This window comes from Salvia hispanica, chromosome 2 (assembly GCF_029641045.1).
Source record: "Salvia hispanica isolate PSC_SH4W2 chromosome 2, Shi_PSC_v1, whole genome shotgun sequence".
Classification (NCBI taxonomy): domain Eukaryota; kingdom Viridiplantae; phylum Streptophyta; class Magnoliopsida; order Lamiales; family Lamiaceae; genus Salvia; species Salvia hispanica.
This window is the reverse complement of record NC_142693.1, coordinates 10,924,416-11,068,152: the sequence shown is the minus strand read 5'-3', so window position 1 is coordinate 11,068,152 and position 143,737 is coordinate 10,924,416. Positions and strand designations below refer to the sequence as shown.

The 143,737-nt window shown below is 34.6% G+C and overlaps 15 protein-coding genes and 1 pseudogene across 20 annotated transcripts; 6 read left to right on the top strand and 10 right to left on the bottom strand.

Annotated features, from left to right (window-relative positions):
• Window positions 1-8,946: 8,946 nt before the first annotated feature.
• LOC125202142 (putative 2-oxoglutarate-dependent dioxygenase AOP1.2) lies at window positions 8,947-10,814 on the bottom strand. Its single transcript, XM_048100494.2, has 3 exons — window positions 10,415-10,814; window positions 9,558-9,888; window positions 8,947-9,373 (listed from the first exon to the last, which is right to left on the bottom strand). The coding sequence occupies exons 1-3, from the start codon at window positions 10,498-10,500 to the stop codon at window positions 9,125-9,127; spliced, it is 666 nt and encodes a 221-aa protein (XP_047956451.2). The 5' UTR covers window positions 10,501-10,814; the 3' UTR covers window positions 8,947-9,124.
• Window positions 10,815-18,690: 7,876 nt separating this feature from the next.
• Window positions 18,691-21,009, bottom strand: LOC125193544 (28 kDa ribonucleoprotein, chloroplastic-like). Its single transcript, XM_048091398.2, has 4 exons — window positions 20,525-21,009; window positions 20,149-20,250; window positions 19,097-19,378; window positions 18,691-18,915 (listed from the first exon to the last, which is right to left on the bottom strand). The coding sequence occupies exons 1-4, from the start codon at window positions 20,900-20,902 to the stop codon at window positions 18,850-18,852; spliced, it is 828 nt and encodes a 275-aa protein (XP_047947355.1). The 5' UTR covers window positions 20,903-21,009; the 3' UTR covers window positions 18,691-18,849.
• A 2,599-nt stretch (window positions 21,010-23,608) lies between these two features.
• Window positions 23,609-24,995, bottom strand: LOC125218433 (S-adenosyl-L-methionine-dependent methyltransferases superfamily protein). The gene is made up of 2 exons (XM_048120104.2): window positions 24,470-24,995; window positions 23,609-23,975 (listed from the first exon to the last, which is right to left on the bottom strand). Exons 1-2 carry the CDS (start codon window positions 24,932-24,934, stop codon window positions 23,664-23,666), a joined length of 777 nt encoding a protein of 258 aa, XP_047976061.2. The 5' UTR covers window positions 24,935-24,995; the 3' UTR covers window positions 23,609-23,663.
• Window positions 24,996-32,826: 7,831 nt separating this feature from the next.
• On the top strand, window positions 32,827-36,043 carry LOC125202713 (cytochrome P450 724B1). Its single transcript, XM_048101159.2, has 9 exons — window positions 32,827-33,085; window positions 33,169-33,493; window positions 33,577-33,729; window positions 34,000-34,245; window positions 34,463-34,549; window positions 34,972-35,050; window positions 35,304-35,410; window positions 35,515-35,633; window positions 35,735-36,043. Exons 1-9 carry the CDS (start codon window positions 32,877-32,879, stop codon window positions 35,823-35,825), a joined length of 1,416 nt encoding a protein of 471 aa, XP_047957116.2. The 5' UTR covers window positions 32,827-32,876; the 3' UTR covers window positions 35,826-36,043.
• A 1,381-nt stretch (window positions 36,044-37,424) lies between these two features.
• On the top strand, window positions 37,425-40,895 carry LOC125210592 (ras-related protein RABB1b). Its single transcript, XM_048110130.2, has 6 exons — window positions 37,425-37,596; window positions 37,681-37,820; window positions 38,079-38,161; window positions 39,739-39,943; window positions 40,046-40,114; window positions 40,563-40,895. The coding sequence occupies exons 1-6, from the start codon at window positions 37,551-37,553 to the stop codon at window positions 40,653-40,655; spliced, it is 636 nt and encodes a 211-aa protein (XP_047966087.1). The 5' UTR covers window positions 37,425-37,550; the 3' UTR covers window positions 40,656-40,895.
• Window positions 40,896-45,972: 5,077 nt separating this feature from the next.
• LOC125207519 (SAGA-associated factor 29 homolog A-like) lies at window positions 45,973-49,494 on the bottom strand. 2 transcript variants are annotated; one of them, XM_048106903.2, is made up of 9 exons: window positions 49,194-49,494; window positions 48,356-48,449; window positions 48,009-48,085; window positions 47,667-47,776; window positions 47,423-47,508; window positions 47,255-47,308; window positions 46,487-46,637; window positions 46,368-46,381; window positions 45,973-46,268 (listed from the first exon to the last, which is right to left on the bottom strand). In XM_048106903.2, exons 1-9 carry the CDS (start codon window positions 49,309-49,311, stop codon window positions 46,166-46,168), a joined length of 807 nt encoding a protein of 268 aa, XP_047962860.1. In that variant the 5' UTR covers window positions 49,312-49,494; the 3' UTR covers window positions 45,973-46,165. The 2 variants fall into 2 exon arrangements, with proteins under 2 accessions (XP_047962860.1, XP_047962868.1); XM_048106911.2 differs by having other exon boundaries at window positions 47,667-47,773; window positions 49,194-49,493.
• An 11,755-nt stretch (window positions 49,495-61,249) lies between these two features.
• Window positions 61,250-64,991, top strand: LOC125200638 (uncharacterized). Of its 3 annotated transcripts, XM_048098329.2 has the most exons (15): window positions 61,250-61,354; window positions 61,723-61,827; window positions 61,918-62,032; window positions 62,161-62,307; window positions 62,759-62,863; window positions 63,134-63,217; window positions 63,293-63,408; window positions 63,528-63,629; window positions 63,712-63,825; window positions 63,916-63,972; window positions 64,074-64,140; window positions 64,207-64,260; window positions 64,347-64,421; window positions 64,498-64,533; window positions 64,617-64,991. In XM_048098329.2, exons 2-15 carry the CDS (start codon window positions 61,793-61,795, stop codon window positions 64,731-64,733), a joined length of 1,224 nt encoding a protein of 407 aa, XP_047954286.2. In that variant the 5' UTR covers window positions 61,250-61,354; window positions 61,723-61,792; the 3' UTR covers window positions 64,734-64,991. The 3 variants fall into 3 exon arrangements, with proteins under 3 accessions (XP_047954286.2, XP_047954285.2, XP_088922303.1); XM_048098328.2 differs by having other exon boundaries at window positions 64,074-64,260; XM_089066177.1 differs by lacking the exon at window positions 61,250-61,354 and having other exon boundaries at window positions 61,380-61,827; window positions 64,074-64,260.
• Window positions 64,992-65,524: 533 nt separating this feature from the next.
• Window positions 65,525-69,535, bottom strand: LOC125200637 (Pseudouridine synthase family protein). The gene is made up of 9 exons (XM_048098327.2): window positions 68,587-69,535; window positions 67,417-67,472; window positions 67,265-67,347; window positions 67,114-67,192; window positions 66,647-66,757; window positions 66,302-66,411; window positions 66,106-66,189; window positions 65,933-65,970; window positions 65,525-65,701 (listed from the first exon to the last, which is right to left on the bottom strand). Exons 1-9 carry the CDS (start codon window positions 69,494-69,496, stop codon window positions 65,631-65,633), a joined length of 1,542 nt encoding a protein of 513 aa, XP_047954284.2. The 5' UTR covers window positions 69,497-69,535; the 3' UTR covers window positions 65,525-65,630.
• A 4,324-nt stretch (window positions 69,536-73,859) lies between these two features.
• Window positions 73,860-76,222, top strand: LOC148931559 (uncharacterized). The gene is made up of 3 exons (XM_089064825.1): window positions 73,860-73,994; window positions 74,290-75,013; window positions 75,846-76,222. Exons 1-3 carry the CDS (start codon window positions 73,860-73,862, stop codon window positions 76,220-76,222), a joined length of 1,236 nt encoding a protein of 411 aa, XP_088920951.1.
• Window positions 76,223-85,846: 9,624 nt separating this feature from the next.
• LOC148931558 (F-box/kelch-repeat protein At3g06240-like) lies at window positions 85,847-86,928 on the bottom strand. The gene is given in 2 exon segments (XM_089064824.1): window positions 85,847-86,578; window positions 86,581-86,928. Coding segments are annotated over 2 exon segments (1,080 nt in total).
• A 9,404-nt stretch (window positions 86,929-96,332) lies between these two features.
• LOC125214413 (uncharacterized) lies at window positions 96,333-98,724 on the top strand. Of its 2 annotated transcripts, none has more exons than XM_048115433.2 (2): window positions 96,333-96,726; window positions 97,342-98,724. In XM_048115433.2, exons 1-2 carry the CDS (start codon window positions 96,631-96,633, stop codon window positions 98,431-98,433), a joined length of 1,188 nt encoding a protein of 395 aa, XP_047971390.1. In that variant the 5' UTR covers window positions 96,333-96,630; the 3' UTR covers window positions 98,434-98,724. The 2 variants fall into 2 exon arrangements, with proteins under 2 accessions (XP_047971390.1, XP_047971398.1); XM_048115441.2 differs by having other exon boundaries at window positions 96,334-96,775.
• A 5,827-nt stretch (window positions 98,725-104,551) lies between these two features.
• LOC148931557 (uncharacterized) lies at window positions 104,552-107,563 on the bottom strand (annotated as a pseudogene).
• Window positions 107,564-109,111: 1,548 nt separating this feature from the next.
• Window positions 109,112-112,983, bottom strand: LOC125201817 (serine/threonine-protein kinase STY13-like). The gene is made up of 6 exons (XM_048100074.2): window positions 112,496-112,983; window positions 112,220-112,352; window positions 111,874-112,069; window positions 110,969-111,093; window positions 110,359-110,517; window positions 109,112-109,703 (listed from the first exon to the last, which is right to left on the bottom strand). The coding sequence occupies exons 1-6, from the start codon at window positions 112,624-112,626 to the stop codon at window positions 109,389-109,391; spliced, it is 1,059 nt and encodes a 352-aa protein (XP_047956031.1). The 5' UTR covers window positions 112,627-112,983; the 3' UTR covers window positions 109,112-109,388.
• Window positions 112,984-122,250: 9,267 nt separating this feature from the next.
• Window positions 122,251-126,140, bottom strand: LOC125186702 (putative glucose-6-phosphate 1-epimerase). Of its 2 annotated transcripts, none has more exons than XM_089066012.1 (9): window positions 125,870-126,140; window positions 125,604-125,731; window positions 125,224-125,298; window positions 124,969-125,025; window positions 124,734-124,891; window positions 124,506-124,637; window positions 124,176-124,278; window positions 123,913-124,012; window positions 122,251-123,839 (listed from the first exon to the last, which is right to left on the bottom strand). In XM_089066012.1, the coding sequence occupies exons 2-9, from the start codon at window positions 125,724-125,726 to the stop codon at window positions 123,628-123,630; spliced, it is 960 nt and encodes a 319-aa protein (XP_088922138.1). In that variant the 5' UTR covers window positions 125,727-125,731; window positions 125,870-126,140; the 3' UTR covers window positions 122,251-123,627. The 2 variants fall into 2 exon arrangements, 1 of the variants encoding a protein (XP_088922138.1); XR_016135918.1 differs by having other exon boundaries at window positions 123,802-123,839; window positions 124,181-124,278.
• Window positions 126,141-133,887: 7,747 nt separating this feature from the next.
• Window positions 133,888-134,657, top strand: LOC148931556 (thioredoxin H-type-like). The gene is made up of 3 exons (XM_089064823.1): window positions 133,888-134,091; window positions 134,340-134,444; window positions 134,520-134,657. Exons 1-3 carry the CDS (start codon window positions 133,888-133,890, stop codon window positions 134,655-134,657), a joined length of 447 nt encoding a protein of 148 aa, XP_088920949.1.
• A 5,687-nt stretch (window positions 134,658-140,344) lies between these two features.
• Window positions 140,345-141,599, bottom strand: LOC125202017 (uncharacterized). Its single transcript, XM_048100328.2, has 3 exons — window positions 141,439-141,599; window positions 141,248-141,355; window positions 140,345-140,612 (listed from the first exon to the last, which is right to left on the bottom strand). Exons 1-3 carry the CDS (start codon window positions 141,481-141,483, stop codon window positions 140,433-140,435), a joined length of 333 nt encoding a protein of 110 aa, XP_047956285.1. The 5' UTR covers window positions 141,484-141,599; the 3' UTR covers window positions 140,345-140,432.
• Between the last annotated feature and the right edge of the window lie 2,138 nt (window positions 141,600-143,737).

The following is a 143,737-nucleotide window of genomic DNA, read 5'->3' as shown; positions in this document are numbered from 1 at the left end:
ATAATGTTGCATTATTAGCCGTTGTGCATTATTAGAATTAAAATGTGCATTATTAGTCTATAATGTTGCATTATTAGCCGCTGTGCATTATTAGAATGAAAATGTGCATTATTAAATGACACGTGGCATTAATCTAATCGTCAGATGACAAAATCGTGGGGCTAGGATTAGAAGGAAAAAGGACAAAAGATATGAAAAGGATTTGAATACATCCATATAGGTTTGTGTTAAAATGACAACTCCTCTTAAAATGACAACGTGACAACGCTTATACAGCAATATTATTAACGCTACACAGCAATATTCAATACGGTAGACAGCAATCTATAGATTGCTGTATAGTGTGTCGGATATTGCTGTTCAAGAAAAATTGCTGTTTAAAAAACAGCAGATTGCTGCCCGTCTTTTTCCAGATTTTTTTTTTTTTTTGCCACGTGGCAGCTTATTATTCGTCCACGTGTACAAATGATTGGCTAGAAATGGTGGTATGGTGTTATTTTAAGGGGTGGTGGCACCCTAACATGCCCCCATCCATATATATATATATATATATATATATATATATATATATATATATATATATATATATATATATATATATAGGGTATATATATATATATAGGGTTGCGTTAGTGTGCTAACTAATTTACAGTAATAACTAATAACTTTCAATTTTGTGTATTAAAAATATCAACACAAAGACATAATTATATCAATACAACATGTAAAATTTAAATATCAACACAGAGATATAAGTTTATCAGTACAAGAAAATTGATAAATTTATGTCTCTGTGTTGATATTTTTAACATACAAAGTTGATATTAATTATTAGTTATTATTGTAACTTAGTTAGTATTTGATCACACACCTATATATATATATATATGCAATGACTTTTGGAAATAGGTTGATGGTTTAACTCTAGATGTTATATAGCACTTTTGTTTCGCTAAGTATAATAATATGTTTTATATATCTTATGCTTTATATGTATATATATAAATATACAAATAAAGAAAAATTTAGAACTTTCTATTAATCTGAGATTTACACTGGAATATGACATCAATTATCTAACTATTATATTAATCGGGTTACACTAGAATATGACATCAATTATCTAACTATTATATTAATCGGGTAAGGGTGTTACATAGTCCCAAACCAAGCCATTAGGTATAACAAAAAGACCATAAAACATCCCAATTCCATTGAACGGTTTGATGGACATGCAATAAAAGCAATCAACATGCCAAAACACACATACCACAAGCACCTTGTTTCTATTTGGCTCGATCATGCCCATACAAATGATGCCCAAATTATTGAACATCTTGACAAAAGATTTGACATTTTCATCAAGAATAGGCATCAAGAAAGGATCCTCATAGTGTGTATATTCAAAGGTAACCAAACAAGGTCTATTCACAAGATTCATATTCTCAAGATTAAGCAACAAAAGATCATAAGGAACCATTGACACATCATTCTTGCTTAAATGAGAACTACTCCACAAATTGACAAGCCCATATTCAACACATCGACTAGGTTCATTACAATTCACATCAAGTTTGCAAGAAGGTGTATCAACCAACAAACCAAGTTAATCAATATGGATTTCATCCATTTGCCCCATCAATTTCAAGAGATTATCAAAAATAAGGGAGCAATGTGTCCATGAACCTTCATGCACGACATGGAGACAAGACACAACACCATGCATATGAAACTTGTGAAAAACTACATCAAGTATCATGAGAGACTTGTCAAAATAAGCCCCACACAATTTCTCCAACAATTTTAGACCACAACTATGGGAACAGTGTATCCTTATGCCAATAAACACAACACAATCCACAAGAGACATATGAGTGGAAAAATCCTTCACAAAACGGCCATAGAACACTTCAATCCCCTTGAAGGGTTTAACTAATTTGCAATGAAGACATACCAAACACCAAGTTCTAAAGTCATTATACATTTTACTCCTCTTGGTCCTACTATTCTCATCCACATACTCATGAAGCTCAAAATTGCTAACAAAAGAAAGATTAGGCATCTTAGCATGAGAAGAAGTCACTCCAACATTCAAGGTAGATTTCACAAGAGAAATATCATGTCTATCAATGCTTGGATTTATCAAGAAAGGATCAACATATGATGCAAAGATAGATTTAGCATTCAAAGATTCAAGCTCATGAAACCACTTGTTACACAAGTCATCAATAACAAATCTATCAACACAAAGAGACTTCTCTAGTTTAATCATATGCAAGGGAGCATCACAAGGAGACAAGGATAGTGCACTTGCGATGCACTTTTTATTAGCACTAAATAAACCTGCAAGTATACAGAGTATATATAGTAATAGCCAAAGGTCAGTACCGGGATATCGAACATGGGGAAGGCAAACACAAAGTGTCTATCCTCTACTAAGACTCAATTACTATTTGGAAGAACAGAAGGTTTGTGAAAACTTTTGAAAACATAAAATATTTGAAAACAATTAACAACTAAATGCAAGCAAAACACAGAGACAATCGATAGAGATAAGGGAATTCCAGGGATGTGCGTTCACAGTTATGGTTATACAAATTCCAAACTACAATACCATAGCACAATTATTACTTTGATAGGACGAGTCACCTAGCTTATGCTCATGCAATGCAAACGTTGATTACAAGATTAGGGTTGTCAATCCTAACACGTAGCTCCATAAAGCTCCTAAGACCCTTAAAAAGTCCTCACTCTCAATTAACAGTGTCGTTTTAAGGGAAGCTAACTGTAGCGTCTACCAAGTGGATCTAACTCGCTAGAACTCTGTCACAATTATGAAGCAAGTTATATTAAATCATACACAATTGTGTCACTCAATCATGCAGCATCAAGACTAACTTAGGGAAGAAACAAAGTAAAAACAAAACGGATATTAAATAGAAAATTGGAATTGTATAACCAGAGTCGTTACTAACACATCCCTAGAATCCTATGAGTTTAGTTACACATAATGAAATAAGCTAAACACATAGATTGAAGGGAAGACAATTTGAACATAAAACTAAAGCAAATAAAACCCGTAGGTTGAATCCTTGTCGTTCTTGATGTTCTTGAAATCCTTCTCCAACTCCTTGCACAAGTGAAGTACTCTAGCTCTTGATCTCTATGAATTATTTTGTAAATAGAAGCTCTCTCTTTTTGATGAAGCTTGAGGTCTTATTTATAGGGGAAAGCCAATCCTTGTTGTAAAAGGAAAAGATCGTCAAAATATGGTAAATCTTGGAGCAAATCTAGGGCATCTCGGATTCGCCGCCTTTCTCCGGCGGGCAGCCGCACCTTGGCCGGCGTTCGCCGCGTTGGAGTTCAGAGAGTCTGTCTCTTCGGCAACGGACCGCCGCACGACTTCCGGCGGTCGCCGGGCGAGACTTCTCTTCCAAGCGTATTTATCCGAGGTGGACCGCTGCATTGATCTGCTCGCCGGGTGCCGGCGGTCGCCGCGCACATTCGCGGTGGTCGCCGTCTAACTCCAGATTTCCAGACTTTGCGTTTTGGCTCCTTTTTTCAACTCAATTATGCACATTTCTCACAAAACACGTAAAAATACCAAAATAGACAAAATATGCAAATAATGGACGTGTAGAGTGACTTTGACATAAAAAACGGACCAAATAACAGCCTCAAAATAGTGCAAAATCCGAGCGTATCAACTTGAACCTTGAGCAAGGAGTTCATCCACTTGCTCTTGTTCCTTTTGGTCCTTCTCCGGGGGCATAGTTTCCAAGCCATGTGCAATTTGATGCTTCACTTCCATGTCTTCAATTAAATTTCCTACACATCAACACAAAAAGACATAGAAGAAGTGTTAGTGGGTAAGGGTTTATTTTCCTCACCAAGTGCAAGAGGCAAAGGATCATTTGGTGCCCACCCAAGATAGGTCTTAGAATCTAACAAGCACCCTTTACTCACTTGTGCTTGTGGTTTTTCTCTCATTTGATATTTTTCTATTCTCTCACCCCCACCACTCTCTTTTGACTTTTGCACCTCATGCTCTTGTCTTTTATCACACTCTCTTGGCTTTTTAGACTCACTTTCACTCTCAAGCCTTTTCTCTCTCTCTCGCTATTTTTCTCTACTAATTTGGTTTAAGCTCATCGAAGATGGGACATTTCCATACAAATCAATAGGCTTATGTGAGAAATGAAAAGAAGAGAATGTAGACAAACGACTTGATGAGTTACCCATTGGGTTTGTGTCAACACCACCATGTGGATAGGTAGGCCTCAATTGAGCTCTATATGAGACTTCTTTTTCAATTGGCCTCTCAAACCCCTTATGGCTAACATGATCTCTCACCCTCCTAGAATGCCACTCTCCATGAGACATGGGAGCTCGTTTCCCTCTACTTCCCCTCTCAAGTCCATCTTCATGGTACCTTGATTCATAGTCACCTCTATCATCACTATAGAGTCCAACTCTCCCTTGTTGATTGCCCATCCCAAATCTACCATAGCCCCCATTCTCATCCCTATTTCTCATATTCCCTCTTTCAACTTCCCCACAAGACTCCACCCCTCCATGTTGATTTCCTACCCCAAAACGACCATACCCCCCATTTCCTCCTCCAACCGCCTATTGGCTCCATTACCCCTCGACATTACATGTTCTATGCCGGAAGCTTTGAGATGTAGATGGTCACTTTTAGGAGTGACGGATTTTGATGCACGGTCCCTTTAAGGCTCCAACCAAGGTGTTTTGATTGGATTTCCATCGGGTCTCGAACTCCTTCCTCTGGGCATTCATCCGGGCATCTCATTCTCTCATCTCTTGTTTGAGATCACGACTAAAATCTGTCATCATTTGGGACATCATGCTCACTAGATCCCCTTCGGGTTTGGAATTACTTGCGCCCGCACCCTTCCCTATCTCCTCCTTGTGGATGTCCCCCATCTTGTTGGATCGAGTAATAGGAGGCATCCAAGTTACCTACAAAACACAATGACAAAGACTAGGAACTAGTCTTAAAGATTAGTGAAATAAGAAAGAGAGATTTAAGAAGCTAACTCACCCCAATGTAGTATCCCTCCCCCCCCCCCCTCCCAAGTCACTCACCAATGTCACTCGGTAGGTTTAGAATATAGTATCACACACTCTCGATCCAATTCCCACTCGTTTGGTGCCCGGACAACTCAATCAAGGTATACACCTCAAGAAATATAGACACCAAGTAGTATATAATACCAAAGTAATAATGATTAAACATATGAAATCAAGTAAACACACAAACCAAAGAACACAAGAAATGGGATAAAGCTTTTTGCTGAAATTTGGCTGATCTTTATGGATTTTTTTGGTATTGTTCCCTACGCCCAATTTGGATGAATTTTGGTGGATATATTAACAATCAAGTCTAGATCAAGGGAAAAATAGTCATATATAGTCAGATTTGATAATTGGATAGGTTTTGTATGGTTTTCCCCAACTATGTCAAAGTAGGGAAATGATGTTAATCTCCACAGTTAACTAGGCAAACAAAGGAATTTTTTGATGAACTTTTGTAGGTAGCTAGGACACATAACATAGATCATACACACCAAATTTCAGCTAAAACTAAGCACAATTGATCAATCCAATCATTCCAACAAAAACAGAGCAAAACAAGGAATAAAATAAAACTCAAGGAGCAATAGATCAAACACCTAGTGGGTGCTAGGCTCTAAGTATCCATTTCCCAAGAATTTACCCATTGATGATGTTTGATCTAGATATTTTTGTGAGGTTGTTTTTCAATTTCTCAACACAAAGCAAGAGATAATAAAGAGATCTAACCAACAAAAATTGAATCTAAACAAGAAATGATGGTAGATTAGGAATGAAAAGCATGTGTATAATGATGAAATAAAAGAGCTACAACCATAGGACCTTGACCAAAACAATGGAAACAACCTTAGGCAACTTTCAATAGCTCTATCATCCATTGGCTCCACTACTCAATGGATACACCCCATTGATGCATACCTCTACTTGAATCAATCTATGAAATTGAAACAAGCAAAAAAGAAAAACTCACTAGGGAGATAACTTTAATTCAATCACAATCTAGCAAATGAAATGACATCAAAAGGTATTTATACTAAGGGTCCAAAAATAGAAAATTGGCCCACAAAATCTAAGTATCGGCAAATTCGCCCGACCGGGTGTTTTTCACAGGCCAAAACGCCTGGTCCGGGCGTTCTCTCGGGAAACCACGCCGCCTCGCCATTTCGCCCGGTCAGGCGTTTTTCACAAGCGAAAACGCCCGGTCTGGGCGTTCTCTCGGGAATCCTCGCCGTTTCAATGCGCGACTTTTGTAAATGGGCCATAACTCTCTCCACCGAACTCCGATTGAGGCGTGTAAGATACTCACGCGAAGCTCTTAGTAGACGAAGAGATTGGTTGTCTTTGAAGGGTGTTTCGACATCATCTCAATAAGTCGATTTCTGTTTGAATGCAGCTCCAGTTGCAACTTAGTTACTTGGCATGACTTTGCCCTCTTCTTGGGGCCCCCAATCCATCCACGGTTCACGGCGTACTAGTAACTTTTGAGACTCGGCACCCATGGTCGTATCACCTGGCTTTCGAAAAGGCACAGGATCTGCTATCTCCATGTCTCGTAGTTGCATCGATTATTATCATCACGCCCGAGCTTCACAGAGACGAAGCTCGCCACGTTAACTGCTGCCAAGCCACCCATATATTCTCACTGTGAGAACCCAACTTCTTGTTGGATATAACTCTTTTTTTTAGGATCAATACTCTTTTTTAAAAAGTTGATTGGTTTGCTTTTGCATTATTAAGTTTGCCTTGTATTTTCACTATATATCAGTCAGCAAAATTTTTTTAGAAAATATTAAAATGTTAAATTAAATATCTATAGTTTTAAGAAGAAAAAATACTCCATTGTATATTGAATATTGTATTATATAATTATTTTAGTAAGGCCCAAAATCAAGTGAAATTCTCTCCATATATTTTTATATCATTTTTTTTAACAAAACTAATTTATAGCAATTTAATTTAACTGAATTTAAAATTTAGGATTCTTACATTATGTACATTTAACGTGGAGTACTACGGTTTATGTACATTTTTTTATTTTTTTTAAATAAAACTGAAAAAAATTTATTCATTTTTTTAAAAATCGAATCAGTCAGATTGATTCGGCCTTGAGCCATAGTTTTATTTGGTGTTTTGAAAACCGGACCTACCAGTTCGGCCTTGAACCAGTAGGCAGCCCGGTCAAATTCAGTTCTAAAACTATAGCTATGTTTGGCCGTTTTAAACCTGCAAAATCGGGTGTTCTGGCTGAAAACCATGAATCGGTTCGGCCGATTTTGACATGTTTGCTTCGTTTTTTTTAGTACAATATGTTTCAGAATGCTATAAATATGAGAAGAATAGGAGAATAAGAGCATCTTCAATCATTACACTAAACTCAAATCCATTTTTGTGTAAATGTCACACTAAATATTGATTTTACTCCAATCATTTACACTAAATTCAAACTCAAAAAAATATTCTCCACTCACTTAGTTTTTATACTTTCCAATCACACTTATATATTTTATCAGATTTACACACTAATCCTATGATCCTTTGTCAATAACTTAAAATAAATTAAATTAAATAATCTACTATAATAAGATTTTGTTTAAAATTAAGATTCTGTCAATTTTTAAACTAATAAACAATTATTGAAAAATGAACATTATGTATCTTTAGAAGTATTAAGAATAATTGTGTATGTGTAGTAGTAGAATTAGGGGTGGGTCGATACGATATATCGTATCGAAAACGTTGTATCGTGTATCGTATCGAAAATATTGATATGAGAGAATTTCATATCGTTATCGTATCGAAAGTTTTGATATGGATACTATCAATATCATTATCGTATCGATATTTCGATATATCGTACCAAAATTCGATATATCGTTAAGAACGATATATCGAAATAACGTTATCGTATCGAATACCTGTATATCAAAAAATATATTTTCAAATGAAAAATAACACAACAATTAAATGGATTTATATATTTTTATAATTTTAAACTTCAATATGTATTGAAATTCAATATGTTTTGATACATACAATATATATCGTGTATTCGATATAAAACGATATATTGAAAATATCGATATATATCATATATTCGATATATCGCGATATAAGAAAATTCATATCGTTATAGTATCGAAAACTTACGATACGATATCGTATCTTATCGAAATTACGATATATCAAAATTCAATAATTTTTCGATATTTTTCAATACGATTCGAGCGATATATCATTTTTTCGGTATTTTCCCCGGTCCTAGAATAGTATAGTACTACTTAATTTACTAGTAATTTTTTTTCAATTATGAACGTGCGTTGTTATTAATATTATTAATTTAACTAATCATTTTTAATACTATTATATTGATATGGGCCAGCCCACTAATTAAAAACTAATTAGATATTAGTAGAATTATAGTATTAGGTTATTAGTCCTACCTTCTTCATCTTTCACACCGCAGCTCTTCTTCCTCAAGTTTTTCTATAAGTTTTCTGTTTTGATAATATAAATTGATTAATATAAATTGATTTAGACTTGAATGCAATAAACAAAAATTTAAAAAATATTTTTGATATACTTTTAGTGTAAATCTAAAGATATGTATTTTTTCTTCAAAAACTATAATAGGATTGGGTTAAACCTATAATAGGATTGAGTTTGCAGTATTGTTGGAGGTATTTTTCTACTGCAGTACTGTTAGAGATAGTCTAAAGACGGAGTGATAGCGTGGTTGAAGCATACATAGCGGGAGACGTTGTATTGATTTGAACCAGAGAGGAAAAATGATAAACAAGAAAAGAAGAGAGACAAAGTTATGGTAAATTAAATATAATCAACTCCTAAGCATAAACGGAAAAGTAAATTCTAACACGAGATAGTACACACATATATAATAAGCTGAAAAGGAAAGGCCAAAGGTCTCGGATTCGAATCCACAGCAAACACATGCCTTTAAATTTCTATTTATTTGTTCCATAAAAAAACTGAAAAATACGTAGCAGCAACATGCGTCCGCGGATGGAATCTAGACCCCACAATATTCCTGGAGAGCGTCGGGCGAAGTCCTACCGGCATCTGAGTAGTAAAAATCCATGAACTTGATGTGATTAAAAGGCTTGTAGAGCAAAGGGTGATCTTCATCCACTAACTCGGACGGAGCCTCAATCACGCACCCTTCCTTCGGATTCGAAAACAATCCAATGGAGTACCGAGCTTCGTCCCCGCTCACCAACACCCTGTGATATGGAGCATGCAGTCTCCCATTTGTCCATGCCTATAAATGACGTGTCTTGGTAAAGTAAAATATTAGATTCGTTATAAGAAGGAGAAATAAAAAAAAAATATTATTGTCTCCGTTCATAAACAAAATAGTCTCAATAGTAGAAGATACGTTTCATTTCAAATTTGGTAAAATGTGAGAAAAATAATTATAAACAAGATTAATTGGTGGAACATACATGGAAAGAGGTCCCGAGCATGACGACGAAAGAATTGAGTGATGTTGGATCCGCAGGGATCCAATTTTTGCCATCTTTGGTAAGAATCTGCAAACCGTTAACATGATTGAGCTGATGCAATGTGGTGATGATGTTCTTGTCGGTATGAGGAACCATTCCAATGGTTGGGTGAGGGCTTCGAGGCGCCTCGTAGATTTGGAAACGACAGACGTAGTCTGTGGAGTTCATGTGTTCATCGATATAGCTTTCCAGTCCGAGACTCTCGACCACCATCTGCCTCACAATCTTGTCCAATTCAGACAATTTCTCACAGTATAACCGTATATCCTTGCTGTTACAAGAATCAAATAACACTATTATAGGAGCATCTGAAATTTGATCACAATTAAAAAACAAGTTAAAAGAGTGAAGTTTGATTATATAAAAATTTACTGAAAAGTTACTAAACTTTAACATTTGTGCACAGTTATACCATGAAGCAATATTCAGATCAGTTTATATACTCCCTTCGTCCCATTTAAAATGAAACATTTGAGAATTGACACAAGATTTTATGTAGTGTTGTTTTGTGAGTTAATGAAGAGAGAGTAAAGTAAGAGAGATGAAAAAGTAGAGATAGAGTTGTTTCTATTTTAGGAAACGTTTCATTTTTAATAGGACAACTAAAAAAGAAACGTTGCATTTTTAATGGGATGGAAGGAGTAATATATTGTTGATGTTACTATCACCTATACTATTTCAACTAAATCAAAATCCCCTGTGACCAAGGCTGAATATCATGAATTTTTCGATTGATTTTAAAATTGCAATGCAGATTAGAATTTGATCAAAAACTTCATGGTTTTTTTGCAACTAACCTGAAAGTGGGATTGCCTTGATCAGGCCACATGAGGTTGGTGAAGGTGTCGACTACATGTGGCGAGAGGGCGCCGTCGATGCCCATACTTTCGAAGAGTGGGACAAAAGGGTTTTGTCCAACATAACCATGGTAGGGTTTGTGGGTTATGTTACGTAGTTTATTGGGTAAAGGGACATTGAAAAGTTGTTGAGTTACATCAGAAACTGATTTTAGCAACTCAAGGGGAATGTGATCGAATGTAGCTTTGAAGCACCCATATTATTGCAAGGCTTCTCGAACTTGAATTTTGGTTGATTCCCATCTTGAAGAATCATCCTTTTCTAGGTTGCTCAACTCTATCAAAGGGAGCTTCATGCTTTCACTACTCATGATTTGTTTGACTAAGAAACTAAATGGTCAATGGTCTTGATTTTGTGCATCTAGTAGGGCTATTTATGCACCTAAAGAATTATTTTTAATTCTTAGACTCAAAATATAGTCGCTTAATGATTAGAAATTAAAAATACTTGCACATTTATTTGTAAATCGAGATTGGCGTCGGTGTTAAAAAATTACTACTGCTACTACTACTTTACTTAAAATACTCTTAACAACCCAAATAATTAAGAAATAAAATACTACTCCAAATCATTTCCAAGATTCTGGACAAGTAGGCATGCACAAACCGAACTGAACCGCCGGTTGGTTCTGAACCGCCGGTTCACGAACCGGAACCGGAATCGGCGGCGGCGGTTCGAACCGGCAGACGGTTCGGCGGTTTTAGCGGGCCGGTTTAGGTTCACAATTTTCAGAAACCGGAACCGGCGATTCAACGGTTCGAACCGGCAGTTCACATAAAATTAAAAATATATATTTATTATTTATAAAAATTAATTTTCACAAATAAATATATACAAGAAGGGTCATATTCTAATGCTTATAGCACCCTAATCCAAAATCAAGACCAAATTTCCACCCTTAGATTTTAAAATGAGTGGATGAGATTAAATCTTACGAAACTCAATAAAATAGTAAATAAAATATCAACAAAAGGGTAATATCGTCATTATGTTGTCATATGATAATTTTCGTGAATGTTTTTTATATCAACATAGTGTATTACAAATATCAACAATATGACATAAGAATATCAACACTAGTACAAGAAAATGTCAACACATATTTATTGAGATTTTTACATGGTTTTATTGAGATTTTTTGATGTATTTGTTGATAAAATTCTGGTTACCAACATTTATGAAAACTAAAATAAAAAATATCAAATTTCATCATCTGAACGTCGTCGGAACATATGCAATTGAGATCTCGTTTGAATCCTTATAAACTTATCTTTAATTTGATATATTTTTTGCAAAAAAATAATTTAAATCGAGAGAGTTACGTAAATTTAAAGTTTTAAGATGATTTTAATGAGAGTGAATTGACATTAATACCTTTTAATTTTATTTATTAATTTTCTTAATTAAAAATATAATCCATGTGCCATTATTTCAACCGATGGATCTTCTAATCTAATGGCTAAGATTTAGTTTTAGTTTGGAATTGCTAATTAGTTAGCAATTGATCACTCTCCACAGGGGGTAATTTCATAATAGCCCATATTTATTTGTTGGGCCTCTGAATTCTAAGAAATCATTCTTGGTTGTTTCTCTTTTATAGAGTCATCCTTAAATATTTTATGTTTAACTTTTGATGTGGGACAAAATATGTTGAAGTATTTTCTTTTATAATTGTATGTTTAGATCATTCATCAATCTTTTTTCAATGTAGAAGACAAAACTTTCTTTATTTTTTATTTTTTATAATTTATTATTTACTATTTTTATATTTATTTTTGTCATAATTCCTTTTATAAGACAAATTTATAGTTAATAATATCATCAACTAGAATAGTTTAATTAAATTTGAATGTGGCATGTTGCTCATAATTTGTATATTTATAGAATGTGGACATGTTCAAATAATTGGATTTAAATGTAATTATGTTACTCATTTTTCTCAATGTATTGATTAAAATATGCAAAAAACAACAATTAATATAATATTATAATAATGATAAAAATAGACGATTAAAAAAGAACAAGCATTTAAATTTATTGTTTAAAACTTCAAGTCTTTTGTGATTTGTAATTGTTGTAGCCTCGTTTAAATTTATATTAATAAAATTGCAATTTTCTTCGTGATTTTGTGAATTTTATTTACGCACATTCCATAGAAAAATAAAGAAAAAAAAAAAAACCGCCAAACCGGCCTGAAACCAGCGGTTTTGGCCGGAAACCGGCGGTTTTGAACCGGCCCCTGAATCGGCGGTTTTTTTAACCGGAACCGCCTAAACCCTTGGCAAGCCGGTTCAGGTTCATAATTTTTTTGAACCGTGAACCAGGGTTCGGAACCGGCGATTTTTGAACCGTATGCATGCATATCAGGACAAGTGTTAAGAAACTCTTCAAGAAATCAAAGATTATTTATTAAACAAATAATCGAGATTGGTGCGGGTGTTAAAATTTACTTAAAATACTCTTAACTACCCTAATAATTAAGAAATAAAATACTACTCCCAACCACTCCATTTCCAAGATCCCGGACAAGGACTGGACAATGGTTGACAAAATCTTCAAGAAATCAAATATACTCCAATTAGTAAAGAGGGTGACGATAAAAATACTGACGAAATATAAGCCAAGTTAGAAAAGATAATAAAGGGGGTGACAATAAAAATACTGATTAGAAAAATTCATATTACGCCGTAGATGTAGTTTTCATAGACAAATTAATTTAAAATTTAAAATTTAAAATTCATTAATATTCCTTTATTATAAACAATATAGCCGAGGAAGGCTTTGTGAACTCCAATATCAATTAGCATTTTTACATACGTGATTTATACATTTGTTTTCATTACTACTTTGATAGAGGGTGAATTGCGTAGGGATGTGCATTCGATTTTTCGGTTCGGTTGGTTCGGTTTTAAACCAAACCGAACCGAACCGAACCGAAAAACTGAATTTCCTTGAAAATCAAAACCGAACCGAACCGAAAAACCGAAAATTGAAAAACCGAACATAAAAAACCGAATTAAACCGAAATTTTCAATAAAAATCGAAAAACTGAAAAAAAATGTGGAGTATATATTAATATATATAATTTATTTATTTTATATATACTAATATAATATAAATATATAATATAAAATTAATAGAATATATATAATACATACTCCCTTCGTCCCACAAAGATTGTCTCACTTTGACCGGACACGAGTTTTAAGAAATGTAATGAAAAGTGGGTTGAAAAAGTTAGTGGAGTGTGGGTCATATTTTTATATATTAGTTTTATAATAAAATTGGAGTAGGAATGAGTTAGTGAAATATGAGGTCTACTATCAAAAATGGTAAAAAGTGAAATGAGACAAACTTTGTGGGACGTACGAAAATGGGAAAATTGGACCATCTTTGTGGGACGGAGGGAGTACTATATAAAATATATTAAAGAATATATATTATATATATGATATAATATATTTAAATTTATAGAATAAATATATATAATATTATATTTAAAATATAATTCGTTTTTTCGGTTTTTTTCCGTCCGAACCGAACCGAACCGAAAAACCGAAAAAACCGAATCGAATTTCAAAATTTTGATTTTGGTTCGGTTCGGATATTCGGTTTTCGATTTTTTTGCTCACCCCTAGAATTGCGTTTCCTGATTCGTTTGTATACTCTGTTTTGGAATTTATAAGATTGCTTTTCCTGAACCCATTGTATACACTGTTTTGGCTTAGTTTTGAATAGTAGGCCTTGTGTTGCCATTTTGTTTGGAATATAGAAGACTATATATTCTGTTTTGGGCTTAGTTTGAAATAATGGGCTTCCTATTGGCATTTTATTTAAAACTAGTATCACGTTCGAGCGATGCACGGATTGATTTAGTTGCATCACAGTAAATTCATATTTTGAATGAATTAATTAAAATCAGATACAACTATATTATCTAAAAATTATACATTGAAGATAAACGTATGGAATTTGTATTATTTAAAAATTATTCAAAGCTTTTGATAACCATCTTCTTATCTTTTAAAAATAGCAGCTATTTCCATTTTTAGTCGTTCCTTAAAATAGAATCTTTAGAATCTTTCTGTTTTAGAACAAGGACCTCGTAATCCACTAACTCTACTTTTACTACTTTTTCTCTTTCTCTCTCTTACTTTACTCATTTTTCTTTTCCTCTCTCTTACTTTACTAATTCTTTTCACTTACTTTACCAATTATGCATTAAAACCCGTGTCGTTTCAAATATTTCTATTTTTTGAATACGGAGGGAGTATATCTCAACCATAAAACAACAATCATAATTTTATAGTGTACCATTCATATTAGCATAAACACTTCGATGCCATTCACATCAAAAAATTAATACATAACAATAACATTAATGCTAAAGAGTCATTAAAATAAAATAAAAAAGTTTTAGAAAACTTTTTAACCCTCTGCTCCATAGCAGTGGAGTCATTTTGCTATTTTGGTAAGTTTCAGAGTAATGGAATCATTTCTCTTTTTAGTAAAAGTCAACATATTTCTTATCACTTACTTTACTTTCTCTTACTTTAACTTACTTTACTCTCTTCATCTTTCTACCTTTTCATTTCATACTTTATTCTTCTTTACTTAACTCACTTAACACATTTTTTCTTAATTTCCGTGTCGAAAAAAAATGTCTCCACTGCTATAGTACGGGGGGATTATAAGAGCATCCGCAATGGTAAATAGGCCAGCCATAGGCCAGCCATTCTCTCCCCTGCCACGTCAGCAACACTCAAAAAACCCCCTGCCACATCAGATTTAGGCCAGCCATAGGCCAGCCATAGGCCAGCCGCAATAAAAATAATTCAAAATACACTACATTTACGGAATTAAAATACGGAATTAAATTTACGACACATATACGGGAAAAATAATCCATTTCATTAGAAAAAAGTACAAATTTTTTTTTAAAAAAAATACATGATTCTTTTCAAAAAAAAAAGGGCTTCAACACACGGGCCCCGCCGATCTCTACTCCTCGTCGCCGTCTCCGTCGTCGTCGCCGCCCCCGCTGCCGCTGCCGCCACCCGTGGTATCTGAGCCCACGTCGGAACCCGCAAGCCGTGCCCTCGCGGCGGCTAAATCGGCACACATGCTCTCGAGCATCTCCTGAAGAAACATCTTCTCCGTGGGGTCTGTGGCGGCCCTCCACTCCTGTAAGACCTTGTACATCTGATCCCGCGTATGGTTACGCGAATGGAGAGTGTACTCGAGTGGGGCGGGTGGGAGGGCGGAGGACTGGACCTCGCGGGGCGATAGGGGGGATCCGCCCCTCGCAGCTCGCTGCGCCCGCTTCTGGCCAATCGGGCGGGGGCGACCTGTAAATGAAGGAGGAGACGGAAACTCCTCGACATCCGGGGGGAGGTCGTGGGATCCGCCGCTGCTGCCGCTGTAGTCGCCGCTATAGTTCAGTCGCTGCTTCTTCGGCCACCCAGCGTCGCACCCCGCCCGGAACTTCTCGGAGTCCTTCAGCAACAAGAAGCACTCCCAGAAGGTGAACTCCTTATACTTCCCCTCCACGGGGAACTGACCCGCGGCTATCCTCCGGGCGTCCTCCTCGGTCTGCCCACTCTTGAGCTGACGGAGGGCGTTGGCGTACAAGTTCGCAAAACGGCCCACCGCGGCCCTGGTGCGCTCCCACCCCTTCCGGACCTCCTCGTTGCTGAAGTCCTTCCCCTGCGGGCAGTGCCTCCTATAGGCAGCTCTGATCTTCGCCCACATGTTGACGACCCGCTGGTTGTTCGCAACCAGCGGGTCGTCGCACACCTCCAACCAGCCCCTGGCCACCCCGACGTACTCATCCTCCGTCCACTTCCTCCGGGTCGGGGTGTGGTCAACCGCGGGCTGCGATGACTCGCCAACCGCCTTCGCCTTCCCCCTCGTCTTCTTCTTCGGCGCGGCCCGCCTCGCCGGAACGGGAGTATCCGGATCATCGAGATCGATCCCCATGTCATGCAACGACAGAAGGTCATCGCCATCGCCAGTGAACTGCGTCTCCGCTGGGGTCGAAGTGTGAGACGACGCCGTCAAAAAATCAAGAGACGGCCGATATACCGGGTCCCCTCCCGGTGACCCCTGCCCCTGCAACCCCCCCTGCATCCCGGGATACATACCATGCTGCACCCCCCCCTTCCCCCCGCCCTGCCACATCATCCCCATCATCTGCTGCAGCATCATCTGCTGCTGCATCTGGGGCATACCCCCCCACCCGGGCGCTGACTGCCCGCCGCTCCCCTGGCCGCCCGTCATCCCCCACGGCATACCCCCCGGCATCCCACCAGGCATACCCCCCCCCCCCCCCCCGGCGCACCAGCCATCATCCCCATCATCTGATTCCAAGGGATGTTAAATCCCGGGCCCATCTGCCCCCATCCAGATCCCACAGGTACTGTGGGAGTCTGAGAGCCACTCGTCGCCGGGCTGGACTCGTTGTTGTGATCCATCGCTCAATAATGCTCTTGTACAGAAAGTTAGAGAGAGAGAAAACTCGTTAAAACAAGTGGTGCAAATGAAAATGAAACGAAAATCGCGTTTATATAGGTTTTTAAAAAAAAAAAAAAAAAAAAAAAACGGAAAAACCCGCTGGCCGATCGCTAGCCGATTTGGCCTCTGCAATGGCGGCCAGCGCATCGGCTAGCGCATCGGCCAGCGACGAGCGATCGGCCAGCCCACTCCGATGCGCTCGCCGATTTCGCGTTGGCCGATTGCAATGGTTCGGCTAGCCGATCGGCTAGCGCGATGAATCGGCTAGCCGGTCGCTAGCCGACCATTGCGGATGCTCTAAGGGATTAGTGAAGTTTTTGTGATAAATATTGTACTAGTAATACACTAAGCAAACCTATGTTGAAGGTAAATGATGAAACAATAGTTCTTAACACCCCTTCTCCCAAAAAAATAATTTGTTGACACATGAGAAAGGAGAAAACAAAAAATGCATAAATTACATAAATCTGGATGATTTGGAGGAAAATATCTAACTTTTAAGAATACAAATTAAATCAAGTGAGCCATATATATTGCTTGTAATAATTCTACATGAAAATTATTCCAAGGCCAAATACAACCCTTAAAACTCTAAGCTCAATCCTAATAATAGTTACAAGTGAAATGATTAAATCAAAGAAAACCTTAACTAAATATAAATACAACATTGCATGATTTACATCTTCTTCTTCACTCATTCATTTTTCCGCAATAAACTTCCACCACAGCTTACCGCTCAACTCTATTATCTCCTTAATTCTCGATCAACTGATGACATCAAGTTTCATTATCTCATAAGGCAAATAATTGAAATTTTTAGATATATAAATGCAATCAAGAAAATGTTGACAACTCAATATAAAATATCGAGATAAACTATAGTAACTGAGAATTAGTTTTATCTGCATTTAGTTAACTGAGAGTAACTTAGTAACGCCTCCCATATGTATGCGATTATCGACTTTTATAAGTGGATTTAGAGCATCCGCAACGGTGCTTGTCCGATGAGTAGCCGTCGTGCCGTCGGTGCAGTGAGTACCGTGCTCGATAGCAAGAGCATCGTTGTGCGGAAGAGCACTCCTACGTGGCGCCTCCTGAATGAGCTTGTTTTTATTCCATTAATTTTTTAAAAAATTAATAAAAAAATGGAAAAATAATCTGGAAATATGAAAAAAAAAAGATATTTTCGGATTCCCAAAAATAAAGCCTTTTTTACCATTTTTTTCAATTTTATTTGATTTTTTTAAATAAAATTTTATCCCAAATTCATCTATAAATACACATATTCATCATCCATTATTTTCATCAAATTATCTCTCATTCATACTTAAATAAAATTGATTAGAATTTTAACTATGTAATTTATAAATTTTAGGATTTTAATTATATAATTTTTAATGTGTTAGTAATTTGTAATAGTATTTCAGGTACTTTTAATGCATTTTAATATTGTGGAAATGTTTTAAGTAATTGAAGTATTTAAATTGAATAATAGAATGGTGGGATTCTTGAGCATGCTCTTGCGAAAGACCATGGATGTGAATGTTGTGCTCTTGCGGAAGCGCAGGGAATTAAAAGTGAATAAAGGTGGGTCCGGACCCACATCCGTGCTCTTGGCAAGAGCGAGCACGGATGTGGATGCTCTTACATTTTGGATTCCAATTGTGTCCAAGTCTTTTGTATATTAGAAATCCTGCAACCATAAACAATGCATTTCATCACATCTATCAAATCGGTGTGTATGAAGTAACTTCACAATACGATCAGAGTTCAAAACAAAATTGGAGATGAAGATGTCAAAAGTCTCTCGTAAGCCAAACTTACTAATACAAAAAATACATAAATAAACAGTGAATTTCAATTAGAAGTTGGTGCGTCTCGGTCTCTGCTCCGCAACATTAACTCTAATCGCACGCCCATCCACACTCTGCACCCAAAAATACATATATTCATGCATTTTTTCAATTAAATTAATCTATTTTAGGTAAATTAATTTCCCCCAACATTAGTTGAAAACACCTCAGGATTAGCTATATTTCGATCCCTCATTTCATCAAAGATTTGCAATTTCTATGAATCCCATTTCTCAAAACTCCAAAGCAAGTTACCTGTCCATCAAGAGCAGCTATAGCATTATTTAATTCTGCCTCAGTCGACATCGTGACAAAGCCAAATCCACGCGACCTTCCCGTCTCCCTGTCGAACACCACTCTGGCATCAACAACTTCGCCATGTTCACTGAACAGCTGCATGAGGCGAGCATTATCCACCTGCCACGGCAAGTTACCAACATACATCCTGAAGGAAGGCTCGTATGTTCTAATAACCCTTTCCGGCTGAGAACCTCTAGGAGCTGCCTTGTTTACCGTCAATACTCTTCCGTTTATATCCTGAAGAAACCGTGTTGCCCAAATTAATAGAGGCCATTTCAGAAGTTCGCATTCAGAATGTGACATTCGAAGCAAGACAACATAGTTAATATCAAAATATGATACTAGTCGTTAAATAGTTATGTAGATTGAATTTTAATCTGTTGACATGAACAAATAAATCCTCAAACCATGTATACAAGCACAAGGCAACATTTTCTTAAGTCAGCTTATGACGTCGATAGTCAACACAGATGAATGGTGTTTACAGTCCCAACTTACTTACCACCAATGGACAACCTTCACAAAGTTCTTGCTAAATCGTTAAATACAACTACATATCAACAGGGGTGACTTCAAAAGGTCAATTTGTTAAATTCACACTAGTGCAACACAAGTAAAATAATCCAAATTGAGCATTTTAGATGCTCATTTAGTCCGACAAAATATCCCTAAGCAACATGCGATTGATCTAGAATCTCAGCATTCGCCATAAAGGGCAGTAAATGAGTATATATCATGTAATGCCATTTCCCAACCATACAGGATGATAGTTTTATTTGGAAAAGTAAATGATGTTCAATGTTCATGGTCGCGAATACTCAGCATAGATGGAAAACCTTGACAAATTTCTTGATAAATTGGTAAAAAAACGCATATCTATCATGAGCAATGACCATAGGTTTGAGTAGTTTATCATATATGTCGGTCCAAGGTAACAAAGCATTTCAATCTCACCAATCAGAACAGATGCAAGGAGTTAGGATTGAATCAAATAACAAGAAACTCACATAGCCATTGAACTTCTCGACAGCCTTCTCAGCTTCTTCCACCGTGCTCATTGTTACAAATCCAAATCCTCGGCTTTGATCCGTTTGCCTATTGTAAATCACCTACAATAACCACACCTGATTAGATGCATTCTGACCCCAAATCCCTTATTACACAATTGCATTACATCTAATGTTACTCTATTTTGATGGAATTCTCATATAGTAGAGTTCTACTAATGTAATCCTAAAAATTAAATTCTTTCCCTTTCATTTGTTTCATTTCCCCCGTTTCATATTTTCATTCCTTATCCCCTCAAATTTGGATAAGATTTTCTAATATAAATGCAATTAACAAATAATAGAATAAAAGAAAGGCTGAAACAATTGATGATACCTCAGAAATCTCCACAACTCCAGCTTGGTCGAAAAGCTGCGCCAATTTCTCACTGTCGATATCGTACGGCAAATTTCCGACGAAGAGCTTCGCCTCCTCCGAAGGCTGAACAAATGACTCCTCGGCGCCATCGCCTTCCACATTTTCCTCGCCGCTCTCCCACGAAGAAGAATCGACGGCTGTAGCGGCTGCCCCTTCATCTTCGGCGGCGAATGGGATGATTCTGGATGGAGAATTCTTCAATTTGAGGTGAATAGAAGAGTGAGGGAAGTGGATTTGCTTTAGAGAGAAGGAGGGTTTGAAAATGGAAGTTTTGGGGATAGTCGCTGCGCAGCAGCATTCGAGCAATCTAAGATGGAGAGCAGTTGCAGAAGTCATTTGCAATTGCAAGAGTTTAGAGATAGAGAGATGTTGAGAGAGGGAATGAGAAATGTTGAAGATAAGAATTTGAAACCATGGAAGAAATTAGTTGGCGTTTGTGATAACAGACAAATGACGATGCAAAGCTCTGTGATTTTTCATCATTGTTTTTTTTAAACATCATATTTATTACACGTTTCAAGTTAAACATTTCAGACACAAATTTATTTATTGAGTACTAAGATATAAATTAATTTTTATTTAAAAAAATGTGTCAATAAAAATAAAAATAAAAAATCACTTTTAAAATGGAATGAAAGAAATAATACTCCCTCCGTCTCACTTAAAATGACATACTTTTCTTTTTAATTTGTCACAAATAATATGATGCATTTCTACATTTGAAAACATTCTCTTTCTAATTAATACATACAACCACTTTTTTCTACTCAATTAAATATTCAACTTTCTTTCTCTCTTCATTTAATAATACACTCACATTTTATCTTTCTAATTAAACACATTAAGTAACAGCTACTAAAATTCTGTGTCGACTAAGAAATGCGTCATCTTAGCTGGAATAGAGATAGTATAAAAACGTCTAATTTTATTTGAATTTAAGATCAAACTAAAATAAATTAATTCAAAAGCAGATCATCGGGAGTGATTTTAGTACCCCAAATATATTCTTTGTGCAATTGGGCATAAAGAAAAAATGTGGTGCCAAATGTGGGAATATTGATATCAGGTATTGGATTTATCTGCAACTAACTTGATACCCCTCGGATATTGAATTCTCTATATTCAATAAAATGGGATTGAATATGAGATCGAATGACAAAATTTAAGATAGTCGGGTACTGAGGAATTCCCTATAGGGTATTAACTCGAATATTAGATTCGTTGTTTAGAAAAAAATTTAATTAGATTTAGCGTTAAGGGTTGTTTGGACTTGAATAAGTTATTTACTTAATTATAATTAATTAGGTTAAATTTTCTCTAAATCTATAACTAAGTCAAAAGACTCTAATCTCATTGCATTTTATATTAAGATTAAGTTTTGCATAGATCATAACCTTTATACAGATCTGCGGTTAAGTTTAATCCTATTTTTCACTATCATTGTTCTTACTTTTTTTCTCTCCATAGGTCAATTCTGTGATTAGGACTTTTTTATTTAGAGTGAACTACAAAAATAGTCCCTGTACTATGCGTTTATCTCGTCAATGAACCCTGGACTTTAAAAATATCGCCAGACAACCCTGGACTAAGCGTTTATCTCGAAAATGGTCTTTTTCCACTGTTTCGTGACGAAAGTACCCTTTTAGGGGGTTTTGGAGGGTTTGAGTAATTTGGTCTTTTTACATTTTAAATCTGATATTATTTCAATTATGTACTAAATCTGATATTATTTCAAAATTATCATTTTTCTTCCCTTTTATCATCCTTCACTTTGTTTATTTATTTCAATATTAGATTTAATTTTATAAAATTAAATTTTAAATTTTGATTTTTAAATATCAATAAATTTTTTTTATTATTAAAATTACTATTAAATAACAAATTAATAGTTTTAATCAATATTTGATAGTGTCTAATATTTAATCAATAAGGTACGACGACAACTTAGATTTAATCAATATTTAATAGTTTTAATCATAAATAGATCATATAACACGATTTATTCTAAAATAAATATGCATCTAATGTATAGGAGAATTTGACTAAAAATATTATGAAGTTGACTAAATCGTGTTATATGATCTATTTATGATTAAAACTATTAAATATTGATTAAAACTAAGGCGTCGTCGTACCTTATTGATTAAATATTAGACACTATCAAATATGGATTAAAACTATTAATTTGTTATTTAATAGTAATTTTAATAATTAAAATTTTTTATTGATATTTAAAAATCAAAATTTAAAATTTAATTTTATAAAATTAAATCTAATATTGAAATAAAGAAACAAAGTGAAGGATGTCAAAAGGGAAGAAGAATGATAATTTTGAAATAATATCAGATTTAGTACATAACTAAAATAATATCAGATTTTAAATGTAAAAAGATCAAATCACCCAAACCCCCCAAAACCCCCCAAAAGGGTATTTTCATCACGAAATAGTGAAAAATGATCATTTTCGAGATAAACGCTTAGTCCAGGGTTGTTTGGAGATATTTTTAAAGTCCAGGGTTTATTAGCGAGATAAACGCATAGTCCATGGACTAGACTATTTTTGTAGTTCACTCTTTTATTTAAGTTATGAGAGTAGGGCAGACGCAAGTTCGTTTCACGTCTCTAGAGATGAGACACAATTTCTTGGATACACAAAATACAAGTACTTAAAGTTAAAATTCATTTAGTTCGACTGTACTCGAGTGGTGAAGGTGGTGTACTCAAGTTCATAGATTGTGTTGCCATGGATTCTTATAGATTGTGTGGATTAAGTTGTTGGTGAATTTCAAACAAATAAAACAAATATTGGTAGACGAGTAGAGACGTCTTTATTTTGCGTATTGAGTAGAAACTTCTTTCAATTTTAGAGACGTGAAATTTAAATGAAGTCTCCCAATCATAAAATCATATTGCAGCAACGATTTGAGAAACTACGAGGTTAAATAGAAAATCTATATATCTACAGCCATAATTTCCTTTTGGTCAATCGAAATTGTTTTGCTCAAAAAATAAAATTGCACACAAACACAACTTTAGGCGCAATTGCTCCAAAAACAAGAAGACAACAATACATAAAGATATAAGTATAATGTAGGTGTCATTCATATATAGGTTTGAAATTTTTATAAGCTATGACTGCATAGAAAGGATCTGATCCAGATAACAACCCAAAGACGCCTGCAATTTGGCTGAAAATGGAGTTACCCTGTTTTGCATTTGGGAGTTTTCTAATAACTTGAGGTTGGGTGAAGCCCTCCACACATTGGAAGTATTGCACCACCAGCTGCACCCGGCTATACCCTGTCCCATCTCGCCATGCTGCTATCGCCTTCTCGTAGAATAGCCTATTACTAAAGCTCACTATAAACACCCCGCCCGGCCTCAGCACTCGAAACACTTCCGCAAATACCTGAACAAATACAAAATTTGATAACTTAACATATATTTTTCTTAAGAGCGACAGGACGCTTGCAACGCGTTGTCAAGAAACATTCGTTGCGCGTGTTCTTTGACTTATTAGTGTTATTAAGTATATTTCTAATTTGATTATAAAAAGAAAAATTAGTCAGAAAAACTATGAACTTTCACAAAAATCGCACAACCTTTAAACGTAGTCTGAAAAATCCCAAACGTTTCTAATTGTGTGAATTTTACACACTAAAGTTTTCGACATAAATTTTTCCCACGTGGAATGCCAAAAATACAACGTGTGGTAGTCAGAGCTACATTCCATTTCCTGGGGATGATGAAACTGATGATGATATGTATGCTCTAGTATTAGTGTCGGCAGGCAAAATTTGGTGCCAGTGTGGGCAATTAATTCGCACAATTCGAATTGAAATTAACCAGACTAAGCTCAATTATGAGGGGACGAGACGAGACGCTTGCAACGCGTCCCATTACCTTCTCCGGCTGCTGCAGATACTGCACACTAACCGTGCACAAAACCGCATGAAATGTGGAATCCTCCATTTCCAGCTTCTGATCCTTGTTCAAATCCTTGACGAAAAAGTAACTGAGCCTCGGGTTCCTGGCGAGCTCCTGCGCGTTGAGCCCGTGCCCTACGACTCTCTCGTACGCCACCTCGTCGGGCAAATGGCTCACCCAGGAGCTGCAGAGGTCCAGAATCTCCATCTCCGGTCTCAGAATCTCGCCGTAGAGGTCCCTCAGGTTCGATATGAATTTGTCGTCCACGTGCTTCACGAACCGCGGGGACGCGTAGAATTCTCGGTCGGGCAACGGGTTCAGCTTCGTTCGCCCCTCCGGCGACAGGACGGTGCGCTTAATTTCGCCGGGGGGGTTCAGAACACTCGAGATTCTCGGAAGGGGGTGTGATGAAAAGTGCCATTTTTGGGGAATCGATAGCATGGTTGGACTTGTTGTTCACCAATCAATTAGATAATTTGTGTTTTATTTGTTTGAATTTGTGATTCAAATAAAACTACGATGCTTTTTTTTATATTTAGATAATCGGATTTTTGAAAATCTTATAATATAAGACGTTTATCAATGTATTTTTGTAGAGTTGCATTTGTTATACATTAACATCTCTGCGAACAAGATTTCGAGATCTAACCTTATCCAGCTCTTACTCCGGCTAAAAGTTTTGGTGGCCTACGTGTTATAAATTAGTGTAGTAAGTTTCTTAAATTGATAGTATTACACTAGCTAAATGCACTAACATCAACAAATTATTTGCGGAAAACCGGTAAAATTACAAAATTTATCCATATTATATCATTATTTTGATATTTTTCGCAATTGTCATACGCCAAATATGTTTGATGTAGCCAGTGGAAAATCTTATATTGTCTGTACGTTTGGCCATTGAAACGACATTGTATATTGAGATACAAGTACTCCCTCCGTCCGGCATTAGGAGTTCCGGTTGACCATTTTCATCCATCCGGCATTAGGAGTCTCTGTTAGATATTTCCATAAAAAGTATTATAAAAAAATTATAAAATAAAATACTAAAAAACACAAGTAAAAACACATCCAAAGGATAAAGCAAATAATAATGCAAATGGGTCCCACATATCATTATCACACACTTCAATTATTACGCACTCAAAATTTTTTAAAACCCTCACTCAACTCAACCGGGACTCCTAATGCCGGACGGAGGGAGTATTATTTTTCCTTTACTTTTCTTTTCTTTTCTTTATGCATGATTTCTCATCTCGAATCATTCGGGCGGGCATTTGCCTCTGTTTGTTGAATTTTTCCATTTTTAAGATTTTTTTTTGGATTTTCAACCTCACCTATACATACTGGTTTGTGAAACTTTCATATCATATTTTGTTGATATAATTAAAGCTTACTCCTTTGAGAATGTATCTATTTCCATTGTCGAACAGTTACTTGTTTTAGTGTTCACATTAATTCATGCCAGGGTATGCATATTCTATTTTGTGTGGTTAGATTTGTTGAGCCAATGCGAGTTGTTCTCCTAAGGAAAGTTATATACATTTGCTATGGTTGCTTGGACTAAGAGTCTATTGTTAAAGGAGGTGTTTCACTTCTCACACTTTCTTTCCTCTTCTTTCCCTTCCATCATCTCCTTTTATATCCAATTTTTGTGATTGGATCAACATATATGTTGTTATGAATTACAAGAGGCAAGTACTTGGAAAAATAAAACATGAGTTTAATAATGAAAAATCACATCAAATATATCCTCATGTCATGCCATACAATACCGAACGTAACATCGAAACCGAGTATATATATAACACTTAAAACATGCATCATTTGTGATGAGAAAATTAACTAAAAAAAACTCAGTGCAATTTGATTCACACTGGGTTTCCTTCATTTTGTTAAAATCTGATTTCTTATTTCTAACTGAAAACTTAGAACAATTAATACTAGTAGAGCTTCTCTCCGACTAGGAAAACATTGTAGCAATACTTGATAAACAAATGTAATTTGGTACGTATGTGTCTTGCTCTGACTCCATTGGATGTTCATTGTTCTTCATGCATTAAACTTTGTTGCTTAAACTATTTTTTTTTGTTTGACTACAGGTGTACCGAATTCGCCTTTGGCGAAATTCGACTAATCCTAATCGACTGGCTCTCCGGATCAAAGCCGAAAGTCTCCCAGCGGGTGGCGGGGTTTGGGTCACCACGGCTCCGCACTATCATCTGCGCTACAACCCGTTTGTTGCTGCTTTAACTATTTAATTGCATGAACAATAATATATCTTGAATTTGACTTAGCACGAGAAATGCCCAAACTTTAGTATACTATGAAGACAACCCTAGCTAGTTTGCAATTTTAGAATACCAATTGAACAATTTATAAGCATCTCTAGATTTCAATTTTGGACAACAAATTGCACATTTAATAACAAAACTCAATCTCGAATTTTACATTGCACCAATATTTACCAAATCAATTATATTACGAAACGTTGGATTGACCTCTCTTCGGACATGCAAATTCGCATCAAATGGACCCAAGAAACACAACATTCAAAGATCGCCAACCAATATTTTGCCGACAAATCTAATCCACATGCCACTATTATTTACTCTACACAATTAAATATGATAAAATAGTAAGTTTAGTTTTAACTTAAAACTAAAATATTTTAACTTAAAACTTACTTTCGCACTATATAATACACCGAGCCACTTTACTATAAATTAATGATCATGTTAAGAAATACTCTACTTTATATATTCTGGACTTTGGTAGTGTTACAGAATTCGAACTTCTAAATATTACGAGAACAAAAAAAGTTAAACTCTTGAGGTATATAGATTTAGGGTAGTGATAAAATGCAAACTTATATATTGTACAAACTCAAAACTCTTCAACAAAGCTTCAACACAGTTTCAATACAATATCAACTCAGTGTAAAATTTCAAAATTTTAATGTCAACACAGTATCAACACAATATCAACACGACATCAATCATTGACTACCGTTGAAATTCTGTTGACATTTTCCTGTTGATGCTTTTTTGTGATCTGTTGACATTTTTCAATGGTCCAAATCATAGTTTTGAATTTGTACAATATTTAGAGTTTTCATTTGATTACATCCATGTAGATTTATGATATACTATGTATCTCTATACTAGACAAATGTAATTATTAGATTTTAATATAATGAATATAATGATAATATATATTTTAATTATTAATCTCATATTCTCCTAAAAATATTGTTATCATGATATCTCACTCTCATCTACCTATTGTTATACTTGAGAATTAATGCGAGAATATTGCAGTAGTGCTGGCAAGTAAAATAATCTAACATCTTATTATATCAACACTATAATTTTAATTCCAATCTGATTTAAGTATTATGGGGAACTCTAATTTTAATTCCAATCAGATTTAAGTTGTAACAGTATAAACTTCTATCATAGTATCATCAAAGTGGGATGTCTAGAAATTTTAATAGACCATACTGAACCAATAATATATTTGAACTGAAACTGATAAAATGTCGACCGGCTCAATAATCTAGTATGTCTAGGCTTCAATTTGGACCAATTCAATGGAGGGTTGAGTCCAATGTGATCAGAAAAAGTTCACCCACAAGGTTCATCTTAAAAAAGTTAAGAGAGGCAGCGATATACTATGTTGTTTCAATTTGACTAGTTCAATTAATGGTTGGTAGATATACTATGTTAGCTTTCATTTGAGCTAGTTCAATAGAGGGTTGATAGCACTGAATCGGAAAAAATGTCTACTCCAAGATTCACCTCAAAAAATTTCATATACTTCCACTTGTCAAAACATTTGATTTTTGCCCTTATTAGATTCAAACATCTACATTAGATTCAAGAATCAATTCATAAATTCACCATAAATTTTACAATTGAATGGCTGAAAATAATTTTATATCCTCAAAAATAATTCTCATTTGAATCATTATACATAGATATGTGTGTGTCGTCATTATTCATCTCTCTGAAAAAAAGATGATGGTACTATTTACTAGTATAAAAATTACTCATAAACAACAAGTCAAATGAATCTAATGAATACCTAAAAACCCTTATGATGTCCAATCTTGATATTAGCACATATATTCTGATCCATATACATCTTGAATGATTGAGATTTATATGTGACCTATATATTAAATCGTGTCGGAATAAATTAAAATCTCCATGCACAAATATATTAAATTTGATTGTGGTCCAAAAAAAGGGGGGCCAAAAAAGAAAATAATGATTGTGAGAATTAAATGTGAGTGATATCCAGCTCAATGGATTTTTGTAAATAGGGAAAATTTGTAGTAATTGATTAAATTTGGGGCCCCAAAGCCAATACTCGTGCAACCGTGCACACGCTTAACGCTTTCTCTATAATACACACAATAGAAAAGTTTTTCTGCACCTTTTCTCTTTTGCTTTCTTGCCTTTCCTTGCCTCTCTTCTTGTCTAAATTCAACACTACAAGTGTGTGTATGTGTGTTTTATTTTTATTTTATTTTAATAAAATTTGAATTAGATAGTCAAATTAATCAAATTTGCATATTTAGAGGAGATGAAGTTGATTGATTCCAAGATAAATATTTGATCTTTAAGTATATTATTTTATTCTTGCATAATCAATGTTTAAAAGATTTTAATGTGAACCCTTCTCACACAAAACTCTTTAAACAACAAAACTATATAATGAAATCAAGTTTGATTATTCATAAGAAACATACAAATTCACATGTTAAGCATCCGAATCATATACTATTATATATAGATCACATGAAACTTGTTTGCTCGATAATTATCTTTCTCTATCTTCCATTTTAATCCAGTGTATATTTAATCAATCATTAACAGTTTATTAATGATGATCAATTTCACCATGATGAAAGGGACTCGAGTAGTTCATGTACAAACACCATTATTTTGGAGGTGAAAAGCCAAAATAGTTGCAAATTAAGGATTGAAACCAACCATGGCGGTCGGTTTTTCACTAAAAACATCAACATCATTCATAAAAGCATAGAAAAACTTTCAGACTTTTGCATGATCTTATGTTTTAAAAAGTTGTGGATTTAGACTCAAATTTCTTGATATTGGCTACCCTTTAGGGGACTTGGTGTCCGTATATATTAACGCACCTTAATTATTTAATAATATATGCAGGGATATGATTAATTGCTGACTATCTTAAATTGTTAATTCTGCTACTTTGTCAACCGTAGATATTATCAATGTTAACACGAAGATGTTAGTATGTCAACATAAATTTAGTGGACATACTTATGTCTTTGTATTGACATTATATTCCATGTCAACTATTCTGTTGACACACTAATATCATCTTGTTATTAAATTAGTAATATGCATAATTAATAAGTGAATAGAATTAGCAAGATAGTTAGCAATTTAATAAGATATTATATATACAAGTGGCAATATTGTTAATTAATTATGTCAAGATACATAAGACAAAGCTAACAAAATTATAAATATGTTACTACTGCATATAATAAGGTTTCTCTTCAGTTTTAAATTGGATAGCGTGTGGAGATGAATCAAGTAGATGAGTCAAGAAAGGAGCTTCTGATAATATCTTTTGTTGTACATTTTGATTATCAGATGAGATTATTATCAATTCGTCTATTAATGATGCACATATATAGATGCCATAACACTTTTTATCACCATTAGTTACTTAATATTCTTGCATGAATCCTATTTTTTAACTTTTTATTAATTAAATATGGAATTTAATTAATATAAAATTGATCAAAAATTTAAAAGTTAAGTAATTAAAATTCAAAAAATTACAAGTTATTGAAAAAAAATTACTATTATAATTTAAACCATAAAACTACACATTATTGAAAACTGAAAATTACACGGTCAAAATCAAAATCATTCGTCTTTTTGGTTCGGTTGGGCACAAACATGACTCAGCGATCGTCGCCCACCATGGACAGATGCCGAAATTGTACCCCATGTTTTGACCAATACCCACATTGGGCGTAAATTGTATCGTCGAAGCTCAGTCGTTTAAAAATCATCGAAGAATTACATCTTTCCCCATTGCGGTTCATCGACTAAATAATCCTCCACGAGCCTTATCACATCAACTTCTCGTTTCCGGGGCACATATCTCTGCGGTCGGGCTTTTGGAGCCTAAGGAGGCTGCATATAATATTAATTGGTTGATTGAATTGATAAAAAAAAAAATGTGATTCACACTCTCAATGTCCAACATGTTATCGTATGTCTCATATTTTGAATTCATAATAGCTAGATATAATTGAGAGCGAAACAACATAGAAATAAAGAAGATTGAGAGAAAATTATAATGAAGAACGAATATATAAAAGGTGTGAAATTGAAGTGCGTGAATAAGATATTTTTAGAAGAGGTAATAAAAAGGCAAAAAATTCGGACTTAGACTATTGTCCTCAAAAAATGAAAATTAAATAAATAGAAATTTAATTTTAACAGGGTGGATGCCCTGAGGTTTATATTTCTTGAGTTATTTATGTTATCTTGTACTATCCCCTCAGCCCTGTCTGCATAAGGTACTGTTCAAATCGAAAATATGTTAATTTCACAGGAGAATGAGTATATTTTAAATGAGTTTTTTTACTGAACTTCAAAACATAATTATATATATCTATAAGGACATAAAAGAAAATATTAGATTGGGACTGACTGCCTAAAAGCATTAAGAGGGAACGTCTTTTTTGGTCCACAAACTTTGCTAAAGTATCATTTTAGGTCCGTGAACTTTGAAAATATCATTTGAGATCCATCAACTATGTGTTAATATCATTTGAAGTACTTTTTACTATTTCTAAGTTTTTCTGGACAAAAATACCCTCAATATCTTAAAGGGTGTATATTCTTAATAAACTTATCATATACTCATATTTTTTTAAAATATTTTTACAATATATTTTTGACGAATTTTCTAAATATAATTTGACCTTCAATATTATCACTTAATTTTGTGACATGCAAGTAAAATATCCTTATTCAATATTTTATTATTAAAGAAAATTTCTTTATTCAATTTTAAAATTCTTTAATATAAAAAAATTTAAAGAAGCAATTTTACTTGCATGTCACAAAATTAAGTGATGGAATAATATTGAATGTCAAATTATATTTAGAAAATTCGTCAAAAATATATTGTAAAGATATTTATAAAAAATATGTGTATATGATAAGTTTATTAAGAATATATATACCCTTTAAGGTATTGAGGGTATTTTCGTCTTGAAAAATTTGGAAATAGTAAAAAAGTACTTCAAATGATATTAATCCATAGTTGATGGACCTCAAATGATATTTTCAAAGTTCACGAACCTAAAATGATACTTTGGCAAAGTTCATGGACCAAAAAAGATGTTCCCTCTTAAATTAATTATGTTCAACAATTACTATTTACTCTCTCCGCCCTATAAAAAATGCCTCACTTTCCTTTCTAATACCAATAAAGATGTCACATTTCCACTTTTTAAAAAGTTACCTCTCATAATAATATAAATATTATATTTTCTTTTTCCATCTAACACACAAAATAAAACTTTCTAAAATCTCATATCGTCCTACAAGTATGACATCTTTTGTGGGACGGAGGGAGTAGTATTTACAGTTTGAATTTTGTTTTAGTTTTTCAACGAATTCTGATTAGATTTAATTAATCATTTATGTAGTTTTTAAAGTGAAACCTAATCTAAACAGGAATATAATCCAGTTACCTGATTTTCTATCCTAAGATTAACAATTTTTTTGTCACAAAATCTCTAAATTAATTTATTACTACTTTTGTTCTCATGTCTAAAATCTAGAATCTAGATACCATATTATTTAACATTTTAAAAAAATAGTGCATATATATGATTAGAAAAACATATTGTGGCCACATGAACGGGTGCTGCATAATTAATTATGCATTTATTAAACAGAAAATGACTATCTGTCAATTATCACATTACATTATTATTCCTTCGAATTTATTAGTGGATATTATAGGCTACATAGGGCCACATTCGAGCCCCAATAGTAACGCTATATATTTCTAACTTAATAATAGTATAGCACTTACCATTTGGTAGCATTATAGATAAGTAATACTCGTGCTACTATATAATAAATGGAATTAATAATAAAATCTAGTTAATTAATTCCACGTGGGAAATCTTGTAATTTGATGATATGTACCATAATACTGTGGTAATTAAACAAGTATAATGTGAGAGATATGTTATTTAATTGCCATGAATTGTTTTTTTTTTACTTAAAGCAGTAAAAGAAAACTGAAAAGTATATATATAGTTGATATTAGAGATTAGAGTTGCAGAATAAAAATGGTTGCATTTTTGGGTGTGATTTTGAGTGTGTTTATAGGAATCGTGTTTTTATGTAAGGTTTTTGGCTTCTCCATTTTCAAAGAGAAACCCTCTGGCTTACCAAATGGAAGCATGGGGCATTTCCCTTTCCTTGGTGAAACTCTTGCTTATCTCAAACCTCATCATTCTAACTCTCTTGGCTTCTTCTTGCAAGATCATTGCTCTAGGTAAATATTTCTCTCTCGATAATATCAAACTGATGTGCAGTCGACTGTCCTAACAGTGTTTGTGTCTGATCATTCGAGTATAGGTATGGGAATGTGTTCAAGTCGCATCTATTTGGGTGTCCAACGGTGGTGTCGTGTGACATCGAGCTAAACACGTTTATCCTGCAAAACGAAGAAACGCTATTCCGAAGCAGCTACCCGAAGCCAGTTCACGACATCCTCGGGAAGCTGTCGATGATGCTGGTCTCCGGGGACCTCCACAAGAGGCTAAGGAGCGTCGCGCTTAGCTTCATCAACGCCTCTAAGTCGAGCCCCGAGTTTCTATCCTACGTCGATACACTCTCCCTCTCCTTCATCCACTCTTGGAGAGACACCACCCGGCTTGAGTTCTTTAAAGAAGCCAAAAAGGTACTATGTATGTATTGACTTCTTTTTTTTTTTATAAATGTCTGTGATTTTATTTTTTAACAATTTTGTTCATCTCTGTTCAGCTAACTTTTTATCTCATGTTAAAAAATCTAATGAGCATTGAGCCTGATGATCCCTTAGCTGAAAATATACTTGAAGAATTCCTCACTTTCATGAAAGGCTTTGTTTCTCTTCCGGTTTACATCCCCGGGAATGCTTATTCAAAGGCTGTCAAGGTAAATCTCGTATTTTATTTCATCAGTATTGTAAGAATATATTATAAATAAAATATCTCGAGGAGGGAGGGGTTTAATTGAGCCCAAACTCGACTTTACTAGAGATCTATAAATGTCAATCTAATTTGAAACCAAAAATAACTATAAAAACATGATTTGATCTGAAAGGACCGAAACTAAAAAGATTAACCTGATTGGCATCCCTAGTTAAAAATACTATTGGCCGTAAAATATATTTATTAATTATGATTTAATTATTTTGGGGCGCAGGCGAGGAGAAGGATCTTATCGACTTTGAAAGATGCCATAAAAAATAGAGAGAAAATAATGGGAAATGGATCAAATGTGAAAGGGGATTTTCTAGATGAATTACTGCAAAAGGATTGCTTAAATGATGAAGAAAAAGTGAGCGTTTTGTTGGACCTTTTGTTTGCTGGTTATGAAACAACCTCAGGGCTTATGGCCCTCGTTGTCTACTTTCTAGCCCAGGCCCCATCTGCCCTTGAAAAGCTTCGGGTACGTTAAGTTGAGCGTGCGTGTTCGGTTATTTTTATAAATTTTATGTCGTGTCTCCATCTCGTACTTTACTTAAGCGATGTGCACTTATGGTGCAATGGAATAAGAGATCCGTGTTCCAGTCTCGTATTTTATTTGTTAGAGTAAATTATTGTATTTTAGCCTTGTGATAAAATGTACTCAAATGTTTTTTTTTTTTTTTAATATTGTAACTCAGGAAGAACACCAATCCCTAAGGGAAAGGAAGAAGGAAGGAGAGCCTTTGAATTGGGAAGACTACAAGAAAATGGAGTTTACTTCTCATGTGCGTGTGTTACAATTAAATTAATTTAATTTAATTAAACGAGTTATGTAGATAAAATTCTATGCATATATCATGTGAGTTAAGGTTTCAAGTAAATGAAATTATTTAAACTAGTATGCATGTTCCTTGTTTTCATCAGAAAAATTATTACTCCCATATATATGCAATCTCAAGCAACAACAAAAATTATTCCTATTTGTAACTTAAGATGGTAAGTTAGATTAGTTGGTTGGAAAACAATAGCATCTAATTAGGAAATGAATAATTGAAACTCAATTTCAATTCAATTATGATATAATAAAAGTATTACATGAATACTCCATCCTAATATAAGAGACCAAAGTGCTTCAATTCTTAAAAGTGAATCAGAATTGGTAGACAATTTGTTTTTTTCAGTAAAAATTTAATCTGTATAACAACAGGTGATTAGTGAAGCTCTGCGTTGTGGAAATCTAGTGAAGTTTGTGCATAGGAAAGCTCTGAAGGATGTACACTTCAAAGGTATATTCTTCTATATATATTATGAGTAAAAGATTATTACCCCTCCATCCTAAAATAATTAGATCCTTTAATTTTTTGACAAAAAAATTATTTTATTTCTTACTTTATTTTATTCTTTTGTATTATTTTATTTCCTTTTTATTTTAATATTTAAACATCAATTTTTTAAATTTAAAAATGCATCAACTAACTTAGGATGGAGGAAGTAATACGTTTTGTAGGTTACATTAATATAATGAATTTGATGTTGCAGAATACACAATTCCAGCAGGGTGGCAAGTCCTCCCCATTATTTTAGCTACACATTTGGATCCCAACCTCCACAAAAGTCCATTGGAGTTTAACCCCTGGAGATGGACTGTATGTATTCATTCCTATATTAGTTTATTTTTATAGGAGTATTATATTTTTCTTTATCTCTGAATTAATTTATTAATGAAGTATTATATTATAAAAATTGGTAGGACCCAGCCACCAACAGAAAAGTCACCCCTTTTGGTGGTGGAGTGAGAATTTGTCCAGGTGCTGAAATTGGTAAATTGGAGACTGCATTTTTCCTTCACCATTTTGTTCTTAATTTCAGGTATAGCCTTATTCTGAATTACACTTCAACTCTTCCAAATATCAAAATCAAGCCTATCACTTACATAAAATATTGACTAATTTATTCTAAATTTTTGCAAGGTGGAAAACTAAAGAAGAAGATGGTCCTATGTCATGCCCTTACTTGGATTTCAAAGGAGGCTTAGTTCTACAAATAGAGCAAATAAACTAGATGCCACAAGCAAACATAGGAATTGTGGTGATCAATACAAGTATATATATTGTCATAGATACATACATATACAACAACTAGATCGATCTACAAGCAATATTTCGACCTCCGCTAGCCATTATTTATAACTTCAACATATATTCTGTTAATATTTATCATAAAAATTTTAGAATGAGTCAATGCAATATACCGTACTAAAATTGTCATATTGTACATTGTACTGAAAATTCTATGAGTAAAATTCATATTACTTTTTTCTCACCGAAAGTTTTGGTACATTGGGGTATGACCAATTTCAATATTGCTATTATACTGTCTTCTTGGTATACCCCCAAAATTCGTTAGATGTTTTATGGCATATTAGATTTCGATATGGCATAACGCAATATTGTTATACAATTATATAATTATTATAAATTTTTATTTAATATATTGATGGGTTAACTGAAAAAGGTCCCCGTTAAGAAACATAATATAAAACGTACAACATATTTACAATTTTTTTATTTTAAACTAAATTAAATTGAGAATAAATAAAGAAATTAAGAGATGAATAAAAAATGAAGTACTACATAATAAGAAAGACGAGAAAATGGAAGAAGAGGGAAGAATGATGAGAGAAATATTAAACAGTAATGCTAAAATATCCCTAAAATTTTAAAAAGTGAAGAAGGAAAAAAACGTTACCTCTTGTGATATACTCCATCTGTCCCATTATAAATGAAACATTTTCCTTTTTAGGTCGTCCCATTAAAAATAAAACGTTTCTTAAAATAGAAATAATTTTATCTCTACTTTTTCATCTCTCTTACTTTACTCTTTCTTCTTTAACTCACAAAACAACACTATATAAAATTCTGTGCCGAAAAGCAAACGTTTCATATTTATTGGAACAGAGGGAGTATTTGTTTGCAGGTACTGGAAATGTGTAAACCTCATTTTCAATCATTTTTGTACTTTCTATACTTAAATTTATAAAAAGAATTATATTAAAAAGAATTTTTATATATTTGAATGTAGTTAATATAAATAAAAATAGACTCGTACTCTTTCCATCCTTTAAAAAATAACAACTAATTTTATCTTAGTTTGTCCTTTGAAATTAAGCACTTTTCAATTTGGGAATCATTTTAGCTAAGGTGTTACTCATTATCCACTAATAATAATTTAATACTACATTATTCTCATAAAAATAGAGACTTTTGTCATTTTAGTTTGTCATATAAAAATAGCTTCTTCCTAGTTTTGGTTTTGTGTTTCTCACTAATAAGGTGAACGGCATTCTTCATTAATCATATTAAAATTATTTTATTTCTATCTCTCATACACTATTTATTATGCATTAGATCTTGTGTTGTTCTAAATATCTAGTTTTATGTGACGAATGAAATCCTTTTTTTATTCTTTTATCTTTCTATAATTTAATTAATTATGCACTTAAATTTGTACTAGTATTATTTTAAAAGTTGTTATTTTTAAAGGATGCATCTCATTTGATATGCTAGAAAAAATAATGCTTTAATATTAAAAAATAAAATTTAATCGGGTATAACGGAGATAATCTAGTGAAAGGATATTCTATAATCTCCAAATGCATACACATACACCAAAGCACACGGCTACACAAAAAAGCATCATTGTTCACGCAATCAACAGAAACCAGAGAAGCTAAGGAAAAACAAAAAAGAACCTCCACAGTCGCTCAACGTGGTCGTTTCGAGAAGAATGTCGTACGACTACCTCTTCAAGTACATCATCATCGGCGACACAGGTAGCTCAATCCATCATCTGCTTCCGTTTCCCCCTTAAACCCCAGCTCAATTTTGATTTTAATCATCGCGCTTCGCATCTGTAGGTGTGGGCAAATCGTGTTTGCTTCTGCAGTTCACGGATAAGAGGTTCCAGCCGGTGCATGATCTCACAATCGGAGTTGAATTCGGTGCTCGGATGGTTACCATCGACGGCCGCCCAATTAAGCTTCAGATTTGGGACACTGTAACTTCTCCCTACTTTTCTGATTCAGTTTCGTTTTTATTTGTGTAATGGACATTTGATTAAATTTATATTGTATGGAATCCGAGAGGGTTAAATAACAGGTTCATGCTTGATTTTTGTGATAATTGGTAATTTTGTTGAAATGCAGTACTAATTTAGGGGTTGGATATATAGATGTCTGTGTTTATGATTTTGCGACTCTGGAAATTGCGAAATGGCGTTAGGCTTTCTTACCTGCAAATTTATGTCTTTGTTCAGGCCGGTCAAGAATCGTTCAGGTCGATCACTAGATCGTATTACAGAGGGGCAGCTGGTGCGCTTTTGGTTTACGACATCACCAGGTAGAGGAATACCATCATATTCTCCTGTACTTAGTTAATTGTATGTTATGCTTTTGTATCTTGTTTTAGCATTATAGTACAATGTCCAATCTCATTGGTGCTTTGGAGTTGAATTATATGAGTGCAGTAAGGTTAGGATTTTTTAATCTTTGACTGCACGCTCAACTGCACCAATGTTGTTAAAATACAAAGATATTGCACTGTTGGCACTCGGAATGATACCAAATTCTCTTTCGAACTCCGACAAAGCAATGGCTTTCTTTGCAGCTTAGATGTAGCAATATACTCCGTCGAATCTGCAGTTACACTTTGTTTGGAACTATTCCAACTTACTTCTCCACCATAGAGTTTGGAAGCTAGCATTAGTATTCCTAGTAATTGATAGCTTTGACTCTCCACCATAGATTCTTTACACTTTCTAAGGTACTTAAGATTAGTTTTGCCAATTTTTTAATATTCCTCACCAGGATTTTGCTGAAATTTGTCATGCTAAGCACATAAGCATTTGTCGTAGTACATGTCAGGCCATATTGCAGTTCAAATTTGCTTATCTGGATCACTCGCTAGATCATATGCATTTTGTTCTATGTTCTCAACATTTTAGTTTGTACACATGCTCAGGTCATTGCCAATACTGTTAACATTCTTTACTTGGCCTCAATGGCGGACACAGAAGGCACAACGTAGGGGCTTAAGCCCCTACCCAATTTAATTTTTTTTATTTTCCCATTTCTAAAATTAACAAAATTTTCAAAAACTGAGTTAAGCCCTTACTGAAACAATACTGATATAGAATAAATTGTTAGATGGAAGAAGACACAGGGCTGAAATTACAGAGAAAGAATTATAACAATGCTGCCCTGCCATGGTGTTACATTTAAGGAATAAGATGATGAAAACTAATTTAAATGTTATAAAGTCATTTTATGAATTGCACGCTTTTACAAGTGAAGCAACAATTGTTGCCCTGTTTCGAACTTACTCTATTTATGTTTACACTTTTGTTTCTTTAGAAATTAGGGAAACTGTTAGCACTGTTAAAAAGTAAAATAACGCTTATTACATATTTTTTTCCTCTTGGTTAAATATGTGTTGATCATTATATATGCAATTTTATAATTATGATTACATTTGTTTATTTTGTATGTATAATATATACTCCTATGTACCTTTTCCGTAAGTAAAGCGTTCTTTTGGGCATAAGATTAAGAAAAATAATGTTTAATTGTGTTGTTTTGTATTTTGCTAAAAACGAAATTACTCATAGTCAGAAGACCTAAAAGGAATACGACTCACTTATAATGGGATAGAGAAAGTATATATTTTGACAATAAAAAAATATAGTGAAGCCCCTACGAGATGAATCGGGAGTTACATTGAAATTCTTCTTTTATTGAAAGTAAATGATATGCAATGCAATAATTTCATTCATTCTTGAAATTCAATCTTCTATAGAGTTGAAGTATGAAACTGACGAATGTATATTTGAGGCTGGACTATGCTCTAGCCATATTTACCATTTCCTTTCACATATAATGCATTCAAATAGTTCAGCATGCTGATACAAACTATTTTAGGAGGGAGACTTTTAATCACCTCGCAAGCTGGCTTGAAGATGCTAAGCAGCATGCAAATCCAAATATGACAATCATACTTGTAGGAAATAAAAGTGATCTTTCTCAAAGGAGAGCAGTAAGCAAAGAGGAAGGAGAACAGTTTGCAAAAGAAAATGGACTTCTGTTCTTGGAGGCATCTGCAAGAACAGCACAAAATGTAGAGGAGGTAGTTCAAAACCCAAAAGGAACAACCCTTTTATGTTATGTTACTTCCGCATTATGATAGTAATTTTGGTTTCCATTTACTTCTATTGTAATTTCTGTATAGGCTTTCACTAACACGGCCACCAAGATACTTCAGAAGATCCAGGAAGGTGTTTTTGACGTGTCTAACGAGGTTAGTCACTGATTCAATGATTGCTCGTTGTGTGATTTTTTTTTCATATTAGATCATCTTAAATAGGAAGGTGGTATATGAATCAGTACTGTGTGTGAATTCTCATCTGATGCTCGTGGCTAAGAATTTGACATGCATACCAAGGGATATTTGTAGTCTTCTTGATTTAGTTTAATACTCCCTCCGTTCCTTGTTAATAGAGGCATTTCTTTTCGGCACGGAGTTTAAGAATAGTGTGTTAAATGGATGGTGAAAAAAGTAAGAGAGAGTAAAGTAAGAGAGATGAAGAGAGAATAAAGTAAAAAGGAGAATTACTTTTTGCCAAAAATAGAAATGACTCAATTTACTTGGAACTTTCCAAAATAGAAAAATGACTCTATTAACATGGAACGGAGGGAGTAGCTTAATAGCAAAACTAACAAAAGGATATGCATTGGCAAAATTTCAGTCGTCGGGTATCAAAATTGGGTACGGGCGCACCCAAGGTGCAACAGGTGGAAGAGATGGAGCTGTAGCGCAACGAGGTGGATGCTGCAACTGATTTTGGACATAATTGTAATTGTGGATTAGACTATTGTGCCTCTGTAATAGGCTATGCAGAATTTCTGTGTCACGAATCAAGAAATATTAGTAGAACTGTACAGTCAGCCACGTAAATGAACTCCAATGAAACCCAGCTGATGCATTCTCCAAAAGCTAACTATTAAAATCATATATATGTTGCTTCCATTAATATTGTATTTTGTAATATATCATTGTCAATATGAATGTGTTTGTTTAATTGAGGCGGCGTTTAAGGAAATATATTAACACTTTCCTCTTAGAATGTATACAATCATATGCGAAGCCAGTTTTGTGGCAATGGGGTCTGATTTTTTTATTTCAAATATTAATCTCTATTATTAGACTAATCCACACATGTACAATCATTTAACAGTTGGTCTCGTATATTCTCTCCGTCCTAAGATAGTTGAGTCTTTTCACTTGTTTTGGAAAAATGAAATAAATAGTTAAAATCGAGAGAGAGTAATGTAAGAAAGAGAATAATGTAAGAAAGAGAGTAATGTAGGTGCAAGAAAGAAACGATTCAACTATCTTGGGACGAAAGGAGTACTATTGTGTAGAGTACTTGTAATGAACTTCATTGTAGAAATGTTTCTTAAATAAGACTATTTTTTATGGTCGGAGGAAGTACTATGATTTTATAGGTGCTTTTAATAGGACATGGTACATAAAGTTATAGTGTGCACGCTAATGAACATGCTAATGGAAGGTAGCAACCAACACCCTTGCATTTCACCTCCAATGTATGTATCACTTTCTTATTTACTTAGGCCATCCACAAGGGGCAGAGGATAGCCCGGATGATGCATCCTCCGCCCCTTCATCCGCCACCATAGCCTCGCGGACGATGGCTTCTCCATCATCCGCGCCCGATGCATCCTCCGCGGTATCACCCGCCCCATTGTGGGCGACGCGGACGATGCGACGCGTTTTTGTTTTTTATCTTTTTCTATTTTCACACACTATATATACATCCCATTTTTCACTCCATTATCATTCCATCCACTCATCCACGCTCTCTAAATATTTCAAACAAAATGAATCCTAAAGATTACCCAAGTCCGAATAGTCCGATGTTCGATGGTAGTGGTGCACGGTGGCCGGGTACAGAACCCAATGAATACCAACACCCAGTACGATCCCAATTTCAGCACGGACTCGTACGGGCTGTCAGACATGGAGCCTTCTCCCACCCGCGCACCCGCCCTACCCCACGGCCGCTCCTCCGCCGCCGCCACCTCAGGCTCCGCCACCAAGAAGAAGCGGACCAAGGCAAGAGTCCAGAAGTTTTCGCTTCCGGCGGTGAATGAAGAGTTCGCCCCGCGGAGGACGAACTACCAGAAGAATCCACCGTCCTGATGAGGTGTTGGATTGATATTTCAGAGGATCCAGTGTTCGTCAACAACCAGAAGATATGTGCGTATTGGGAGCGCATCGCTGAAAAATACAACGAGGCCAAGCCGCCGACCGCCTACAAGCGCCAAAGGGAATAGCTCTGCAAGCACTGGGAACAAATAAAGAAGCAGGTCAATTTGTTCGCGGTGGAGTACGAGAAGTGCATGAGGGAGCAGGGCAGCGGCGAGAGTCTGACGGATGTGCGCAACAAAGCGGTTGCGTCGTACATGTCATTGTACGACGATTTCAAGCACTTCCAGTCCTAACTCCTCTTGAAGGAGAAGTAGAAGTTCGTTGGAGGTATGCTGCCCCAATCGGCGACGGCGAAGAAGAGGGCGAAGCACACCTTCGCCGGTGATTATAGGAGCAGCGACAGCGGCGCAACTCCAATGGACCTCAACCATCCGGTGTACAAGGATGAGAGTTCTGGCACACTGATGTCCTTCCGGCGTCCCGCTGGCATCAAGGCTTCTAAGGGCAAGGGCAAGGGCAAGGCGAAGGCGACATCCTCACAGGCCGCGCTACCTGCCCCGACCCCAACCCCGACCCTGGGCGCGACCACGGCCCCGACTTCGGCTGCTGGACATGCCTACACGAAGTTGGTGGCCTCCGCCGACTTTAGGACGTTATTGGACACGCACAACGCCCTCAGGAAGACGGACGACCCGACTCAAGTCGCATACCTTCAGGATATGATCGAGCACCTCTACCGCAAGTTGGGAATGCTTTAGACTAGCCTCTTTATCTGTAGTGCACTTGTTTAGATTTGCCTTAATTGTGGTGTTTTTATTTATTTATTCTGCTTGATATATTTGCAAACATAAATTAAATACAAAATAGAAGTAAAAACTATAGGGCGGATTATAGGGCGGGCTATAGTTCGTCCCATTGTATGTGGAATGATAGGAGGATAGAATGATGATGTGGCAGAGCATAGGGTAGGATTTAGGGCGGGCTATCCTCCGCCCCACTGTGGATGCCCTTACAAAAGTTTGAAGTTGTTAAGGCAAAACACAAACTCCATAAATAAAACTTATTTTTTCGTAGAGAGTGATAAGAAAAATAAATTTATTATAATTGAAAATTAGTACAATTTAATTATAAAATCAATTTATATAACAATGTTACGTATGATTATATACATTGTTAGAGTTAGGTAAATATTTTAATACTTTAAATAGCTAATTATTTTTTTATGAAATTATATAAATATGTGAATTAATTTTTAAGAAATTATCAAACTAGTTCAATGTTCGAATTTCTAAGGAATAGTTTGATACTCTCTCTGTCTCATAATAGATGTCACTAGAGATGTCAATTGAGTCAGCCTTAAGGGTTTCGGGCAACCCTCCTCGGGCTGAGTTAATCAGGAGGCTAATCGTATTGTGGTTTTATTAGATTATTAATATTCAACCCTAATCCAAAATGTTCGGGCTTCGGACTAGTCCAGGAGCTAAATCAGACTGCTACCAATAAAATTAACATGTGGTCAATCCAATACATAATGATGAAGATTAATCATATTTATAGGATGTAAAATATTAATTATGATAATTCTGAATACATGTTTAAACTCAAACATAATTAAATACTAATTTTAAATTGTATAGATAATATAAAATTAAAGTATTTTGAAAAATTTAAAAGCAATACAATATTTTTTATTTAATATGAAAATTTTAATTTAATTATCGGTTATTATATTGATAAAAATCTAAATATTAAGTATAAAATTGAATGTTTATTTATAGTTGTTTATATTATATATAAATAATTGGTGAAATGTTGAATGTGTATCAAATACGAAGACAAAATAGACAATATTTGTACCTAGGTCGAACCCACTTGGCCCGCCCATCAGGTTTCCGTTATGCCCCACTCGGGTTACGGGCTGATCGTGTTGAAAATTTCTGACCCTAACCCTCTAAATTATCAGGCAATTCGGGCTAGCCCACGGGTTGCGAGTTGCACTAACATCCCTAGATTGCGTGTTAAGGGCGTGTTTGAACTATATTTTTATATATTGATGTGAGAGAAAACTTAAAAAAAAGGAAATGTAACATTTATTTGAGACAAACTAAAAAGAAAGTATGACATTTACCTTGAGACAGATGAAGCACTATTAAATACCATCATTGCTAACTAATAAATGTACATTTTGTAAGAAATTATAAATTACTCATAAGTCTAGGAATAGTTTGATAATACCATCATTGTTAACTAATACTCCCTCCGTTCCCGAAGAGTATGAACTATTTCCTTTTTCGTCGGCCCTGAAAAGTATGAACTTTCCAATTTTGAAAAGTCAAACAAATTATTGCTACTACACATCATTTATTTACAACTTATACCACTACAATAATGTAGACTCCACTCTCCACTAATATTATTTACACTTTCTCTCTCTCACTTTTTCTCTTATTTATTAAAATCCGTGCCAAATCCATTGTTCATATTCTTTGGGGACAAATGGAGTATTCCTTTCTCCACATAAAATAATCTCATTGGCATAGACATGCATAGAAATATCTTGGACTCTGGGGCCTTAACCCCTAATAAACATGTTTTTTTTTTCCTTTCGAAAATTTAGAAAAATTTATATCAAATTTATGTAAATTTTTTATATAACATCTCCTATCAATGAGCTAAATTATATTACTCCCTTCGTCCCACTTAAGATGACACGTTTTCCTTTCTAGTTTGTCTCAACTAAGATGATACATTTCCTTTTTTGGAAACTTTCTTTCTCCAGTTAATACATCCAACCACTATTTTTTACTTATATTAAAATATTCATCTTTCTTTCTCTCTCTATTTTAATACTTACACCTACTTTTTCTCTCTTTAGTTAAACACTTTAACCAACAACTTCTAAAATCTCGTGCCGGTTAAAAAATATGTTATCTTAGCCGGGACAGAGGGAGTACAGAGTTGTAGTTTAAATAAACCTTTTTTAATAAAATAGCCCCATATGCTTTCTGTGTCCGCCTAGAAAAGGGAAAGATAAAAAGTGATTATAAATTGAGAGTAACTTTTCATTTTTAGTATTCCTCCGTCCTAAGATATCACAAGATTTTAGGAAGTATTTGTTTTATGTTTTAAATGGATGTAGAAAGTATATTTTATACATTAATTTTTATAATTTAAAAATTAATGTGACAAAGAACTTTTTCCAATGAATGATAATGTGACATTTTTTGTTGGACAAACTAAAAAGACAAATGTGACATTTGGGACAAAATGAGTATGAGACTAATTTTAGTGGACTAATAAAAATAGAAAGAGAAGATAACTTTTTTTTGAATAGGGAACGTAATCTTTTATTGAATGGTTGGTTCATGTACTTTTTACTCCCTCCGTCCCATTGAAGATGATCCACTTTTCCTTTTTTGGATTGTACCAATCAAGATGACTCATTACTAAAATTGGATACACTTTTTATCTTTTTTTTTTCCTCTCTCTTACTTTATTCTCTACACTTAACACAAAATAAAACTACATAAAATCTCATACCACTTAAAGAAATGTATCATCTTCCTTGGACGGAGGGAGTACAACTTTTGATTCACTTCTAGTCAATATCGTCAAAATGTGTTGTCATTATGACTGGTGTAGGTCATTCCTCCACCCTTCTCCCTCCATCTTGTCATTATGAGCAGGAGCATTTAATCACAGCTGGACCGTTCAACAGCTAAGAAGACAGTTAGAAAATTAGTTGTTACGTTCAATCGAGGCAGTTAGCTACCGAACTATCACTCCATCAAATACATATTCCGATCATCTCTACTGTACCTGTGAGTTCATCGTCGAATCGCCACCACTATTCCGGTGAACCTGATGACAACTTCGCATCATAAACGAACTTTCTAGACAAAATTCATCAATGCATTGGCACAATATAACTGCAAAATAAATTGCATTACTCTACCAATACTACAGTGTGATTATCCTGTTTTAAGTTAAGGTTAGTTTCTACTAGGATAATAGATACATTAGGCGCAACGCCTCTCTCTCTTTCTCTCACACACGTAGACACACTCACACTCACTCAACCTAAGAAAACACCACTTTACAATGATAATTAGCATATAATCACTGACGAAATCCATCTGGAAGGGCGACAACCCTGTAGAATGGCACCAACCGTTTTGGTAAATTTCCATCCTCTTCATCATCGTCAAATTCCACTACATAACTGTAAAGAGCCAAGAAACATAGTTTCGTGGTTCAGAATCTGAAGTCATCTGAAGAAGAGGGTAATGTGAGGGAAAATAAGAGGTGCAGAACTACTTACTCGTCGATTTTCCTCTATAAAATTGAGATTTTCACGAGCATTGCAGTTTGGATGAGAAAAATGGTGGTTAGTTCACTCTGTTTTATAGGTAAATGTGATCAATAAGCACCAACAAATACCTTACGGGTCTGGCATACAGTTGCTTTATATAGCGCTGTGGTCTCTGGATACACAGCTAAAACATGCCTACCAGTAGGAAAGTCAGGGATGTTCGACAGATCGCTCCGTTTTGGGAAAGGTATGATATGAGACATAGGCAGCTTGTATTTTCTGAGAGCAGAAAACAGATATTGTTAGATGCCACAGAGTTATATAGTAAATGTCCCATAACTCAATAACAAGATTCAATCAGTAATTTCATTGCTAAACAAAGACGATTTTGACTTAATCTGTGAATAAATTTCTTAGAAAGGACACAAACGCAGAGGGAAATTTAGCCTGCACAACCTAAAAACAACCTTTAAACCATAACAGCTACGAACAATTTACACTTCTCATTTTATATTAAAATGCTGTTTGTTGCTAGGTTAAACTGCTATAGTAGCATATAACGCGTACACACAATTTTAATACTATACTAGCACTAAACTGTACTCTAATTATTGTTGAGAAACTTATTAAGTGGTCAAATTACAATGTAAATTAAGTTATCTGTCTTTACAGAAATTGCCCAAAAGAAGTTGCACCTCATTTCAAGAGTATTATTTTTCATGTCAAAATGAACAGCAATCCTTGAGCCAATTTAACTCTAATACTAAGAAGAAAAATCTAAAATAAAAACAAAAAAAAGTAGTAACAGTCTTGTACAGGACTAAAATATACAAGTATTATGCAGAAACATACAAATTGTCAAGTAGAGTACACTATAAAATTAGGAAGGCATTTACCTCTGCACAGTACTCTCTTCATCTTCACCGGGGTCCTCGTCCAGCACCTCAAATCTACATAAATTAAATTAAATTAATGTACTTTCTCGAAAATGCCAAACTTCGTTTGATCCCAGTAAATAAAAAGCAGAGCTTGCTCATTAGAGTTGTGAGGAGCTGGAAACCTACTCTCTTGTTTCCTTGTCAAAATGGATTACTTTCACCACAAACCACTCATCCTTTCCGGAATTCTCTTGAGTGATCCTGGCTGCCACCTAAATCATTTGGAGGTAAGAATTCAAAAGGCATTAGCAAGTCCATGCCACAGTAAGAATCACATGCAAATAGCAAGAGGGCAATAATCCTCCAAAAAGTATGAGGGACCGGAAATTTGATAAGGAAACGGTATTGAAAATCTACGCTGGGCACATACTTGTTCACCCTTCAAACTCGCCAACGACTCCAGATGACTTCTCATTGAAGGAGATAGCCTCGGGACTTCTGAATCAGCCTTTACCCTCTTCTTTTTCTGCTCACTGCCTTCTGTGATACATGAAGTTCTTAAGTAATATTGATGGACAATAGAATACAAATATGAAATGTGACTAGAAACTTATCAAATGTTTCCCATGTTCTCTCTATTACTCATGTTTATTTCTTCTACCAATTGAAAAAAGTCTATAATATGCCTAGCTTCCGCAGTCTAAAATCTTGAATGACAAAGATGCATTAATAGTTACTCCCATTGAAGATTAATTTTTGGAAGGGTACAAACCTATCCGTCTGCGATGTTGTCCTTGGGTTCCAGAAGGCATTAATGCATCCAGTTGTCCCAACAATTGACTGGAAATACTGCAGGAACAATGATAAAGGAGAGCTGAGAAATCTAGAATTTTAAGATAAGCGGTTATTTATCAGTAGTGACATTGAAAAAGTCATTAAACATGGATTGTTTTGTCTATGAGTGTGCAGGGAAGGGGGATATTAGAGGTAGTAGCAGTGGAATATTTATACAAGATGAAGTTACTAACTTAAGAAGCATCTTTGACTTTAACACCTTATGTTCATAAGAAAACTGAAACAACAAACTCAGAAAATAAGAACATCATTGTTAAAACGTACCTCACTTCACTCTCTGACAGCTCTTTGGCTTGCATATATAACATCTTAAGCTTTGATAGTGAAGAATCACCCGGCTTTTCAACCACCTCCGGTGCTGCTTGCATAAACAAAAGGTAAGTATGATCAACAAATGCCAAGTCACTGGATGATCTAATAATCAAGTACTAGTACATATTTAAGATCATATAACTCACGACGACATAGAACATAATAATGATTTACACCAACATGTACAAGCTTTAACATAATCACTCATTCTTTCCTTAAACACGCATCACTCCCGACATGTAGAAGGGAATTTTAGTCCACAACAAGAAATATCAAATCATTCGACTAATATACCACTATTCACACAATATTAATTAAGTAATCATTTTCAGATTTTCCAAGATAAAAAACAACCCGAGCTCTCAATCCCGGTCAAACCTCGTCTGAACTCAACTCATAGCCTTGTCATATCAAGCTCCCCCTCAAATATGGAAGCTCAATTTGAGCTAACCCGATAATTAAACAAAGCACAAATAACATTCCAAGCCTGAGCTCATTATCAATCAGCTTATTCAAACCAATCCCTAAACACAAATTTTCCAACTCAGCGTAATTCTAAGCTAAAATTCACGCCTGTAACCGAAACAACAAACAATACATACTTAAAATCATCATTAACTCGCAATTTCCACGCTTAATTGTGGCAACCGTAATATCCAATTAAAGACAAGTGAGTAAAAAAGGTAACTCGCAATTCTGATCAAAATTTAACGGTCCAATCGAGAAACACAAAAAACAAATTATCAATAAATGCAAATAATAAAAAAAATCAAAGCTCCAAACGACTCACAGGAAATCAGCTTCTTATGCATCTTGTTGATCTCGAGAAGCACCTCCTCCTGCTCTTTCCTCAACCGATCGAGCTCCTTCGAGTTGTCAAGGATTCCGGCAATGTCCGGCGACGACATCGTTCTGAGCCGACTCGGAAATCGCGCAAACTCAGCAGCTTCCACGGATTTCGGAGGAAAGCAAGCAATCCGAAGAATTTCAGCTCCGCGTTTTCATCTGCTCGAGAAATTCAGGTGTTTTTTCTTTTAATTTTTTCTTTTTTGAAAATAAATTAATTAATTAATTTATGACAATTGTGAATTTTAGAGATTTTTTGGGGTGTGTTTTGGTTTTCGAAATCAAATTTAGGGGTCAAACATAGAATTTTATAACGCCCTGCCACGTGGCACCTCGCTTGACGTTGACTCCTGAGATGATCTAATTGAATCTACTATTGTTCGGACTTTTTTATAGTATTAAATTTATCCAAATAAATTGTAGTAATTCGGATAAAAGAGTTACAAAATCATTGTTACGGTACAATCTTGAAATAGGATATTTTTATTAAAAAATTTCCTGTCTAATGCCAACATTGATAGTATTTAGTTATAAATTACAATTAAAGATATTAATGATTCCGTGGAATCATTAATTTTTGGCAGTTGAATATTTAATAAACTACTATATGAGTAGTTGAACACTGCGTAATATTACCGGTGATAAAAATATATGATTGACACATCATCATTTTGGGATGCTTAATAAGAATGTTAATTATACATATATTATACACCATTGACATTTGAGTTCACAATTTCAGACAATAATTTCATTTTGTTGATACAGTACCAATTTTGAAATAATAAGAAATAGAGATATAAAGAGTAGGTTCTAATTTCTAATAATATAAATTTATTGATACGATCCAAGGGGAGGAGCACATCTCGTTGAAGATGCAAGTGGACCCATGACAAGAGCCAAGGCAAGGTGCCTCCAAGGTGGGGTCTCCAATCTCGTCCAGAGGTTGTTGCATGAAGAGTCGTCAAAGCCCGGTGTCGAGCTTGCTGCGAAGACCACACTTTCAACCGCTCAAAGGGGCGCAGTGGGTTCGCCTGATCGGGCGAATTGGAGCTCTGCCCGACCGGGTGCTGGAGCACATACAACATGTTTTCACCCGGTCGGGCAAAACAAGGCTATCAAACGCCTGATCGGACGATTGGGAGTATGTCTAGCGGATTCAAGAGAGTTCGCCCGGGGCGGGAAATTTCACGTTGTCCGAACGCGCAACCGGTCGTTTTATCCGTTCCTTAATTTTATAGGTTTTTTGGGCCATTTTCTCTTGGGAATGAAGCCCTACTATAAATACTCTTTTGCATCATTTTGATAGAATCTTGTGAGACTTGTTTCCTCTCTTGAAGAGAGTTTTTATCCAATCCCTAGTTTTCTAGGTTGCTTGATCATCAACTGATCTAATCAAGTATGATCAAGTATAGGTATGCAACTATGCATCAAGGGTTTGTGAATTTCTTTGAGTAGTAGAGTCACTAGTTGAATCTACTATGTTGAAAATTGCTTAGAGTATTTTCTCCATCAATGGATTTAGTTAATATCAAATTCACATTCTTTAATCTCTTGTTTCCCATCAAATCATTTTGGATCGAGTTTTTGAAGGCTAGATCCACACTATCTTTTTATTGCGTTTGTGTTTTCTGTTCAATTGCAAGATCAAACATCCTCAAAGGGTATAAATCTTGGGTTGATGGATCACAATCTACATGGATCCTTATCATTGTTATCAGAGCCTATTACCCACTAGGTGCTTGATCTATCGTGCCTTTGAATTTTTTGTTCTTTTTCTTTTAGCCTTTGTGTTCTCTTTGTGCTAGTCTATATTTGATTGCTGATCAGATCGGTCTATTTTTTTGGATGAAACGGTCTTGTGTGGCCTCATCCAGGTCGCTCACCCCAATCTTACTCATCAAGGAGAGAAGCTCATAATAATAGTCCATCAGGCTCATTGATCCTTGCCTTAGGTCTTGAAGTTCTTTGCTTGGATTGCTCATGTAACGACTCAACTTGTTCACGGCACAAACAATATCAGGTCGAGTGCAATTAGTAAGATACATAATGCACCCTATGACCCATGCATAGTCTTCTTGTGCAACGGGCTCGCCTTGGCTTTTGCTCAAGTGAACGTTGAGCTATATAGGTGTATTAGTTGGCCCACTATCATAACCATTGAATCTCTTTAGCACTTTCTCAACATAATGAGATTGTGTCAAGTGAATTCTTCAGATGTTCTTACGATTTTTATTCCAAGAATTATATCGGCTAGACTCATATCCATCATATCAAAGTTTCTCTTTATCATGGTTTTCGTTCGTGTCTTTAATCAATTGTGTGTTAGTACCCTTGATTAACATATCATCAATGTAAGGACACACTATAACGTGCATTATCAGTGTTCTTAATATACTTTATCCACTAACAATACTTTATTTACTTTTTCTATCTACCTCTCTCTTACTTTACTAATTTTGCGTTAAAACATGTGCCGAACTCAAAGTGCATATTCTTTGGGGACGAATGGAGTATAATTTTATAAATTAAAATAAATTGCAATTTTGCTTCGAATTTGTTATTAACAAATATGCATACGATGTATTTATTAAATAAATGAACTAAACTATAATTTATATTTTCACTCTCTCACCAATAATTAATTATTTTCTTATCATCATCATCATCATCATCATCATCATCATCATCATCATCATCATCATCATCATCATCATCATCATCATCATCATCATCATCATCATCATCATCATCATCATCATCATCATCATCATCATCATCATCATCATCATCATCTTTTTTGTGACGTTGATTTATGTTAATTTATTCTCATTGAAATTTTAATTTGATAGTACGTTTAAAACAAAAGATGTAATGTGCTGGATTATTTCTCTATTTTAACTAAATTTATTGTAATTTGTTATATATCTAGGGTTTTGATCTATGAAAACTAGATTTAAATACAGAATCGCAGAACAATGTCATACGTAGAGCATTTTTAGGTCATAGTTAGTCTATTTTTGGGTCATGCTAACAAAGCATGACCTAAAATTATCTTAATATGACATTAAACACAAATCCTATAATATGACCTAAAATTGCTTAATTATGACCTTTCATGTTTTTGGTTAATTATTGACCATTAGATCATCTAATCCTAGGGCCAAGATTTGGGCTGCATTTCTTGATTTAAGTACGTACTTGTTTTGATCATCTTCTTATATGTCTATATAGAGGAGTGATCAAGGTCTAACTAATTTTAAGTGTATAACTAGCGAATAAATCTTAGCCACACATCTTGTTACTCCAATTTAATATTAAAGGTTAAACAAATTTTCAGATTTTTGTTAAAAATAATAGCCCAAGGGCATTTTTGGAATGGTATATCAACATCTCAAACTCAAGCGCCGATTTCTCCCAAATTCAAAGTGCAATTTCCTCTAAAATTCAAGCGTTGATTTCTTCAGAACTCAAGCGCTGATTTCTTCCAAATTCAAGCGTTGATTTCTTCCAATCTTAACCAAATTTGTTCGCAAAATCAACGTGAATTGTGTTGCATGATTTCTGAACCAAATTCAGCTTCCTGTCCAAATTCGTTCACGTTTGATCGCGATGTCACTTCCCGGTCAAATCGCGACGTCTGGAGTCGGGACTGACGGCGAGCATCATCCAACGGCCGAAGCAAGAAGGACAGGATGGCATACCGGCGGCTGGCTCAAATGCCACTGCCAAGATTCGTCTCTGATTCGCAATGAGGCAGGAGACCAACACTGTGCGCTGCCGGCCACCGACGACGGTGAACGTGTCGACTAGGCCTGCGGTGAGGTCGAGAGAGAAATAGTGATAGAGTGAGAGAGAGGGCAGTTGGGGAAAGAGGAGGGAGACGCTCGCACCGCCACCAGGCGAAAGAGAAAAGAGGCGATGCAGCGGCTGTGGTGAAAGATAGAGATAAAAGTTTGGGCTCATTGTTCAGGGTTTAGGAATATACTTCATTATATGAGAATATACTTCACTATATGAACAATATACTTCACTAAAATGAAAAAACGGTACATTATAAGGCATGCAGAATATACTTCACTACAATCACAATATACATCACTATATACACAATATACTTCACTGAAATAAAAAAAATGGTACATTATAAGGCATGCAGAATACACTTCACTATAAGCACAATATACATCACTATATACTCAATATACTTCACTGAAATGAAAAAATTGTACACTGTAAACTATATTCTTCGTTGAAATATCAAACAACATATTTTTAGTTCACTTCTTACTCATTTTTAGTTCACTGTGTACATGTTTTAGTCCACTAAACGTGAGTTTTATTTCATTGTCAGCTTATTTTTAGTTCACTTTTTACTGGTTTTTCGTTCAATGCGTCCATGTTATGTACGTCAGTTTTATTTTATTGCAAACTTATTTTTTGTTCACTTCTTACATATGTGTAGTTCACTGCATACTTGTTTTAGTCCACTACTATAGTTGTTCTCTTCATACCAAAGCTCATCAGATTACAATTTTAAGTTGTGAACTATATTTTGTTAAATAATTAACAAATATTCATATGTGAACTAAATAGATTAAACATAAAGTGAAGTATATTGTGCATATAGTGAAGTAAATTGAACATGCCTTATAGTTTACTATTTTTTCACTACAATGAAGTATACTGTGCATATAGTGAACTATTATATGCTTATAGTGAAGTATAATAACTTTGCAGTGAACTACATTGAAGTAAATATATTCTATAGTGAAGCAAATATGCTCTACAGTGAAGTAAATAGTCTAACATAATATTAAATTTAATTGAAACTGATGAGCTTTATATTGAACTAAATGACACATATTATGAACCATATCAGTTTCATACAAATGATCATGAACGCTTGAAGTTTACAATCATTTTTCCACATCTATCTCCATGTTGTTGCTGCATTCTCGATAATGTTTTGATGTTGTCGCCAAGATATTCAATGACTCATGGTTTGTTTCCGACACATTAATGCGCTGCAATTCTTTGCTCTTAGCCATTGGAGTATTTCCTTGCTGCTTCTTTTAAGCAATACATTTCCAATCTTGTTCCCGCTCACCATAGTGTCAATCATCATATACTTCACTCTAAGGTCTATTCACTTCACTGAAATCAGAAAACACAAAACATTATAAGATATACATCGTATACTTCACTTTAAGTATAAACTGAATCACCGCAAAGGTAAAACACTTCACTCTTAACATTTATTAGTTCACTTTAAGCTCTATACACTCTAACCATAGAATACTTCACTCTATGCACGTTTTACTTCACTGAAATGAAAAAATAGTGCACTATAAGCAAGGATCACAAACACTTCACTCTAACCATGGAATACTTTACTCTATGCACGTTTTACTCCACTGAGATGTAAAAATAGTGCACTATTAGCAAGGATCACAAACACTTCACTCTAAGCATGGAATACTTCACTCTATGCACGTTTTACTTCATTGAGATGAAAAAATATTGCATAATAAGCAAGGATCACAAACACTTCACTCTAACCATGGAATACTTCACTCTAAACGCATTTTACTTCAGTGAGGTGAAAAAATAGTGCACTATAAGCATGGATCACAAATACTTCACTCTAACCATGGAATACTTCACTTTAAGCTCGTTTTACTTCACTGAGATGAAAATTCAGAGCACTATAAGCATGCATCACAAATACATCACTTTAACCATGGAATACTTCACTCTAAGCATGTTTTACTTCATTGAGATGAAAAAATAGATCACTATAAGCATGCATCACAAACACTTTACTCTAACCATAAAATACTTCACTATAAGCACATTTTACTTCACTGGAATGAAAAAATAGTGCACTATGATCATAAATACTTCACTCTAACCACGGAATACTTCACTTTAAGCTCGTTTTACTTCACTAATATGAAAATACAGATCACTATAAGCATGCATCACAAACACTTCACTCTAACCATGGAATACTTTACTCTAAGCACGTTTTACTTCACTGAGATGAAAAAATAGATCACTATAAGCATGCATCACTAACACTTCACTCTAACCATAGAATACTTCACTCTGGGCACATTATTCTTCACTGAGATAAAAAAAATAGTGCACAATAAGCATGGATCACAAACACTTCACTCTAAGCATTAAATACTTCAATATATGCATAATATACATCATTATATGCAAAATATACTTCACTATATCCTTAATTTACTTCACAAGATGTTCATCATACTTCACTAAAATGACAACACAATACACCAACTATATGCAAACAGATTATACTTCACTATATGCTAAAAAAATACTTCACTGAAATGACAAAACTGTACGCTATATGCAAGTAAATTATACTTCACTATATGCGCAATTCACTTCACTATATACTCAATATACTTCACTGAAATGACAAAACATGCTATAAAGTGAACTGAAAACGAGTCAATAGTGAACTAAACATGCTACAAAGTGAACTATTTCTATCCAGATTCTCAACAATGTTTGCTGACCAATAGCCTAATTCAACAAAACAGCCTAATTCAACAAAACGTCAACTGCAAATCAAAACCAAAATTTTGAGAACTTACCAAATCAAAAAGAGGTGGGGGGTTGTTCAGGCAGTAATATGACGATGACAACTGACCTGTTGGTGAGTGCAGTGGCAGAGCGGGACCGACAATCAGCAAGACCGGCGTAGCAGCGCACCGACAGTACAGTCGCGGTGAGGAGTTAGGCGACGGAACTGTGACAGAATCACGAAAGAGACGAAAGAGAAGAGCGAGAGTGAACAAACCAGAAGGAGGCAATGGCGGAAGTGAACACAGTTGAAGGAGGCTACGACGATCGATGACGACGAACAATTGAGCCCTAGATTTTCGATTGGACGATTGGCGAAATGATGAGAAGAGAAGGAGAAGAGTCGCGCAAGGATTAATTTTGAAAAATGATATGTTTTTCGAATTTAACCCTATTTTCATTTGTTAAATGACAATTTTACCCTCGTCATCTTATAGTGAAGTAATTCGTTCATATAGTGATGTAAAATCTGGATGAATTTCAAATATTACATGGCTGAATATCACCCTTGTTTTTTATAATCTTGTGGCTGATATTTGTTCTCTAGTTATATACTTAATAGGCACTTGCCTCATATCACTACTCTATCTATATATATATATATATAGAGGGTAGTGATAAAATGCAAATTTATATATTGTTCAAACTCAAAACTCTTCAACACAGTTTCAATACAAATATCAACACAGTGTAAAATTTCAAGATTTTAATGTCAACACAGTATCAACACAATATCAACACAACATCAATCATTGACTACCGTTGAAATTCTGTTGACATTTTCCTGTTGATGTATTTTTGTTATCTGTTGACATTTTTCAATGGTCCAAATCATAGTTTTGAGTATGTACACTATTTAGACTTTTCATTTGATCACATCCCTATATATATATATATATATATATATATATATATATATATATATATATACACACACACATATAGGGTTGCGTTAGTGTGCTAACTAATTTACAGTTGTAACTAATAACTTTCAATATTGTGCATTAAAATTGTCAACACAAAGACATAATTATATCAATACAACATGTAAATTTAAAATGTCAACACAAAGACATAAGTTTATCAGCACAAGAAGATTGATAAATTTATGTCTTTGTGTTGATGTTTTTAACATACAAAATTGATATTAGTTACTCCCTCCGTCCCAGAGAAGTTGGCACACTTTCCTTTTTAGTTTGTCCCAAAAAAGATGTCACATTTCCCTTTTTGGAAAAAGTTCTCTCTCACATGAATATAAAAATTATATTTTCTCTCTCCATTTAACACACAAAACAAAACCTCCTAAAATCCGGTGCCATTTTCAAAGTATGCCAACTTCTCTGGGACGGAGGGAGTATTAATTATTACCATAACTTAGTATTTGATCGCACACCTATATATATATATATATAGGGGTGCATTAAAATGACACTGTGACACCACGCTAGACTGCAGTATTATATATGCTAGACTGCAATAGTATAAATGCTAGACAACAATCTACAACAATCTATAGATTGCAGTCTAGCGTATTGGATATTGCAGGTCGCGTCACCTTGCAACCTAGAGTATTGGAAGTTGCAGTCCGCGTAAATTTACCCTTGCGAATTTTTTATGATTGCCACATGGCAGCTGATTATTCGTCCACGTGTACAAATGATTGGCTAGGAATGGTGGAATGGTGTTATTTTAAGATGAGTTGTCATTTTAACACATCCCTATATATATATATATACTTGAAGTTGTTTCTCTTTGTTTTTAGACTGCGTGCACAGAAAGGAATAACAAGTTTCCTAGGTCCAGCGAATCCACTAGATCACATGGTCTAGGAACTCACGGATCGTTGGAAGATCTCGGTCGTCGGACACACAAATATCGCTTCAAAACCCTCAACCATGCATACTCAAATTAGCACAGGGAAGTAGGGATCGATCCCACAGAGATGAATGCGCAATAAAAAGGTTCAAGGACTCGGGACTATTTTTGGGTTGGCTGCTGCCACGCAATTTGGGTTGAGGAAATTAAACTAGACTTGGTGTTGAAATCCGCTATGCTAACAACTAGATCTAGGCAGAACAGAAATCATGCATATAAACTGGAACGAGCGGTACAATCACTAGATCTAAGAAACTATTTCCTAAATTACCTAGACCTGGGAAAACATCTGACGGTGGGGACCATTTGCTGAAAAGGTAAAGTACGGATGAAAAGTTGGAAAACAACTAACTAAAGTACTAACTAACAGCGACATCATCTTCTCCAACAATTTGCATAAAAATTTTAGTAGAAACAGAGATGGAACGTGGATCGAAAACGAAGCAGACTGAATTTAAAGCAATTAAACGAAGAACAATTAAAACTACGGCTGATCTACGGCTACTAGACGAAGTAAAATTAAAAGAGAGCAGAAAGTTCGAAATCCATGCACAACTTGATTCCCCTGTTCAGATCCAACTTCGGATGCTAAATCCACTCCGGATCCAAGCATCCGAAACAAACTCCGACCAAAAGTATATCCATAGCTACAGATTCGCCAAACAACCACCGATCAACAACAACAACACAGATCCACAACCTATTTCCCAGATCAAGCACAGAAACATCCAAACAGAGAATAACATTCAACTGCCGAAATAAAACCTCAAACAAAAACACAGAATCAACGTAAATCAACACAAGATAAACACCATCATGACATAAACTATAGATTGCAGTGTAGCGTTTATACTATTGCAGTCCAGCACTTATAATATTGCAGTCAAGCGTGGTGTCACAGTGTCACTTTAAGAGGTGTTGTCATTCTAACGCACCTCTACTCTATATATTTATTTATTTATTTATTTTCGTAATATTTGAATTCTTATTGGAATATTAATTAATATAAAGCAAATTAAATAATATATGGTGTTAAACTGATATATAAATAATTAAATACACTCCAACACTTGCATGTGTTGGAGTTTGAGTACTCTTGCATAGTGGAAGACTTGTACCAAACAAATAAATCAGACATACAATCTATTTGACAGATTATGGGATCAATCAATTCACACGTTAACACAAAATTGCATGTTAGAACGCAAATCCTAAAACATGAATACTACGGTTTAGAGTTACCGATTTGATTCTCCATAGATTCCTCGATTGCTTGCGCCTTCACCACGATGATCTTTAATACTAGACCACAAATCTTCTAACTCGTTCCCGAACTGTATTCCGAAATTAGTGTGGGCTGATCTTATCCGAACACTAGGACTCAAATAAAGAAGACTTTAAAAATCTCATGGAGGAGAGCTGAAATTTTCGTCCCCTTCTCCAATTAGAGAGGGACGAAATTTCCTATAAAGAAAATAATGATCATTTGTTTCTCCTTTATTCTCCTATTTATATTAAGTTCATATTTGAGCCCAGTTAGGGATATATGGAGGTTTGGATGTGGCCTCACCCAATTAGTTTTACTAATTAAACTGAACCCACAATTTAATACTCCATCTGTTCCATAGTAATGGAGGCAAAACTTTTCGGCACGGAGATTAAAAAAAATTGTGTTAGGTGAATTAAGTAAAGAGATAATAAAGTGGAAAATGAAAAAGGTAGAGAGATGAAGATAGAAAAAAGTAAGAGAGAGTAAAGTAAATGTGGAAAAATGTGTTGACTTTTACTAAAAAGGGAAATGACTCTATTACTATGGAACGGACGGAAATGGAAAATCGCCCCTATTACTATGGAACGGGGGGAGTACAAACTTATATTGGAATATCATTATCAGCCAATATGGTAATAATACTGCACTGCCCATCCAAATCCGAAATTACAAGTAATCCGGGTTTCAATTTATTTAAATGTGTATTTCTCGCGCTTAAGATACAAATGTCCATTAATTAATTGAAGTCTGCTATGGACTGAACTCACTTTAAATTGAGTATCCCTTTTTCTCCCTTTCCTGCTAGGATTGGAAATCCTGTATTTTACATATCCGTTTTGTCTGGTTCAATAATACTGCTTATCCTAGCGAGTTTTACGGACCTACTGGACCACGAAATCCTATTTTTTTAGAACGAGTTGAAGGCGTAGGTATTATTGGTGGAGAAGAAGCTTAATATCTTATTAATTCCAAAAGTGACACTTATTTATTATTCATGGAATAATTAAATTCGAACTAGCCAGTTTTCAGAATAATAAAACCTTGTTCGAGCTCCTCTTGAGGACATTATCAAATGAGACTCACCCCGCGCACGATTCAATATAATAGCGATCCTTGCACCGCAAGATATTAATCACTACTACCCAATATATCATGATTATTGGGATAAGAAAAACCCGCACCATATGATAAGTCAAAGTAGTGCATAATCAATACCGTATGCTCAATGCTAACGTATGTAGATTAAGAAATAGTTATTTATCAAGACCTAGTCTTTTAGAAGATAGCATAAAGACACGTCTTGCTGTTAGATTCATTCAATGCTATACCATACCAACGTCATCTTATTTAAATAAGACTCAGAAATAATCGGACTGACATTGCAACCTTTCGCGATAGGTAGCCAAAGCCTATTTAGGTTGTGAAATTCTTCTTTTTCTTTTGCAAAGCATTGCATAGAACCGACTGTAGTTTTCTTAAAATGGACGGCGCCCACAACCAGTCTACTAAGCAAAAGACTTAGGCTTTGTTTGCTTCTTATGCATTTAAATGTTTATAAAACATCTTATAAATGCACAAGCAAACACAATGTAATAATATATTGATTCTATTCATGCGAACTGTTACTGAATCGAATTAAAAGTGAATTGTAGAGTTTTTCGTATACAAATAAGATTCTATTCACGCGAATTTGCTCGAAATATACCAAACCAGCATGTTCTTATATAAAGAAAGTTCGTCATTGTAAAAAGCCAACGTTTCACTTGAACCGCAACAATTCTAAACTTTGTGCAAAATAAATTCCAAATAAAACACAGTTCTTTATATTCTAAATATAGTAGGAGTATTTTGTTTGTTTACTTGAAAAATTAAATTCCAAATAGAACATACTACCTTCGTCTATAAAAAATAATATCAATCGTAAATAACATTTAATTTAATTTAATTTAATGAAATAATGGCATATTGTTATTACCTAAAATGAGATCCACTCATTAAAGAGCGATATTTAACATAATAAATAGAAGTTAATTTTAATCGAAAACAAAAACTATTTTTAGCAGAACAACAACAAAAAAATAAAAAATAATTACATCCCTCGCTAGTATAAATATGCGAAGAATTTAATAACGAGGGCCAACAAGCTATTCTCGTTTCTCCGAAACCACAGTTTTGATTATTCAAAATCAAAACTCATAAATCAAAATAATTGCAGTGGTTTTTTTTTTTTTTTTTTTTTTGTTTTTGCTAATTTCTTCTAATTCGTTTGCTAATAACAGTCCCATCATTGTGATTCTGCCATTTCTCTGCCTTTTTGTAGCTCAATTTACTTGAATAAGGTGACACCCGAATGCCCTGCATTTCAGTTTCACGAATTATTGAATCATAATTCTACATTTTTCCGTTTGAAGATTGCTCCTTTTGTTTTATTTTGTGCCTCATCTTTTCTAAATATTCCTGGAAGCATGCATTTTGTGCCAACGAGATATTTGTGCATCTTGCAAATGAGTCATAATCTTAAATTTCTGTATATATATTAGGATGTTTTGTGTAATGTGATTCAATTATGATGATGGGCTGTTAAGAAATTATTATGTTGGTTGTCAATGATGATTGATTCTTGGCCATTTTAATGTTGGAGAGAAACAAAAGGAGAAGAAATTTCTGTGGTGTTGCTATTCTGAAAACGGATTCTTTGATTTTGAAGGAATAGAATCCTACGCTATATAGTGCGGTATGTGAAATTTAGATCATCTTCTACAGAGATTGTGAGCAGAATGGGTAACCCTGTACGGAGAGCCATGGTTTCTAGGTAATTTTTAAGTTCAAGAATCATTCATTCGAGCAAAAAGTTGCTCGAATCGCTGGGGCAGATGTTGAAACAATTCCTTGGTTTTTGCAGTGGCTGGCATTTGAGAAGAACAAATGAAACAATGAGGCTAATCATAACCACTTTTGTGGGGATTATATTTGGCTTTGTTTTAGGTGTTTCTTTTCCCACACTTTCATTGACTAAGGTAGGAAGATTTGGATTTCACTCTTCTCAACGCCTTTACTAGTTTGCTTCCTACTCGATTTCTTGGTAGTCTGTGTTTGAATTTCGGTGAGAGACTTATGGAGATTGTTTGGGCTGTGTCCTTTGTAGGTTAACTTATCATCAAACATATTTCCTTCTGTTGATCTCACTTACATAGAGGACAAGTACTCGGGTCTCTCGACTCAAGCACTTTTAAATGTATGGTCGGCTCTTAAAGGAAGGAGAGGCTTCTCGCGCAAATACAACAACACTAAGGTAAGTAGTTTCATGAAATTTGCTGTAAACCATAGCTTGACGCTCGTTGCATATCCCGATCACAGAGGTTTAGCAAGCGTAAGGTGGTGGATGCAGTTTCTAATTATGAATTCTGCTGAAACATCTCTGATTTTTAGGATAATGCCCTCTGTTTCTGGATTAAGTTATGTGGTTGATATGAACTATTTGAATAATTCATGTTACATGAGTGCTGTTAACTCTGAGGATTCATATGAGCTCTTGTTTTCAACGCAATTAGAGATCTTCCAGGCGAGTTGACCCAATGTTGAATCAAACTCTTCATATATTTCTGATATGAGTTCTATGATCATCTCCGCCTAGTGAAAAATCAGACATAATTGCGTATTCCTCTTAATAGTTAGAGAACTTCTGGTGACTCCAACAAATTCCAATTATCTTCATTTTCTTAGTTGTGGATGATTTTACACAGATCTGGGTTCCAAACAATCCTCGAGGTGCAGAGAGACTACCACCTGGCATTCTCGTTGCTGACTCTGACTTGTACACTCGTAGATTGTGGGGTGCTCCTGGCGAGGTGTGTGTTCTTCCCCTAAACTTCATATTGCAATCATTTCTATAAATTTCAAGTCCTTGAGAGTCACGTTCCACCTTTTTACCCTCCAAAACTAAATAGCAGTTACAAAGCTTAGATGAGAGGTCTCGATACTTATAACTTGTTGAATTGGAATAAAATCTTTTTAAAGGTGCAGAGTTCTATAATATCGGTCCTTGCTTAGTATTGATGGCAAACACATGTACATCTGAATTATGTGTTGTTATCTGATAATGAGGCTTGACACTGCAGGACCTAATTGTTAAGCCAAGATATCTCCTGACCTTTACTGTTGGTTACGACCAGAAAGACAACATCAATGCTGCAGTAAAGAAGGTAAACTGGAAGCCATCCCGTTTCCTCTCTGCTAAACAGGTGTTTTTTATGTTAATTCCTGACAACGCTGTGCAGTTGACAGAGAACTTCCAAGTTCTGTTGTTTCACTATGATGGCCGGCCAAGCGAATGGGATGAATTCGAGTGGTCTAAAAGGGCTATACACGTGAGTGTGAGGAAGCAAACTAAATGGTAAGTTATAAAGCAATTCCTTCATTTATTTGGTGGCATAATTTTTGGTTCATGTGCAAAACCAAAACTAAGTAGAAGTTTGTGTGTATTTCGATGCAATTACTAAACTATCTTTCTAGGTGGTACGCGAAGAGATTCTTACATCCTGACATTGTGGCCCCATACGACTATATCTTCATCTGGGACGAAGATCTTGGAGTTGAGAACTTCAACCCCGAGGAGTGAGTAGAAAATGGGTCGCTTCGACTCTCATTTTGTGAAACTTGGACAAAGTTATATGCTAAAACTATCCCTCCATGTCAGATACATAAAGCTAGTGAGGAAGCATGGGCTAGATATTTCACAGCCTGGTTTATCCCCCGACAGTGGTATGACGTGGGAGATGACGAGAAGGCGAGAAGACACCGAAGTCCATAAGTAGGCATAAATAAAAGTTTTGCCTAATAATCTGCTGCCTAATGAGTATCGAGTTTCTTCAATCCAAAATTCGCTACTTATTTCATACAGGGAAGCGGAGGAAAGACCAGGCTGGTGCACGGACCCTCATCAGCCACCCTGTGCAGCGTATGTAGATGAGACGAGAATTTTGTTTAAAGATCCGTTTTTTACTGTATGATCTCACATAGTTCAAATGTTCTACATATCCGAGATATTTTTGTATGCAGTTTTGTCGAGATCATGGCCCCTGTTTTCTCCCGGAATGCATGGCGCTGCGTGTGGCATATGATCCAGGTATTTCTCGCGTCGCCCACATTCGTCCCTCCCAACTTATTACGATTTGAACTTACAATGCTGCAGAATGACTTGGTCCATGGATGGGGCCTTGATTTTGCTCTTAGAAAATGTGTAGAGGTCAGCTATCATCAGTTTCTATAGCATGTAACAACATATTTGCTCGATTTATCTCTCCCCTAAATCTCTCTCTGTTTGTAAAACAGCCTGCTCATGAGAAAATAGGAGTAGTGGATGCTCAGTGGATAGTGCATCAAACTGTTCCTTCACTTGGGAATCAGGTAAATATGCTAAATCTCGTCCAATGGTAGGGTCCGTCTTACTCTTCAACAACTCAAAAACACGAGTTTTCTGCAGGGTCAAGAGGAGGAAGGCAAGGCGCCATGGGAGGGGGTAAGAAACCACCTAAAATATAAAATGTTTGTGTGTATTGGAACAGAAAAGTTGAAAAACGTGTTATTGTTTTCTCGACTTAGGTGAGGGAGAGGTGTAAAAACGAGTGGACTATGTTTCAAGATCGGTGGATTGAAGCTGAGAAAGTATATTTTGAGGCCATGGGTATCGATCCTCCTAACTCCACGATTCGTTATTAGGTCGTTGTGGTTTTTTTAATTTTTAATTTTTAATTTTTTAATTTTTTAATTTTTTTATTTCGCGGTCGTTGTGGTTCATTGTAGGCTGTAGCTTAGGTATATATATTGACCTTCATCTTCTACTCTCTACTGTATTTCGCCCTTTTTTGGAGATGTAGGAGATATTGGTTCATGTACAAGAATCTCAGTTGTAACCGAGTTCATACAGTGAGCTCTAACATCGCCTCCTTATAATTTCCATGGCTTCATTTAGTAGTATTTATTCAAAATTTACTTACTACTACTAAACAATATGGAGGAACAAAATTGACATCAACTTAAATCCCAACATATTATAATTCTTGTAATCGTGAAATTGTTATGGACAAAACATTCTCATAATCCGCAATAAAATTATTAACAAGCAAAATGCTAGAAACAATTATTTTTTGGTACGCCCTCTGTCTTTCAAAATAAAATTTATTTCTCTCTTTTTCTATTTTGGCCCGTCATTTAAAATTATGAACTTTCTACTTTAGAATTTTTTTTTACTCCAAGAAAGTTAGAACCATTCTCCACAAACAATACTTCAATCACTTTCTTCCTTTCTATCTTTCTTATGAGCATTGAAACTAATGATGTTACTTCAAAAGTTTTTATTTTTAAAAAATAGAAGAGTATATTATATAATTCATTATTAGGAAGAATGCATTAAATTAAATATTTGATAATTTTTATAATTAAGATTTGTATTTATTATTATACCACATTATAAGATATACGAATTTACTTTTGCCATGAAATTAAGAAGGTTGAACAAAATTGGTACTGTTTAATAATGCACCACAAAAAATATAAAACTTGGCTTTAGAAACAATGTGGTACTAATTCGCAATGGAATTGTTGAGTAGAAAAACACTACATATATCCTTTGGTAATTTCTTCTTCCAGCTCTTGAAATTCCCAAGCATCATCTGCTGAATATTCACCTGCGATATTTTCAGCATAAATTAGCCACGAAAAATATATTTTAAATACAGACAATGATCATATATAGTTACTTGAATTTCGATTTTTATTTGTGTGTAATTTTAATTTGGTTGCATTAATTAGATAATTTATACTCTGATTTAAGACCATTGTTTAAGAATAAAATCATGGCTTAGTGAGTAGTGCTATTACAAGAACTTCATAAAAATCATGAACAGTTAGGAACTCACCTATTGAATCTCTGCGTAGAGCTGTTAAGTGAGCGCAGCTGTAAAAAAGAAACGAAACAGGATCGATAAAAACAAAATAAAAATGTGTTTAAATTGTTAAATAAAACGTCGAAAAAAGTATTATGCAAATATCATTTACATATATTTATAACAATATTATCGTTCACAAGTACCTCCCCAGAGCCTTGCCAAAATCAGCACAAAGTGAACGAATATATGTTCCTTTCGAGCAACTCACTCGAAAAACCACATTTTGCCTGCAAATAGTTATCAAAATGTATCAACAAATAGAACCATTTTACTACCTCAAAAGATAGAAACAACAGGATGAATATAAATTTAGAAAATATCAGCCGGATGAGATCAAACCTGTCTTCTAAACTTCTTTCGACGTCAAACTGGAAGATTGATATCCTTCTAGGGGAAAGCTCAATGCTTTCTCCTTTTCTAGCTTTCTCGTACATCCTCTCCCCTCCAACCTACCACACAGAAATATTAGCGGCAAATTCAAATCAAATAATCAAGAAAGGTTTATTAAGATTACCGTTGTAGGCTTGTAGCCATAAACACAGAATTCATACGACAAGAGCAATTGGCTCATTGCATTTTTTAAGGCACAGTTTTTGGCAGGGATGATGAACATGAGAGTAGTTATAAAGCCGAGTGCTTGAAAATGGGATACGAGCAACAAGCTACAGGCACTGAAATTCTTACTTTAATAGCAGAGAACATTGGTGGAACTTGCCATATCTCTCCACAAAAGGATGCAGCAGCTTTCTTTATATCGTTGTCCTTGATGTGTTCCCAAGACTCCCTTTGGATTACCTGCATAGACAAGAGAAACAATTCACTTAATTCATGCACGCGTGTAAATACAGAAGGCAAGAAAAAAGATTAATATTGCTAAACTTAGATCAGGGGAATCCCATAATTTCTCCTTAAGATCATAGGGTTTTAATACTTCTACAAAAGGTTTGATGGCGAATAGAGCATACTCATCAAAAAATATACTAACGACAACATCTTACTGCTTCAATTCTTGTTTGTAACCTACATTATCACATATAAAAGTCCAAGTTTCAATACTGAAGCTTCCTAATCCATTTCTTCTTTTAACAGGAAGTAAACAGCTCGAAAGCAAGTGCAAGGACTAAAAATAATCGGGTGAAGTGAAAACACACAGGCGAATCGGCATCCCAGGTTGAGGTGGCTTCCCCTAAGCGGAAGGTTCCACTGTATCCCTTCAACATGCCCTGGTAACTACATGCAAGAACAAATTGTAATACGTAAAAAAAGATAAAGACAATTTTGATGAAGCACAACGTAGCTTACCTGTCGACCACCTTGGTAGCTTTACCTACGCATACAATCAACAGGCCAGTTGCCATTGGATCTAGAGTTCCAGCATGGCCTACCTGAGGATGAGAAACCCAATCAATTAAGATGAACCAAGGAGCCTCTGAGGTAAAATTATAATCAATCACCTTTTTCACATTAACCAGGCGTCGCAGTTTTCCACACACTGTAAATGAAGTCCAACCTGTTCCAAATGGCTATTAGTTTATCTCCAGTATACACCACTGCATTAGAACACTAGAAATTGAAGATTTTCATTGACACAACATAGTTCAGAAAGTCGGTTGAGATCATTCCCCTTTCTCCTACACTTATTGAACAAACAGGGCATTCCTTCATTGATCAAGAATTTCCATTTCCGAGGAGTATCATGATCATCCAATAAGAAGGTATCCATTCATCAAATCATCAAATGAATAGTTCCAATACTTATTGATTCTAACAAGTGATTGCAGAGTTGATCTTTCAGACCTTTCAGTTGAGTATTTGACAGATATACATCTCGGACCCATGAAGGGGATTTTCCAAAAATTCACAGAAAAAACGAAGTGAGTTCGACAAAAAGACAAACAACTTGGACTCAAAGAAACGAAGTATCTTGGACACATCTTTCTCATCTCATCCACAAAATATCGAACCAGATTATATAACATCAGTACATCAATCAATGCACTGTGTAAAAGGGAGATGTTCGGGTTCAATATAACAATGCAAAACTCATAGATAAAATTCTAAACATAGCTTGAAATCTGGGCAACACCGATATATAGTAGGCAAGATTCTAATTCATAATCCATTAATACAATATTAGCTGATCAAATCCATCAAACCTAGAAAACCAAGAACATGGAACAGGGAACCTCCTACTACATGAGAAGAAACTAGAATCACGCAAAAGAATCCCAAATGGAACGAAAAAATTAACAAAAAAAATCCCATATTGTTCAGTTTAGATTATTCATTGTTCAGTGTACCCAAAATTTCGTTCTCTTACAAGAATCCAATATTTTTCGAATTTCGTCCTCTTACAAGAATCCCAAATTTATCGAAAAATTAACTTATACTTAATCACGATTTACAGACTATGGTGGTTTATAGTTAAAGTAATCCCAAAAGAAATCAAGTATAACATATCTAAGAACTCAGGTTCCTACTAGATTATAGTATCATGCAAGACATAAACCAAACCTATCACAAAGGTGGGATTTTTCGAAGAGAAAACCCAAATTGAGGACATTTTTCTATAAAATACTGAAAGTTGATGACACAGAACTTGATCAATCCAAAAATAATTGTACCTTTAGGTTTGTTCACCAAAACCACAGTCCCATTTGGGCCATCCCACTTGGAAGGAAGCCCAACTCTCCTACTTGAAAGAAACGGCTCCGGAGCTCCACCACCATTTTCATTTGGGATTTTCTTCAAACACTTGAAGAAATCCTCCACTTTCTTCTCACTAACATCTGTTGCCTCTCCACTCTTCAAATCCCCACCTTCTCCCTCTCTCTCATCGAAGAAAACCAACCCTCTCTCATCTCCGCCCTTCCCTTTCACAGCTTCACACCTCAAATCCCTCTTCCCCTGCTTCGAATTCACCTTCCCCGGCTCCAAAAACGCCTTGTCGAAGCACTGGTCAGGGAAAAACTTCTTCTCCATTTGATACACCATTTTGTAGTGCTTGTTTTTCTCCCACGGGTAAGCGAATGCGTCGTAGAAATACAATTCCTCCTCCCTCTTATGTAGGGTTTTGAGCTCCACCACTTCCTGCTTCAATTCGATGAAATCGCTCTCGCCTCCGCGGCGGCCGCTGCTGCTGCTGCCTTCCTCGTCCGATTCCGATTCGCCGTACATTCGCTTTCGACGCTTGTTGTAATACTTTCGCTTCGATTTGTCCATGGGTAATTGGGGGTTTGTGTTGTCGGTTTCTTTGGCGGAGAGCTTCTTGTCGACCCACTCGTTGAAAGTGATTTCCGAGTCGGATTGGGGAGTTGAGGTTGCGGCGGGGGGAGGGGGGAGACGGCGTCGGGGAGGGGGGTGGGAGGAATTGGCGGGGCGGGAGATAATCATTTCGTATTGCAGTGGGTATGGTGTTGCTGGGGTGGAGAAGAGTCGTTTAGAGCGGAGGAGGAGAGGAGGAGCTCGGGAGGAGTAAAGAGGTTTGCAGCGGCGGAGGTGGTGGAGGAGATTTAGGTGCAGAGATGCCGCCATTGTTAATCTGCTTGAAACAAAGCTAAGCTTACATTTCTTTATTCAGTGTCCCTTCACTCAAAGTGGACCATTTATAATTAAAAATGAATTAAAAGAGAAAAAAAATATAGAGAAAGTAATAATTTTATATTTGAAAATAAAAAATGTGTTTTTTAAAATGAGAAATTCTAAAAAGGCAAATATCATTTAGAACAAGACAAAGGGAGAAATAAATAATACTTTATATGTCTCACGTTACTTGCACTTTTATTTTTAAGAGTAAATTTGGGATTGATTTTTTAGTATAATTAAATCAGTATTTAAAGTGTAATGATAGATCAGAATAAGGAACACCGAATGAGCTATGTTAATACTCCATCCGTTCCGTTTTAGAGTCTCGGTTGAGTTCGACACGGATATTAAGAAATGTCAAGGAAAGTTGGTGAAAAAAGATAGTGGAATGTGTGTCCTGCCTTTTTATATTAGTTTTATAATAAAATGTGAGTGATAAAAAGGTTAGTGGAATGTAAGGCCTAATACCATTTATAAAATACTCCAACCGGAACTCCTAAAGTGGGACACCCAAAAATGGTAAACCGAGACTCCTAAAGTGGGACGGAGGAAATATTAATTAAATATCATAATTATTACTTAAAGTATAAATAGTGTAAGTAGTTTGGAACGAGACAAAACAGAAAAGTGCGAGTAACATGGGACGGGTGAATAATAATAATAATAATAATAATAATAATAATAATAATAATAATAATAATAATAATAATAATAATAATAATAATAATAATAATAATAATAATCTCTCCGCCTCACATCCACTTTCATTACTAAGGGGGCGGGTGGTAGCTGATACAACAATTATCAGGCTTTATGGGAAACGGGCTTATCTTGATTTGGTGGATAGAGTTGTGGGTTATTTGGTTCAACCCAACAAACTACTGCAGCCCAATTTGTGTATGTTTGGTTGAAACGGATCATGGCTGAAAATAAAATGTCTCAGACTAAACTACCCCTAGCTAGATTTTAGAATGAATCTCCACTTCTGCAGCAGACGGCGGACCCAACTGCACACCCACCTCCGCTGTCGCAACAACCGCCGCGGTCATCCTTCAGCTGCAATCGCCACCCCATCTAGCAGTTCACCAGATTTGGCCCTTCCTGCTTCCGCGAACGCCTCAACACCCTCGATAACTCCTCCTCCAACACGACAACAACACCCCTTCCTCCGTCTCCGTCTACGCTGCCGCAATCAAATCCCTCTTCTCATCCAGTTCCACACCCTTCCTCCTCTCACCGCCTCCGTCTCCGCCGCCGCTGCCGCAATCAAATCTCTCTTCTCATCCAGTTCCACACCCAGCAACTTCTCCCCTGCCTCCCACATGAGAAAACTAAACAACCAAACAGAGAGAATAAATGAAAAATTGTTTCTCAGATTCCAAATACTCACGATGACGATGTCGATTCCGTGAAGAGCTGCTTCAAATTGGAGGGATACGAGGGCAAAATAGGGTGAACACTTTGTTTTCAGGAGGATGTCCGAAATCACCGATTCTTATACCTGCCTCCCACTGTGATTGAGTTACACTACCTACACTGATAGCAATAGCTGTGAGTGTGAAACCCGAGTTCTTTTACCGGGTCGGGAGATTATTTTCAGAGCTACCAAACTGATGATAAGGATGCTGAACAGTACATTTTCATGCCTTTTCAAGGCTACCACCCGAGCCCTAAAAATAAAACATTTTTATCTCTTTATTCCATTTCTTTTTTTATAAGGATCTTGATTGTTTAGATCCATGAAATTGCCCAAGATTATACCTAAAGTGTAGATCCAACAGCAAAACACAAAAATAAACAAAGATAGAGTGAATCAAGCCACAAAAACTAGAGCCAAAATAGAGATCCATGGAAGATAAGAAATGAGAGAATGGGTATTTGATGAGGAATTAGAGTTACAATCAAGGACCTTGACTAAAAAGATGGAAACAACTCTAGGCAACTTTCATAAACTCTAACCACCCCTTGGCTACACTATTCAATGGCTACACCCTCATTGATGCATACCTTTATTTGAATCAATCTAAGAATGAGACAAGCAACCTTCAATGAAGGAATTTGGATACAATCCTCAAAGAAGAAACTCACCATGGAAGTAATTTTAATTCAGCCAAAATCTAGAATAAAAAATGACATCAAAAGGTATTTATACAAATGGTCCAAAAACCAAGAAAAAGGCCCACAAAATCTAGTCTAGCGGATTCCTACCGGCCGGGTGGATTTTCAAGCTAGAGTCACTCGGGCGGGTGCCATTTTGAAACCCCTCTCTGTTTCGTCGTCAGAACCGGCCAGGTGAATTACAAAAGGGAAAAATCACCCAGCCGAGTGTTGTTTTTAGACACCTTGCTATTTCTTCCAGACCCAACCGGGTGAATTTCTAAAGGAAATTCCACCCTGGTGCCATTCTCAGGCCTTGTTCCTTGTACCCCCGGCCGGTCTTCATTCTTCAACAAGATCCTCATCACCGGCTCATCTGCCTTCATACGCATGGCCTTTTTGGTTTGTCCTATCTGTTGGGTCTCGGTGGCGCACACCCGAACTCCACATTAGTATGATATTGTCCGCTTTGGGCAAAGCCCTCACGGTTTTGCTCTTGTGGTACTCCCCAAAAGGCCTCATACTAATGGAGTAGGGGTAGCTCATTTATACACTTGCAAGTCTTGTTCATTCTCCAATGTGGGAATTGTTTTGCCCTCACAATCCTCCCCTCAAACCAAGACCACCAGACCAAGACCACATGTGTGCCTCATGTTACAGGTCCACCGATCACCACAGGTCTTGGTCGAGCTCATCACATCGAGAACTTGCAAGCGCAACCACCGAACCCCGAGCCACACAGGCCCAGCCTTGAACCAGGGCTCTGATACCACTGATGGGTCTCGTTGGCGCACACCCGAACTCCACATTAGTATGATATTGTCCGCTTTGGGCAAAGCCCTCACGGTTTTGCTCTTGGGGTACTCCCCAAAAGGCCTCATACTAATGGAGTAGGGGTAGCTCATTTATACACTTGCAAGTCTTGTTCATTCTCCGATGTGGGAATTGTTTTGCCCTCACACTATCCAAGGAGAATTACTTAAAATGGAAACACATTTCTCTCTATTTTATTCTCCCTCTCTTACTTTACTCTCTCCACTTCACACCAAAATAAAGTTGTACTGTATAAATTCCGTGTCGTCTAAGGAATGGGTCATCTTCCTTGGGACAGATGAAGTATTACATAATAAGGAAGTATGTTGCTGCTGCGTACGGTCACATGAGGTCAATGGTGTGATCTAAACTCATATAATTGTTAGTAAATTGATTAAACCATATGAAATATGTAGTATATGAGTACAACCTTTTGTCGGATTGGCTTTGCGTCCTTGATTCACCTTTGCAGTAGGCCACATGTTCTCACCATTCAATGGTGCGATCCAAACTCATATGCTAGTTTATACTTCTCCATTGTGAAGTACTCCCTACATCCCTCTGTAGCCAAGTCGTATTCCTTTTAGGATTGTCCCTTTGTAGTTGAGTCATTTCCTTTTTGGATTGTCCATTTGTAGTTGAGTCATTTCCTTTTTTGGCAAAAAGTCCTTTACTCTCTCTTCATCTCTCTACTTTTTTCCTTTTGACTTTATTCTCCTTTTACTTTACTCATTTAAAATAATTTTTCTTAAATCTCATGCCGAAAAGAAACGCTTCTACTACAGAGGGACGGACAGGGACGGAGACACCGGCGGCCAAGCCACCGCTCCATCGGGGGCTTGGCTGGAACCGGACCTAGAACCCCCCATGCAGCCGCCCTTCGCGCGATCTCCGCCCCGGCTTTGGATGTCCTGAAATTTGATGTAGAGGAAGAGTAGAAGAATATCCCTAAATTGAAGAAGAAAAGCTATCCCTAATTGAAGAAGACGACACAGTCAGGCATTGATGTAATTGGGTTCAGCGAATTACAGCCTGTATTTGCCGGAAAATCAAAGGTTTGATTCTTTGATTGTGGTTTAATTTTTTATCTTGATTTAATGGCATGAGTTTGAAATTATTTGTTGCTGATTTTGAATCACGTCGCCTGAATAGGAAAAAAAACTTCTTATCTTTTGAGAATTGAGATAATAAAAGTTTTTGAATCAATACAATTTGATATTATAGAAATATGTACTTTGGCATAAACTCGACATACATATTTTTTTTAATGTAGTTTCTTATTTCTTATAGAAGTTGTACACTGTAGTGATTTAAAATTTTATTAATTTTGAAATACATATTATCTAATAAATCTTGTTTATTCTTGATTACAGTTATGCATCGATATTTTTCTAAAGAACCAATGAATGATTCAACTTCTAGTGCTCCAAATAATAGGGGTGTTGCAACCTCGAATCCAACTGTGAAACAAGATGGAACTAATGTTGCAAGTGTTGAAGCTAATTTGGAAAACATAGCTAGTGACCCGAGTCCGATTGTGAATCAAGAAAGAATCAAATGTTGCAAGTGTTGAAGTTCATCCGGAAAACATAGTTAGTGACCCGGGGCTACGGAGTCCTATAATTGCTAGTTATGATGTTCAAGTAAGGGATCACATTTGAAGAGAATACATCTCTAAGGGACCTTGCCAACCGAAATCTTATGTCTTTCGGAAAACTTCGTATGGTAAAGAGAGAAGGAGCTTCCAATTTAAATGGTTTGAGAGACATGTATAGTTGGAATATAGTATTGAAAAAGAAGCAGCATTTTGTTTTTGGTGTTATCTTTTCAAGACTATTAATGCCCATCGATTTGGAGATGACGTATTCGTGAGTACGAGATTTAAAAATTGGAAAAAGGCGCTTGCTATTTTTAGAGAACATGAAGGTTCATCAAATAGCGCACATGATCAGATCAGGATACTTTTTAAAGGGTTTAAAAATCAAAGACAAAGTGTTAAATACAATTTAAGGAAATATGATAAGGAAGATGAAGTCAACTACCGCATTCGCTTGACTGCTTCTTTAGATGTGATTCGATTATTGTTAAGACAAGGATTGCCATTTCGGGGGAATGATGAATCATTTGAGTCCACAAACCTAGGAAACTTTATAAAGATACTTAAATGGTATCGTCAGCAAAAAGAGGAGGTAGCTGCAGTTACATTAGAGAATGCTCCTGGTAATAATCAGATGACTAGTCCTTTGATTCAAAAGGAATTAGCAAATTGTTGTGCCGTTGAGACTACGAAAGTTATTTTGGAAGATATTGAAAATCGCAAGTTCGCTCTATTGGTTGATGAAGCGCGAGATTCGTCGATAAAAGAGCAAATGGCTTTGGTTATTAGATATGTGAACAATAATGGGGAGATTGTAGAAAGATTCTTAGTTTTGGTACATGTCACTGATATTACAACAAAGTCATTGAAGGAAGGAATTGACTCAGTGTTTTCTAAGCATAGTTTATCTTTGTCACGATTAAGAGGTCAAGGCTATGACGGTGCTTCGAATATGCGAGGTGAGTATAATGGTTTGAAAACCCTTATATTGAATGAAAATAGATCTGCAAAGTACATCCATTGTTTTTCTCATCAGCTCCAACTAATAGTGGTAAATGTTACAAAACAACACGGAGCTATAAGTGATTTTTTCACCATTGTTACTATGATTGTAAACACATGTGGAACATCTTGTAAAAGGAGAGACAAACTACGATAAGTTGAGCATGAGAGAATTGTCAAATGTCTAGAAAGTGAAGAGAGTAAAAGTGGAAGAGGCTTAAATCAAGGGATGAGTTTAAGGCGGTCGGGTGACACTCGATGGGGATCACACTTCACTACTTTGCTTCGTCTAAAAGGTATGTGGTCATCGGTTATTGAAGTGCTTGAACATGTGTACGAAGATGGTACTAATCCAGATAATAGAGGCATATCAAAAACATCGAGTATGTGGCTTGGGAGCTATGACTTTGTGTTTATTTTACTCTTGATGATAGAGTTGCTTGGGTCAACAAATGATTTGTCAACAATTTTGCAACTAAGGGATCATAATATAGTTTAAGCTCTATCTTTGATTGATACAACTAAAAGGACTTTAAAAGACTTCAAGGAGAATGGATGGATTCAATTCTGGAGACAAGTTGAAGAGTTTTGTGAGACTAATTCCATTGATGTCATCAATATGGATGCTACCGTCAAGTTTGGTGTGCGAATGAAGCGAGGGTGAACGCGTTACTAATTATCATCCCTACAAGGTTTATATTTTATTTCTTAGTTATGATTATTATTAAATATTTTATTATATTCTAATTTCATAGTATAATTGTTAGGTTCTTGATTTACTTATTCAAGAGATGGAAAATCGTTTCCCAGAAACGAATAAAGAATTGCTTATTTGCATGAGCCTTAGTCCAAGAAACTCCTTTGCTAGCTTCAATATCGACAATTTGGTCCGTCTCGCAGAACTTCATCCTGATGACTTCTCGTGCACTGAATGTACGACTCTTCCCTATCAACTTAAAACTTATATCAGTGATATAGTTGATAAAGTCGAATTCTCCAATATTGAAGATTTGGAAAATCTAGCAAAGATTTTGGTTGCTACCACAAGAGATAAGACTTTTCCCTTGGTGTACCGTTTGATTGAGTTGACTCTGATCCTTCCTGTTGCGACAGCTTCTGTCGAGAGAGTATTTTCTTTAATGAAACTTATCAATTTTGACAAATAGAATGGGAGACGGTTGGATGAATGATATCTTAGTTGTATATACTGAGAGGGAAATTTTTAACAAAATTGAAAATGAGGACATTCTTGACGGTTTCAAGAAATGGCGTCACGTAAAATAATTATCATCTAGAGTCTCATAAAAATTGTAAAGACATTATATTTGAATTGAATATTTTATTGTTATCATTATTATTATTATTATTATTATTATTATTATTTTAAATTTCAGCACCGGCTTATTTGAAAGTCTAGTTCCGTCCCTGGGGACGGAGGGAATATTTCACATGAGATTCCACAATGGTGGGATCTCAGTAAAAGGTGAGTTTTGGGTTAAATTTGAATATTTAGGGCTCGGGTGGTAGCCCTGAAATTGCCAGAAATACCACTGTAGCAAAATCGTTTCCGCCGTTTGGTATGCCTGAAACCATTCTCCCGACCCAGTAAATTGCAGTCGGGTTTCACTCCCTCATCTACTATTTTCATCCAATTCATGTCAACTCTATCAGGCTAGAGGCGAGGTATTAGTTTCTCAGTTATCATTTGTGCTCTGAAAGGGCTCTGTTAAGCCATTGATACCTTCGGGAATACTCAAACGACCGACGGCAAAGCTCCCTCCGGTCACCATCTTGGCGTGTGCGTCATTTCCCATTGACGGGCGCCGACCTAGTTTTCTCCTCAAATTCTGACCGGCGGACAAGTTGGACTTCAATTCCGCCATAGGTTTTTTCGAATTCATCGATTCAAGCTTTCGATCTACTGGTATGAGTAATTGATTTTGTTTCCTCAAATTGTTGGTGTAATTCGACAAAGGGAAGCGTGTAGATTCTTCAATTTGGGCGAAGGGTGTAACTCGGTCGGTGATAAGAATCAAAGGGGTGAAGGGTGTTTTAGTCATTTCTGCCACATTTTCAAGGATTCGGTGGGCTGAACCAAACGACACACAATGGGCTGCATAAATTTTTTTTGCTCTACCAAACAGCCTAAACAATTGTACATGCACATGGGAAAAGCCCAATGTCTATAGAGTCGTGAAAATAAGTTTTCAGCCTACCACCTGCACCCTTATGAGTTTTAGTGATTAGTGGATGTCTTTTTTTTATATCAATTTGAGCAACTATTTTAAGCATTTTCTTAAATAAATTTTGAATTAATTTTTAAATAAATACTTAATGTAGCGGTTACATTATAATTTCATCCATTAATTACTATAATTTTAAATTAATTGAATGAGTGATGGAATCAATGATACGCGTGCCATAATAAGCACATTACAAATTCTTACTTTTTATTAATACATTTTCTTTAATTGATAGGAGGAGTTTCATTCTTAATTAATGGAATTTCTTCAAAATATATTCAATTACAAACCTAATTATTAATTATAACAAATAACCGCGGTTACATTATATGGGGTAATCAAATGCTAACTATTTCCCAATCCAGAACCCAGAACTTCAACATTATGTTGGAAATTTCTCAACATATAGATATAACTTTATCAACATAACATGTAAATTTAAATCTCAACACAAAGATATAATTTTATCAACACAAATCTATTGAGAAAGTTTTGTCTTTGTGTTGATAATTTTAATACATAATATTGAGATGGTTCTAGATTAGGAGGTTTTAATACATAATATTGAGATGGTTCTGGATTAGGAGGTTGGTTTTATTTTAACGCGACCCTACATTGTATAATTATATCCATTAATATGTTGGATGGGTATACCTAATTTTGTCTATAAATAGTCATTCGAACAAAATTAACTCAATCAAAAACATTGTACAAATTCCATTAGTTAAAAATAGTGAACATATTTAGGCTAAGCTTACATATGCATTGACATACACAAGTCCAGCGGCGGATCTAGGTGGGGTCGGCTGACCCCACAATATGTGCTGGAGAGTGGCCGGAAAACGCCCTCAATCAGCTGCCGACCCCACCGCCTTCACGTATCTGCCCCATCAGCGACGAAACTAGCGGGGGCTTACCTGTTGCCATCCCCCCCTGATTTGCCGGTAGGCTGCAGATTTTTTGCTTTTACACAGAAAAAAGAAGAGGGAGGGGAGGGGAGACGAGATAGGATATAGAGGGTCAATTTAATCAGTTTGGGAAACGAAATTACTTTTTGACTATTTTTCTATTTCATTATATTTTTAAGATTCGCTCATAAATTTGAATATCTGATTCATGTGCAATTTTTCTCTTTCTTATCGAAATCACTTACTAGTAATCACTCCAATCTAAAACGTTATAATTATAGTACTCCATCAATTATTGTAAATAATGTTTACTGAAACAATTTTTAATTGTTTGCAAAATGTGTATATTTATTTTGGTAATTACAAAGGGTATCCACTAGCGGGTCCAGTAACTATTACCCGTGCTGATTTGTAGGCACCTCAATGGGTGGGACAACTGGTCCAAAGATTTAAACCTGCTCCATACCCAAATTTTTATGGGATTGGGAGATTATAAATTTTAATATTTTTTATTCAAATAATAATTATTTAAATATTCCTATTATATTTTTTGTCTTGTCCATTTCGACCCCACGATTATCAATTCCTGGATCCGCCATTGGGACATAGTGAACAATATTTTTATTATTTTCCGACTTTTACGGCGTCCTTTTTGTTGCTTCCTCATTCGCCGTTGTTCTCATAAATTCTATGAAAGTAATCAAACAAAATATCGAATTAATCCAACGCAGCATTGACCGTAACCAGCGTCTGCTTGCTGAGAGAGCAAGCATCGACAACTTTTTCGAGACACTGACCTGCATCGAGGAAGATCACGGAAGTTGAGAGGTTGAGAAGAAAGGTCAAAATTTTTGTACCATCTTCTTCACGGCAGCTGCTATGTTCATCGTTGCCAAAGGTATCAGTAACACCTGGGCCATCGAGTGACACATGTTCCCTATCGCAGCCACCAGATGGCCCAGGTGTTACTGATACCTTTGGCAACGATGAACATAGCAGCTGCCGTGAAGAAGATGGTACAAAAATTTTGACCTTTCTTCTCAACCTCTCAACTTCCGTGATCTTCCTCGATGCAGGTTAGTGTCTCGAAAAAGTTGTTGATGCTTGCTCTCTCAACAAGCGGACGCTGGTTGCGGTCAATGCTGCGTTGGATTAATTCGGTGGCACAGAATGTAGCAGTTAACAATTTCGAGGATTCCGTCTTTATTGCTTGGATCCTTGTTGATTTGAAGGAACGCCCATGATGTTTTCTTAGACAAGAGGTCTTCCCTCGGTTGTCTGTCCATGGTGATGAGCTCTTGTCTCAAGTTGGAGATGTGTGATGTGTGGAATTTGGCTTCAATTCTCTCATTTTATAATACTCAGGATGAGGATTCATACAATCTTTGTTATGCGTGTGCGTGTGAGCTTCTTTTTTTTTAGAGAGATTCATGTAATATCAAAAAGTAAGTTATCAAGTGTTGCTAGGAGTACGTGCATGGGAATAACTAATAACGGGTATAGTTGAATACCTAAAATAAAACCTACTTCCAATAGTAGTAATAACTTCAAACCATGCAGTGGTAGAGAACTCACGTTCATTTGTTGAATGTCACGTGTCTTTTTCGTATAATAATAATAATAATTGAATGCGCAGCTTCATTTATTTTATTTAATTTTTTAAATGAATAAGGAAGATGACCTCTTCCTTGGATGACACGAGAATTTATATAGCTTTATTTTGTATTTGAAGTGGAGAGAGTAAAGTAAGAGAAAGAATAAACTAGAGAGAAAACTGTTTTTATTTTTATTTTTAATAATAGGTCATCTTAGTTGGAACAAACCAGAAAGAAAAGTGGATCATCTTCAATGGGACGGAGGGAATAATTCAACTGTTAAACTTGCATCGTACTACCACTCTGCGATTTGCAGTCGGCGACTAGACCCTCCGGTGACCGAAATCAAAAGGTGATTCTTAATGGACAAGTCACAAGGCAATCTAATTTCATATATATCTGTGATTTTGAAAATAATTCGATTTTCATGGTAAATATTTTTAATAAACGTTATACCATTGTATCATTGAAGTTACGTCCAATCAGCCTCTTTGTATCTGTGAAACAAAGTAATAATTTATACGTCAATTCGAAGAGATAATAAGTGCATAAAAGAGAAAAACAAACCAGAGACGGTGTTAGTTGGAGCACTGGCGACTTGATTCTTGGCAGCTTCTCCGATAAGAGGGCGTGGTGCGATTGCCCTGATCGTTGGCTATGATTTCGATACGGTTATGCTGCCATGCTGCCACGCATGAATACATCGTTCCTACATCGATGCCGATCGCCCGTCCTTCCCTTTCTTCGGCCATTGATGCAAAAAGAGTTTAGATGCTCTTTCAAACAGTTAAATTTTGAACAAGGAACTAGAGTAGTGTTCACGGTAGGTATTACAAGGTGAAAACCGAATATATAACGTGCTATGATACCGCAGGGTTTTGGTCAACATGATAAATCAAAATTAATATATTGCTAATAACACAAAATCTATGAAATCTATAATATTAATATAGTAACGACATACATTGTTTGTTATAATATTGTTCACTAAATAGATTTAAATTATTTTTCATAAATTTCGTAGAGTTGATATATGATACACAATATATTATATATAATATATATATATATATATATATATATATATATATATTTATCGATTTAAATTATTTTTAAATTGAAAATAATTTTATGAGAATTGTGGTGAAATCACAATTTCATATGTTTATACGAAAAGAATTGAATGGAAAATATATATGTAAGTATCACTCGTAATTCGCACTACAATGAATTCAGTTGAATGGTATAATCAAACAAGTTTGATATTACAATGAAGTAAATTAACTGTTTCTATTCCTCACAGTTAGAAATTTACTTAATACCTTATGAAATGTTTTTAAAAATTTTGAGAACCTAGAATGATATTATGCTATAGTTTTTGTACCTAAAATGATATTGTGTGTTACATACTAGTATTCACACTCATGCGATGCATGATTCAGTTAATTTTCCAAAAATTGATTTAACAATTTTATAATTACATGAATTTTAAAATGTAATAAATGTACATAATAAGATTGTGTAACAAAAATATATGTTTGTTTAATTTTTTAAGAAAACAAACATAATAAATTGACTATAACACGATTGGATATCTACTACAAGGAAAACAATATTTCTTAAAAGAATATCAACAAACTCATTAGTACATAAAAGTTTTAACAATTTAATTTTTGTAAATGAAGTAAAAAAAAGGGGGGATGCATATTGTTTAAGGCGAATTGTGATTTTGAAGCTACTTATTTCGACAACGTAATCAAGCATGCAAATGTATTTACGAAGACCATGATATTTACGATATGTTGTTTGATTACTTTCATAGGATTTATGAGAACAGCGGCGAATGAGGAAGCAACAAAAAGGACGCTGTGAAAGTCGGAAAATAATAAAAATATTGTTCACTATGTCCGACCCCACGAATTTCGGTTACAGAATCCGCCATTGTACACAACGACGGAGGAGGCCAGCGTGTCGCTCCATCAGTCTCTTATCTTCCTTGTTGACGTTGTTTCTTCTATAATTTTCATACCAAGAAAACACAAGTCAACAAAATGGCAAAAAGAATCATAGAAGACAAAGAACATAAAATATCACATTTTTTATGGGGTTGATCGGGATTGCTCGGGGGTAAATCGGGGCTGCTGAACGGACAACAGCCACGGCGGTGGCGGAGGGCTGGCGGCTCGACGCTTTCGTACAACGGCAACATTGCACGGCTGGAACTCAATGAATGTGAAGAGCATAAAGTATCACATTTTTTTTCCGCACATGCATAAATCATCAATTTGATGCCAATATAAAGCTCTTGAAATTAAAATGACCCAATGTCATCATCCAATTCAAACCTTTCTCCTTTGTCAGCCCTCATCAACTCCAAAAGGTAGCTTGTAATAGTTTACTCACACCCAACTCCAGTCACTTCCTCACCATCTACCCCAACTCCATTCTCTGCCTCATCATTCACTATGGAGCCACCATAGTGAAAAATATTACTGAAGTTACTGATTAATGAAAAATAAGTTCATTCAAGTCAAATAAGGTATTAGAGTATGGAGCAACCTACAATTATATTGCATTCACATTAAAAAAATATTCGAAACCCTAATTTCCAATTTCCAACAACAAGCTATTGAATTTGACAAACAAACCACAATTACAAAATTACACAAAAAAGCACACACCTCGACATGCCGTGGCTTACTCGACCTTGATTCTTCAATTGCCGACCAACATTAGCTTCAAGCTTAGAAATCCCGATGAATCTAACACATTGGCTGATAGAATCGGAGTTTGTGCTCGCGATTTGGGAGAACTCGTGAGTGGGAGAGCTCCGATTTGAGAGAGAGAGTTGGAGAAAAAAGAGGCAGAAGAGAAATTGCGATTTGTGATGTTCATTTTTAGGGTTCATTTTAGCCATGTCAGATGCCATGACATAGACACATACATAAAATAAACCATGTAATACATCGCCGGGTCATGTGCGACTCGTCGGGGGAAATTTACCACCATCGTCAAGGTTCATGGCGTCACGTACATATTTAAAAATTTATGGGAAATACCAGATTTCGGCCAAAGTTAATGGTTTTTAAGACTATTGTCCCCATTTTTTCCATACATCCCCATGATTTGACGCATTACGGTGAAAGTCTTCTTTTCCTCTCGCACGTGCCACTGTGGTTGGATGTCGACTGTAACATCCCGAAATTTCGAACCCTAATTTTAGAGCCGTAAAATTCTTATTGATGACGTGGAAGACGTGAATTAATTGATGAATGAATTTATTGCATGAGTTCTTATGACCAAGTTATGTCTAGGGTTGAGGTTGGGTTGAGGTTGGGTTGAAAAGTCAAACTTGATAAGTATATGACGTGGCTTGTGAATAATTGAATTAAAGGTGGAATTATGTGGTGAATTATTTGTTTAAGGGTGAGTGAGATTATTAGGGAATTTCCATAAATACTATAACCCCATTATTCGAAATTTTCGATCCTTACTATTATTGGAGAAGGAATTCTATTTTTCCGGATTTAATTTAATTCTTGGGATATTTATCCCAATTAAATCCAAAACCCAATTATTCTCTATTTCTTAATGAGAAAAATCGACACCCTATTGATTCTAGATGATTTTCGAAAATCACCTATTTTTGGGAAGGAGGAATTATTTTATTTGTTTAATTAATCCCTTATTGATTTCCTTCCATACCTAAAATTAAATATTTTAGCAAATCTTACCATACCTCAAGGAGATCTTGCAATATCTTATTTTAGTTAATATTTAAAATTCATTCCTTATGAGGGAGCCAAATTACACGCCTATTTCCAATCTTAGGTGGGAGAATTATTATTTTATTTTGCCCCGTGATATTTTATTCTACCCCGAAAAATATACCAAACAAAATCTTGGCTAAATAAAAGCCTAGGATTTTCGAAAATCCCTAGCTTGAAAATCCTAATTCACGCCACTTTTTATTCTTCCTCTCTACTTCACAATATTTGTTTTATTTAATTGTGTAGAATCAAATCTTCCCAAATATTCTATTTAATTACCTAAAGATTTTATTGGACCCTATAAATAAGAGCAAAACCTAACCCTAGCCCCCAAAGAAATCGCCCCCACCCCATATCACACCCCCCTCTCCCTCTCTTCTCTCTCTCTCAATTTTCTTCTATAATTCTTCATCTTTTGAGAAGAGTTAGAGTTTGAGCCTCAAGATTTTTGAAGAATCAAGTCTCTCCTTCGTTTCTACCGTTCGTTTTGACAAGAAAAGGTACCTACATATTAATCTTTCTTCATCTAACCGATTAATCGGTATTCTTGAACCCCCCCCCCCCCCCCATGCATCTAGATTGAGTGAAAGTGGGTTAAATGGTATATGGAAAATATGTGTGCGTGTATGTATGTGTGTGCGTACGTGTGTGTGCGTGTGTGTGTGTGTGTGACACGTGAACGACCCTCATGTGTGACATAAGTTGATGATAGATCTAGGATTGTGGAGTGAATAAACATATATGATGAATATGACTTGGTTTGAATGATAAACGTAAACTGGATCGGTGGGAAAAAGGGGAAGTGTTGAGACATGCATGATTTAGGAGTTGATGTTGAAACTGATTCGTGATATGTGTCTATGTGATTAAAAGGTGAAACCTCGGTTGCGAAGCCGGATAACGAAAGAGAGAAACGTACTTGAAATCTAAGCAGTCGAGGTGGGCTTTATTCTTAAACTATTTTATGTTGCAAATTTATGAATGTGGAGAGATAAGGGTGGTTTAAACTGTTATGTCATGCCTGTGATTATTTGTGATGATGTTGTGCGTCTGATGCCCAGTTTGAGAGTTCGCTCCATTGGGTTATAGGGCTATGGATATGTATGAACGAATTCGGGTCTGAGTAGGGCCGCAAACCCTACCAGGCTAGTGTACACGGTGGGATCGAGAGCCTTCCTTGCGAGTCGGCCGGTCTCGTGGGCGAAAAGTGTGGCCACACTTTCGTCGCACTATGGAAAGGTTGTGATTGATGGATTGTTGAGAAAGTGGGGAGTTGTTTGACTGGCCAGTCTATGAAAATATTTTTGTGATACTCGATGATATTTATTTTGATAATTGTAAAAACTCGAGTTCACTATGGTAAGGGTGGCATAACTATTAAAATGTTTTGGCAACGAGTTCACTGGGTATTTCAAAATACTCAGCCCTGCATGTGTTTTCCTTATGTGCAGGTTGAACGGCGACGAGCGGTGGCGGGTGTTGAGCACATTAATAACATAATATCGATAATTTGAACTTCGAGTGTGGTTGTGTCTTCATACATAGCTTCACTTTTTCTTGGTCGTTTCCGCTGAGTTTTTGAAACACTTTAGTATTATTTGGCTATTTTGAACTTGCTCCCTTTGGTTTAGAAGATTGAGACATGTTATGGTTTTGGTTGAATTTATGTCGAACCCTTGATTTTTTATCATAATTTATGGTGTCTATTCTTCATTGATTTTCTAGGTTAAACCGTTGACTTATTGCTTTGATAGTTCGTTTAATACCTTAGTCAAATCTCTTTAAATGAAACCCTAGCCTATGTTTTTATTGCTTTTAAGTCCGTTTTGGTAGCAGTCGCCGTATTTATTATACCCTAGAAATCCGGGCTGTTACATCGACAGTCACGGAGCCGTCGTCAGGACTTTCCGTCCTCAGCAGCTATGTCTACCATTGCACCTCAAAGCTCTACCCCTACCCATAAGTTGTATCGCATCGAAATTTAAAAAAAAAAAAAGAAGTGTACTATCATATCTTGAGTTTACTAAAGTTTGATTAATCTTTACTACACATATCAGGTATCAACTCTAATCATTTTGACAGAATAACAAACACTGATCATTTTTCTTTTCTATGAGAGATGTGTGTGGTGTGGTTTCTATAGTAGAAAATTTGAAAAAAACTTGTACTCCTATGTTATACCATACCATTTTATATGAACATAAAATAAAATATAATCAAAAACTTCAAAAAATGCTGGAGTTAAAATCGAAAGCTTAATAATTTATAACAAGACTAATTCTCAATTCTTTTTTCAAGTGAAACGAAGCTACCTGTATACTCAATCAAGGACCTCTTGGTCAGCCTACAGATGAAGTTATGTGTACGATAATCATACACAAGTGCGTCCCTTGCAAGCTCAATAACAAAAAAACTAATGTTCCATCGAGGTATTATCTCAATCCCACTGTTGGGCAGTTCTACACTCCTCATATACATCCAACTCAATTTTCTCCCTTCGCATCTAGACTCATAAATATGCACTACTTTATCATGCGGAGAGGAATCAAAGCGCCAAAACAAGTCCTCATCTTTTGCAAAAATCTTACTAATATATCTATACTGATTATTATCCTCCGGTAACATGATTTTCTTATACACTTCATTCTTCATATCCAAGCTTAGTATCTCATCTTCTCCATTTGACATACGCTCCACTTTCCAGTGGGCAAAGTGGCCATTCTTGCACATCGATTTTATACTACTAACATATCCCATATCATTATCAGAGGCCAACTCCCTCCAAGAATCTGTGCTTCTTGAGTACACATGGGCGTGTAGACAGCGGTGCATTGTGCAATTCGACAACTGCACTACTTTGTAATCTTCATCGATGAAACCAACTGCAACCGAGCGCAAGGGTGTTCTACACGAAGAGGTTGTAATTAGTGGGAGAAGCTTAAGTTGGCCTAGAGAAGGGTTGCATATGACTATGGGCGCCCTGGTTTCATGTCTAAATGGTTATATTTTGCAAGGTCGAAGCTTATTAGACCTTTAACTGGCCCATATGACAAAACTCGAACATCGCTATCGCAGGAGGTTAACCCTAAGTCCTCGGAATTATACGAGATTAATGACTTCGTGTTGTGTTGGACTTGAATTCCACCATTGGATAAAATTACTTCTAAACATATCATGTCATCTGATCTGTTGTTATGAATGTGTAGTTTTCGAAAATATGAAGAATTGATGACATCGGCAAAAAATTTGCATACAGCTCTGAGTTTAAGAAGAGATTGAGCAGGCAAATGCAAGAGAATACCTGTCAATACATCGTTGTTCGTAGCGGTGTGTTTGATGGAACTATCATTAATCATTGGATTCGGCGACATACATATGTACATTGAGTTTGCGCAGACCCAATTATAGAGATAGGGCTTAATATGTAAGGGATGTGATCAATTGCTAACTAATTATTAATCCAAAATTGAGATCAATTTTTAATCATTAGATTAGAAGATCTTGTGGTTGATATAATGTCAAGTGTAATATATTTTAAATTTAAATAATTATTAATTAAATTAAAAGGGTATTAATGTCAAATCCTATATGTAGTAATTATAACTAATTACTTCTCTCTCCTCAAAATCATCCCAAATCTTTAAATTTACGTAACTCTCTCAATTTAAATTATTTTTTCGCAAAAAATATATCAAATTAAAGATAATTTAATCAGGATTCCAACGAGATCTCAATTGCATATGTTCCGACGATGTTCGGGTGATGAAATTTGATAAATTATATTTCAATTTTCGTACATGTTGATAAGCAGCTTTAATCAACCAATGCAACAAAAAATCTCAATATATTGTAGGCAAAATCTCAATATTATGCATGTTCAATCTCAATAAAAATGTGTTGATATTTTCTTGTCCTTGTGTTGATATTCTAATGTCATATTGTTGATATTTGTAATACACAATGTTGATATAAAAAAACACTCACGAAAATTATCATATGATAACACAATGACGATATTACCCTTTTGTTGATATTTTGTCTACTATTTATTGAGATTTGTGAGCTTTAATCTCATCCACTTATTTTAAAATTCAAGGGTCGAGATTTAGTCTTGATTTTGGATTAGGGGTGCTATAAGTATTAGAATAGGACCCTGATATGTAAAATACTAAATATTTCGAAACTAAATCAACTTCCTTTAATTCTTATATTTCCTTTTTGTAAGTACTAAATATTTTGAAACTAAATCAACTTCCTGTAATTCTTATATTTCCTTTTGATAATTAGATTTTTTTTACTAGTTTCCTGATTGTTAATAATTTCTTTATTTAATTGAATTTTAATAATTTTATTAAAACATGGGCTATAAATTTTATTTTCCCATAACACGGTCGCCGATCACGCCTCCTCGCCCGAATTTTGCACGTGTTGTTGAATACAAGTATTTTTGTCATTAAGTCATCATTAAATTACATTTAAGTTTTCACTAATATACAATTGGTTATTTTTTCTCATCTTTTATGTTCTGACTTTGACTTTTCCATTTTTTATTGAGTGAACTGCATAAATGATATCTGATTTTTCACTTTTGTATATAAATAGTATCTGATCTTTATTTTATATCATTTTTGATACCCGGTGATAAAAATAACTCTAGGTACCAAATATGTGATTTTTTTTTCATGAAGGGTACTTTTGAAAATTTCAAATAAATACTCCCTCCGTCCCGCTTAAGATGACACGTTTTCCTTTTTAGTTTGTCCCAACTAAGATGACACATTTCCTTTTTTGGTAACTTTCCCTCTCCAATTTCAAATAAATACTCCCTCTCCAATTAATACACTCAACCACTTTTTCTCACTCCTATTAAAATATCCATCTTTCTTTATCTCTCTACTTTAATACTTACACCCACCTTCTCTCTCTCCAATTAAACACTTTAACCAATAATTCCTAAAATCCCGTGCCGGCTAAGCAATGTGTCATCTTAGCCGAGACGAAGGGAGTAGTACCAAATATGTGATTATTTTTTCTACCTTTCTTATTTCTCTTTTTTTTCTTCTTCTTTCTTTTTTCATCATTTTCTTCTTTCTTTTTAATATTTTATCTTCCTACCTTTTTTCATTTTTCTCCTTAGTTTATGTTTCTTCTTCCTTCTTTTTTTCTTTTTTTCTTCTTTTTAAAGTAATTAAATCAATTGAATATTTTTTATTAAATTATTTTATACTCATTTTAAGGTTGAAACAACTAACTGAATACAATTCACAATGTTAAATTTTTATTAAGACTATATTGATTAGTTACTAATTTAATGTAAAATAATAATAATAATAATAATAATAATAATAATAATAATAATAATAATTGTTATTATTACATAATATGACGTGATTCATAATCTATATAATTATAGTACAATTATTTATTAATTACTATCAGTTTTTAGTATTATAACAATAATAATTAAATATAATTATAACTATTATTATATTTAAGTATATTTGAATGAAGATATTAAAAATAAATTAATTATTAATTTATAACATCAAAACAAGAATATTAATATTAATTAATAATAATAGTATAAAGAATCAGGAGAACGAGAGAAGATATTATAATATCATTTTTTGTACTAATTTTATGTATGCCTATAATACCCTTTATGACATAAATGCGAAAATATATTTGTTTAAAGGGAATTTTGGAAAGAAAATTGCATCAGGTACCAAAAATGTGATTTTTAGGTACCAAAAACGATATAAAATAACGATCAGGTACCATTTACGTGCGAAAGTGAAAGATCGGGTACCATTTATGTAGTTCACTCTTTTTGATTAAGGTTAACATCATGTACCAAACGCCAATCTGCTCGGAATATTTTCCAGCACCTGTTTTGTGAATAAACTCAGTTTAAGTTTTCCTCGAGTCCATTGGATGCTTTGGTTCTTTAACTTTTGCACATTTCTAATATAGTGTGTTACAATTTAAACTACTTCATCGGTCAAATAAAAATGGACTACTTTTCGTCATCTTGGTCAATCTCGTTGTGGAGTGCTTGGACCTTTCCTATTTTGGCCCTTATTTTATTTTGTTATATCACTAGCCCAATGACTTACCTCACCCCTTGCCCTTCTTGCTCCCGATGGCTGCTACCTTGCGCCAATGGCGAACGCAGGAATTTGACACTAGGGGTTCCAAACCAAACCACATAACACAAAAAAAAAATAGTAATACAAAAAAAAATACTCCATATTACAAGGAAAATTCTGAATTGTAGGAGTAGTTTAAGTGGCAGTGTAGTTCCGCTAAAAATCTTGATCTCTTCTTGGCCTGAGTCCGATTCCTACAAATGCAATATCTTACAAATGCAATATCTTGTACTTCCTCCATTCCACTAAAGATGATAAATTTCCTTTATATTGTGTTCCAACCAAGATGGTTCATTACTAAAAGTAGAAACATCTTTTATCTTTAATTTAGTCTATCTCTCTTACTTTTACTCTCTCCACTTAATGCATAAAATAAGGTTGTATAAAATCTCATGCCACCCAAGGAATGGGTTATCTTCTTTGGGACGGAGGGAGTACAATAATTTATATCCATATCATGTGCTTAAAACTTTCAAATCAAACATATTCATTTTGCTCCATAAACAAGTATTGAATTCAACAAACACAAAATTATGATACAAGCCTAGAAAATGTGATGTTTCTAGTCATTGTATAATGTTAAATTTAACTAGGAAGTGAGCAAATTGGGCGTAGTAGCCTCAGATTGGGGGTTTTGTTGATAAATGGTTGATTCATATGTAGGTAAAATGAGCTATTTCATAAATATAAGTATATACTCCTATTTTGTTTAGTGGGCTAATCAACTTAAGTTCTTATTTCTATACTAGAAAGTTTTGGAAATGTAAAATGGAATTTGTGAATATAACATTCCTTTAAATTCAAAGATGATCAATTTGACAATTTCTCATAATATTGCTTGCTGCTTGGGCCATATTTTGAGATTCATTCAATCATTATTGCTTCAAAAGGCCCATTGGAGGATAAAATAATTTGTATATTATTTCTTTATACAATTTCTTGTCTTTTTCCATTAATTGTCTCCACCAAAGAATAGACTTGGTAAGTTAATTTATAATCAGATATAGGTGAACTCTATTGGACTGGATATGGGATTATGATTTTCGTTTTGTTGAGCAAACAGTACCTAATTTAAAGTGAAAAGACATTCAATTATTAAATTAATTATTCGATGTGTCATTTAATTCTGTCCAAGATTGCTTTAAAATTTGATTTTGTAAATAAAATACATGTTTCAGTTCGAAAATAATTTATTACGTTCGAGTTGGTTCATAACTTACTAATTGTATGTAATAAAGCACAAAGAATTCGTCCAAAAATAATGTTGGATCGGTGCAATTATATATTTAACTTTCAATTTTCTTCGGTCTTATTCTATCCTCTCACAAGTTAAGTGAGAGTATCTTAATAACATAAAATAGAGTGACGATTAGATATAAATAAATAAAATAAAGGTGCAGCCCTTTTTGTTCAAATGGTTAAGATTTAGATCCCGAACATTCGTCACAATATATGGACTTCTTTTCACCTAATTTTTAGTAACTTTTACCTTTTCAAATAATACAAATGGAATAGATCCAAAATTCTTGGGAGGTCATGCAACAGATGTCGCACTTTTATTGAATCTTGGTTGATTTATTCCATTTTATCCACACATAAAATTGGGATTTCGAATTCTGAGATACATGCGAGAATAGCAAGTATCATAATCTGTAGAGAATACAATAATAAAATTATATAGTATAATTAATATGTATATTAACTATTAAGTGACGAAGTTAAAGATTTCGACATTCAACATAGGTGTTAAGCATAGGTGTCAAAGGAATTATGAGATGGATCGGATAATAAAAAATAATTAATTTTGAGATTAATTACGAGAGATAAAGATGAGAAAAATGATGAGATGATTGGAGATACAAGTATTTATCGTAAAAAGTAGTATCAATATTGAAAGACTTTGTTGTGTCAACATTATAGCTGCTAATACACTCTTCTTTAACGAAATTTTTTAATAAATGATGTTGTCTTCATCGACAATGATTTGTATCAAATTAAAAATTATATTTGTATTTCATAACAATATTATATTGTCATTATAGTAATATTCTTCAGTATGAATTGTATATTCTCATCATTCAATGATAAATTAGCTACACAAAAGTTATATAAATCGGGATATTATTTGTATCCACTGTTTCCAGATTAATAGTTATGATTGTTATGGTTTATAGAGTTCCTCTGTATATGTAAAACTCTATACATATATTTTTATATATTGTTACGCTTATTGATATCGTTAAATCATATGAATATCGTCTTGAATTTGGGAAAAAAAATTAATTTATAAAATTAGAATTTTATCATTTATTAAAATATAAAAAGCTAAAGCTAATTCATTCTTCATTCATTCACTTCTATTAATTTCACACCCTCCAACTTATAGGGAGTATCATAAATCCACCACCATTGCACTACTAGTTGTTGTTTCAGATAATTACTCCCTCCATCCCACTCAGACACGAAATTTTAGGAAGTGTTGTTAGATGGAATAAAGTAGAGAAGAAAAATGTAGTTGAGTATTTTAATGAGGAGAGAGGAGGTTATTTCCAAAATTAGAAAGTGATCATCTTGATTGGGACAAACAAAAAAAGAAAAATGGTCATCTTGAATGAGACGGATGGAGTAGTAAATTGGCTCACTTTGTCCTAAAAAAATAGACCAGTTTTACTACTTAGGATCGTCCTAAAATTAATGTTTTAACCAATTATATACCACTAATAATGTGGACCTCATAATCACTAACACTACTTTCACTATCTTTTTCCTTTTCTTTTTCTTACTTTTTCCATCTTCTTAATTTATCAATTACACATTAACACCATATCCATATACAAGTATGTCTATTTTTTGCAGACAGAAGGAGTAAACACCAATAATGAATCTTCCTTCCAAAACTCATATAGTTAAGATTTCAATTTCTTATGATATACATACATGTGTCGGAATGTTAATTTTCTGGGTCAGCCCAACGGAATTCAGGCCAATCCATCTCGAGCTGCGGGTTAATCAGATTGTGATTTTATTGGATGATCAATATTCAACTCTAACTCTAAATGTTTAAGTTACGGACTAGCCTGATGGGATAATAAGGTTGCTTCTGATAAAATTAACATGTGGTCAATCCACTACATAATAATAAAAAAGTAGTCATAGTAAAATATTTAAGAGATATATGTATAAACCCAAATATAATTAAATACTAATTTAAAATTTATATAAATAAAATAAAAACATATTTTTGAGAAATTTTCAAGCATATTTTAGAAATTATATTTAATATGACTTTTTTTAATTTATTAATCTACTACTCTCTCCGTTCCGGCTAACATGATACAATTCTTAATTGACACGAGATTTTAGGAGTTGTTTAGTGTAAGTATATTAAATAAAAAGAGATAGATAGTTGAATATTTAATTGATGAGAGAAAAAGTGGCCGGGTGTATTAATTGGAAATAGAAAGTTTCCAAAAAATAGAAATGTGTCATCTTATTGGAAATTGGGAGAAACTAAGAAGGAAAGTGTGTCATCTTAAATGAGATTGATCGAGTATTATTTTTAATAAAAGTAATCCATTCGTCCCATAATAGATGACACACTTGGGGAATGACACGGAACTTTAGGAGATGTTGTTTTGTGTGTTAGGTGAAGAGAGTAAATAATATAATTATATTAATGTGAGAATGAACTTTCTCTAAAAGAGGGAACTTTTTTTTTGGTCCACGAACTTTGTCAAACTATCATTTTAGGTCTGTGAACTTTGAAAATTTCATTTGAGGTCCGTTAACTATGAGGTAATATCAATCGAAGTACTTTTTTACTATTTCCAAATTTTTTTGGACGAAAATACCCTCAAACCTTGAAGGGTGTATATTTTTCATAAACTTATCACATACTCATTTTTTTATAAATATCTTTACTGTATTTATTTTTGACAATTGTTTTAAATATAATTTGACCTTTAATATTATCACTTAATTTTGTGATATGCAAGAAAAGTTTATTCTTTAACTTTTTATAATTAAATAATTTTAAAATATATTTTTATTAAAGGTCAAATTAAGTGAACTTTTCTTGCATGTCTCAAAATTAAATGATAATATTAAAGGTCAAATTATATTTTGAAAATTCGTCAAAAATATATAGTAAAGTTATTTATAAAAGATATGAGTATGTGATAAGTTTTGTAAAAATATACACCCTTCAAGTTATTTTCGTCCAGAAAAATTTGGAAATGATAAAAAAGTACTTTGATTTTTATTAACCCGTAGTTGACGGACCTCAAATGATATTTTTAAAGTTCACTGACCAATAAAGATAGTTTGACAAAGTTTATGGATCATAAAAGATGCTCCCTCTTTTAAAAATGGAAATGTGACATATTATGTGGGATAAACTAAAAAGAAAAGTGTGACATCTATTATAGGATGGAGGGAGTAACATATATGTATCAATATAAAATTGAAGATTTTTTTATATATTTATATTATAAAAAAATTAATGATGTATCAAATTATGTGTCAGACATGAAGAAATAATAGACAATAAGTGTATCTAGGTCTAACTCGCTAGGCCTAGCTTATCGGGTTCCGGATTTTGCCAACATGGATTGCGGATTAATTGAGTTATAATTTTATCAGGTTGAAAATTTTCAATTCTAACCCAAAATTTAACAGACTATTCAGACCAATTGACATTTTCAACCCTAATCCTCTATATTTAATAGACTATTCGAAGCAGTTCAGATATTGCGGACTATAATAACATCCTATGTAATGATATAACAAAAATACATAAGTACTAACTCGATTTAAATACACGCCTAATCACATTATCCATTGCTTTTAACTTCATAAAAATATTCAATTTTTATCTGAAAGAATTGCGCATTTAGCAGATCATCATGAGACATAATTATGCCTTTATTCATTTTTTATTTTGATCCGCATTCAAATTACTTTACAATATAATGGTGGGTTGGTATGTCGTACCGAGAGTGTTATATATTCCAACCAAAAATTACGGCTTGACAAAATATCATATTGAATTTTTGGTATATCGATTCCAGTACACAAAATATTCGGTATGATTATTTTTAGAGAACATCTTTTTTAGTTCGCGAACTTTGTCAAACTATCATTTTTGTCTGTAACATTTAAAAATATCTTTTGAGATCAGGCAACTTCGACTGAATAGCATTTGAGTTACTTTTTTATTTTTCAGACAAAAATACCCTTATGGCCATGAAGGGTAATTAAGTCTAATTACTCTCTCTTCTTCATTAAAATATTTAATTTCACTCTCATTTTTCTTTCCCTTCATCCTTCTCTTTCTTCTTCCTCATCTCAATCGTCCCAGCCCAAGTCGATTCCTAATCCCGTGCCGCTCAAGGAAGGAGCCATCTTTCTTGGGTCGGAGGGAGTATCAAATTTAATCCAAATTTTGAAAATATATAAACAAAACCGATATTTTCTATTTGCATATAAATATACTATAATTGTCAAAAAAAATTTAGCCCTTTCTAAATTAATTTTAATTAAAATATGCGTGTTAATTAAATTTATGAAATTAAAAAAATACCAAAAGTGCATTTATTTAGGCAGAATTAACTACTACCTCCGTCTCCCAAAATTTTCCTACTTTGACCCGGCACGAGTTTTAAAAAATGTAATGAAAGTGAGTTGAAAAAGTTAGTGAATTATAAGTCCTACTTTTAGGGGAGTGATCAATTGCTAACTCATCACTTAATTGCTAACTACAACTAATTTAAGGCCATAGGATTTTAGAAAACATGTGGTCTACAATTTGCCACGTGTAATTTTCGTTTTTATTAATTAAATCTAAAAAGATAAAAAAAAAACTTCAAATTAGGGCCCTGGATGAAGATGTCAATCTAGTGTTCCGAAAATATCAACTCAATATTTTGAGAATGTCAACACAATGCTTTAAGAATGTTAACTCATTGCTTATATTGACATTCTACATGTATTATATTGACATATTTTATATAGTATGTTGACATTTCTCCTTGTACGAAAAACTAAAAAAAAATTGAATTTTCTTTTCAAATTTTGACGCCTGAACACATGCATGTATGATATCGTTGGAATCCTTATAAAATTATCTTTAATTTGATATATGTTATATGAGTTTAAAGTTTTGGGATTGCTTTTGAAAGTTAGTTATAACTAAACATGTAGTTAATTGACATTAATACCCCTGTTGATATTTTTTGGAATTAATCTTATGGCCTTATTGACGTTTTTCGTTGATCGTATTGACATTTAGGGATTAATGATCTAAGCCCCCTTAATTTGAATATCTAATGATTATTATTTAGTTGTAGTTAGCAATTAATTTATGAGTTAGCAATATAACACTCCCCATATTTTTATATATTAGTTTTATAATAAAATGTGAGTACGAATAAATTAGTGGAATATGAGGTTCATTACTAAAAGATGTAAAAGTGAAATAGAGACAAATCTTTGGAGACCGATGAAAATGGGAAAATGAGATGAATTTTTAGGGATGACTTTTCTTACCTTTTTCCGATTTCAACCCATCCACTACAATTTTCCACTGCGATTTGTCCATTTCTGATTTCTTTTCCACAAACGCCATTTTCTCCCAATTTAATTGCACATAGTCTTCGATCCTAAGAAAAATTGCAAAAAGATTACAGAAGTACTACTTTTTTTTCTTTTGAAAGAGAGAGAGAGAAAAAGGAAACTGGTGAGATAAAAACCAAACCATTCTCGAGGAGGATTGCCCGTTTTTAGGAACATCAAATTTCCCCTGTTTTTCTCTCCCAATTCTGTCTTTTTCTTTTTGGAGGAGTCTTAAAAAATTCATAATCTTTTTCTTTCTCTCCTCTTTCCTCCGCTTATTTATGATCACGACTTTTGATGTGTATGCAATCGCGGAGGAGGAATGAAGAGCCATTTCTAGAGAGAGAGAGTGAGAGAGAGTTGATCATTGTTATTGTTATACTTGCTCAAAGGGTTAGATGCTTTTTTGGTCCTCTCTCTCCGCTTTTGCTGTTTTTTCCAGGTTACTCACATTTTTTTTTCTTGATTTATTAGTTCATGTTTGATCAGGAACTGCTTCTTTCATTCTTATAAATATATTGGGGTGGAATTGTTCTTGAATGAGCTCTAACTGCATTGCTGATTTGCTAAAGATTACATTTTTAGCAAAATAGGAGTAGCTCATATTGCAAACAAATAATCAAAATTTGCTGTGTAATAATCTTCAAGTTTTGCCTTTTTATAAAAAGAAATGCTTTTGTTGAATAGGATGGCATTTTGCTGCTAAGGAGAATCCAAAATCACTTCATATTGTATAAGCAAATGTGAGTCAATATCAAGATTGAGTCTTTTTATAAACAGAAACGCTTTGTTTTTTTTTTGTTGGGATTGAGAAGAATCCAACACTAGCTAGTTCATATTGTTAACAATTAACTATAAATAGAAATGCTTTGTTTGATTGTTGATTATATGAGGCCATTTTTAACGTTGAGAAGAATCTAACATTGTTCATATTGATAAGAGAAAAAGCACAATTGTTGTGTCCATTGTGAATTGATCTGAAATATAATTCTTGGTTCCAATATGCAGCAAGCATCGTTAAACATGTTGAGAGTCCGATGGTTGTTCCTAGGGCTCGATTTGAGGGCGTTGCTCTTCCTATGTTTAGTCATTCCCTCCGGCATAGTAGGCATATACCTCCACGGCCAGAAGATAACCTATTTCCTCCGGCCATTGTGGGAGTCCCCTCCGAAGCCCTTCATAACGCTAACTCATTACTACCATGAGAATGTTTCCATGGAGACTCTCTGCAGGCTTCACGGGTGGGGGGTCCGGGACTTCCCTAGGCGTGTCTATGATGCTGTCCTCTTCAGCAACGAGGTCGACATGCTCAAGATCCGGTGGAACGAGATGTATCCTTACATCTCGCAGTTTGTGCTGCTTGAGGCCAACTCCACCTTCACTGCCCTCCCAAAGCCCCTCAACTTTGCCTTAAACAGAGACAAGTTCAAATTCGTTGAGCCTAGGCTGACCTATGGAATGATTGGTGGGCGGTTCAGGAAAGGCGAGAACCCCTTCGTTGAGGAGGCGTACCAGAGGCTGGCCCTCGACCAGCTGCTGAGAATCGCAGGGATAGAAGACGATGACCTCCTTGTCATGTCGGATGTTGATGAGATCCCTAGCCGGCACACCATTGATCTACTGAGATGGTGTGATGACATCCCTCCGGTTCTTCACCTCCAGTTGAAGAACTACCTCTACTCGTTTGAGTTCTTGTATGATCTCCGAAGCTGGAGGGCCTCGGTCCATAGGTACCAAAGGGGGAAGACGAGGTATGCTCATTACCGCCAGACGGATTACCTCTTGGCGGACTCTGGCTGGCATTGTAGCTTCTGCTTTCGTTACATAAGTGATTTCATCTTCAAGATGAAGGCGTATAGCCACACGGATCGAGTGAGATTCTCTCACTACTTGAGCCCGAAGAGGATTCAAGAAGTGATCTGCAAAGGGGCTGATTTGTATGATATGATACCGGAGGAGTACACATTTAGAGACATCATCGGGAAGATGGGCCCGATTCCTCACTCTCACTCAGCTGTCCATCTGCCCTCGTTCCTGCTGGAGAATGCGGATGAATACAAGTACCTTCTACCCGGGAACTGCATAAGGGAGAGTGGCTGAGGGTGGTGAGCTTCGATTCTTGCTATGATTAGGCAACGGGGCAAGGGAGACTAGTGTACGTAGGTGATCTTTATACGAGAGCTAGATACATTCGGTTTTTGGTTCGATTTGAAAGATGCGCTCTCTCTGTCTCGCTTTGCTCGCTTTGGATTGTGTTTTGGTTGGTTTCTGGCTGTGGAACAATGTGTATGTTCATTTGATTTTTTGCAGTTTTTTATGCTTATTTTGTAGAGTTTTATCAATGTATGCTCTTTGTTGCAGCAAGTTGTTGAAGTACCTATACTTCTATCATGGCTTAGGATTTGCGATGATGATGATATCTAAAATTCACAGTGGCGTATAAGTACTTAAAATTCTTTTATAGAGTCTTCTACAATGGAATAAAGTTTTTATAGCTACATTTTGCAAAAAAGTTGGGTTTCTTTTTAAACATATTGGATAAAACTTTCACACAAACTCTATGTCTAAAGAATCTCACTAAACTAATTTCTTCATCACACATACACATTATATATAACATCCTCTAAAATGCGGAGCGGATCTGCTCATTCATATAATACACCATTTTATACTACACTAATAAAATAATGACACATGGATATTTTTTAAGTTAATAAAATAATAGACTAAATGATTAGTTATCATCATACGTATAATCATACACCAACATTTTAGTTAATCAAACCAATTAATAAACAGATAATCACACTTCCAATTCCATTTTGTTGGAGGAGAAACACCATTTTACTACAAGTCATGAATGCAAATTTTCGAGCTGCTCATTTTCTGATCAACCAGAACACAAACACCACTTCTTGAAATTCCACTTGACTTTGTTATTTATCATTCTTTTGTTTTTCCCCATTTTCTATTGCTCCTTGATCTGTTTAAGTAATGGATATTTTTCACACTAATGGAATATCTAGCCAACCACTACAGCTAATCCACTCATTTAAAGTCAATTAATTCATATAAAAACACAAAGAATCAAAAGAATTGACAGCGGATAGTGCTAAGATGGAAATTCAAGAGGAATCAATCTGGCAATTTGAAGGGCAATCAAGACCTCCACATTTTGCAGTGCCAAAATGCTACGAGCTAACTCTAAGACTAGATTTCTCTGTTTGCACTTAACTTAGAGAATTAGAAGGAAGAAACTTGAATAAATGAAAACTTGGAAATCTTCTTTATTTGAACTTAGAATAAGAATGCAAACACTTTTCGGCGCTAAGCTCTTTTTATGATTTTTAATGGGAATTGAATAAATGAAATGTCTAGGGTTTAGATTTTAGGTTTTAGTTTGTTATTTCCTTTTTGAAGAATACGTAAGCTATTATATTGGTGTATGATTATACATATGATGATAACTAATCATTTAGTATTTTATTTTATTAATTTAAAATTATCCACGTGTCATTATTTTATTAGTGTAGTATAAAATGGTGTATTATATGAATGAGCGGATCCGCTCCGACTAAAATGTCATGGTCCAAAAGAGGATCAACTACATTGAAGCAAAAGGAATCTATTACTCCCTCCGTCCGGCATTAGGAATCTCGGTTGACCATTTTCATTCATCCGGCATTAGGAGTCCCAGTCAGACATTTTCACAAAAAGTGAAATAAAAATATTACAGTATAAAATAAAACACTAAAAAGCACACGTAAAAACTCATCCAAAGAATAAAGCAAATAATAATTCAAATGGGTCTCACATTCCATTATCAAACACTCCAATTATTATACACTCTGCATCCAACTCAACCATGACTTCTAATGCCAAACGGATGGAGTACAAACAGTATGGGACGCAGTCCTATATGGATTTGGATCCCGGCAAAATATATTGCTGGAGATATCAATGCACATCACAATCCTCCATTGAAATTTAATAAGTTAAATTATTTTGTATTTATTCACAAATGGGTGATTGTAATGTGCACAACATCCCTACCGTGTATTTTGCCACGTGTCATAGCAAAGGACCCAAACCAGGGGAGTGGATCACCTGCTGTGCCAAAGACCACAGCAGGATCTGCTGTGCTTAAAACGCACAAAATTAGGAATGAAAGCAGCAGCAGGTATGTTTATTTCTTCCATTTCTTTTTCTTTTCCTTTTCTTTTCTTCTATTTTCTTTTTGTTACTTGTTTCTTATTCTTGTTTCTGTGCGTTTGATTAGCTAATTTTAGGAGACAACTTTTTCAAATTATATTTTAGAAGTAATACTTTTTAGCTAATTATATTTTAGAATGATAATAAGTAGATATATATATGAAGGGACGTGATCAATTGCTAACTAATTATCAATCCAAAATTGAGACCAATTTTTAACCATTAGATTAGAAGATCTTGTGGTTGAATTAGCCAAGTGTAATATATTTTAAATTTTAATAATTATTAATTAAATTAAAAGGGTATTAATGTCAAATCCTATATGTAGTAATTATAAGTAACTACTTTCTCTCTCCTCAAAATTATCTCAAATCTTTAAATTTACGTAACTCTCTCAATTTAAATTATTTTTCGCAAAAAATATATCAAATTAAAGATAATATAATAAGGATTCCAACGAGATCTCAATTGCATATGTTCCGACGATGTTCGGGTGATGAAATTTGATAAATTATATTTCAATTTTCGTACATGTTGATAAACAGTTTTTATCAACAAATGCAACAAAAAATCTCAATATATTGTAGGCAAAATCTCAACATTATGCATGTCCAATCTCAACAAAAATGTGTTGATATTTTCTTGTCCTTGTGTTGATATTCTAATGTCATATTGTTGATATTTGTAATACACAATGTTGATATAAAAAACATTCACGAAAATTATCATATGATAACATAATGACGATATTACCCTTTTGTTGATATTTTGTCTACTATTTATTGAGATTTGTGAGCTTTAATCTCATCCACTCATTTTAAAATTCAAGGGTGGAGATTTAGTCTTGATTTTGGATTAGGACCCTATACAGGAATTAAAAAACGTAAAGAAAATAGAAGAAAAGAAAAGGAAAAGAAAAAGAAATGGAAGAAATAAACGTACCTGCTGCTGCGTTTCATTCCTAATTTTGTGCGTTTTAAGCACAGCAGATCCTGCTGTGGTCTTTGGCACAGCAGGTGATCCACTCCCCCCAAATCAGGGGAATGGATCCCCTGCTGTGCTCCCACCACAGCAGGGTGTGCTGTGCACTCATAGCACAATATTATACTTATAAAATTAAACATTAAAATATTAAGTAAACTTCAATTTATTATTATGCTGTGAGTGCACAGCACACCTTGCTGTGATGGGAGCACAGTAGGGGATCCATTCCCCCAAACCAGTATACTACTTTTTTTTAAGCCTTTATTTATAACTTTTGCTACTCTATCTTTTTTTACTCTAAATAATATCTACGACGTTAACAAATCATTCAGATATTTTTTGTTTTGATATCTTACTTCACTAAAACTAGTACTCCACAACCACAATTATACTAACCACAATCATGGGTTAAGTGACCAGGGTGAGAAAAATAACCGATAATCAAATATACTTTTGGCTAATTTTGGTTTTTTGGTTGGGTTCGGTTGAAAAAGAAAAGTCAAAAAATTGAATTTATTTTAATATTTATATATAATATATTATTATACCTAAACTCTATTTATGTTAATTTATGTTAAGAAATGTAATAAGTAATTTTTAGATTTTATAATGATTTAAATTGTTTGGATATGTTTATTGATTGATACTATATACATTTTTTTATGTTAGTTATAAAAAGTACTTTTTGAATTTTCGAGTTTTTTCGGACTTTTTGGACATATTTATAAAATTTTATTTTATTTCAATTCAGTTCAGTTTTTATAATTCGGATTTCAGTTGATCAACTAATTCGTTTCGGTTTTTATTTTCACAAAATACAGGTGTTTTTATTCAATTCGATTTAATAAAAAAACCAAATCAAAATTAGAATGCTCTACTTTCTTGGCCCTCCTAATAAATAAATCTATAAGTCAGTTCTTAATAAAGAGCATTACATTCTATCTTGATTAGCTTCAATTGTTGATAATATATATCTGTAGTCATATTTTTTTTCATTTTAATCGATCCATTAAACCAATCTCTATTGATTCATATAAATCTCGTGGTGTATTGTATCATTCATTAATAATAGTAATTTATTAGTTTAACATTAAAACTCGTGCCATGTATCATATATGCATTCGCTTCTCCGCTTTACTCCTCATACCCTTCGACGGCACATTTTTGCCGCCGAAGGCAAAATCCAGGCATAAAATTTGCCGAAAAACTGCTCCCTTTGATTAATGCAAAGTTCAATTGATCAGATAAATGCACACTTGTTCGAAAAATAAGAAAGTTTACGATAGCATAAACAATTTACCTTTGATTGAGGAGAAGAGAAGAGAGGATTCTGAGAGATAGATTTCGAGTATAAACAGACAACATCTTGATGCGGTGATTGAATTGAAATTTGGAGTTTTTTTATGGGGTTTAATTTAGGGGGGACAAATCAATCTAACAATTTATTAGCATGTAAACTGTAGACATTTTCTAATTTTTGCTAAACTTGCTTTTTTCAAATTTAAATACAATTACTAAATTTTTTTCCAACAAATAATTTCAATCAATATAAAATTGTTTTTAAATTGCTCTTTTCTAAATTGCAATTTTTATTTTTATTTTTAAATTGTACATTTATATGTCTAAAATCTTGAACGATTAATAAACTTTAATAGATTGAGAATTGAGATATTTTGTAATTTTTGTTTTTCGAATTTCATTTGGTTAAGACGATACTCTCTCCGTCCCTCATTTATTGTCAACTTTCACTTTTTACTATATAAATGGTGAGTACACCTCACATTCTAGTAACGCATTTCACTCACATTTAATTATATAACTTATATATAAAAATGGGACTCACGATCCCACCAACTTTTTTAACTCACTTTTCGTGTTAAAACCTATGCCCAACACAAATTGGACAAAAATAGGGACGGATAGAGTAATTGTTTTTCACTTTTAGATATCACACGGCCATAATATTTATGATTGAGAATTTTTAAAATAAATTTTATTTTAATTATAAATTTATCTACTTTTAAAGTATGTGATTTTTTAAGAAATGATAAATTATGTAATTGCAATTTATATGGTAAAATAAAAAGAAATTAAAAGTAACATATTAATTTAGTAAGGGAAAAATAAAGGCTCCACACCTGCTGAGGGTAATAAATTTTTTAAAGAAATTGTATAAAATCCATAAGTGTAAGGGAAAAATAAGAACTCAACCTGCATTGCATACTTCGCAATGAATATACATAATCCACCCGCCGACTTGAACCAAAGACTTTTGAGAAAATTCGTTTGAAATCTTTGTTTACATAAAGTGCATGTTCGATCAGTTGGAGGGATGAGATCTCAAGATTAAATTAATCACATGTTTGGTTCATAAAATTAGATCCCTCAACTCAATCCTAGATAGATAGTCATGGCCATCCCCCTCCTACTAATTAATCTCACAACTTAATCCTAAATTGTATCTTACTATTATTTTAACACTCCCAAATTTGACTCATACATCACACTCTAAAATTACAGGATATTAACATCTTAATATTTGAAACAATTACAAACAATTTGATATTTTTAAAACAACCATTACGAAGATAAAACTGAGTTTTAGGATATGTAATTTGATTAGGTGGACAACTCAACTCGATAATTAGTCTGATAGATCATAATAATATATAACTGCATATAAAAAGATTTAATTAGTTTCTGTAATCAAATATCGATATTATAAGATTTAATCAAAAATTTCATCACACTCTTTTACAATGGTTTCAAATCTATCCAACATTTCTTAAAATAATCATTTTATACATAATCTTTCGAGCTTTTATCAAACCTATAAGCATATTCTTTTTTCGGTTCTCATTAATGTCGTGACGTGTCGGAGGCTTTATATTAAATTATTTTATAACCTTAAATCAATGTTTGAAATTATCTTAGTCCTGCATCGCAGAGTGTGATACTGTGCTTTATGCTATGCTCATTGGGTAAGCCGTCCATCAACAAAGTCACGGGCACCAACACCACGTCAGATGTCGTCATATCCAACTAAAGCAAGCCAAGCCTGCCAACGAATCAAGATCGGAACCATCGACCTGAAATACATAGGCAAAAAGACAGCGCTGACTACTACCAAACGTGAGAATATTAAACCAATATTCTCTCCATATTTTGAGTAGTCAACGCTAGCTTTTCCGCCTACGTATTTGAGATCAATGGTTACGATGCCGACTTGTTCGCAAGACTTGGCTTGGCTTGAATTGGATGTGACGACTTCCGGCGTGGCGCTAGTGCACGTGACGTTGATCTCGACGTCGCTGATTTGTACGACGGACGGACAAGCTGAAAGGAGGAGAACCCTTAGCTCAAGATCGGAAGTAGAGCTCCCAACATAAACCACAAGTTGCCAAAGAGAGTGGAAGATAGTTCAACCAGGGTAATAACATCGCGTTTAGCTCCAAGAACATACAACTTATCACAAGGAATCAATAATATAGGAAATCAAATACTAATATGCTAAACAAAACATATGGTAAATCACTAAACTATGAAAAATATTTGATAATTCAATATTAAATAAATAATAGGATATTCTCGAAGATATGGTCGTATCAAAAACGTATATACCTTGGGTGAGTGAACAAATGGAGAGCTTGGTAAGTATTGGGTTTCTGAGAAAAGATGAGTTGATTAAAAAAAACTTGGAAATTAGACAAGGGCAGACGATTACCTTGGTTCAAGTGAGAGTTGGTGGTCGTTGTGTGTAGAGTCGGAAAAGATTACTACGACAGCTTTCTCTCTCCATGGAGAGCGGCTGATTAGGGTAGTAAATGAATAAATTGTGTGGTAATTGCAGAATTTATATTGGAAATTAAGTTTTGATTATGGTAATTGATTAACTTATTTTTGGAACAAGATTGCATATTGGAGATCCATTTCTTTGGGCTCAAGACAAACAATTCCATTTCTTTGGGCTCAACTTGAGTAGAAAGTTAATTTATTTTATTTTATTTTATTTAGCCCAAACCTATAAACACATAATTGGACATTCGTTTATCTTTTATTTAAATCATTTATTTTGGGTTGTTATCTAAATTCGTACTACAGAATTGAGTTGATTAAAAATCTTGATATAAAGTAAAAGTCATCTAAAGAAAAAGTGATTCACATATTGTTAACAGAGAATAAATTCTCCCTCAATTCCAATGGGGACGAACTGAGAATAAAATAGTGTATATTTAAGGGAAAGAGAGTAATTAATACTTCCACTTATTATACGAAAAAATAGTTATAGATGCTTATAATTTTTCATTAGGGTATAATTTATTAATTTGTTGGTATTTGTAATTCAAATTTATTTTTATATGAATTTACCTTTTTCATATTTATCGATATTTTCATTTTTACAGTCAAATTATCACTCATCTTTATTAGTTTATATCAATCAAATTTATGGTGGTTCAGAGCCTCCACAGCGGTGTCTCTTATCCGTCTCTTAACCGTCTCATCTCTTCACTATTCATGGGTCCCACTGTACTTTTCACTCCATCTCTTAACTAAGAGATAGCACTCACATCAATCCATCTCTTAACCATCTCATCTTTTAACTATTCATTCAATTTCATTTTTCATTTTTATTTTAAACAAATCCAATTAATAAAAAACACACTTCATTAAATAAAATAAAATTACAATTTAAAATCCTAAAAAAAAATACATAATTAAAATCCTAAAAAAAAAAACACACATAATTAAAATCCTAAAAAAATAAAAATACACACCATTAAAAAAAATGGAGGCAAAGAGTTGTCTAATGAAGATCCTTCGTTGCCAAATTTTGCCAAATGTGCTCCATTAGATCCTCCTGGAGTTGGCCGTGGGCGGTAGAATCACGTGTCCTAGCTCGAATACACATCCGCTCTTCCAAAGACGGATGCAATCCACTGCGAGGCGGACTACTTGAGGTAGAGCTTCCCGCGGTCTCAGGGACGAACCAATTTCCCGCCTGAGGTCCTTCGTCGGCAACAATCATGTTGTGCAAGATTATGCACGTATACATGATGTCGACCATATTATCTATAAACCACGTACGAGCCGGGGCTTTGATAATGTTCCATCGAGTTTGGAGAACCCCGAACGCTCTCTCCACATCCTTGCGAGCAGCCTCTTGCTTTTGCGTAAAAAGAGCCTGTTTTTCGTTCGCAGGCCTGTTGAACGTCTTCACGAAGGTTGGCCACTTCGGATAGATGTCGTCGGCAAGATAGTACCCCATTTTATACTGGCGGTTGTTAGCGACGAAGTTGATGGCCGGCGCTTTACCATTCAGAACTTCGGTGAAGAGGTCGGAGTGGTTGAGCACGTTGATGTCGTTGTTCGAGCCGGGAACCCCGAAATACGCATGCCAAATCTATAGCCGGTAGTCGGCGACGGCCTCGAGTATAACGGTGGGGTGGGTGCCTTTGTGGCCGCTCGTGTATGACCCTCTCAACGCCGTTGGGCAATTCTTCCATTGCCAATGCATGCAATCGACGCTCCCGAGCATCCCGGGAAACCCGTGTGCTTGTTTGTGAAGTTGGAGCAGAAACTGACAATCCGCGGTGTTTGGCTTCTTCAGAAATTCGTCGGTGAAGGCTGCCCGGACGCCTTTGCAGAAGTTCATCAAACAAAGTCTCCCAGTGGTTTCTCCGACGTGTAGGTATTCATCGAATAAATCCGTCGTTTGTCCAGTAGCAAGCTGACGGATTGCTGCAGTACATTTCTGGAGCGTCGTGTGACTGGGACGGCCAGTAGCGTCGAAACCTTCTTGGAAGTACTCTTCCCGGGCCGCCAATGTATTTGCGATATGCAAAAATAGCGGGCGTGACATACGGAAACGACGACGGAAGTAGGTATCATCCCATCTCGGGTTGTTAGAGAAGTAATCGCGTACCAACCTTGCGGCGGCTTGCTCCCTGTCACGATGGATGTATTTCCGGGTTCGCTTTTGACGCGCCGCGGCTTCCTCCTCCCTACGTTGATCTTCTTCTAGCGATTGTTCCATTAGTTGACGCATTAGCTCAAATGGATCCATGAATTGATTAAATTTGGGAGAAGAAAAATGTTTTGAGATGAAGAATGTAGTGCGTTTGAGTGAGAATAGAGAGTTTTTTATGGTGGATAAATTGTGGGAATGATTTGATATTTATAGAAGTGATTTGGGGCTTAAAAAAAATTTAAAAAAAATTAAAAATTTGTAAAAAACGGCTATAAACGGCTAGTATAATTTTTGAATTTTTTTTATATATATTTTTTATTTTTTTGAATTTTTTCTGATTTTAAAAAAAAATAAAAAAAAATCAATTTTAACGGATATAAACGACGCCCACTCGCGGGACGGCGAGTGGGCGTCACGCACGAACCGGAGCTCGCCACGTCGCCCAAGCGCGTGGCGTCTCGTCTCGCCGGGAGCCCCTTCACTAAGAGACGTGGGACGAGATAGAGACGGGATGGGGACGGGATGCATCCCACAGCGGCGTCTCTTATCCGTCTCGTCTCTCCGAGACGAGATAGAGACGGTTTTGTGAACCGCTGTGGATGCCCTCAGTGTTGAAATATTTAGTCGTTGAAGTGTTATTGTTATGTTTGTATTATACTTCTATATTTTAAAGTGTTCTAATAGGCATTTGTTTTTTATTTTAATTTATATTTAATTAATCAAAATATGTTTTTATTTATCTACTTAAATGTTATTTTATAATTTTTCCTTTGAAAATTTACATAAAACTATTGGTTGTTATTTCCATTAATTTTTTTTATGGATGTTCAATCAGTACTTGAAATTATATGGGTCGATATTAATTTATAGAAAAAAGGAGTACTGGGTGAGCAAATCACATAAAACAACACAGAGAAATAAACCCTGATTCGTCTGGCCGCCAAATCAAAACATTTTATTTTCAGCACAAATCAATACATTATAGTTCTTTTTTACATATCTAACAATAACGAGAAAACAATGAAAATAGTACTAGTATATATTTATAGAGAAAACCTTAAGTTACAAATTCCAAAAATTTTCAAATTCCATCACACATCACAGAAACGAAAAGACCATATTTATCTAGGTAATTTCTAATCAATAACTACTAAAATTAATATCCAAGTGAATGTAGCTATAGCAGCCGTTTTTCCAAAAAATAATTACTCCTAGAGGAACAAAAAATTTGATGCAAAATTTAAATGTTTAAGAATCGTATTTAAGCTACTTATTCGCACACAATAACGTTAGTTATTAAAAATATGGCGACTCAAGTACTAATTATGTGTCAGTGTAACATCAAATCCGATATATGCTTAACAACATACGTTAATAGATATTTTAAACGAGAATTCAATTTATATTTAAAAAACTTTTTCACTTCTAGACCAGTTCTTTCATTATTACAATATTAAAACCCTTTTTTCATTTATTACGAAATTAAAATGAATAGAATATAAATAAATAAAAAGCACAAAATCAAGAATGACCAAATAACAAAAAAAAAATCACTAATAAAAGGAATTAGAAAATACAAATTATTATTAAAATTTTAATAATAATTAATGCTCATTCATCGCAATCAGAAACAGTATTTTGAACTAGAAATTGCTAGTATTCTTATCTGCTCAACATTTTAATATATCAACTCAACAATTTATGTATATTTTAGAGCTGCATTGTTAAGAATTGTAGCATACCTAATATAGTAAGTATGATCTAAACTGCAAATCAATGCAAAGACCATTTGGATGGACTGCACAATTTCACTACAACCCCTAAATCTCCATAATCTACAACCTCTCAAATCGAATATGCAGACGCAGCTAGAGCTCGGAAATCGATGCCACTATCTACAGCAGGAGAAAAGTCCTCTTGGCTCGTCTTCCATCGCTGTCGTCGGCGTGCCAGCCACATCACCCCTCTTCGCCATCAACGAGCTCGTCCCAGGGGACTCTGGCGGGAAGACCGCATTTGTTGCTGAAGTGCTTCTGAAGACGTGGTGCGGTATGGCCGGCTCGGGTGGAGAGATGGCGGTGAGATATTGCAAAAGCATCTGTATTATCTGAGTGAAATTCGGGCGAGCGTTGGCGTCTTCCTTCCAACATAAGGTCACTATTCTAGCCAATTCCTCCGGAAGCTCGTCCGCACTTGGTCGTACATTCTACAAAAGAGGGAATGACTGAGTTGAGACGACGGTCGTCCAGATATAGAATTAGAGGCTAGCGAGGGTTGAGGGGGGCTTAAACCCCCCAAAATTCGATTTTTTTTACTTATAAAATCGTCAAATTTTCTACTCCTTCCGTCCCACTTTAGCAGTCATAGTTGACTTGTGCACACGGTTTTTAAAAATTTAAAGAAAAATTGGTGAGGTGAAAAAAGACAGTGCAACATGGTTATATAGTTTTATAATAAAATGTGAGCGGAATGAAGTTAGAGGAATGTGAGGCCTATTACCATGTTTGGAAGTTTCTAACTAGGACCTCTAATGTGAGACGAACTAAAATGGAAAACCGGGACTACTAAAGTGGGACGGAGGGAATAGTATTTTGTGAGAATCGGTGTGCAAAGCCCCCATCATCAATAGGAAAACTAGCTTACCAAAATCTCAAACTTAGAAATTTATGAAATCCATCATTCAAACTGAATCACAGGGAAACTAGCTAATTGAAGTATTAAGCTCAGAATCTATAAAATCGAGCCCCCCATCAATAATTTTCTTGCTAACTAACTACACATCTAACGAGTACTGAGAGGGTGCGTCTACTCTGAGTGATAGATTACATGAAACACCCAAAAGAAGAGTCGAGGGAACTTACTTTAAAAGCTGCGGCATAGGCTGCCTGCAGATTCGACATGCCTTCAAAGGGCAACTTGTTGTGTATGAGCTCCCATAGCACGATAGCGAAACTATAAGCATCAACTTTGTGGTTATAATGCTTTTTCTCTCCATGCCTTAGTGTGACGGTACTATACAGCTGCAAGTGCAACATATATTTTTTCTCCATTCATTTTTGTCAGAGTATAATTAGAGATATAGATATGTACGGGTAGTGATCAATGCAAACCACATCTTAATGCATAACTAGAGAGACCAAATCTCAACCATTAGATAAAAAATGAAGGATGAGTTTGGTTGGATTTAGAAAACACTGAGGTCATTTTAAGGGCGTTTTGGTTCACTCCAAGTGTGTTTTAGTTCATTTTAAATAAATCGTACGTGTTATGAACTAAAACGCCCTTATAGAACTCCGTGTTATCAAATCTGAAAATTTTAAAACTCAATCTCAAACTTCCATTTTTTGATATTGTGGTTGAGATTCAAGTCTCTAGTTATCACTAAAGAGGTAGTGACTCTATAACACTACTTTGTATATATATATATCAAACAGATTAGACAAGGAGAGAGAAAGATTTTGCGGAAACTACCTCCGGGGCCATCCAGCGATAGGTTCCCGTCTCAGCGGTCATCATTTCAGTCAATGACTCTTCTCTGGCGAGACCAAAATCGGCAAGTTTGACTGTTCTCCGATCTTCTGTCAAGAGCAAATTTTCTGCAAGACAGAAAGTCATGTGCTTGTCAGTCTTGGTGCCAGATTTGATGACAGAAACGGAAGCTGTGTCAGCTCTCCATGTTATCAAATATTTAATCAGACAATGATTGTTGGGCAACTGACTATTTCCTAGACTAGTAGCACGAGTTATACGAGTTTGACAGAGGAAACGTGTTATCACAAATTCTTGATATTGGTTTTGCAAAGAGAATGGTTTCTTGGTCCGATAGTATAAGAGCTGTACCAATTATCGATATCGGTTGGTAACTACTTACTACTGTAGTACAGTCTAATATCAAGAGTTGTAACAATTTCAGCAGCGTTATGAACTGCTCCTAACAATTCATCAAATTGTTAACATTGGTCAACCAACTAATTCCTCCATCCCATTATAAGTGCTCGTTACTTTGGGCACGTAAACTCAGAAAGTTGTGTTTTGTATTTAAAGTAGCATTGCCCCACTAGCTTTGAGCCACTTTGAGCTTAAAAAGGTTCTTATTTGGAATGAACCACTAATAGGACAGCCCAAAAAATGCAGGCCACATATTGATCGAGGGAGTATTTCCTAGTCCAATAGCAAGATTCGTGCGAATTTGAATGGGAGCAAACAAGTTTCAGCAGCATTATAAACTGCTCCTAACAAGTTAAACAAATTCTTAACCTTGGTTAGACAGCTATTTCCATAGCAAGAGTCATACAAAGTTCAACGGGAGCAAATGAGTTTCAGCAGCATTATAAGGTGATTTTTCGTATGTAAACAATAAGGCTAAACATCCGTACCAGGTTTAAGGTCACGGTGGATGATACCATGGGAGTGCAAACACTCCATTGCACGAGCTATATCAAGTGCAAATCCAATAGCTACCCGTATATCAAGGCATCTAGGGCGCAGGTTGATCAAGTGCTTTCGCAACGTCCCACCAAGCAAAAGCTCAGTCACTATAACCATCACAGGTTCCTTGCAAGCTCCAATAAACTGTAACAAGGGAAGGAAGAGCCACTAAGACAATACTCACAACTTATTTCCTAAACATCCACCTCCATCCATCAATCTCATAACAAATATCACACACACACACACTCAAACACATCACTCATATTTGTATGTAATTAATGAGTATACAACCTTAACTAAATTCTTATGTTGGACTCTGGAAAGCATTGCAACTTCTCTTGCAAATCTTGACTCCTTCTTTGCAATCTCTTCAGCTGTATCCCCTCTCTCAACAATTTTGATAGCAACATTCTGGTTCTTGTATCTTAACAAGAAAAAAAAAACCCAACAAAAATCAAATTAAGAAGACAATCACAAACTAGTTTCTACAACATGAAAAAAATCAAAACTTTGACAAAAGTGATGATGATTGAAGTTAGGAAATGAAGATTGAGAAGGTCAACTTACTTTCCCTCATAGACTTTGGCATGAGCTCCTTCTCCAATCTTAGGCCCTACAAAGAGGAGCTTCGGATCCACCAACCATTTCGGGTCCAAATCAAACTCTGCTACCGAGTAAAACCCGTTTCCAGATCCCATTTCTCTCTCTAAACTATCACCAATTTCAAGGCTTCACCACTTGCTAAACACCTCCAAGATCAATTTTTTGTCCTTTTGCCACACATTTCAAGCAAAACAAGTGTCGAAAATGAATTTTGATTGCCCAACTTCGTTTCTCACAGACCCATCTCCAAACAATACACATGCACTCAGATGAGTGGATGCTTCTTTAATCTTGAAACTGCCGTTTTTCCTATTTGAATAAGAAAAGTGAACAAAATTTTAGGAATAAGCGTTGCAGATATTTTCTCACCGCGTAGTATTTTCCTGCTGAGGTTTAGGCGTTTGGGCACTATTTGATCTGCTGAGAGAGGGAGAGAGAGAGAGAGAAAGAGGAATTCTGTGCGTGTCAGAAATCAGTGGGGTCATTTTATCTTGTCTTTTATACGTTTATATATATTCATCCTTTTTATTTAACTTGAATATATTCAACAAATTATTCGCGGCTCCATTAATTGATTTTTATTCTTCTAATATTTTTTATTTATTTTGTAATGTCTACTGCTCCCTGTGTTCCACTATATTGTGAATGATTTATTTCAGTAATGAATTTAAGAAAATAATATTTATTGAATTAAGTAACGAGAATAAAATAGGAAAAAAAGATAAAAATAAGTAAGATAACCAGAATAAGTAAGATAACAAGAGAGCAAAATAAATGAGATTAAATATTTTATTTTTAATTAAAAATGAAAATTAATCACTTTTTTGTGAAAAAGATGGAGGATTATATTTTGCATTGTATCAATAGTACCATCACTCATATATGTTTATAGCATGAGATGTGATAGGAGATCTACCCTGGTGAAAGTGGAGGAATGTCAAAATGTATATGGGATATCTTTCATTTAGATATAAAAAGATATTATGAACATTATACGATTATTATTAAGGTCCTCAAGTACTCTTATGTAAACTAATGGATTTAAATATATAAGATTATATAAGTCTTATATATTTAGAGAATATATAAAGTGAATAGAGAGTTAGAGACGAATGATATTTTTAAAGTGAAAGTTGACAATGAGTTGGTGTGTTGGTGTGTTTAACTAATTATGATTTCACAAATGTAATTAGTTATATTCTTTTTGTCCTATCAGAATATGCACTATTTAGTTTAGTCCGTCTCATAAAAATATATAGTTTTTAATTTTAGAATTTTTTTTTCTCTAATGATGTACCACTCATTTTCTACTAACAATACATTAATTATTTTTTTCTCTACCTCTCTCTTACTTTACCAATTTTTTATTAAAACTCGTGCCGAGTACAAAGTCTATATTCTTTTGGGACGGAGAGAGTTTATAATATAGAAATTAAATATACCTAAAATAGGAAAACTTTCTTTCATTTTACTTGGCAATAATTTAAATTGTATTAGCATATTAATTATATTTTTTAACATTTTTAAAAATAAATTAAAGAAAATTTTGAAGCAATAAAATAAAATATTTGAGATGGAGGAATACTTCCATTTTATATGCTACTCACTCCATCCCATTATATGTGAGACATTTTTTTAGGCACGTGTTTTTAGGAGTGAAAAAACAAAATAGAAGAATAAAGTAAGAGAAATATAGAATGTTGTTTTTTGCCATAAAAGGAATGCCCCAATTATAGTGGGACGGTAATGGGACAGAGAGAATAATATTTTATGCGGTTCAAAAATTTCAATAACTTAAACTCCCTCCGTCCCAAAAAATATGCATTTTGGGTTCGGTACGAGTTTTAATGCAAAATTGGTAAAGTAAGAGAAAAGTAGAGAGAAAAAGTAAATAAGATATTGTTAGTGGAGAAATGGTGCCACCTCATTAGAAAGAAAAGAGTTTCCAAAACTAGAAAGTGCATATTCTTGTAGAACGGACTAAAAAGAAATATTGTCGGACGGATGGAGTATAATATTAAAGGAGTGTTTACTTTGATTTTCCAAAAAATCTATACAAAACAATGATCATAATTAAACTTTTGTTAGCATAATAAATAAATAGTTTCAATTTTTAATAATATTGATAGCATATAAAAAAATAAAGAAAAATAAGAAAATAAAATATGAAATGCAACAAAACTTTGATTTTATATGAATTATAAATAAATTTTTTTATGTATAAAAAATTTTAATAAACAATTGGGGAAAGTTTCCAGAATTTTGATGCATTTAGTTTTTATATTATACTCCCCCATCCCAAGATAGTTGGATTGTTGATTTTCTGCCCTCGTTTTGTAAATATGATACTAATAAATAGTTAAACTAGTGAGAGAGTAAAGTAAGAGAGAATAATATAGAGCAGACTTTTCTCTACAATATTCTATTTTTTACATTGCATTCTCTTCACTTTAACTATTTATCATCATTTCTGTAAAACGAATGCAAAAATTAAACGACCTTGGGACGGTGGGAGTATATAATTACACTTGTCAAAAAAAAATAGTAATAGTAAGACACACCAATCTATATTACTAACTTGGTAGGTCTAGTCTAAAAGCATCCACGACAGTCATCCTTTATCTATCTCATTCTTCAATTATTCATGTCCCTTACACCATTTTTTTCACCTCATTCCTTATAGCACCCACATCACGGGGAAAAAAATGGGGTTGGACCATACCTGGGGTTCGGCCTTGGCCTGGTAGCGTTGGAGGTGGCAGTGGAGAGGTCTGGGCCGCGACTAGGGATGCCGGAGATGCTTGGGGTGTGCCCAGTTGCAGCCTGTCCCAGCGTTGCGTACGCTCAGCCTGACCCCAACTCAATTTTGTTTCAAAACCTATAAATACTACTTATACCATTCCACGATATTATCATTTCTATTGCATTTCATTCATATCCCTCTCAAACCAAATCACCTAATTGAAGAAATTTGGACATGCACCAACGTTTTCCAGCATTGGTGTTATGTTTTTAAAATATTTTTTTAAGGATTGTAATATTTAAATTTTTAGTACTTTTAATTTTCAATTTCTAAGTATGTAATTTTCAATTTCCAAATGAACAATGAATTTTCTGTGCTATAATTGTTCAACATTTTCATTTGTGGCTTGAATGGGGCCTGGATGGGACCTACAAGGTTGTGGGAGTTATGGTCTGGCGCAGAAAATGAGGGGAAAAATGACGTGAAGTGGACTTGTGGCCTGAGGTTGTGGATTACCCTTATTTACGAGATAATATATGCAACCATTTATTCTTTAACTATCTATTCCCTTCACTGTTCATGGGTCCTACTCATTTCTACAATTAATCATAAATATTTCAGTAATAAAATTTCATTAAAACCCCAAAATTATTGTATTACAAATTCCTAAAAATTAATTTATAAGATTCATTGAAAATAAAATATTTACATGCAAATTAATTTTAACTAAGTCATAAATATAAACATGTTGTTAGAAAAGAAAAAAAATAATATAAACATATTATTAGAACAGAAAAATATAAAAGAAAAAAATAAACAGTGTATTGAAAAAGAAAAATATAAAAAATATACAAACATGCTAATAAAAAGAAAATATAAAAAAGAAAAAAGAATATAAACATGCTATATGAAAAGAAATACATAAGAGATAAAAGAATGCAATGATATGAGGAAAATACAATAAAACTTGAAATTCAAACAAAATTGTTGGATTTGGGGTTTGAATCCACAACTTCTAGGATTCATCAAAGCATATTTAACACTAAACTAAACATTGATTTTATATTGGAATCAAATTAATTATACTATATATAAATTAATGCAAATTCCCTTTAAGTGTAAAATCAATTGTCTCACATCGAAATCACAAAGAAGGTTGGAGTTGAAAACCTATATATAAATGTTCATTCAAGCAATACAAAATTTACTCCTGGAATGTGAACGATTATATACAACAAAATATAATCCTTCACTAATTAACGGATCCAACTTTGAGTATGGATTATTGTAAAATTATTATTTTATAACAATATTTTATTTTCAAAATATATTTTCTAAATAAAAATTAATTTTTTATAATTAGAATTATTTATATACATTATATTTTTAATTGGGGCCGCGTAGCCCAACGCATCAGCGGGCTCAGCCCCTTAGATCAGGCGGGCAGTGGGACAAGTCACCCATAATGGGGACCCGTCACTGTCCCCTCTCAGCTGGACAAGTCAGCCGTTGTGGATTCTCCAAGGAATAATTTTTTTCATTGACGAGGCTCAAATGAAATTAAAATACTCCTATATATACTAAATATTGGAAAACAATATTCAAACGAGTAATTTTGTACGAGGTCCTATGATAAATTAACGTCCATAAACTAAAGACAACGTTCGATATCACTCTTAAAGATTACATTAAGAAAATTGAAATCTATACTTCTAATATTTACATTTAGACTTATAAATATTGACTTCTAGCTTTCTAGCTCTTGATGCGTCTCAATTGCATTGCTGCCAAAACAGGCATGTCCTCAGTGCTGGGTCGCGAAATCTTCCATGATAGGCCAACCAACTCTGGGTTAACGCGCTAGAGCCTCAATAGTTCTCCTTTGAGCATAATCATGGTGTGTGTTGAATACTCCATTCGCTCTCACTATGAATGAAACATTTTCTAAAATGGAAATAACATTATCGCTACTTTTTTCTTAATCTTACTTTGCTCTCTCTTCATTAACTCATAAAACAACACTGCATAAAATCTCGTGCCAAAAAACAAATATTTCATTTCTATGAAGCGGAGGGAGTATCGAATATCCCCTTCCTGTAAATCTCAAAGGTTGATATCCGAAAATACTTGACTTAGTTCCACGATATAAATTTGGAACTAGGATTTAAATTGACGAAGAATTGATAAGTAAGATGATCATAGCATGTTCCTACAGATGACATAATACCTTTTACAATTGATATTTAATTTAGATGATGCCTTGCTATTCCTGTCACTCTACTTAATTGGATTTAACCTTAAATCTTTTAGTCAATTACACTCACTCATTGAGTTCAAATATTGAGTTGACAATAAATTATAACACCCTAAAACTAGGAGAGAAAACATATCACAGCCTGGGAAATTCAGAGAGCTACAAGGAGTGCTCATAATTTTACTCATTTCCCATGTTTAAGATATTCTATGATTATTAATTAATTGGATGTGTTGCTAGTTCAATTCTATTAATTTCATTTTTGCAAAATGTGCCAAGAGTCCTTATATATTGTATTGTAATAAATTTCAACCGGCTATTTTTGTACAATGTAAACTTGACCAAAACATTTATAGGGGACAACATTAACTCTGGTAAAGCTGATACATGCGTCTATAAAGTAACAATACCAGTTATCCTCGTATTGATCACAACTATCCAAGATGACGTAGTATTGAGTTGCAAAAAACTACACATATTGACAAGTAAAAGTATTGTATGACCAACTCTGTAGACTAAATGTTACTTGTATAGATTAAGAAATAGAAGTCATTGAGGTATCGTACATGGTTTAATAAAGCAAAATGTATTTATCTCATTGTGATGCATTCAATGTTATACCACTCTCGAATATCATTAGTGATCCAAAAGAAGAAGTGACTTAGGATCAACACAAATTACCATTCACGATAAATTGTCCATATCTATCTAGGAGTATATTAATTACTTACTTCTACAAGCTACCGACTAGATATCTTATGTAATCATGAGTCTATCACCTGTGTACAATATAAAAGAAATACTATTTGTTCCATTATATGTTATTTTCATGAATTTAATCATAAAAATAATGATAAATGACAAACTATGTGATAAATATTTCTACTCATAAATTGAGAAAATTAGGAATTTAGAATACAACGAAACATTATGGTAATCGCAATCAGGGGCGGTGGTAGGGATGATTGGCTGGATAGAATTACAATTGCTAGAGGAGTGGAAACAGTTTGTGGTTGTATGGAGACACATCACCTAATAAGGCTATGTGGTAAATTAAGGTCTTTAAATTAAACTCAAGATTCAACATTGCTACAAGCCTAAAGAGACATATTTATAGATTTCTCAACATACTCAGAACAGAGTACAGATAACCTTTAATAATAGATTTCTAATAAATAAATAAATTTTTAAACTTACACTTCATCCGTCCCATAAAATTAACACTTGAAACAACACAAGTTTTAATGTGCAATTTGTAATATAAGAGGGGAAAAGAAAAAGAAAAAGAAAAAGTATTAGAAGTAACGGTAGTGGAAGGAGGTTCCACGTTAATATTAGTTTTAGTTGTTTAAAAGTTTTTATTTAGACTAGTCTAATTTTAAAGTACGAAACAAAAAAAGTAAAATTAGTCTAATTAAAAATAATTTTTTACTATCTTATACTACAAGGCCCGTTCAAAAAGCCTCCCATGGAATAGATTCATAGTTGATATATATTCGAAACATAAAATTCATAAGCGTGACATATTTATATTCATAGATTCATAGTTGATATTTGAAAAATAAAATTCGTAAGTGTGTATGTGTTTTAATTAATGTGAATTTCCAAACGAATAAATTTAGGTTATTAGTGTGTGATGTACTGGTTTATGTGTTTCTATGCGTGATATTCTACTTAAAATCAACCGAAATAAAGCTTTAAAGTATAGAATTTGTTGGTCGTTATATCAAATGATCCCATGATTAAATAAGATCGACGATGAAATTATATATGAGGAAAAAGGATCGCAAATTCAGTGATGATATTACAATATTTGTGGTGGAAATATAAATAAAGGTGTAAAAAGATTACACTTTAGATCCATATAGTTAAACCTCATAAATTTTAGGCAAAACACATTATTAGGTCCTTATACTTTAATCAAAATGTTTATTAGGTCCTCGTACAATTTTTTCGTTTTAATAGGTCCTTATACCTTTCTCATAAATTTCATCACATCCTCGTACATTTTTTTCGTTTTAATAGGTCCTTATACTTTGATTATAAATTTTATTAGGTCCTTATAAAAAATTTTATTTTAAGATATTTTTTTACTTTTATTTTAGATAATAATTTATATTTAATTAATTGAATTTAATGAACCTTTTAATTTTATTATTTAACTTATCTTATGATTATAAATATTCAGGGAAACGTATCTTTCAATATAAATATAAATAATCAATTGAAAATTCGGATAGTTATTCTAAAAAAATCTTTGATTTTAATCTTCAATCATCACGGTTAATCTTTTTATTATTGTCTACAACTTATTGAGATTATTGGATAACAAGATGATATTATCTTTATAGACTATGCTAAGTTAAATAATGGAATATTAAAAAGTTCATTAAGTTTAATAAAATTTAGATTATTATCCAAGATAAATGTAAAAAGTCTCTAAAATAAAAGATTGTACAAGGACCTAATGAAAGTTATGATAAAAGTATGAGGACCTACTAAAACGAAAAATCGTACGAGGACCTGATAAAAATATTGTGAAAAGTATAGGGACCTATTAAAACGAAAAAATTGTACAAGGACCTAATTAACATTTTAACTAAAGTATAAGGACCTAAGAATGTGTTTTGCCTAAATTTTAATTATGTGTCAACAAAGAAACAAACTTAATATAAAATTCATAATTCAAATACACAAAACACATTCATTGCACCTATTTCACATGAAAATGAATGCTCATGAAGTGGATAGAAAACATGTTATGATGATCCCACCCATTTCAGTTTCTAGAGTTTTATTTCATTTAATGCTTAATATTTGTCTTTTTCTGCTGTTGTAAATTTGTTTTGGAGGTAACGGTTGTATTTTGATTAGTTTTTCTTATGATTTAGAGTTTTATACTGATCCATCATCTTTAAAGAGTCATTAATACGTTCTTCAAAATAAAAAGTAAATGTATAAACAAAAACATAAAGAAATGCAAAATCGAATAAATAAATATAAAGAAGATTGACTTATCATTTACGGACCTCAGATTTTATTTTGCTGAGTTCATGTCAGTATTATTTTTTATTTTATGCATTATATTAAATTCTAGTATTTTAAAATTTATTTTTACCAATATTCATTCTACGAATAACACAAAAGTAAAGCTTAGTTTGTAATTTTATTTATTTATTATAGTTATACAGAAAATGAACTATTTGAGCTTTGATTTTATACTATTGTTTATAAAATTAAGGACATATATTTCATAATAATTTTAAAATATTATTTTAACTTAAATATATCAAACAAAAAAAAAAGTAGATTAAAAATAAGGATACTCATGAATAGTGCCTTCAAAACGTTTTCTATACAATAATTTAATATTTTAATGTATCATTGGATATAATTAGGTTCTTGTCTGATTATGATATTCTTGCTCTTTGCATTATGTTGAATAAAGTTCCCAAATTTCTATTTTCTTTCTTGAAAGTGGGAAACTCAAACCTTCATTTAGTTTCATAGATTTTTAAATTTTGTATTAATACTATTATTTTATCTTTAAAATTAATACCCCACTACTCACGACTATACTATGCAAAGTTTCATAGATTTTTACATTTGTATTAATATTATTTTATCTATAAAATTAATACTACCCACGACTATACTATGCAATCGTGTATACAATATAGTAAAATTTAGAGCAAAGGTCACTTTTGATCCTAAACATATAACCAAAATATGAATTTGGTCAAAACATTTACTTTTTTAAAAACAAGGACATAATAAATGAAAATAAAGTGAAAAACAAGCACATAATAAATGAAAATGTCGACGAAGTAGTCATTTTTTTACGATTCCGTAAAAAAATTAGCGGTCAATGTTAGTTGCACAATGGGATGACCGTTAATTTTTTGATGAAACTGTAAAAAAGGACCACATAGATAAGATTTCATTTGTTGAATCTATTTTCCAAAAAAGTTATGTTTTTTTACTAAATTCGTATTTTAATATATTTAAAACTAAAATGGACCTTTAGTCAAATTGTTAACTCGATCAAACAACCAAATAATTTTATTAAGATGAAAAGGAAAGGCACAAGCAACTACAAAGTTTTTATGCGTCGGTGGTAGATTTGGCTGACCTCTTTTTTTGAATTATTGCATTTATTTATATTTATCTGGTCAAATTGATGAAAAGCAAGAACAAGACATATCTCAATCGATATAATGAACTCACTTTTATGTGATGAATCTTGTGAGGTGCAGTCGGTGAATTATATAGGTTTGACCATTAATTGCATTCCTTCAACAAACATAAACTAATAATATTTCCAACTAATTTAATATCGAATTGGCCACGCACGAAACATAAAATAATAATTATTAATACAAGAAGATGATAAGTTGTCAATGATGTGAACTTTCTGCTCGGAATTGGTCTAAAAAACTTAACTTGGTGTTGGGTATCTTATGACTATTTTTGATTTTGAATGAAGTGTAAAAGAATACCAAAAGTTTTTAATCAGCGTGGGTAAAAAACCTCATGACTATTTTGATAATTGGAATTTAAAATTTGATTAACATATGCACGCCGACACCTCAATGACCAAATTGAATGCACTATATTGTTTTTCTTTTTTCTAATAAAAGGGAATAGAAAAATGTTTGGAATCTCTCCTAATACAATCAACCCGGACCAAACAAGTAAAGAATACCAGATAATGCAACAAAATAATAGTAATACCATAATTTATTTGGAAAATCTCAATGCGAGGAAAAACTACGAGACCAAACTCCAAACAAACTCTAACTATAACAAATATAATGGCACACTATTTCTTAACTATCAGCCAAAACTAGGAGCTGCAACTATCATCAACAAAACATCAAGAATGAGAGTTCTAGGTATACAGAAGAACTAAAGGAATTGGACAAACCTCAACCAAAACAATGGTTGGAACTCTGAAGTATATATGTGACAGTTTGACGGTCCAATCCTTAATCCAACTGTCTGGAACTCAGATAAATGTGCCGGGAAACTCTCTGAAAATTTTAGCCTGACCGAAAAGATTTGACCATGCGTTCATGACCTGATCACAGACAATAAAAAGCGTTGGTGACAAATTTTATTTTTCACTCAAGCTACGTCTTCTCATCCTCAATTCTCTCTTAAACAAAGTTTGCACTCTTTGGATTATACTCTCTTCACTCTTGTTATATGCTCTTGACATCCAATCCTAAAGTATTTATAGATGGATTGGACAATACTAACAAACGTTTCATGCTTTCCCTTTGGCAAACTCTTAGTCAGAATCAGACAACCATAGAAGGTATATTCGTAGTACAGATCAAGACGAGTGATGCAAACATAATATAGAATTAAGCTCATTTGGAAGCAACGTCCTAATCCTATTTACTTTCCCAAACTCAGATATTAGACCCATAGCATATTTTCCACTCAATAATCGAGCTATAGAAGAGAATAAGCTAAGAAGATTCTTCGATTGGGTTATTGTGCAATCTACAACAATATTTAGATCAAAGATTGAACATAACAAGATAAATAATTCAAACTGCACAAACATGGTATGACTCGTTTAATTCGATACCTGCTTTGTTTCCGTATGCATTCTAGGAAGATAGATAGTTAGATAAGAATTGCACGAATAATTCAAATAGAATTCTAGCCCTCGTAGCAAATAACAATCAAAATCGACTCTATAACTCGTAGCAAACTTGATGAATATCCATGATGCTTTCATATAAGCATTAGTAATGTGATGTTTTAATCTATGTAAATGCATCAAATACATCTTTCTAAGGTAGTTTACATATGATATGAGCAAATGGCATTGTTCTAAATCAAGGTAAAACGTTGAACCTCATATAACAGAAGTGGATGATTAAGCTCATCAAACAACATGCAGCTGGATTAATGCTTCCCACAAACAAATGAAGCAGCTCATGTACCAACATACATATTTGCTTATGTCACTAAGATGGTTGTTTGAACATTAGAGAGATTGAGAGAAGAGAGCATATATACACACTGGTAAATGATAAGTGATACCAGAACCCGATGTGTGCTCCAAATTCAATAGCTGTACCCCTACCCCTGAAGTACTTTTCGAGGATCCAACTGTCCACTGCAATAACTTGAAGAGACTGCTGTCAGCTCTTGACGGCCCTTCCACTCTTCACCGGGTTTCAAGACTATTGGGGTTTCAACAGAAGCAGAATCGATACATAACATTATCTTGTAATCCTCGTCGCCCAAATCTGGCATAGCCTTTGCTTTCTTGTCCCAAGGATTCCATAAAACTGCACGCCGTGGTTACTCCTATTAGAGACAATGAACGCAAAGATGAAGAACATTACCAACAAAAGAAAGAACCTGCATCAGGCATGCCGTCTTTGCGAAGTACATAGGTTCTCTTCTTCTCATGGTCTATTACTGCTATCTTTGGTGGGGTGCTTAAATAGACCCGCTCAACCTATCGAGCCACAAAAGAGATGCTAAAAATGTTCAGTGAAAGTTTCAATTTTCATAACCAACTAGAGTAGTATATATCCAGATACTGATGGATTATCAGCTTACTAGTAAATGGCAGTAGTAGAAATATCTCAGAGCATAATTAATGGAAAGAAAAACATTACCTCACCTTCAAAAGTAATTGCATCAGCCTGCTCAGTATACCTTTCCCTTTGTAACAAGTTATCAAAGTAGTCCAGTGTCTCCAAGCCCTCAACACGCACTTCACTGCAAATTGAACAGCAGTTACAGCATCAAGCAATCTATTTGTAAAGACTAAAATGCACAGTTAAGTTGGTCAGGATACATAGCACAGTTCCTCATCCACGCAAATCAAACTATTATGTAAAATGTGTTGAACATAGAATTAAACAATACTAAAGCATGTGACCAATAAACATTTCAACCATGCAAATGTGAAGAATATCTGAAAGTGATGCTAAGATGCTAAGAACCTGATATCAGAGAGGGATAGGTAACTGCATAGAGCAAATGTGAAGGAGAATGGCTTGCTATCAACGTTCCGCACTCGCGGGATCACGGTGAGCTTGCCAGCAGTCACAGAGATCCGTAGACGTAACTCAAATCTAAACGCAGCATCAGAACCAAAATCACATAAGAATTAAGCAAATTACTACAGTTATTGCCTTATTGGGGTGATGGTCATTCGAATTACTACTAACCTGTGCGGCCAAGTCTTCAGATCTTCATCTGTGGATTTAAGCAGAAGATCCACCGTTGAGCGGTTATTGGCAGGAGGCAAAGGCGAAGGAGAGCTATCTACCGACCACAGTCTATTCCTCCCAATTCCAGCTTGCTCCAGGGACCCAAAATTGGTAGACTAGCACGCAAAAGGAACAGGTAAGAATTCAACCAGAATCATGTCATGAGAACCTTAGTTCTAAGTTAGTGAGTCACCTGTGGAAAGCAAATGGATATCCCACCCCTGATGACTTTACTAGCCTTCCAAAGAGCCTGTCAAAAAGTAAACCTCATCAACAGCCATTCTACTTCACAAGAATAACATGTATATAATCAAAATTCCTGACCCCCATTTTTTGACAAACAATATGATAGTCCACTACACTATCATCCATTCAAAGAGGTTATACAATTCATACCAACCACCATATCTATGATAAATGAGATATATAAATAATCTGAAAACTTTACCTTATTGGTCATAAATAGCAACTCTTCTCTTCTTTCATTCTTCCATGAAACGATCTGCCCACCGTGCAAAAGCACCTGTGCAGCAACGAGTAAAATTTGACAATCATTCGTTAACACTTCTTCCACTACACAATAATTCTTTACTCTAAGTAAGCTAAACTTAACTTAATCTATCCACAAACACGCATACAAAGAACAGCAACAAACAAAAATGAAGAAAAAAAATCACACAGCATATGCACGCATAGAGATTCTAATTAACAACTTGCATTTCTAAATCCCTCAAATGCAAACCGAGAAAAAACAAATCAAAGAAAGATAAAAAAATCTCCATAACATTCGATACAACAATTTCATCAAAGCATCAAAAGCACACAAACCTCAGCCGTACAACCGGTGGGCTCCGACAATATAACCCTAGACGATCCATCGCCATCCCGAATTACATTAGCTTGCATTGCATTTGCCCCTAATTTCTCCGCTGAATTACTCGCGTCATCCATTCTAGCTGCAAAACGAAATTAAACAAAAAATTGACAAAAAAAGAAACCCAGATTCCAAAAGTTATAAATCTAATTATAAAAAAAAAAATCGCGATCAGCTATTCCAAATGTGGAAAGTGATAATGCGTAGCTCAAAATCGCACCTGCAAATAATCAAATTATTGTGCAGAATCACAATCTAGAAACGCCAAATTCTGATGAATGATCAACCGAATGAATTGAAAAGGAAAAGAAAATGAGAGTGAATCGGAATCACACATTTGGCAATTGGCATAAATAGAATCTGAATTAACGATCACAATAATAATAATTAAAAAAATAAAAATAAAAAATATAATAAAAATCGATTTCCAGTTTGCAGAAAATGGCGACCAACTTTCATTCCGCGTCGAATAAATCATGCGATAATCTTATCATAAATGATGAGTTTGCTTTTAATATTGGGAATAATTGCTCCGAATATTTTAAAGAATTTTCATTTTATCAGCGAATGGGCCTACGACTTTTCCACTGATTTTGGGCCTCTACGCCACGTCACCATATTTTCACACTTGGGCCTATGAGCTTGCGACGCAAATATGGTTGTCAATTTTTGGGGATGCAAAATATTTAGTAATCCATAATAACTATATAAAATACGAATTTGAGCCTCTAATATAATTATTTTTTAATATAATTTTGAATTATTAATACCATTTTTAATTTTAATGGTAGTTACAAATCTTGATTTCAGTCTCATATGTATAAATGTAATCCACAGTGTAGAAAAATTAATTATCCCAATCACGCATTTAGAAAAAAATTTCAGTATTATGTAGAAGTATTAATTTTCCCAATCATGCATGTAGAACATTCAACGGTAAAAAAATTATTTTCATCAGTATAATGCAGTAAATGCACGTATAGTCATCAGCCGTTTAGAAATGTTTATAGTAATTAAAAAGTCTCAATCATATGATTTTTATGCAAACACTCATCCAGGCAGTTTGTGAATATATAATTGAATTTTAATTATAAAATAAATTTTTATCATTATGGTGCATTTGCACACATACAGGCACTACAAGACAAAATCTATTAATAAAAATTATTTTGTATTAATGATCATGATTTGAAATGTCAATAATTTGAAACTCATTTATTTTTAGTTTAATTTTATAGTAAATGACATTGGATTCAGATAGTCATTAAGAAGGTAAAAACTTCTACCAATTTACTTAATATAAATTTTGCCACAAGTATGATTTATCGACATGAAACACGAAATTAGATTCGACTATGTTCCACAGGAGAATTGAGTTTCGTGAAAAAGGCTCAAAGATTAAAATGGCTCCAACCATTCTGCAAAAGACATCTAATTTCTTCTTTTCATAGCGATTTCGCACAAATTTATGATTTATAGTATTTAAATGTCGCGATCCCAAATATGTATTTTTCAATTCTTGAAAAATTTGATTTACATTAACATTTCTTTGTCTATTATCAAATTGAGGAAGTGAAAGATGTACCTGATCGAACTGGCGGGCGAACAGAGCGGTAGGAATATGGTGGTCGTCTATAACGAAGATGGTACTGGTACGTAAACATTTGGAGAAGAAGATGAGACCTAGCAGTTTTTCTAGGTTAGCATGTAGTAGTATTTAATTGTGTGTAATTGTGTAATTCATGGGCTGATTATAGGGATATTTTCCTTTTTATAAATAAAATTTTATATATGTGTAATCTTGGAGGCGATTTTTAAGGCTAGATTATAGATATATTTTCTTTGTTTGAAAATAAAAACTTATATATTTGTGATATTGAAAGTGGTATGTTATAGCTATATTTTAGATTATAGGGATATTTTCCTTTTTAGAAATAAAATTTTGTATACGTGTAATCTTGGAGGCGATTTTAAAGCCAGATTATAAAGTTATTTTCTTATTTTGGAAATATAATTTTATACACGTGTAAAACTTATATATTTGTGATATTGGAAGCGGCTTTTTAGAGCTAGATTTTAGGGATATATTTTTATATATGTATATATAGCGTCTTGTTAGGTTGAGATTTTTGGGTCTAATTGATAACTAAGATGCATTTTTAGCCACTCATTCACAATTTTCGCACGATGTCAACTACTCAGACATTATGTCAACTAGGGGGCATAATTGTCATTTCACGCGATGTCAACTACGGAGACATTATGTCAACTACGATGTCAACAGCAAACGTTATTTATGTCAACTACGATGTCAACAACGTTATTTATGTCAACTATTATGTCAATAACAACATTCTATAAATAATTAATCTCAACAACAAATATTTTCATGTCAACAACCTATATTATTTATGTCAACAAAAATATTTTACGTATAATTCATGTCAACAACAATGTTTTACATATAATTTATGTCAACAACATTTTTCACAAAATTTATATCAACGACCTATATAATTCATGTCAACAACAAACGTTATTATGTCAACGAGCTATATAAGAAATGTCAAGAATAAACATTTTCATGTCAACAAACTATATAATTATGTCAACAGCAACGTTTTACATATAATTAATGTCAACAGCAATATTAAAAAAGGGAGATGGCAAAACCCCAACCGGTGAATATCACCAAATACCTAGAGTGCATTATGATTAAACTTATTCCCCAATCCACCTCACATCCAACACAACTGATAATCTCATCCGCCTACTAAAATTCACTACAATTGCAAAACAAATCAGCCAAATTTATTATGAAGCAAATCTCTGTTACTAAAATTTTCTCATTACATACCACACTGCAACAAACCAAGAAATGATTTCAACAACATGCCAACCATTTTTCTTCAATTTATACTACCATCCACCTAAACAAACCAAATCAAAATTTCACCCCAATCCGAACGAAGAAATTCATGAAGGAACTGGCAGCGGAAGCGTGCGGTTTTGAATATTTAAATTTAATTATTAATCGAACAAATAAATCACATAATAATAAAATCTATTTAGCATATTATTTAGACAAAATCTATTCGCGTAATTTTCACATGTATCATGCTCATAACTTGAATTAATCATGCTTTAAGTATAATTGAAACCTAAAACATGCTTTTCTACGGAGCAGAAATAATACCTAATTAATTCTCCAAAGAATTGACGATGGCTAGCGACTTCTCCACGTGACGCTTTGAATACTAGACCACGAATCTTCTCTCTGGTTTCCGAACTGTACTCCAATATCAGTGTGGGATGATCTCACCGGAATACTAGGACTTAAATAAAGAAGACAGAAATTCTACTCCACGGAGGAGAGGAAAAATCGTCCAACTCCTATAAGGGGGGGGGGGACGAAATTTTTTAGAAATAAAATTGTGTTATTTCTGTCTCCTTTATTCTCCTATTTATATTAAGTTCCTTTTGGGCCCAGACATGGATCTATGGAAGGTTTTAGATATGGGCTCATCCAATTTACTTTTTACTAATTAAATTGAACCCACAATTTAATATAAGCTTTAATTGGAATATTACGAGCAGCCACTACAGAAGTAATATTAAACTCTCCCCATTCAAATCCAAAATTATAAGTAATCCGGGTTTCCGTTTTAACTTTCATTTCCCGCGCTTAAGATAAAAAATGTCCATTAATTAATTAATGTTTGCTATGGACTTAATTAATTAATTTCTTATTAATTCCAAGAGTGGATTTAGCATGAAACACTTATTTATTATTCATAGAGTGATCAAACTCCAACTAGCTAGGTTCCTCATAATAATACCTTGTTTCGCGCTCCTCTTGAGGACATTATCAAACGAGACCCACCTCGTGCACGATTCAACATAATAGCGATCCTAGCACCGCTAGATATTAATCACCACTACCCAATATATCAGGATTATTGGGTTACGAAAAACTCGCACCATTTGATACGTCAAAGTAATGCATAATCAATACCGTATGCTCAATGCTAACCTACATTGATTAAGAAACAAATATTTATCAAGACCCCGCCTTTCAGTAGATAGCACAAAGACAAGTCTTATTGTTAGATCCGTTCAGTGCTTTACCGCACCAATGTCATCTTATTTCAGTAAGACTTAGAAATATGCAGACTGACATTGCAACCTTTCACGATGGATAGTCTAATTCCATCTAGGTCGTGAAATTCTTCTTTTTCTTTGTTTATGACTGACCGTGTTACCTTAAAGTGGACGCCGCCCACAACCGGTCTACTAAAACAAAGACTTAGACTTTGTTAAGTTAACTTATTCATTTAAACATGCAATAAAACATCCATTAAATGTAAAACATAACAACATTATGACAAAAAATAATCTGTTTTATTCCTTGGAAAATAAAATAAGAGTTTTACAGTATTCAATCACTCGAAACGTGATTTCTAGTATACAAACTCTAACAATTCAAACCCCTACGGCAATTCCCCTCCGCATCGATCTGGCCAACACTTCCCCCAGCTCATCACGGGAGCGAGGAATCGATTGATTCGCGCACCAGAGGCGGCGATCCTCTGGCGAAAATCGATTCGTGGCTGCAGGATTCGGTGCCTGACATTGTTAGGAAACTGAAGTAGGCGCCGCTGCTGGTGCAAATCTATTCCGGATTGAGACGGAGAAGACCGTGCCGGAGGAATGGCCGGAGCGGGGAATCGAAGTCGCCGGATGGATTGATCTTTCGTGGAGGAGTTAGAGAGAGAGTTAATTGGGGGAGGAACCGGAATTGGGGGTGACGAAGGCTTGAGGGATTGTGGTGCAGGGGAAGGGGGCGGAGTGTGACCCGCGTGCTATTTGCTGAACCCTAGTTAAAACATAAAATTACCATTGTACCCTTTCATAATTAATTCATTTAAAAATATTTTTCATGTGGTAAATTCTGGACCACTCATTTAATAAAAATGAGTGGCTGAAAATGGATCTCAATTCTCAATTAGGTTAAAAGTTCTCAATTGATCACAACCCTATATATATAAATGTAGGGATGTATTCATATCCTAATGCTAAATAGTACTAAAACACAAAACTAATATAGGCTTCACGATTTTGTGCATCTAATGTCCTGTATTTTGCCGCATGGAATTGATGAAAATTATTAAAAAAATCATAAAGGGCATATATGAGAGTACAAATGGGACGGTTATATGCATATTCCTTAAATCTCTCATTCTTTAATCCATTACGTGATTTTGTTTTTATTTAATTTTAAAATTATTTACCTTAATTAACTTATTCACGTAATTTTAACATTTGAAATGCATATTCCAACATAGAATTTCTTTTGTTAGCAGTTCTTATCGTATAAAAATGAATTATACACACTTATAAAAATTTACATTACTCACTAAGAGACATACATTAAACCACTATATTCATACTATAAAAAAATAAATTCAACTATATTAAGTCACACACGAACTTTGATGTCTGGGTTGGTACTATGCCCTAGCCCCCAGGGGATTGGAACTAATTTCGGGAAATTGGGGTCCTCTACGGAGAGTTGTGAGTACTATATAATGTATATCTTGCGTTTGAATAATGTAGATAATACGTTGTTATATTTTGCATGGATAGCTCGAAAATTCATACTGATTCTAATGTATTAATATAGTCGTTTAATGTATATGTATCTTATTGAGTAATGTAGATTTTTATTTGTTCCCTAAGGGTCGGAAGTTAAATCCCATTCCCCAAGGGCTTAACACAATGTTTCACTAAGGACAGGGAGTTAGAACCATTCCTCTATGGTCAAATTATCCATTGGGGCTAGGAGATAGTACTCACAACTCTCCGTAGGGGACCCCAATTGCCCGAAATTAGTTCCAATCCCCTAGGGTTAAGCTATCCATGGGGCTATAGGGCATAGTACCAACCCAGACATCAAAGTTCGTGTTTGACTTAATGTAGTTGAATTAACTTTTTTCAATGTACAATTATAATGGCTTAATGTATATGTCTCTTACTGAGTAATGTAGATTTTTATTTGTTCTCTAAGGACCGAAAGTTAAATCCATTTCCCAAGGATTTAGCAGTCCATAGGGCTAGGGTGTAGTACCGACTCAGTAACAGAACGCCCTAAGGGCAGGGAGTTACCCTACAAAAAATTGTTAGTTTACTGACGGAATTAGCGACGAAAAATTTTCGCTACGAATTAGCGACAGAATTACCGACGGAATTTTCCGTCGCTAATTTTTTTCCTTTTTAATTATTGTATTTTTCGTCGGTAAAAAAAAATTACCAACGAGGTTTTTACCGACGGATTGTAGGGACATTTCCATCGGTAAAACCCTCGTCGGTAAACTTTTTACCGACTGGAATTACCGACGGAAAATACATTAATTAAAAAGGAAAAAAATGAGCGATGGAAAATTCTGTCGGTAATACCGTCGCTAATTCGTAGCGAAAATTTTTCATCGCTAATTCCATCGGTAAACTGACATTTTTTTGTAGTGTTAGAGTCATTTCCCTAGTGTTAACTTATCCATTGGGCTAGGGTATAGTACTGACAACTTCTTGTAGGTAAGCCCAGTGGCCCGAACTTAGTTCCCATCCCCTAGGGTTATGCTATCCCTGGGGCTAGGGCAGAGTACCAACCCAAACTTCAAAGCTCTTGTTTTACTTAGTGTTTGTTGAATTCATACTGATCGTAATGTACAAATATATTCGTTTAATGTCTATGTCTCTTACATTATTTCATGCAAAAAAAATCCGAACTTTCAACTTTAGTCCAAATTTGGTATTTTCCACGAACTTTAAAATTAGTCTAAAATATCACAAACTTTGCTCTTTGTTTGGTATTTCCCACGGTATGTCTATCACCATATTTGACTAACTTACGAGAAATTTTTAACATACTAGACACAATTAAATCAAAGTGGCTTTCTATGTGACTTTTTATTCTACTTGTTATGATCTTAAAAAGTCGTTTAAAATATCATAAAACGTATCACATTGTCCACAAAATAAAATTTTGATGAAATCTCTTATTTGGGTTAGTTAGGAAAAAATACCAACAAAGTGTAAAGTTTGTGATATTTTAAAGTTCATGAGAAATACCAAATTTTAGCCAAAGTTCATGGTTTTAGACTTTTAGGAACCAATATCCCAATAAAAAAATATATTTCAATTTTAAAAAGAAATGTAATTATCTAACTCACATGAACTAGTTTTTCACTCTTTCTATCATCTACTAATTTTAAAATAGAGCCAAAGGAACTTTAAGTTATCATCGAATTCTACGGGTTTTGATCTATGCAAATATCAATCTTAATACAAAAATGCAAAAACAATCATACGGAAATCATATTTAGGTCATTGCTAGTGTATTTATAGGTTATTATAGAAAGGATGACCTAAAATAATCTTAACATGACCTCAAACCCAAAATTTATAATATGACTTAAAATTGCTTAATAATGACCCTCCATGTTTTTGATTAATTATTGACCATTAGATTGCCCAATCTCATGGTCAGGATTTGGTATGGATTTTGTATTGAGGGTTATAATCAATGCCGAACTAATTTTAAAGACCAAATTGTTGAACCCCCATGGTTAACTTGTTTTAGGTCATTGTAAGACATTGTTAGTTTGTTTTAGGTCATGCTTAGTTTGTTTTATGTCATTTTATAAAATTCGGATATGAAAAATACGGATGCCATTTTTAGATAATTTTAGGTTATGCTTACCATGGAATGTGATTAAATGAAAACTCTAAATATTGTACAAACTCAAAACTATGATCTGGACCATTGAAAAATGTCAACAGATCACAAAAAACATCAACAGAAAAATATCAACAGAAGTTCAACAGAAAAATAATTTAAATTGAAATAGGTAAATGCATTTAAAGTTGACAGAGCTGGCTGATTTAATTTTAATTCAAAAAGAGAGAAAGGAAGAGACGAGTCACAATGAGCTGCTTATTTTAAGTCCACTAAAAATTGGACTCTGCATCCATTAAATAGATCTCATCCGATTACTTGATTATCAAGTTACCGGTGCCCTAAATCACAACTTGAAGAAAGCTGTGAGCGCCAAAAATATCTGATTGAAGGTACTAACTATCATGTGAATTTTTGTGTCACTTGTTTGCTAAAGATATACCACCATCCATGAATTTTGGGGATTCATAATTTTGATGCTGATTTTCAGAAGTTGGTATGACATGTCGAAACAAACACTTTTTGCCTTGAAAAAGCTCCTTTCCGGCGGTGGCGGTGGCATCCGATCTGTGACAACACTAATATCTGGCAGTGGTGTAACCGATTTGTTGGATAAATGGTGTGACGAGCATGGAAAGACATATGCTTCCGAGCATGAAAAGCAAGAACGCATGCCCTATCCGATAGATCGCAGTTATGCGTTTGTGGTTGGTCTTAATCGGTATGATGACGACAATCCCAATTATTATAAGGATAAAAATACTCATTCTCTTATCTTTGGAGTTTCCACATTTCGATTCGACCCAAAGATATTGGCTTCGCAACAAGTCATTTGCTGTGACTCACTCTCTGAATGGAACACACTTTTCCATAACTTTATCCAAACCAACACACTGGTGAATAATGTGAATCTTTATGTTTATGCTTTATTGCTGCTTAACTATGTTGTGATTAGGTGGTTGTGGAGCTTGGTGTTTCATGGCTGAGGCCTATTTTGGGCGAGATAGCTGAGAAGACACCCGATGCTATATTCATCAAGGTGGATGTGGATGACTATAATGTATGTAGTTGTGCTTCCCATTCATGTTGTTTGATCGATCAGGATTGTATCTCTAACTTTGTACAATGGGTGCAGAATCCACTTAAGGAGTACAAAGTCGACACATTACCCTTCTTTGTGTTCTTCAAACAAGGGAAGGTGATTGACAAGGTTGGGAATAACAAGGAAGAACTTGCGGGTAAAGTCACCATGCATCGCACTGCTTCTGCTTGATCATCATCACTATGTAGTTGTATGTTTTGGAGTAATATTTAACTCTTGCATCCAACTATGTTTGGTTAGTATACTACAAAAAACTGTCGGTTTACTAGCGAAAATTTTGTTACTAATTCTCATAATTCTGCTAGTAAAATGGGTTAGCAGCGGATTAGCAACATATCTACACTGCTTGTAAATTCCTTGCTGCTAAAATTTAGCAACTACCAACATTGTGCTACTATTGGTTTAGTAACGAATTAGTAGCAGAAGGTGTCTGTTGATAATTGTTGGCATCAAAAGGGGATCGAAAAATTTAGCAACAAACTTAGTGTGTTGCAAATTGTTAGCAACGAATTAGCAATGTACCAAATCCGTTCCTAAATTGTTGGCATCAAAAAGAGATCGAAAACGTTAGCAACAGACTTAGTCTGTTACAAATTGTTAGTAACGAATTAGCAGTGTACCAAATTTGCTTGTAACTTGTTGGAATCAAAAAGGGATCAAAAATATTAGCAACAAACTTAATCTGTTACAAATTGTTAGCAACGTATATTCCAATCATTTATGATATGTATCATACTTATCTAATCTTAGTTACCATCTATCTCTTTTCATTACTATGTTTTACTACTATTTCTCTCTTCTCATTTATGTGCCGATTTGTTGTAAATCTTGGAAATAGTGTTGTTTGTGAAGTGGGGATATCTCTAATCTCTAAATACTTGCGCCACATTTTTGGCATGGTTATTTAGGAGATTTTAAAAGTGATAACAAAAACAGAGCAACATAATGAGAAAACAAAGAAATAAATCAAACAGCTAAACAAAAACAAAGTGATATGTATCATGTTTATCTAATGTTAGTTACCATCTATCACTTGTCATTAGTATTTTTAATTTTGAATATCCATGTGCAACCTATGAGATTTTTGCCAAAGGTAGTGTGGTCAGAATCCATGTTTTGTTCCTTAGGAGGGCAAGGAACTCCTCATGCATAGCATAGCAGCTTTCCACATTGATATTAAAATCTTGGTAAGAGATGAGGGGTGATGAAGAGGAACTCTCAGGATTAGAATTTGTGTTACCGCCACTTTCAGGAATGGACAAGAGAGCACACACCTTGAACGGTCCACAGCTCTATCCTGGAGGATATTGACACCATTATAGAGTATATGGAGTATCTGATCCAAGCTGATCACAACATGTTTTCATTTTGGAATAGGGAATCTTTCCTGAGAGTCTAGATTTGTACTTATATTGCATCCTTTTTACTAAACTTTTTTGAATGAAAAATATGAAATCCCTAAGGGTGTGTTTGGGAACATGGTTCCAAAATTTTCAATTTCATGATTTGAATTCTATATCAAAATAGAAAATTGAAATTCCAAATAGTCATAGAGAGCTTCATATTATTATTATTTTACCAAATATCGAATACAACAAATGATTAATAGTTTATTTTTAACAATAAATTAACGATGAAGATCATTGTGACAACTGCAGTGCAACAACGACATACGATAAAGAATGTTGTACACTACATGATAAGAGTTTCATCATTAAAAAAATAAGCTTAGTATATTCCCAAGTGAGGTCATAATTAATTTCACTTTCACCAAATAATAAATTTAACATTAAATTTATAAATCTAGGGTAACCAAATAAGATCTTTGCCCATGCTATGCAAAGAGAACCATTGACTACGTTTATGAGAGATGATGGCTTTTATCATCGTTCTATTCAAATTTATTTGAAATAATATTATATAATAAGCTTGAATTTTTAATTTATTTAGCATTTTCAATTATTAATCAATTAATATGAATAATTAATCCCGAGTTAGTGATATCGATTACAAGGAATGGAAAGGATGGTGACTGGATCCAACTAATTGCTGATTTCTTGGCCTACTGCATTATCTTTGATTTAGTTTTTAAATTAAGAAAGTTAGGATTTCATAGGAATTAAATAAATTAGGGATTGATTGAATAATTGAATTAATTAGAGGAAATTTGGTGGGATTATTGTCTACTGCACTCTTATATATTCCATAGGGGATTTTGAAGAATGTATCCAGAGAGATCAAAGCTATTAGGCGGTGAAAACCGAGCCTTGGTGAGAGGATTATTATCTATTTTATTTTCAAGTTCTGTTGATTCTTGTTTATAAAAACTTGAGATTTATTTTATGTTCTTTTATTTTTGAGTTATTTATCCATTGATTCTTACTGCCTTATCACTCCATAACACAATGCTAGTGAAACATGATACTAAAATGATGATAGAAAAGACGAGGCTTCAGATTAGTTCACTAAAAATACGTTTTAATTCATAACATGGATTTGAAAATACGGAATAATATGATGATTTTTATTTGAAACTCTGACATTAGTTTTAGTTCGCGGCCTCTTTTTATAAATGGCAAATTGTATATTTATTCAAATAAAATGCCTAAATAACTTTTTCAAAAACTCGCCTTTTTATATACTGATAGATTATTAGTTAACTTGTTTTCATATGATATATTCAAATTCCAACATTTTAGTCTTCAATTTTGAGGGTTAAAATTTCATGGTTGAAGATTATACCTCTTCTTACCTACCGATAATAAGGAGTTTCATCTATGGTCCTCCTTAGGAGTAAGCATTCTGTTTTCGATTTGATTTTTTTTTTCAAACGGAAGCATGAAAACCATTTTTTTTTTAATTTGAAAATGTACTGGTCGAATTCACTGAAAATATAACTACAAAATCTGAAAACACAACTACAAAAACCAAACTAAACAGAAATTGTATGAAATTTCAAAAATCCAAAAAGCCTAAAAACTGAAAAATAAATACACACAACTATTCAATCCACTAAGAGCATTCCCAATGGAGGTGGCGAATTCTCGGCGATAAATCGCCGGTTATCGCCGAATTATCGCCGGCCATTGTGGCGAAGTCGGCGATAATTCGGCGATAATGTTGCCGTTGCTTCGCCGAGTGGCGTTCTAACGCCGGATTATCGCCGAGCGATCGCCGGCCACTGTGGCGACGCTCGGCGATAATCGGCGATAATTAAAATTTTTTTTTTTTTTTTTTGAACCCAACGGCTATTTTACATTCCACCCCTATAAATATTTCCTCCACTTCCTCCATTCATCACCCACAATCTTCATTCTCTCCATTTTCAATCTCTTCTCCCAATCTTCAATTTTCATCAAAATTATGAGCTTTTGGAAGAAAAGTTCCCGATCGGGTAAGGATAAGGGTAAGGGGAAAGAGTCGAGTTCACAAATTCCCAACACGGATGAAGCAAACGAGCAGTGGATGCAGTCGTTGTTGGCGATGGGTTCTCCTCCCGGCCAACTTCCATACGGGGGTCCGTCTCCTTTGCAGACTCCTCCGGCGCGGAGACTTTCTCCGTACTTCAACTCTGCCGGCAGAATGCCCTTTCCAGCCGACGATGTGTATCGGCCCCAGTTCGACACCCCCGGATCAACCCCAGGCGACCAAGAATCTCAGGCCGCGACACTGAGCGCGGAGGACTTCGAGGTGGAAGAAACGCCCACCGAGCCGCCTTCTAGGAGCGGGAGGGGGAAGGCGCCGGCGTCGTCGGCTGCGACTGATACGGGTTCCGATGAGAGGCCGAAGCGGGTAAGGACTACTTACACTCTGCAAGAGTCCGAGCTGATAGCCGACTGCTGGGCGGACACGTCACAGGACGCGGAGCGCAGCAACTACCAGACTGAGATCATATTCTGGGAGCGGATTGCCGCGAAGTACAGGAGCCACAAGACTGCCTCAATGAAGGACCATGGCAGCGAGGCGATCCGTCGGCATTGGGAGCGCCTCATGAGGGACTGCGGGCACTTCAACGGTATTTATTCTAACTTGATGACTCACATGACGAGTGGCCAGAACGAGCACATGGTCCGAGATGAGGCCATCCGGATGTATAGTAGCCAGTACTTGTCGACGAAGGGCTTCAAGTATTGGAACATCTACGATAAGCTGAAGGATCTCCCCAAATTCCGGACGGGAATGCACGACGCGCTGCACGGGAAATCGGTGCGCTCGCGACTTAGCGTTTCGGAGAGCGAGGGGAGCGCGGCCCACATCGACTTGAGTGGGGATGGTCCGCACGAGCGCCCGGAGGGAGTGAAGAAGGCGAAGGGGAGGCGGAAGGGGAAGGGCGCAACGTCGGAAGTCGCGTCGGAATCCGTCATCGACTTAGAAAAAGCCACTTATTCGAGCAATGTCGCCAATCTGACCCAGATGTACACGCTGTACTTCACCGGCGGCGGGACCCCTGAAGAAAAGGCGGCCCTCTGGAAATGCATCCAACACCTGCAGAGTACGCTGGGGCTCGATCCCGACGCCCCTCCGGCCCCTCCGTCTTAGATTTTTTTTTTTTAAATCTTTGTTTATTTGCGTTTTTTATTTGTAGTTTTTTTTTTCTCGTTGTATTATATTTTCCAATGATTAATACAACGATGAATTGTTCATTATTAGTCTATTTATTAAATACATTTGTAGGGAAAATTAAATAATATAAAAAATAATGATGTAAAAATGAAATGTTGAGTTAGGGAGAAATAAGGGAGAAATAAGGGAGAAACCAATGTAGCACTTGGCTAAAAACTGGGGATAAATTTTGGTGCTGATGTGGCGCTGATGTGGCAGGAGTTAGGGAGAAATAAGGGAGTTTTTAGGGAACTCCATTGGGAGTGCTCTAACATCAAATGTCATCCAAAATAAAGTTTCATGATATCTAATAAATCCACTCCAAGCCTTCAATATTTCCAGCTTCCAAGTAGTTTGAAGACGTGTATTTACTAGTTTGTAAATTTAAAATAAGTACATAGTAATCAACAATGAGCATGAAATAAACATTTATCTTACCAAACGAATAAGCACCAAATATACTTAGTATTCCAGAATCCTAAACATTGGAATACAGTGGGGAGTTGGTGAGTTGGAATCTTGGAGACAATTCAGATTTCAGAAGTAGAGAATGGAGAAGCTGAAACCTTTTCTTCTACTCTTAGGGTTTGAGCCTTTCACTGCATTTGTCAGCATCAACAGAGATCATGCTCCCTTTCAACACAGTTACCGTCGTATTTGATGGAACAAAATCGTATCTTTCACAAGATCATCCTGCTCACCGAATGCTGCAACATTCTCAACAAACTCGACATGCTTGCCCAATCTATCTGGTCTACCAGATACAGATAATCCAAATAACCACCAAACTGGTGTGTTATATAATTTTCATGTGCTCCAAGAAGACCTTAACAAGAATTATATATAGACGGGCCAGCCACTACATACCAACGAGACACAGAGGGAATGGAATGGGCTCTATATCAACAATATGATCGATCACCAGAAGAAGAGAGAAGTGATATAAACAACAACAGACACTTGAAGACATGAAATTTGCACATATCCTCGAATCTTCAGCAGCAACTGCTGTAACCTCCAAATTCAAGAGATCATATTCTTTAGCAGAGAAAACTTATCTCCTACGAATTTTGATCTCAGTGTTGCTCGATCGTAGATATCCTATCAGACAAATATAATATGTATGTTCAATCGGAGATTTCCTAATTTCACTGATTGTATTGTCTTCTGGGAATTGTTCCTGATGCATCGGATTAATAGTACATGTTCAATCAAATACGGGAAACAAACTACACAACAAGCAAGTTCTCTAACAGTTTGTGTTCATATGTTCAGAGTGGAATATTTATTGCGAATCTAGAACGTGTCCTGTTTGTACATTCCATTGCATGGTGAGAAAAGTAATCAAGATTGTTGAAGCAAAGTTTCCAAATACAAATTAACTAAGTATCTTCCAGTTGATAACACATCAAGCCGTTTCTCACTAGGTTCGTATTTCCCTTTCCTGAGCTGATAACGATGAGTTACAGCTGATATGGTATATGTCTGCCCTTCTATTGTCACACTCTCACCACACTGCAGATTCTGCCACACTCAAATATACAAAGTCAATTTGTATGAGCAAGATCTCAGAGTTCCATTTCCAAATATTAAAAGCATAACAAATAGTGATGGTTCAAACAGTAACAAATTCGAATTCAGAGTAGATAATGTATTTTTAAATTGATTTAAAATATCAGAAACTTCACATTCCGTGTGTTATAACCCAACCCGACCCAAAGAGATTTTTCAACGAAAACTTATTCTACATGGGCAATCATGAAACGTTTATGATATTTTAGACTAGTTGTGCCAGGTACAGAAATAACACAGAGAATGTAAAGTCTAAGTTGAGTCGTATTCCACTTTGGGATGTCTCGACTAAGTTGAGTCATTTCTTTTTTTAACCAAAGATAAAACATTCAATTACTCTTACTTTATTCCACTATCTATTTTACTCTCTCTTTATTTTTCCGACTTTATTCCTCTTTCGTACTTTTCAACACAATTTCTTAATCATGTGCCCAAAAGTCATGTCTCAACTTAGTAATTTTTTAAATTTTAAACCAATTTGAAAGTTCAGGAAATACCATAATTAGGTCAAAATTTATGGCTTTAAAGAGACCAATATTCAAGTAGAAATTGAATTGAATGCAACATTAAGAAAATGAATAACTCACAGGAGGAAAACAGCGAACGCCGAGGCTTTTTGGCGGAGGAGTGATAACAATAACTTTGTAAGGAGAATTGTTCTCTTTCTCTCTCTTCCTGCACAGAACTCGTGGTGTCTGCCATTTACAAGTTACAACCACAAACAATTCATCAACACAAACACCCTTAATTAATAACCAAATTGATTTGAATTTATTACCGATTGTAGCTTTTGCATTGCAGGAGAGCTGGACACAGTCACCATTGTTCTTCACTGCCTTTCTCTGTGCAATTTTGGTGTGTAAGTGTGAGATAGTCAGATAACGATATTTGTTGTTTCAATTTGCAAGTGGTTACAAAATTCTAACGTGTCAAAAAACTGTCAAAACTTGCAACATAATTTCTGTGGTCGAAGAGAAAATCACTTTTTCTAAAAGTATTTATTTAAAATAGAATTAATAATGGTCTCTTATTTTTTATTTTGAACCTGACATTTTACACGGACACTAACCCTTTGGCAATCGAAAATTGACCATTCTATTTCAACGATAAAATGTAAAGTAATGTAGTTTAATTTTTTAAAAATTAAAACTTACACAGACCATCTTTTATAAAGTAATAATCGTGACACTACACAATGAAATTACTGAAGAAATATTTCACGTCCATTTAAAAAAACGTTTCATTTTAAAAAATGAGATAACTCAAAAAGAAAATGTTTATTTTTAATACAACAGTATTATTTAAGACAATTTAATAAATATCAAACATTTTCAATTTCGTCCTATCATTTTTATGTTAAACTTAAGACAATCAAATAATATTTTTCATTTAATAAAGAGTAAAAGCCAAAACTGATTCTGAATATGTGACCATTTTACGTTTTCTTTTGGATTTTATGGTCCTCAACATTTCTGTTAAAAACTAACGGTCAACGGGCTTAATCCCGATTTTGACCAAATTAAACTTTTAATTCTGATTTTTTACCTTTTTAATTAATTCCTTAATTATTTTTACACTTCAATTTCATCTTCCTCCTTCCTCTATCTTCCATCTTCTGATTTTGGCTTCTGGATCCTTCGATTTCATGATTTTTGCTTACCGTCATTTCAGTGCAATCAATTTTCTCTATCTCCGAAAATCCCCAATTTTTAGGGCTTGAAACCGTCAATCTAGTAGTTGAATTAGCTTTTCACCGTTCAAAATTTGAGACATTCATGACCTAATTGATGAATAATTTGCAATTGAATTCAGGTTCTTGAATTGGCCGGAAACGCTGCGAGGGACAACCAGAAGACGAGGATTGTCCCAAGACACATTCAGCTGGCTGTGAGGAACGACGAGGAGCTGAGCAAGCTTCTTGGAGATGTCATCATCGCCAACGGCGGAGTTATGCCCAACACCACAACCTGCTGCTCCCAAAGAAGACCGGATCGTCGAAGCCCTCTGCTGCCGATGAGGATTAGTCTGGAGATGAGCCATAATTACTTTAGTAGCATTTCTACGGTGTGGTGGGTTTTGTGTTTAGATGCATTTGGTAGGGAGTGAACTGACCGGAGCTTTCTTTACATTCAGTATTTGTAAATGGGTGGCTGGAATCCCAATCCCTTCTTTTGTTAGTTTTTAGCTAATAGTAATCGAGAAAGGTTACATTCTTGAGCGTTTATGAAATCAAATTCTGCTAAAATCATGAAAGATGAAATGAAGGAAGAAGATGAAATTGAAATGTAAAAATAATTAGGGAATAATTATGGAGTAAAAAATCAGAATTAACAGTTTAATTTGGTTAAAATCGGAATTAAATCCGTTGACCGTTAGTTTTTAACGGAAATGTTGACGGAGGACCAAAATGATCAAATTTCCATATGTTTAGGACCACAAAATCCAAAAGATAATGTTTAGGACCAAAAACGTAAAATGGTCATATGTTCAAGACCAATTTTGGCCTTTACTCTTTAATAAATATTCTTAACATTTTAACAACAAATGTCCCAACTTAAAGAAATGGCAGAGAAATATCTAACAAATGTCCAAACTTAAAGAAATTGGCAGATGAATTCTTCTTTCCACTCTGTGGGGTATTTACATCGTGCATACAAAAAGTTTCACTAATGCTTCAAATTAGTACAAAGTTTTAAGTTTGCATATATCATACATAAAATTTAATTAGTCTCCCAAATTTATACATTCCGTCTAAATTGTCTAACACCGTTACTTTTCATATGCCTTGCATTAATGCAAAACATCCATTACATTTCTTAGTTGATGTCGAAAACTAAAGTTTGCTTAATGAAAAATGATCGAGTCGAGTGCTTCCAAATTGTGCTCTTCTAATTTGGTATACATTGGTCATCTATAAGTTTTCATAGTTTCCTTCTTAATTTGTTGTTTTAATTTATTAAAATTTGACTACAGGTGGATGAAATCTTGAGTCAAAGTGACCTTGTATTTGAGGCTAAACAATCGAGCATGAGGACAGTCAGATACAAGACATTACCAGGCTAGAAATCCCCTTGTTT

Coding starts and splice junctions, on each gene's coding strand:
- LOC125214413 (XM_048115433.2), top strand. CDS start 96,631: ATGTGTATGCAATCGCGGAGGAGGAATGAAGAGCCATTTCTAGAGAGA. Junction 96,727..97,341: donor TTGTTATACTTGCTCAAAGG/GTTAGATGCTTT, acceptor TCCAATATGCAG/CAAGCATCGTTAAACATGTT.
- LOC125210592 (XM_048110130.2), top strand. CDS start 37,551: ATGTCGTACGACTACCTCTTCAAGTACATCATCATCGGCGACACAG. Junction 37,821..38,078: donor AGCTTCAGATTTGGGACACT/GTAACTTCTCCC, acceptor GTCTTTGTTCAG/GCCGGTCAAGAATCGTTCAG. Junction 38,162..39,738: donor TTGGTTTACGACATCACCAG/GTAGAGGAATAC, acceptor AAACTATTTTAG/GAGGGAGACTTTTAATCACC.
- LOC125202017 (XM_048100328.2), bottom strand. CDS start 141,483: ATGGTGACTGTGTCCAGCTCTCCTGCAATGCAAAAGCTACAATCG. Junction 141,356..141,438: donor CAATGCAAAAGCTACAATCG/GTAATAAATTCA, acceptor TGTAAATGGCAG/ACACCACGAGTTCTGTGCAG. Junction 140,613..141,247: donor GCGTTCGCTGTTTTCCTCCT/GTGAGTTATTCA, acceptor TGAGTGTGGCAG/AATCTGCAGTGTGGTGAGAG.
- LOC125218433 (XM_048120104.2), bottom strand. CDS start 24,934: ATGCTATCGATTCCCCAAAAATGGCACTTTTCATCACACCCCCTTCCG. Junction 23,976..24,469: donor ATCTGCAGCAGCCGGAGAAG/GTAATGGGACGC, acceptor GTATTTGTTCAG/GTATTTGCGGAAGTGTTTCG.
- LOC125193544 (XM_048091398.2), bottom strand. CDS start 20,902: ATGACTTCTGCAACTGCTCTCCATCTTAGATTGCTCGAATGCTGCTGC. Junction 20,251..20,524: donor GAGTTGTGGAGATTTCTGAG/GTATCATCAATT, acceptor TGGTTATTGTAG/GTGATTTACAATAGGCAAAC. Junction 19,379..20,148: donor TCGAGAAGTTCAATGGCTAT/GTGAGTTTCTTG, acceptor CGGTTTCTTCAG/GATATAAACGGAAGAGTATT.
- LOC125186702 (XM_089066012.1), bottom strand. CDS start 125,726: ATGGATGACGCGAGTAATTCAGCGGAGAAATTAGGGGCAAATGCAATG. Junction 124,638..124,733: donor CTGAAGACTTGGCCGCACAG/GTTAGTAGTAAT, acceptor TGCTGCGTTTAG/ATTTGAGTTACGTCTACGGA. Junction 124,279..124,505: donor CTATCCCTCTCTGATATCAG/GTTCTTAGCATC, acceptor TTCAATTTGCAG/TGAAGTGCGTGTTGAGGGCT.
- LOC148931559 (XM_089064825.1), top strand. CDS start 73,860: ATGAATGATTCAACTTCTAGTGCTCCAAATAATAGGGGTGTTGCAACC. Junction 73,995..74,289: donor CTAGTGACCCGAGTCCGATT/GTGAATCAAGAA, acceptor TATCTTTTCAAG/ACTATTAATGCCCATCGATT. Junction 75,014..75,845: donor CGGTGCTTCGAATATGCGAG/GTGAGTATAATG, acceptor TACTTATTCAAG/AGATGGAAAATCGTTTCCCA.
- LOC125200638 (XM_048098328.2), top strand. CDS start 61,793: ATGGGTAACCCTGTACGGAGAGCCATGGTTTCTAG. Junction 62,308..62,758: donor GCAAATACAACAACACTAAG/GTAAGTAGTTTC, acceptor GATTTTACACAG/ATCTGGGTTCCAAACAATCC. Junction 64,261..64,346: donor CTCTTAGAAAATGTGTAGAG/GTCAGCTATCAT, acceptor TTTGTAAAACAG/CCTGCTCATGAGAAAATAGG.
- LOC125202713 (XM_048101159.2), top strand. CDS start 32,877: ATGGTTGCATTTTTGGGTGTGATTTTGAGTGTGTTTATAGGAATCGTG. Junction 33,086..33,168: donor TTGCAAGATCATTGCTCTAG/GTAAATATTTCT, acceptor ATTCGAGTATAG/GTATGGGAATGTGTTCAAGT. Junction 34,246..34,462: donor CTGCCCTTGAAAAGCTTCGG/GTACGTTAAGTT, acceptor ATTGTAACTCAG/GAAGAACACCAATCCCTAAG.
- LOC125201817 (XM_048100074.2), bottom strand. CDS start 112,626: ATGGGATCTGGAAACGGGTTTTACTCGGTAGCAGAGTTTGATTTGGAC. Junction 112,070..112,219: donor AACATAAGAATTTAGTTAAG/GTTGTATACTCA, acceptor CCCTTGTTACAG/TTTATTGGAGCTTGCAAGGA. Junction 111,094..111,873: donor CCACCGTGACCTTAAACCTG/GTACGGATGTTT, acceptor TCTGTCTTGCAG/AAAATTTGCTCTTGACAGAA.
- LOC125207519 (XM_048106903.2), bottom strand. CDS start 49,311: ATGTCGTCGCCGGACATTGCCGGAATCCTTGACAACTCGAAGGAGCTC. Junction 48,450..49,193: donor GCATAAGAAGCTGATTTCCT/GTGAGTCGTTTG, acceptor TTATGCAAGCAG/CACCGGAGGTGGTTGAAAAG. Junction 46,638..47,254: donor GAAGAGAGTACTGTGCAGAG/GTAAATGCCTTC, acceptor TTCTGCTCTCAG/AAAATACAAGCTGCCTATGT.
- LOC125200637 (XM_048098327.2), bottom strand. CDS start 69,496: ATGGCGGCATCTCTGCACCTAAATCTCCTCCACCACCTCCGCCGCTGC. Junction 67,348..67,416: donor GCCTGGTTAATGTGAAAAAG/GTGATTGATTAT, acceptor TCTCATCCTCAG/GTAGGCCATGCTGGAACTCT. Junction 65,971..66,105: donor TTTGGCAAGGCTCTGGGGAG/GTACTTGTGAAC, acceptor TCTTTTTTACAG/CTGCGCTCACTTAACAGCTC.
- LOC125202142 (XM_048100494.2), bottom strand. CDS start 10,500: ATGGGCATCGACGGCGCCCTCTCGCCACATGTAGTCGACACCTTCACC. Junction 9,889..10,414: donor CAAGGCAATCCCACTTTCAG/GTTAGTTGCAAA, acceptor TTCTTGTAACAG/CAAGGATATACGGTTATACT. Junction 9,374..9,557: donor TGCTCGGGACCTCTTTCCAT/GTATGTTCCACC, acceptor CGTCATTTATAG/GCATGGACAAATGGGAGACT.
- LOC148931556 (XM_089064823.1), top strand. CDS start 133,888: ATGTCGAAACAAACACTTTTTGCCTTGAAAAAGCTCCTTTCCGGCGGT. Junction 134,092..134,339: donor ATCGCAGTTATGCGTTTGTG/GTTGGTCTTAAT, acceptor TGTTGTGATTAG/GTGGTTGTGGAGCTTGGTGT. Junction 134,445..134,519: donor TGGATGTGGATGACTATAAT/GTATGTAGTTGT, acceptor CAATGGGTGCAG/AATCCACTTAAGGAGTACAA.